The sequence below is a fragment of the Schistocerca cancellata genome, chromosome 3 (assembly GCF_023864275.1).
Source record: "Schistocerca cancellata isolate TAMUIC-IGC-003103 chromosome 3, iqSchCanc2.1, whole genome shotgun sequence".
Classification (NCBI taxonomy): domain Eukaryota; kingdom Metazoa; phylum Arthropoda; class Insecta; order Orthoptera; family Acrididae; genus Schistocerca; species Schistocerca cancellata.
In genome coordinates this window covers 83,186,972-83,331,150 of record NC_064628.1, presented here as the reverse complement: position 1 = coordinate 83,331,150, position 144,179 = coordinate 83,186,972, and positions in this window count along the sequence as shown.

Below are 144,179 nucleotides of genomic sequence, written 5' to 3'. Positions count from 1 at the left end.
TTTACCCCTGCCACCTTTAGAATTTGAAAAAGAGTATTCCAGTCAACATTGTCAAAAGCTTTCTCCAAGTCTACAAATGCTAGAAACGTAGGTTAAACCTATTACTTCAAAATCATTCTTAACCGAATCCAGGTAACTTCTCCTCGGTCTGCCCCGACTCCTCCTACCCTGTACTGCTGAATCCATGAGTCTCTTGGGTAACCTTGCTTCTCCCATGCGTGTAACATTACCCCACCATCTAAGCCTGTTCGCCCTGACTGCTACAACTATAGAGTTCATTCCCAGTTTTTCTTTGATTTCCTCATTGTGGACACCCTCCTTCCACTGTTCCCATCTACTAGTACCTGCAATCATCCTAGCTACTTTCATATCCGTAGCCTCAACCTAGTTGATAAGGTAACCTGAATCCACCCAGCTTTCGCTCCCATACAACGTAGTTGGTCGAAAGATTGAACGGTGCACAGATAACTTAGTCTTGGTACTGACTTCCTTCTTGCAGAAGAGAGTAGATCGCAGCTGAGCGCTCACTGCATTAGCTTTGCTACACCTCGCTTCCAGTTCTTTCACTATGTTGCCATCCTGTGAGAATATGCATCCTAAGTACTTGAAACCGTCCACCTGTTCTAACTTTGTTCCTCCTATTTGGCACTCAATCCGTTTATATTTCTTTCCCACTGACATTAATTTCGTTTTGGAGATGCTAATCTTCATACCATACCTGACAATAATAAATAACAATAATAATAATGTTTTTATCAAAGTAGTATCCTGAACGTTTAGTACTTGCTGGACCGTACAGAAACATTTGGCATCCGTGGACTTAACCCAGTATAATTAACGGTAGCTCAATAGTTAAGGTGCCGACTGCTGAATATCTCCACATGCGCTCTAGGCGGTAGTAATCTAAAGACTTTTTCACGTCTCAGTACATCTCACTACACTAGTGAGCTCACGGGCCAGAAAAGGTACCAGCACTACCAGAGGCTAACACGTAGAGACGGATACAAGAGTTGAAAACAATCATCAGTCTCTCGCTTCCTTGAACACTTACAGAAGTTTTCCAAGTCAAGTGTACAAATAATGAGCAACCATCTCTATCGAAACATAACAACGTAAAATACACTCCTGGAAATGGAAAAAAGAACACATTGACACCGGTGTGTCAGACCCACCATACTTGCTCCGGACACTGCGAGAGGGCTGTACAAGCAATGATCACACGCACGGCACAGCGGACACACCAGGAACCGCGGTGTTGGCCGTCGAATGGCACTAGCTGCGCAGCATTTGTGCACCGCCGCCGTCAGTGTCAGCCAGTTTGCCGTGGCATACGGAGCTCCATCGCAGTCTTTAACACTGGTAGCATGCCGCGACAGCGTGGACGTGAACCGTATGTGCAGTTGACAGACTTTGAGCGAGGGCGTATAGTGGGCATGCGGGAGGCCGGGTGGACGTACCACCGAATTGTTCAACACGTGGGGCGTGAGGTCTCCACAGTACATCGATGTTGTCGCCAGTGGTCGGCGGAAGGTGCACGTGCCTGTCGACCTGGGACCGGACCGCAGCGACGCACGGATGCACGCCAAGACCGTAGGATCCTACGCAGTGCCGTAGGGGACCGCACCGCCACTTCCCAGCAAATCAGGGACACTTTTGCTCCTGGGGTATCGGCGAGGACCATTCGCAACCGTCTCCATGAAGCTGGGCTACGGTCCCGCACACCGTTAGGCCGTCTTCCGCTCACGCCCCAACATCGTGCAGCCCGCCTCCAGTGGTGTCGCGACAGGCGTGAATGGAGGGACGAATGGAAACGTGTCGTCTTCAGCGATGAGAGTCGCTTCTGCCTTGGTGCCAATGATGGTCGTATGCGTGTTTGGTGCCGTGCAGGTGAGCGCCACAATCAGGACTGCATACGACCGAGGCACACAGGGCCAACACCCGGCATCATGGTGTGGGGAGCGATCTCCTACACTGGCCGTACACCACTGGTGATCGTCGAGGGGACACTGAATAGTGCACAGTACATCCAAACCGTCATCGAACCCATCGTTCTACCATTCCTAGACCGGCAATGGAACTTGCTGTTCCAACAGGACAATGCACGTCCGCATGTATCCCATGCCACCCAACGTGCTCTAGAAGGTTTAAGTCAACTACCCTGGCCAGCAAGATCTCCGGATCTGTCACCCATTGAGCATGTTTGGGACTGGATGAAGCGTCGTCTCACGCGGTCTGCACGTCCAGCACGAACGCTGGTCCAACTGAGGCGCCAGGTGGAAATGGCATGGCAAGCCGTTCCACAGGACTCTACATCCAGCATCCCTACGATCGTCTCCATGGGAGAATAGCAGCCTGCATTGCTGCGAAAGGTGGATATACACTGTACTAGTGCCGACATTGTGCATGCTCTGTTGCCTGTGTCTATGTGCCTGTGGTTCTGCCAGTGTGATCATGTGATGTATCTGACCCCAGGAATGTGTCAATAAAGTTTACCCTTCCTGGGACAATGAATTCACGGTGTTCTTATTTCAATTTCCAGGAGTGTATAATGCTTCTTACGATTTTATTGCATCATCAACACTCATCAACGTTCGACAACTGTTACACGTTACCCTGTCAAATACGTTTCTGAACATATTTTTTGCTATGAAACTTCCTGGCAGATCAAAATTGCGTGCCCGACCGAGACTCGAACTCGGGACCTTTGCCTTTCGCGGGCAAGTGCTCTACCATCTGAGCTACCGAAGCACAACTCACGCGCGGTCCTCACAGCTTTACTTCTGCCAGTATCTCGTCTCCTACCTTCCAAACTTTACAGAAGCTCTCCTGCGAACATTGGAGAACTAGCACTCCTGAAAGAAAGGATACTGCGGGACATGGCTTAGCCACAGCCGGGGGGATGTTTCCAGAATGAGATTTTCACTCTGCAGCGGAGTGTGCGCTGATATGAAACTTCCTGGCAGATCAAAACTGTGTGCACGACCGAGACTCGAACTCGGGACCTTTGCCTTTCGCGGGCAAGTGCTCTACCATCTGAGCTACCGAAGCACGACTCACGCCCGGTACTCACCGCTTTACATCTGCCAGTACCTCGTCTCCTACCTTCCAAACTTTACAGAAGCTCTCCTGCGAACCTTGCAGAACTAGCACTCCTGAAAGAAAGGATACTGCGGAGACATGGCTTAGCCACAGCCGGGGGGATGTTTCCAGAATGAGAAAATGGTCGGGCGCACAGTTTTGATCTGCCAGGAAGTTTCATATCAGCGCACACTTCGCTGCAGAGTGAAAATCTCATTCTGGAAATATTTTTTGCTCTTTGTTCAGTATAATTTGCGGTATAAATATGCTCAGTTGATAATTACAAATGGAATAGACATAGATCTGTTTGGACAATAGTCAATAATTGCTTCGTCTAGGACTTTAAAATTATGTTATAAGCAGTTAGATTACATCAACAACAAAGTTGTAGGTATGTCGGTTTATCAACGCCGCTGACAGCGCTGCTACATACACGAAAACCGAGTATTTGTCAAACCCTGGTGAGTCCATTAATCGTGTAAAGCACGAACAGATTGTCTATGCGATTCTCTATGCGTTATTATAAATGTCTCTACACTCTAACCTAACGATATAAATGTATCATAATTAAATCGGTGCTCGGATAAGGCAGGTTTTCGTCGTAATGCATGTGAATATGTTATGAAACACAATCCAGAATTCCTCGAATAACAGGAAACCTGTCACATTCAAGATGAAAATCAATACTGTTTGCTCTAAGTTGTAATTCTAATATGATAATACAGATCATGTTTATCATTGATTGTATCTAATGTCAGTCCAGCTGTTGCCGTTAGTTTGCTAAATTTGTTTCCAGATCACCACAGGAAAGGTCCTTGTCGAGTGGCTGGATGATGGGACTGCCATTTTAAGAAATCCCGCCAACAGCTGATGTGCTTCGCTGTTCCCAGACGACAGGTCATAACAATCTGCACTTAGGCGAAGTCGAGGTACTCAGTGGATTTCCCCACTATCACCGCGTATCACCATTGGAATGATTCCCCATTCGTCTTTACTTCGTTTGTATACTTTTATTACTGCGTCATGTACCAGCAATGCCACCAGGCGGCAGGCGTTTGACCCCGCGGTGAAGGGCAGTAAGACTTTTAAGAGATAATCGTAAACTGATATCTCTCTTCCAGCCCCTGCAAGTAGATATGGACGAACATCACTGTGAAGCTTCCGCGCTTACTACCTGCAAACGAACCTGTGATGATGAAACACTCTTCTGCGAACCTGTCGGAAAGGCAGCATTATGTCGCCAGGAGAATCTAGTGGTGTTTCTTTGTAGTTTTATTGGCAAACCACAGTTTATACAATGGTCGAGTGAGAACAGCAGACTATCTAAGGCAAGCAGTTGGCAATCGATAGCGTCTGCTGAAGTGCAACGTCTCTATCAGAAAATTATCTCGACCCATATTTTTGCAACAAGGAATTGTAATCTAGTCTGCGTAGTGTTCATAATACATCTCTGTTAAGGGACTCGAACTGAGGAGCAACACTAATGTGTCAGTCGCGAAAGGTGTTCGCAAACAAAATTCGTAGTGCTTCTGTAATTGCCATAGAGCTCTCAAATTTGATTTTAACCCAAATAATTGCTACTTCAGTATCACATATCCACCATAAGGGTATTTTTTTACAACAAATCATCTTATTCAAGTACTTCCTGTAAATATAATAGAAGAAAGAGAGAGAACTTTGCTGATTCATTTATTAAAAAAGGCACACATCAGTAACGTGATAATTTCTCACCAAAAATGTTACCTTCTGTTTTCTTACTAAGGTCGCTATCTGGCCGGCTCCCGTGCATCCCTAGAAACAAATAATAATAGCAAAATAAACAGACTACACTAGTGTTTATCTGATATCGGGCTAAGATAACATTTATGGAAAAAATGGTAAATTGCCTTAGGAAAAAACTAGATATGAAAGAGAAATAGAAGTTTATAATGCATTCCACTAGCGCACGAAATGGAGTTTTTGTTTTCGTCTCTGTCATTTGATTACATTTTTTTCTGCGGATTTGAACTAGTAGTGGACTTTGTCTTCGGAAATATAAATTTATTAAGAAAAGAGTTTCAAATATAGCAGTGACATTTAATTAGAATGTAGATAATGTTAACTTTGATGATCTTATTGTGGAGGTATAGGCGGGAATAAAGGTCTTGTCGGTGATGCGTTGTTTCTAATGATGATGCTGGTGCTGTAGTGGACTGACAAGACATCCAGTCCACAGTGACGGGTAACCGAAAGCCCGCATCTCGTGGTCGTGCGGTAGCGTTCTCGCTTCCCACGCCCGGGTTCCCGGGTTCGATTCCCGGCGGGTTCAGGGATTTCCTCTGCCTCGTGATGGCTGGGTGTTGTGTGCTGTCCTTAGGTTAGTTAGGTTTAAGTAGTTCTAAGTTCTAGGGGACTGATGACCTCAGCAGTTGAGTCCCATAGTGCTCAGAGCCAGCCATAACCGAAAGGCACGCGTTTACACACGCCGGCTGGCGTTAGGTCTGAAACAGGATACGTAATGAATGCTATAAAGAAAAGTACGTAGCTGCTGGAATACTTAACTTTAATCCATCATTTGTATACAGGATTCTTGATGATACAAGTGAGACTCTCTATAGCGGCGCCTTGCTAGGTCGTAGCCATGGACTTAGCTGAAAGCTATTCTAATTGTTTCTCGGCAAATGAGAGAAAGGCTTCGTCAGTGTAGTCGCTAGCAAAGTCGTCCGTACAACTGGGGAGTCCTAGTACGTCTCTCTAGACCTGCCGTGTGGTGGCGCTCGGTCTGCAATTACTGACAGTGGCGACACGCGGGTCCGACATGTACTAATGGACCGCGGCCGATTTAAAGCTACCACCTAGCAAGTGTGGTGTCTGGCGGTGACACCACAGGTGCTGTTGTGTGTTGTGTCTGTCTCTTGATGAGCTCGAGTAATGGTAAATCATAATCTATGAGGAAATGAAAAGTGGGCCACAGTTGCAGACGTAGATGGCTTTATATATCTGATATTAGATTATCTTGAAATTGGTAGTTACCTTGAGTAGAGGAGAAATTCCACGAGATGTACACCACATTGAGGTGACAAAAGTCACGGGACTCCTTCTAATTCCGAATTGCACCTCCTTTTGCCCGGCGCAGACCAGGAATCCGTCTTGATTGCATTTTTTTTTATTCATATGACCTGTTTCGGTTCATTCAGAACAGATCTTCAGATCTGTAAAAATAATGATACTAATTTACTATTTCACGGAAGCAAATCTTTTTCATCCTATCTAATCAACATCAAATGTACCAGAACGTACCTGATATTTCAGTTACAGGAGTAACCCGTCCAAATCCAGCAACTTTCACATGGTACGTCACATTAAATTGGTTGGCAGAGTGCGCGTCATTTATATTAATTATAACACTATTACCGACAGGTGGCGTCTGGTACATTTGTTACATTCCATTTGCACATACTGTATTCAGTAGATCTTTTTTATATTAAAAATACTTAATTAAAATATGGAGATGTCAAGATTAAAATCTGTACTTATCAGAATTAAAAAAAAAAACAGTAAAATTATCATTTTTATACGATCTAAAAAACATAGGGCGATTTATATATCTATGGCGCTGGTGTGAACTTGTTTTCCTCTACGGTCTGCTTCCGTGGGAAGGTTCCCGCTATTTCGGTGTTGTGCCGCGGTCCGCTCAGTCGTCTGATGCCCATCGCCGTGGCAAAGAGGGCCGCACAGGAGGGCCCCGTCAACGACGCCAGGCGCTGCACGCGTCTTCCGACTTCTCCACCGCGCACCATCTCTCATCCCTCGGCCTGGACCTCCACACGCAGCAGTTGTCATCTTAGTAGGTCGTCATAAATGCTAAAATAGGCGTTATGATTGAATTCGCTTTGCTCATTGGGGATTGAATCCGGATCTTTATTTTTGTGGGTGTATATTTCAATTTCTTCCAAAATGTTAAGAAACCGTCCCTTATGAGCTCTATGCAGGATGTCTAAATTGTGTTCAGTGTTCGTGACTGAGTGCTTTGTCGCAGCCATATGCGCCCCAAAAGCTGTTTTGTTTTGACAGTAGGAGTGCTCCCTGAATCTGGTTTCAAAGTTCCTACCAGTCTGCCCTATATATTGTTTACAGCAGTCATTACATTTGATCTTATATACACCTGAACCCTGAAATTTATTCCTACTATTACATATTCTATGCCGGAGCTTCAATTTTAACGTGTTATTTGTTCGGGACCCTATTTTAACGTCGGATTTACGAAAGCATTTTTCAATTTTATCTGTAATTCTTCCATTGTAAGTGAGAGCTACATATTTTTTCTTGTTGTTCCTCTTAACTGCGACTTGACTTCCTTCTATTTGTTCCATTTGCCTCTTCTTTATCTTTCTATAAATATTCATCACCTGCATACACGTATATTCGTTCGCTACGGCCACTTGTTTTAAAATACTTAACTCCTTTTCCACTTCCTGTTGGCTTAGTGGCAATCTTAGTAGCCTATATACCATCGAAGTAAAATATGCCGCCGGCCGGTGTGGCCGTGCGGTTACAGGCGCTTCAGTCTGGAACCGCGTGACCGCTACGGTCGCAGGTTCGAATCCTGCCTCGGGCATGGATGTGTGTGATGTCCTTAGGTTAGTTATGTTTAATTAGTTCTAAGTTCTAGGCGACAGATGACCTCAGAAGTTAAGTCGCATGGTGCTCAGAGCCATAAAATATGCCCATTTGTATCGTGGTGGGTGACAAGAGCGCTCATTGATAACTAAATCTGTACACGTAGGTTTTCTGAATATGCTAAATTCATGCTTCCCATCTTTCTTTATTAGTGTTAAATCTAAGTAATCTATACGGTTGTTTTCTTCAAATTCCATGGTGAATCTAACTTTCGGGTGTTGAGAGCTCATTTTTTGTGCTAAGTTTTCGATATCATTTTTATCTCCTTTGTATAATAAAATGAAGTCGTCAGCATATCTCCTGGAATACACCATTTTCTCTGCGATATTAGGATTTTCATCAAAGAATTTGTTTTCTAGGTGATTTACAAAAATGTCAGCCAGCGTCCTAGCTAAACTGTTCCCCATTGCCAGCCCGTCTTTCTGTTGATAAATTTTACCACTGAAAGTAAAGTAATTGAACGACAAGACTTGTTCCAACATTTCCACTAGTTCAATCACTTCCCCCAGTGCCAATTTACCATGAGTGAGGAGATTGTTCTTAATGATCTCAATCGTTTCTTTTACGGGAATGTTTGTGTACGGATTGATGATATCCAATGAAGCTAGTGATGCATTCTGAAGTATAAGTACGTCTTTAATTTGCTCGGCAAATTCGTAGCTGTTGCTAATGTTGAAAGTCTGACGATATGTATATGTCACCTTCAATCTGTTATTTAGCTCTTTATTTAATTTATTACGGTAACAAATAAAGCTCCATAAAGTTGAAAAATCGATTCGCCCAACCGTTAATAATACCAGCAGCCCAAGTTATATTGTTTTTTTAATTCTGATAAGTACAGATTTTAACCTTGACATCTCCATATTTTAATTAAGTATTTTTAATAAAAAAAAGATCTACTGAATACAGTATGTGCAAATGGAATGTAACAAATGTACCAGACGCCACCTGTCGGTAATAGTGTTATAATTAATATAAATGACGTGCACTCTGCACCAATTTTATGTGACGTAGCATGTGAAAGTTGCTGGATTTGGACGTGTTACTCCTGTAACTGAAATATCAGATACGTTCTGGTACATGTGATGTTGATTAGATAGGATGAAAAATATTTGCTTCTGTGAAACAGTAAATTAATATCATTATTTTTACAGATCTGAAGATGGTTCTGAATGAACCGAAACCGGTCATATGAATAAAAAAAAATTGCAATCAAGACGGATTTTAAGTAACATTATAAAATCACTGATTGCTGTTATCCCATAAGACATTATGTCTGTTTTTGCAAAGCAGACCACGAACTTGATGTTGCATGGGCTCATGCTGCCTCTATAACCATTCATACCTGCCAAACGTCCGTCGGGGGAGGATTTTTTTGAGCGAGCTGAACTATCGATTATGTTACATAAATCTAGGATGGGATCTATGTCGGGTGATTTGGGTGACGAAATTATTGGATCGAATGTCGAGAATGTTTTAACGTGGAGTAATATCATCCATGAAAATTCCATCATTGCTTAGAGCACGAAGTCCATAAACGGCTGCAGGGGGTCTCCAAGCAACCGAACATAATGATTTCCCTACAATGACCGGTTCAATTGGACCACAGGACCGAATATTCAACGTAATCTCAGCCCACAACATTATGGCGATAGCACGAGCTTGCGCACTGCCATGTTGACATGTTGGGTTGAAAATGGTTCAAATGGCTCTGAGCTCTATGCGACTTAACTTCTGAGGTCATCAGTCGCCTAGAACTTAGAACTAATTAAACTTAACTAGCCTAAGGACATCAGACACATCCATGCCCGAGCCAGGATTCGAACCTGCGACCGTAGCGGGCGCTCGGTTCCAGACTGTAGCGCCTAGAAACGCACGGCCACTCCGGCCGGCTGACATGTTGGGTCTGCGACACTTTCGAACCCTATCAGCTCCTAGCAACTGAAATCGGGACCTATCTGACCCGGCCATGGTTTATCAGTCGTCTAGGGTTCAACCGATTTGGTCACGAATAGAGGGTAGGCGCTGCAAGCAATGTCGTGCTTTTAGCAAAGGCACTCGCGTCGGTCGTCTGCTGCTATAGCCCATTAACGCTAAAGTTCGCCGCACGGTCGTAAAGAATACGTTCTCCGTACGTCGCACATTGATTTCTGCGATTATATCACGCAGTGTCTCTTCTTCGATGCACTGACAACTCTTTGCAAGCGCCGCTGCTCTAGGTCGTTGTCAGTGGTGCGAAGGAATGCTTGAAATTTGGTATTCCCGGCACACTGTTGACACTGGATCTCGGAATACTGAATCCCGTAACGATTCCCGAAATGGAATATCACATACGTCTAGCTCCAACTGCCATTCTGCGTTCAAAGTATGTTAATTCTGTCGTGCGGCAATAATCACGTCACAAACATTTCTACACGATCATCTGAGTAGAAACACCAGCTCCGATAATGCATTGCTCTTTTATACTTGGTGTGCGCGATACGACTGCCATATCAATATCAGCATATCGCCATCACATAACTATTGGCACCTCATTGTATTATACAGAATATTGCCGCGTGCAGCTAATAAACACAAGTATGTTGGTTCCCAACGATATTTCCCTATAACGAATAAAAGAGATTTTTCCTTCTCTTTCAAATGTGAAGTTTCTTTCTGTTCTTAACCGAACTTCTGTTGCAAGCTTCGTGTCTTTACTGACTGGAAGGCTGCCTTTGACACACCAAAAATTTCGTCTGTTATCGGGTAAAACAACTGTTTATTTGGATTTTCAGATATACAAATAATAAATAATTCGGAACTGAGTATCGCGTAGAGTTTTAGTGCTATACTATAACGCAGAAGCTCATAAGTCAAAATAAACATTTCATGAATGATTAACATGTTGCACAAACAATTCTCCTGCATATCCACAGTAACAACGGCTTCAACTCCGAATTTTCTTCTTTTCTATTATATTTCGAATTTTTTTTCCCGTGAAACATTTCTTGGTACGAATTTCATTGTTCCTTCAAATCTATGCTAGAAAAAATAAAGGGACCAACGGTGTTGAAGTAAATTTTCTTTATTGTCGTTGTCGATATGCGGAGGAATTACAAGTGCACCATTGCTAACATGTAAGCGAGAATTTTTGTGTGTATATAGTACTATTAATTCAGTTCTAGTGAGCGAGTACTGTCTCAGACATATTATCAAATCAGACAGTTCAAGCTAATATTAGTAAGTCTCTTGTAACTCAGTCGACTGTATGGTGCCTTATTACCCTTTTAGCCCATCATGGAACTTACACTTGTCTATCTTCTTTTCAGGTGAGATGCGCTGAAGACCTATGCCAGAAACTAAAACGACGGATTTTACGGTGGTCATGAAACTTTTTGAAGACACACGACTGTGAAGAGTGAGAGAAGTATTTATCACGTTTGTAAGATACCTTATTCCAAAATAAATATGCAAAGATGATCGAGTTCGTTTTCGAGCAACATCATATCCAATTCAACGCCTTTTTCTCTTCAATTTTTTGTTGTGTACTGGTGTAACTTCAGTTTCCCTAATTAAGAGCGCCGACCAAGGTGGAACAACATTTAAGGCGTTGTACTCGTGTATGTGTTCCCTAAACCACTCTAGGCTCACCACTCGCCTGCCCGAGCTTGTACTGCATCTACAGTGATACTTATATTAACCAGGTGTTAAACTGTAGGGTAAGTGTACTGTCAAGGTTATCATAGCGAAAACTATGCGTAAAAGAAATTTTAATGCTGAACTTTACTATTCTGTTATTTTAGATGTATAATGAGTAATGTAAACAGCTATTGTTCAGTTTGCAGAACAAGTTAAAAACGTTCTTTCCTTTGTGCTGCCGCATATAAATTTGTTACCAAATGTAGATTAATATTGAAGTTCACCAGTGTCATAAAGCAACATTGTATTTTATGAATGAAAAAACACACGACACTGGTATAATATTCTACAATATTGTGGAAGACTACACCAGTGTACTTTGTTTTTACCCTGTACAAAATATTCTTGCAAGAACAGACGGAACAGTCAGTTAATATAATGTATTAACGTTTGTGGAGCTTAATAATAAACTCAATAAATGAGTTTTATGTGCATAGCAATTCTGAAAGCAGTTCATTTGATATCCAACCACCACACAAAAAGTAATATTGACAAACTAAATATACTACACGAGTCGGCAACCGACAGAAGAGGTAGGCATCTGACAGTATACTCGTCTGTCAATAACTTGTAAATTACGGAATTATACATCCTACATGCAGTGAAAGCCATCGCAAACTTCTTTAATGAGTTACTTAGTGGTTTTCCAATAACAGAGAATAGACATGAGCATTGGTTGTATCTAAAATTACAAATGAAGTGAAGATTATGATCTACAGCACAGTTTTTCACCATTTGATACAACTAATAAACTACAACTGAAATAAGTATCTGAGCAATGTACCTTTGGGGAAAAATATGAGTTTTTATGTCTGGGTTGCCAACATGCAGGAGCAGGGCAATGATGCATGACCTTTTGGTTGACCTTCAACATGTGATGTCATCAATAATCTTGAACCATAGGCTTCACAACGCTGACGTCATGCATCTCTGCTGTCCCCTCCCACTACCCTCTCCCAGGTCAAGTCCCTTCCTCTCCACCATCTCTTTCAACCTCCTCTCATAACCCCCCCCTCCCCCCCCACCACACACACACACACACACTATCCCTACCTCTTCACCACTCACAGCCCAGTATTTTACCAGCAGTTAAAATAAGTCAGCCAATCACTATGTATCTCACAGGTGCCATCTTGTTCTGTATACACCAACTGAAGCCATTTTTCATCTACTTAACTCCTCTGTGAGCTTGCTAAGTACACATACATAGGATAGTCCGCCTGACGAGACACGCAAGTCGAGACTTGTTCTAAGCTTGTGTAGTATATCTGGAACTGATATCATGATTATTTAAGGGGGGGGGGGGAATTGTGGTAAGATGTGCATATGTGGGAAGGAACGGTCAGTAATGTTAAAGAAGAAAACGTGTAGAGTATTTTACAGTAAATTTCTTTTATTTCCATGAATGTTCACAAATGATTTGGTCTTCATTTAGAAATGAGCATCTTATCTGTTCTACTACATGTCCTAGTTTCATGAAGCCATAGTGGAATCGTTATGAAATACTCAAAATATCAGCTTTGAAATCTTACATATTTAAAATACTGGGTAAAATAGGCCACAGTATTGGCGCAGTCATACACTTAATAGCGCTACTGTTCATAATAGCTTACTTTGTATTTAACAGTTATCTATGTGATACATTTTTCCAGGGTAAGATACCCTGGATACAGGAACAACTTCATGTTGGCAACTGTTATGTTATCAAATGAACTACTGACTTATTTCTGTCCTTACATTAACATATCTGGAATATTAGTAAAGTTTATCTGAAGTTTCGATCTAGGTTTTAAACTTAAATATAAAGTTCATGGTTATACAGAGAGTTGCAGTTCATTGCAAATGTTGTAACTATGTAATATTTTATTCCTGGGCACTCATGTTGAATAAAGCATTTTGTCATAAATTGACCGTATTTTACGTTAATATACGAATAGAAATATGATATTACTTGAAGGTTGTCTTTGTAGTAATTTATTTATTTATTTATTTTATTTGGGCTTTCACGTTAACGCAAGTATTGATTAACTAGCTCGTATATCGACTTTAATACATGCAAACAAAAACAAATAATATCTTTGAGCTGAGTAGGTGTTCTCATCTCTTTGTGTCAAGATCTTTGCAAAAAGTAACTGTTAGTGGGGTCCAACCATCTGGCCATCGCAATGGAAGCAGGCACATGGATAATAACAAAAGCTGGCCATACTGTCGCAGTAAGTACGAAACTAAATTTTGGATCGAAATTGACAGATAAACAATACTCATGGCGAAGCATTAAGCATGTTCCATCTTCTTGTCATAAAGCCAGCAGCCAGCGTTAGGTTTCAAATAGCTACGTAACTCCTTGAGAACCACCCGAAGATGAACGTGAAAAGGTTCGAAAACCGGTTCATGGAATGAATAAACAACTATTTCAAAAACTTGATTAGTTGCAATTTTATGTATTTACATTAGTTAAACATTCACGGGTTCTAAAACATCTGTGATGAATAAGCTTAACTTATATTAGTCTTCTTTTTATTCAATGAATCGATCTCCCAAACTTCTCAAAATGGCTGTTGCAACTCTTGGGCGTCTGTTCCGTCAAACCAAATTGCTCTTCAGCCAAATTCTTCACCATTACCTTTTATAATCTTCTGTTAATGACTCTTAACATAGCTTTTGCCACACATGACATGAGACTAATTTTACAACGCTCAGTGCTTTTGTCGGTTGCTTCTTTCTTAGGCATTGGAACCTTTAATATTGTTAGAAAGTCCTGTCACGTATTTAGTTACATAATCTCAGTAGTTCTTTTACTCCTTCTTGATTTAAGCATTTTAGTATTTCCATTGACTTACTTTCTATAACTATTGCTTTCTCATTTTTCATTGTAGCTATTTAACTCATTACTCCTCCCTTTATGTTGCTCGTCCTGACCATATCGACTCCATAGCTATTTTCAATTGACTGTTCAGTTTAATCGATCAAACGGACATATTTGTGTTAAGCAGAAGCGTTCTTCGAATCGGATAAAGCTAAAAAAGGCAGGAATTGCTCAGAATTCATAATTAAATTCAAAATACTTAAGACTAAATGAACAGCAACCATATAGTGTACCGTTAGAGAATTAAGAGCACGCTAGTTGTATGGTTACACAAAGGTACAAACAGCTGCAAGAATCTTCATCAACTGCAAGAACATCACCTAGCCTGTTGTCCCATACGTCGTTAGCACAGAGCAGAAAGACGTTACAAAAAACATTCGATATCTTAACAGAGAGGTAGCTTTCCCTCTGTCTCTTGATCCTGAAAATCCTGACGTCAGTTTTTGCCAGCCTGTCTCATCGTAACATTGGCGGTGGTGGAGACGTTTATTACAAATGTCTTCCTGCTTCGGCAGAAAGACAAATGTGATGAAGATCCGAAACCTAAATACGGAAATGTTTTCAGTTATACAACACACATATACAGACGTGTGGACATATTTGGTAAGTGCAAAACGTCGCTGCATAAGTCATGTCTCGTATGTGTCACATCTGTAGCCCGGTTCTAGACGCTGCAGTCTGGAACCGCTCGACTACTACGGTCGCAGGTTCGAATCCTGCCACGGGAATGGATGTGTGTGATGTCCTTAGGTTAGTTAGGTTTAAGTAGCTCTAAGTTCGTGAGGACTGATGACGTCAGATGTTAGGTCCCATAGTGCTCAGTGCCATTTGAACCATTTTAACATCTGTAGCAAATTGCACATTCAAGCTCGAAATCCAAGGAAGAAGGCAGCAGTAGTACGCTACGAGAAATGAGAAATACTGTCTATCTGAGGAGCTAACTTGGCCACTCAAAATACATGGTGGTTCAAAAGAAATAACAGATTTCAATTGTTCATAGCAGACAAACTACGAAAAATAGAAACACGCTGCACATGTCGCTGGAAAGAGGAATGTTTAGAGTTTTATGTTCGCACGATCGCTACGTAATACGAGGTGCATTCAAGTTCTAAGGCCTCCGATTTTTTTTCTCCGGACTGGAAAGAGATAGAAACATGTGCGTTGTTTTAAAATGAGGCCGCGTTCATTGTCAATACGTCCCAGAGATGGCAACAACGTACGGCAGATGGAATAATACCGCCAGCGGCGAGAATGAGAACTGTTTTAAATACTTAAAATGGCGACGTTTTCCTTACTTGATCAGCGTGCAATCATTCGTTTTCTGAATTTGCGTGGTGTGAAAACAATTGAAATTCATCGACAGTTGAAGGAGACATGTGGTGATGGAGTTATGAATGTGTAGAAAGTGAGTTCGTGGGTGCGACAGTTTAATGAAGGCAGAACATCGTGTGACAACAAACCGAAACAACATCGGGCTCGCACAAGCCAGTCTGACGACATTATCGAGAAAGTCGAGAGAATTGTTTTGGGGGATCGCCGAATGACTGTTGAACAGATCGCCTCCAGAGTTGGCATTTCTGTGGGTTCTGTGCAAACAATCCTGCATGACTACCTGAAAATGCGAAAAGTGTCATCCAGGTGGGTGCCATGAATGCTGACGGACGACCACATGGCTGCCCGTGTGGCATGTTGCCAAGCAATGTTGACGCGCAACGACAGCATGAATGGGACTTTCTTTTCGTCGGTTGTGACAATGGATGAGACGTGGATGCCATTTTTGAATCCAGAAACAAAGCGCCAGTCAGCTCAATGGAAGCACACAGATTCACCGCCACCAAAAAAATTTCGGGTAACCGCCAGTGCTGAAAAAATGATGGTGTCCATGTTCTTGGACAGTGAGGGCGTAATCCTTACCCATTGCGTTCCAAAGGGCACTACGGTAAAAGGTTCATCCTACGAAAATGTTTTGAAGAACAATTTCCTTCCTGCACTGCAACAAAAACGTCCGGAAAGGGCTGCGCGTGTGCTGTTTCACCAAGACAACGCACCCGCACATCGAGCTAACGTCACCCAACAGTTTCTTCATTATAACAACTTTGAAGTGATTCCTCATGCTCCCTATTCACCTGACCTGACTCCTAGTGACTTTTGGCTTTTTCCAACAATGAAAGACTCTCTCCGTGGCCGCACATTCACCAGCCGTGCTGCTATTGCCTCAGCGATTTTCCAGTGGTCAAAACAGAGTCTTAAGGAAGCCTTCGCCGCTGCCAAGGAACCATGGCGTCAGCGTTATGAAAAATGTGTACGTCTGTAGGGCGATTACGTCGAGAAGTAACGCCAGTTTCATCGATTTCGGGTGAGTAGTTAATCAGAAAAAAAATCGGAGGCCTTAGAATTTGAATGCACCTCGTACACGCAATACGAGGAGCACCATGAGTTGCTCGAGAAACATCTAGACGTTAGTCCATTTCATTCCACACAAGAAACAACAGGTCCCTGTTTATTGTATCGGCAGCTTAAACAATTAGATGTCTCACAATCAGCGCTTCAAGTGTAGATGCCATGTGTGGTACAAAGATTGTTCTTTCATGTATCTCCAAAGAAAAAAATTCGCAAGGTGTAAGGTCTGGTGACCTGGGAAGCCAAATACAATGAAAAAATCTTGTTTTCCACATCTTCGAATCCCAATGTTGTGGAATGGTATTTGTTGTTCAGATAACGCCGTACCCCAAGGCAAGAGTGAGGCGGAGCGCCGACATGCATAAAAACGAGATCATTTAAATCTTCAAGAAGTTGAGAAAATAACGAGTTTTGCAATATGTTCAGGTATGACCTTCCTGTCGCAGCTTCCTCAGAAAAAGAGAAAGATCCATATACTTTCTGAAGTGAAACGACACAGAACACATTCGGTTTCCGTGAATCTCTTTCATCTTCGATGACTGCTATGGCGCTTTTCTTTAGCCGCAGTATGAAACGTCGATTCGTCCGAAAAGAAGAGTCGTTTGCAGAAAAGAGCCTTCTGCCATATCCTGAAGGACTGGGATGCAAAATTCGTACCTTGTGTTATGGTCGCGGGGACGTAAGCGCTGCAGGAGCAGAAACTTGTAAGGCTTCGTATGAAGGTGTCGTCTCAAATCGCGCCATACCATTGTTTGAAGAAACTGAAATTCCTGCCCATCCCGTCTTGTGGACTTCCGAGGGCTCCGCTTTAACTCATCTCGGAAACGCTCGACGTCTTCATTACACGCTCATGGCCGGCCATCACTGTTCCCTTTGCACGTGCAACCAACTTCCAAGCATTCTGTACTTCAGTGATACATTTTCTTTCGCAGAGTCGACTTCTCGCTGAATCTACGATGGAATGCACGTTGTTGCTGGCCGCGGTGGTCGAGCTGTTCTTGGCCCTTCAGTCCGGAACCGCCCGACTGCTACGGTCGCAGGTTCGAATCCTGCCTCGGGCATGGATGAGTGTGATGTCCTTAGGTTAGTTAGGTTGAAGTATTTCTAAGTTCTAGAGGACTGATGACCTCAGATGTTAAATCCCATAGTGCTCAGAGCCATTTGAACCATTTTGAATGCACGTTGCGCTTGAACAACGGATGACAAAATGGTAGATATCGAAATAGACGACAGAGGGATAGAGAAACAATTTAAATCGCTCGAAAGAGGAAAAGCCGCTGGACCTGATGGGATACCAGTTCGATTTTACACAGAGTACGCGAAGGAACTTGCCCCCCTTCTTGCAGCGGTGTACCGTAGGTCTCTAGAACAGCGTAGCGTTCCAAAGGATTGGAAAAGGGCACAGGTCATCCCAGTTTTCTAGAAGGGACGTCAAACAGATGTGCAGAACTATAGACCTATATCTCTAACGTCGATCAGTTGTAGAATTTTGGAACACGTATTATGTTGGAGTATAATGACTTTTATGGAGACTAGAAATCTACTCTGTAGGAATCACCATGGGTTTCGAAAAAGACGATCGTGTGAAACCCAGCTCGCGCTATTCGTCCACGAGACTCACAGGGCCATAGACACGGGTCCCCAGGTAGATGCCGTGTTTCTTAACTTCCGCAAGGCGTTCGATACAGTTCCCCACAGTCGTTTAATGAACAAAGTGAGAGCATATGGACTGTCGGACCAATTGTGTGATTGGATTGAAGAGTTCCTAGATAACAGAACGCAGCATGTCAATCTCAATGGGGAGAAGTCTTCCGAAGTAAGAGTGATTTCGGGTGTGCCGCAGGGGAGTGTCGTGGGATCGTTGCTGTTCGCAATATACATAAATGACCTTGTGGATGACATCGGAAGTTCACTGAGGCTTTTTGCGGATGATGCTGTGGTATATCGAGAGGTTGTAGCAATGGAAAACTGTACTGAAATTCAGGAGGATCTACAGCGAATTGACGGATGGTGCAAGGAATGGCAATTGAACCTCAATGTAGACAAATATAATGTGCTGCGAATACATAGAAAGAAAGATCCCTTATCATTTAGCTACAATGTAGCAGGTCAGCAACTGGAAGCAGTTGATGCCATAAATTATCTGGGAGTACGCATGAGGAGTGATTTAAAATGGAATGATCATATAAAGTTGATCGTTGGTAAAGCAGATGCCAGACTGAGATTCATTGGAAGAATCCTAAGGAAATGCAATCCGAAAACAAAGGAAGTAGGTTACAGTACGCTTGTTCGCCCACTGCTTGAATACTGCTCAGCAGTGTGGGATCCGTATCAGATAGTGAAGATCCAACGGAGAGCAGCGCGCTTTGTTACAGGATCATTTAGCGTTACGGAGATGATAGATAAACTCCAGTAGAAGACTCTGCAGGAGAGACGATCAGTAGCTCGGTACGGGCATTTGTTGAAGTTTCGAGAACACACCTTCACCGAGGAGTCAAGCAGTATATTGCTCCCTCCTACGTGTATCTCGCGAAGAGACCATGAGAATAAAATCAGAGAGATTAGAGCCCACACAGGGGCATACCGACAATTCTTCTTTCTACGAACGTCCGCAGCTCGTGGTCGTGAGGTAGCGTTCTCGCTTCCCGCGCCCGGGTTCCCGGGTTCGATTCCCGGCGGGGTAAGGGATTTTCTCTGCCTCGTGTCTGGGTGTTGTGTGATGTCCTTAGGTTGGTTAGGTTTAAGTAGTTCTAAGTTCTAGGGGACTGATGACCATTGATGTTAAGTCCCATAGTGCTCAGAGCCATTTCCACGAACAATACGAGACTGGAACAGAAGGGAGAACCGATAGAGGTACTCAAGGTACCCTCCGCCACACACCGTCAGGTGGCTTGCGGAGTATGGATGTAGATGTAGATGTAGATTGGCTTAACACAAATTCCAAAATTGATTTCGCTTGTGGCTTTTGCTACAAACATCGGCGTAGCTATGTAAAAACTTTGAAATCTCCTCTATCCAGTGACATGGGCCGTGTGTTTCTATCTTTCGTATTTTGTCTTTAATAAACAACAGAGTCTGTTCTTTCTTTTTCATTCACCCGATGGAGAGGCTTTGTTCCTTTTTTGCGCGAATGGAACAGGTCACTTGTTGTGGCGGAGGGGGGGGGGGGTGGTGAGGGATGAGGTGGTGCTGTCGACTTTGAATCCTTTTACACACACCGAAAGGCGGAGCGCACAGTGCAAATGCAGCTGTGGTATGTGTAGAAACTCTAATGTGAAGCGATTACAAGCCAGCGCAGAGTATTCGTGAGCCCCTGGGGGAGTACAGCATCTAACTGTTGCGCCGGGGGAAGGTCCGATGAAGCGACCCCACAGGAGCAGCGGCGGAACCGTCGCATCCATAATGCATGGGGCGGCAAGTGGCGACTCCTGGCCGTGGGCCACAGTGGGACGAACCGCAGGGGTAGCAGGTAGCTCGTAGCAGGTAGCCAGTACCGCCGACCACTACAGCCACGTGTCCAAAGGTGGCGTTCTGCGCTGCAGGAACGAGGCGTTGCAGACACGAATGCTTCCGATATCCATGCTTATCTGCGTCTCAGGTTACTTCCTGACAAAACTCCCTGTGTCCTGAGTGCTCACGGGACTGACAACATATTCAAAAATACAACGGCTGAAAATTTCGAACAGGAAACTGTTTGCAAAAGGAACTGAGACGCCCTGCTAAACCCGCAGAACAGGACAAAAATGTTCGAATGTGTGTGAATTCTTATGGGACTTAACTGCTTCGGTCATTCGTCCCTAAGATTACGCACTACTTAACCTAAATTATCCTAAGGACAAACACACACACCCATGCCCGAGGGAGGACTCGAACCTCCGCCGGGGCCAGCCGCACAGCCCGTTACTGCAGCGCCTGAGACCGCTTGGCTAATCCTGCGCGGCAGGACAGGACAGGTATTAGAATTGTGGAAAAGGGCCAAAATGAGCGGATGTCATTTCCATTCGATAACATACAATTTTATTTATTTGACCAAACATTATAGTACAAATTCTTGAACTTAGTTATCGGTTGACTACATCACACTACCTTATGCCTTAAGGGCACAACCACTTTAATTAAAAAAAAAAAAAAAAACGGCTAAGAGCCACTAACTCAAAATTCAGAAAGCAAAAGGAATATTTAGAAGGCAGAAGGCGTAATGTTAAGTAAGTTCTATAATTGGCTGAATACCGATGATTTAAGACTGAAGGTAAAATTAAATAAAAAATCACAAGGCAGAAGGCCTTATCTTCTATTAGGTTGAAGGCCCCAAACAGTCTGATGCTCGAAAGACCAAGATCCTTAATTTAAAAACGGCTGAAGTTCCATGACTTAAAACACAACTAAAATAATTTTAGTAGGTAGAAGGCCCAAGGCTTTATCTTGAAACACTATTTTAATCAGGCTGAAGGCCCAAACAATCTAATACTTAAAAAGCAAGGGACTTTAATTTTAAATCGGCTGAAGACCCATGACTTAAAACACCACTAAGAACAATTCAACTTGGATTCAAATCCATCTGCTAAGAGAAATACAAATACGTAGAACAGAAAATAAGAAAAGGCAGTGCAGCTAAAGGCGCTAAGAACTTTCGGGGGTCCGCCAGCACTTGAAATACTGAAGTTCACTTAGGTGAGACAGGCAGTCGACCCAACGATTCTCGATCCCCGACGCCAACCCAACCAACAGACAGTCAACGGACCCACTGACAAGGTAACTTGCGCGGCACACGACCAGCACACAACCGGGAGTTTGATGGAAAACGTAAAATGGCATGGACGCCCACAACCAAGCGTACATTAAGCTTTCAAACTACACACCGTGCTGGACAGCGACAACACGGTGAGGAAAGGACACTGCCTGAATTTACGTCAACGGCCAGGGCAACTAACCAGAACGTTAACGGCCACAAGGCAGGAAATTCCACTGGTGCACTTCAATTGCAAATAATCAAATACAGTTAAACTCCACCGGACGAGGGCTAAACGTTTGCCAACTCGAACACACACGTTGTAGCTAGCGGAAATGTCCCAACAGCCAACAATGGGAACCAAACGGCACAATGTGAACAGTCTTGACTTGTTGTTAGGTTAAATCAGAACTCAACTTTCGTGTCCAGGGTCGGTGAGCCACGGACCTCGTAGCAATGGGAACAGCGCCACACACTCCGACACTGCGTAGAGACCACCAGCGGGCCCGGCCAAACTACGAACCGCGGTGATTTCCTCGCTGCTCCACGCCAACTGATCGACTACTCGCACACAGCATAGTCAGAAACTATAAGCACCGGACCAAAGGTAGTACAAGGTGCGAATGTCGATACACACCGCTGTTGCCTCCCACGGAGAGAGCGAACAACAGCATAATCGCAATAACTCCAGGAAACCAAATACAGAATAGGAACAAAGGGTTAAACCAACGCATACATGAGCCCAACACGGCTCAGAAACTGACCAACACTAGTACATACAGATACAATACATTTGACATCCATCAGTTCACATGTCTAGACTGCAACTCAGTATATTTCGGACAGACACTTACAGGGTGTTTCAAAAATGACCGGTGTATTTGAAACGGCAATAAAAACTAAACGAGCAGCGATAGAAATATACCGTTTGTTGCAATATGCTTGGGACAACAGTACATTTTCAGGCGGACAAACTTTCGAAATTACAGTAGTTACAATTTTCAACAACAGATGGCGCTGCAAGTGATGTGAGAGATATAGAAGACAACGCAGTCTGTGGGTGCGCCATTCTGTACGTCGTCTTTCTGCTGTAAGCGTGTGCTGTTCACAACGTGCAAGTGTGCTGTAGACAACATGGTTTATTCCTTAGAACAGAGGATTTTTATGGTGTTGGAATTCCACCACCTAGAACACAGTGTAGTTGCAACAAGACGAAGTTTTCAACGGAGGTTTAATGTAACAAAATGACCGAAAAGCGATGCAATAAAGGATCTGTTTGAAAAATTTCAACGGACTGGGAACGTGACGGATGAACGTGCTGGAAAGGTAGGGCGACCGCGTACGGCAACCACAGAGGGCAACGCGCAGCTAGTGTAGCAGGTGATTCAACAGCGGCCTCGGGTTTCCGTTCGCCGTGTTGCAGCTGCGGTCCAAATGACGCCAACGTCCACGTATCGTCTCGTGCGCCAGAGTTTACACCTCTATCCATACAAAATTCAAACGCGGCAACCCCTCAGCGCCGCTACCATTCCTGCACGAGAGACATTCGCTAACGATATAGTGCACAGGATTGATGACGGCGATATGCATGTGGGCAGCATTTGGTTTACTGACGAAGCTTATTTTTACCTGGACGGCTTCGTCAATAAACAGAACTGGCGCATATGGGGAACCGAAAAGCCCCATGTTGCAGTCCCATCGTCCCAGCATCCTCAAAAAGTACTGGTCTGGGCCGTCATTTCTTCCAAAGGAATCATTGGCCCATTTTTCAGATCCGAAACGATTACTGCATCACGCTATCTGGACATTCTTCGTGAATTTGTGGCGGTACAAACTGCCTTAGACGACACTGCGAACACCTCGTGGTTTATGCAAGATGGTGCCCGGCCACATCGCACGGCCGACGTCTTTAATTTCCTGAATGAATATTTCGATGATCGTGTGATTGCTTTGGGCTATCCGAAACATACAGGAGGCGGCGTGGATTGGCCTCCCTATTCGCCAGACATGAACCCCTGTGACTTCTTTCTGTGGGGACACTTGAAAGACCAGGTGTACCACCAGAATCCAGAAACAATTGAACAGCTGAAGCAGTACATCTCATCTGCATGTGAAGCCATTCCGCCAGACACGTTGTCAAAGGTTTCGGGTAATTTCATTCAGAGACTACGCCATATTATTGCTACGCATGGTGGATATGTGGAAAATATCGTACTATAGAGTTTCCCAGACCGCAGCGGTATCTGTTGTTGAAAATTGTAACTACTGTAATTTCGAAAGTTTGTCTGCCTGAAAATGTACTGTTGTCCCAAGCATATTGCAACAAACGGTGTATTTCTATCGCTGCTCGTTTAGTTTTTATTGCCGTTTCAAATATACCTGTCATTTTTGAAACACCCTGTAGAAAGAAAACACCTCCAAACGTTCACAAACTTCTACATCCACATACATACTCTGCAAGCTACCGGAAGGTGAGTGGCGGAGAGTACCTTGTATCACTAGTAGTCATTTCCGTCCCTGTTCCACTTGCAAATACTGCAAGGAAAAACGAATATCTGTATGCCACTGTATGAGCCCTAATTTCTCGTATCTTTGTGTTCCTTATGAAAACGTATCTTGGCGGCAGTAGAATACATCCACAGTCAGCTTCAAATGTTGGGTCTCTAAATTTTCTCAATAGCGTTCCTCGAAAAGAACGTCGTCTTTCTTCCGGCGATTACAATGGGAGTTACCGAAGTATCTGCGTAGTGCTTGAGTGTTTTTCGAATCCACCGGTAACAAACCCAGCAACTAGCCTCTGAACTACATCCATGTCTTCTTTTAACCCAGCAATAGGTCGCACTAGTGTCCTATAGGCTATCTCCTTTACAGATGAAACACACTTTCCTACAATTCTCCCGGAAACCTCAGTCGACCATTCGCTGTCGCTGCCACAATCCTCACGCGCTCGTTCCATTTGAATTTCCTATCGCTTCGCAACGTTGAGCCTAGGTATTTAAACGATGTGACTGTTTTAAGCGTGACACTACTAAGGCTGTATCCAAACATTACGGGTTTCAAGAATGAGATTTTCACTCTGCAGCGGAGTGTGCGCTGATATGAAACTTCCTGGCAGATTAAAACAGTGTGCCCGTTCGCAGGAGAGCTTCTGCAAAGTTTGGAAGGCAGGAGACAAGATACTGGCAGAAGTAAAGCTATGAGTACCGGGCGTGAGTCTTGCTTCGGTAGCTCAGATGGTAGAGCACTTGCCCGTGAAAGGCAAAGATCACGAGTTCGAGTCTCGGTCGGGCACACAGTTTTAATCTGCCAGGAAGTTTCATTACGGGTTTCTTTTTCCTACTCAACCTAAATTTTTCTAAATTTAGAGCTAGCTGCCATTCATCACACAAACTAAAAATTTTGTGTAAATCGTTTTGTATCCTTATGTAGTCACTCAATTGAGACACCTTCCCCTACACCACAGCATCATCAGCAAACAACCGCAGTTTGTTGCCCATCAAGTATGTCAGATCATTTCTGTATATAGACAATACTAGCCTGTCACATTTCCCTGGGGCACTTGTGACGGTACACATGTCTCTGATAAACTCTCGCCGTCGAGGACAACATATTGGGTTCTGTTAATTAGCAAGTTTTCGAGCCACTCACATATCCGTGAATCCGTTCCTTATGCTATTGCCTCGCTTAACTGTCTGCAGTTAGGCACCGTGTCCATTGCTTTTCGGAAATGTAGAAATATGGACTCTGCCTGTTGGCATTCGTCCAGATTTCGCAGTATATCATGTGAGAAAATGGCAAGCTGAGTTTTGCATGAGCGATACTTTCTGAAACCATTCTGAGTCGTGGACATACGCTTTTCTGTCACTGGGAAATTTATTATGTTCGTATTCAGAACGTATTCTAGAATTCTGCAGCAAACCAATGGTGGTCTGTAATTTTACGGTTCCTTTCTTTTACCCTTCTTATGTACAGCAGTCAATGGACAGTAGCTTGGGACTTTGCCCTGGGCGAGAGATTCGCCGTAAATACAAGCCAAGTAAGGGACTAATGTCGTACAGCATTCTTTGTAAAACAGAATTGTAGAATCCCTTCCACCTGAACCCATAATTAAATGATCGTGCACCTGGCTCTTGGCATCTTTGTACTATGCTGAGACAACCAGGAACTCAGAGAAGTAGAAGACATATTCGACTGCAGTGTTTTATATTTTTTTAGACCGCAGATGGTCCCTTGGAATAATAAGAATGTTGCATCCTTGGCATTTTTAACAGCTCCCCTCCAACAGTTATCTGCTGCAGTTCAACACGTAGAGAACCCATCTCTGTCAGTGGAAGATTATGTAGACTTGACCTCCGAAGTGGAGATGTATCTGGAGGAAGTACCTGGTTCTGTGGGTACAGCATGTGTCAACAAATCAAGGAATATTCTTCCAGGGAATTACGGGCATGAAGAAGGTGCCCGCCATTATTCTGGGATAACGAGCAATTGCGTCGATGAAATGTGCGCCATAGATCTTTCGCGCAGTAGACAGATTTTTCTCAGTCTACAAAATGAACTGAGAAAAAAAAAATAAAAGTTTCCACTTTACAAAACCTAGGAGTGTGTTTAATTGTGTGCTCTTATGCCAGAATATAATTTAATGTTTCTTGTCAGAAATTTCTTGTTAAGTGTTGCGAAGCAACTAGTTATAACAAAAGAAAAGTACCATGTACAAGAAGACATAGTATAAGGAAAAGGAAAAATAATATACAGCACTCTACAATGCAACAATGTTCTCTACTGTAATAGAAGTATCAGAAGATCCAGATATGCCAGTATGAGTGGTGCAAAATTGCTGAATTGGTCGCTAAATAAAATTCTACTAGATGCAAGACCAATGAAACTATTTGATGCGTTTCGGGAGATACCCATTGTCGGATGGTCTGGAGAGCAAAAAACAAATGACAGAAAATATACCAGATATACAGAGCAAAATGGCAAGAGTACAAGCATTACAAAGTTTGGTCATGTTGAGAGGTGACATACAGACCATGATCCTCTAGGTATTCAGATGCATAAAGACATGTAACTGATACAGCTGTCATGGCAGACTAATCTCAGAACTACATCATGCTTTCTACGTAGACAATTTACGCCATCAGAGGGCGGTGAAGCGTACATAGGTAGTACCGCATACCGGCGAAAAAAGAATAATAAATTTCAATTTGAAACTTCCTGGCAGATTAAAACTGTGTACCCGACCGAGACTCGAACTCGGGACCTTTGCCTTTCGCGGGCAAGTGCTCTACCATCTTTTTTTTTTTTTTTTTAATTTCATTTTGTTCGCCATTGTTCGTTGCATCTGCTCGGGGCGGACGTCGTAAGACATCCATTTATGTTCGTTGTTGATCGATTGACTCAGTTTTTTTATTACAGAGAGCACGTAACTCTCTGACCGAACACGCTGAGCTACCGTGCCGGCGCCATCTGAGCTACCAAAGCACGACTCACGGCCGGTCCTCACAGCTTTACTTCTACCAGTATCTCGTCTCCTACCTTCCAAACTGTACAGAAGCTCTCCTGCGAAACTTGCAGAACTAGCACTCCTGAAAGAAAGGATATTGCGGAGACATGGCTTAGCCACAGCCCGGGGGATGTTTCCAGAATGAGATTTTCACTCTGCAGCGGAGTGTGTGCAGGAGAGCTTCTGTGAAGTTTGGAAGGTAGGAGACAAGATACTGGCAGAAGTAAAGCTGTGAGGACCGGGAGTGAATCGTGCTTCGGTAGCTCAGATGGTACACAGTCTGCCTTCGGCAGGGCAACAGAGCGGACGCGTACGTGTTGACTTCGTGCGGCGCGCGAGCTCGCCTTGTTTACTTTCTGACGGCCGTTGCTTAAGTGCCGGCTTACTTTGTACGATCCATGGCGAACCGTTACCGTAAATCAACACTCCGATTTACTTTCTGCAACGATTATGCCCGACCCAAAGCACTCGAGGTGGAGCGTTTTCTGCGAGAGGAAGTGAAGATCCCGGCGACCGATATTATCGGCATACATTTGTCCATCGTGAGCAGCACGGTCTACGTGAAAATCATTAACGACGCGGCGTGCGAACGCATACTACGTGAGACCAAACAGGGGCTCCGCTTCTGTCACGCTGATGGCAATGTGGGGGAGGTAACCGTCGACCACGCAGGCTTAGGTATGCGAACGATACGCATTTTCGAATTGCCATTCGAACTTCCAGCTGAGGAAGTCGTCGCGGCACTACGCCCATACGGCACAGTCCACGGCCACACTGCGGAGAAGTGGACACAGTTTCGGACGTATCCTGTCCTAAACGGGGTCCGACAGGTCACCATCGATCTCCGAAGCCACGTCCCGTCCTACTTACAGATCGGCGGATGCCGTGCCATAATTATATACGATGGCCAGCCTCGGACCTGTTCCGGGTGCGGCAAGGAAGGCCACCTTAGATCCGAATGCCTACAACGGCGTATTACGCAACTTCCAGCTGCCGAAGAAACACCCACGTCGCAACCTACAGTGCTACCGGTGACCTATGCCGCTGCTCTAGCTTCTCCTACCACTTTGCAACGTCGCCCGGTCACCACAAACGACGCCACCAACGAGCCCGACCAGACACCGACGGAGAGCGCCTCGGACGACCCGCCGCCTCGGCCGCCCATTGACGCCGCTCCGAAGATGCCGGCGCAACCAGACGCTGACCCTGATCTCGGAAACACGATGGAGATCGACTCGCTCATCGTTCCTACAGCAGCCTTTCTGCCAGAACGACGCGACTCCCTTCCGTCGTCGGACACGGAGGGTCGCACAAGGAAACAACGTTCCCCGAAACGTCGCAAGCGAAGGCGTCGCACCGTTTCCGGCCAAGAGGAGACGTTACAAGTCGAGGAGGACGTAAACGTCGACCAGCACGAGGCCTCAGAACCCGCTACTGCTGACGAAGACGTAATGAGCGCGGAGACATCTCTCGGTGTGCCTGCGCCCCGTCCTGACGCTGAACTAAATCATGAACGTCCCACAGGCGACACTACACCACGCACAATTACAACATCTTCTGCAGACAAAATGGACGATACACCAGTTTCCGCTTCCACGGCGTGGCACGAGGAGGAGGTCACGGAGCAGGAGCCGTTACGGGACCCTGCGCCGTCACGGCCGCACCACTAATCGTACTCTCCCCAGACTCCCCTGCGGGCCAGCGGGATAACGTTCCGCTGCGACGCCCACACCCTTGCGCGGACGGCGGAGTGGACCAGCCTCCAGCAATCCGACACCAGGCCTACCGGATAGCAACCATCAACACCAACAACATCCGTTCCAGGGTGAAAATCCGCCTTATGCAGGAGATGTTCTGGGCTTCGGAGATTGATTTCGCCCTTCTGCAGGAAGTTCACTTGGCTAGTCTCCCGGATATCAATGGCTATACCGCCCACGCCTCCGCGAGTGATCCTATGGGCCGCGGGGTGGCCATCTACGTCCGCCACGGGATTTCTGTGACCGATGTCGCCTTCCTTCCCTCAGCTCGGGGCATGGCACTCACTGCCATGGGGACACGCATCGTTAATGTCTACGCTCCCTCAGGCACCGACCGACGGCATGAAAGAGCCCAGTTTTATTCCGAGGAAATCGCTCCCTTGTTTTTAGGGCGTTATGACCATTGCCTACTAGGAGGTGACTTTAACTGCGTTCTGCATCCTAAAGATCAGATTCCCCACTATACTACATGCCAGGAGCTACGTATAGTGGTGCGAGACCTCCTGCTTCACGATACCTGGGAAGTACAACACGGCGACCTTTCTGGCCATACCTTTCTTACCAGTCATTCCGCAAGCCGACTTGATAGGATATATGTCTCACAAACTCTTAGATCTGCGATACGGGGCGCCGAACGCTGGCCGCTGGCCTTTTCCGACCATTGCGCTTACATCTGTACGGTCCTCCTTCCGCCGCAATCAGTATGGCGCAGCCGTGCGCCATGGAAACTCAATACCTCACACTTGCATGACCTGGCGTGTCGCCAACAAGTCACTGAAACGTGGACAGCCTGCGAACGACGCCTTCCCCGCTACCACTCGACATTGACATGGTGGTTGGACTGCGCCAAGCCGGCGATCCGGAGGACACTGATGAGGTACGGGAAGGACATGGCCGACTGGCATCGCACCACTGTTGACTTCTATTACGCGATTCTCCGAGATCTGGATGCTCAACCGCCAACCCCCGACAACCAGTTGGAACGGCAAAGCACTAAGGCGAAGATAATTGCGCTGGCACGCCGGAAACTGCAAGGGGTCGTGATACGAACGCGGCGCCACGATCGCGCGGATTTAGAAATTCCATCCATGCATGATATAGTGTCCGACAAACGAAGGCGTCGTCGGCAGATCATCAGCACTCTGACCACGCCTCATGGAACGCAGGTGACCACTCAGAATGACATCGTCCGCACATTCGTCGAGCACTACCGTCGTACTTATAGTGATGACGACGCTGAAACTGCAGCAGACGACTCCATTTTGAATTACGTCACGCACACCCTCCCCCACACGGAGGCGGATGCTTTGACAGTGGCGGTCACGCTAGACGACGTCAACAACGCAATCGCCAAGGGGGCAGTCAACAGATCGCCCGGCATTGACGGCTTACCGATTGAGTTTTACCGTACTTTTCGGGACCTCATGGCCCCACGGTGGACGACTATGTATCAAGAACTGATGACGTCTGACCAAGCAATCCCACCCGCCTTTGCTGAGGGCATCATTATACCAGTCCACAAACCAGCCCGTGGTTCGATGGTCACGAGTTACAGACCGCTCACCCTCCTCAATGCCGATTACAAGATTTTCGCGCGCTTACTGGCGATGCGGCTCCGAACTACACTCCCTCATATCCTCTCGCCAGAGCAAACGACGCCTGGCGGACAGATTAACATACAGACTGCCACAGGAGAATGCCGCGACTTAATTGCGATAGCGGCGGCCTGCCGGCTCCGGGCAGCGGTCGTCGCTATAGACTTCGACAGCGCCTTCGATAAAGTGCGTCATCGTTTCCTGTTTTCGGTGGCAGCCCGAATGGGCATCCCCCCTCCGTTTCTCGACGTCATCCGGCGTCTTTACGCCAGTGCCAGTTCACGTGTCCAAGTCAATGGACGTATAGCAGGGCCGGTACCTATCTGCCGTTCGATACGGCAGGGGTGCCCCCTCTCTACCCTCCTGTATGCTATTGCCCTTGAGCCCCTTATTGGGGGCTTGACGACCAAGCTCTCTGGCCTCACCCTACGCCAACACACTTTTCGCTGTCGGGCATATGCTGATGACCTCCTCCTCCTCATTCGCTCCGGCTCTGAGATTCGGGATGTCTTCGAATTGATTACCCGTTATGGGGCTGCCGCTGGCAGTGCCATGAATGTCGCCAAATCTTCTGCCATGCACGTTGGACGAGGCCTCCAGGAGGGTGAAGTGGCACCACTGCCGCTTGTGCGGACTTTCCGGTACCTGGGCATTACCTTTACCCCCACGGTCACACGCACGGCGGCTACGAATTTCCGTCGCCTGTTACACGTCATCCGCAACGACGTCCGCCAGAACCTCTTGCGCCGCCAGGACACACTTCAACGGGTTGCGTTTATTAATCTTTATGTGGCATCAAAATTGGTTCACATCGCGCAAGTTCTCCCTCTGCCAACTGCAATTGGGCGCAACCTTCAGGCGGCTTTTGGCTATTATCTCACGGCTGGTTCAATGTTTAAAGTCCGTTATGAGACACTTACCCTGCCCTCACGTTATGGTGGCGTCGGGCTCGTTAATGTCCGTATGCGAGCTGCAGCCTTGTACATGAGTCCCATGAGAAAACAGTGGATGGGCCAGGGTACATCTCTAACACGCAGCTTGCTTGAGGTCCTCCTACCTGCTTCCACCTCACCACCGGTGTCTGTCGGCCATATCGCGCCTCATTTGTCCCATATTTCGACCTTTTTCGTCGACTACAGTTACATACATACCAGTCTCCCAGATACACGCCCACCTAGGACTAAGGATTTCTACAGCCTGTTGCTGCGCTGTGTTCCCCGGAATGTGATGGAGACCAAACACCCCTCCATCCAGTGGCCCATAGTGTGGACTACCGTCCACCAGCCCTTCTTCCCTACGAACGTCCGGGCACTGTGGTATCACATAGTCAACAGGAAATTTGCCACGAAGCAGCGCCTCCACAACATTGGCTTGTCAGAATCCCCTCTTTGTCTCCTTTGCCAGCAAGTGGACACTGATGAACACCGTCTGACATGCGCCTCATCGCGAGATGTATGGCGCTTCGTGCAGCAAATCATTGCCTGCTATCTCCGGGTGCCACCAGACACAGTCGAGCCTCGCATGTTTCTATACCCGGAAGACCGACATTTTCCCGCCGCCAAATGTCATGCTATTACGTGGGTCAAAGGGTGGGCGGTCGCTTATCTCTTTCATGAGGGACCTAAATCCCGCCTCGACTTCTGGACCTATTTACGAACAGCCCATGCAGCTCTCGAAAACACGCCACGTTACCGAACATTATTTGCCAACTATCTTCGAGCGGTCTTTGTTAGACCTCCACTGAGTTGGGGGGTGCCTGGCACAGAGGGCACCCACCCCTCCTCACCCGGCGGTGTCTGAGTTTCAACCGCCTACGATCTATTCTACTTCTGATCTCCGCGGATGGGAGAGCGCGTCGCAGATTGCGCGGATTTTATTTCTTTTTGCTTTTCCTTTTTCCTTTCTTTTTCTTTACCCAGAATTTATATTTCATTTTCTTTGACATATGTGTTCGCATGATTTCATGCTATTAGTGAATCTTACAAAAACACATGCAAATAAATAAATAACAACGCCTTACACTACTGTTGATTCCTGTTTCTCCCACTTCCCTAAGCACCACAAGCTCGGTGGTGGTGAGGGGGACACTGTGGCCAGGCCTCAGGTTTCGACCCCTGCCCACTTTGCCCCCCGAGCCCCCACCGGTCCACTAACAAAAAAAAAATATAAAAAAAAAAAAAAAAAAAAGATGGTAGAGCACTTGCCCGCGAAATGCAAAGGTCCCGAGTTCGAGTCTCGGTCGGGCATTCAGTTTTAATCTGCCAGGAAGTTTCATATCAGCGCAAAAAAAAAAAAAAAAAAAAAAAAAAAAAAAAAAAAAAAAAAAAAAAAAAAAAAAAAAGATGGTAGAGCGCTTGCCCGCGAAAGGCAAAGGTCCCGAGTTGGAGTCTCGGTCGGGCACACAGTTTTAATCTGCCAGGAAGTTTCATATCAGCGCACACTCCGCTGCAGAGTGAAAATCTCATTCTGGAAATTTCAATTTATTTACGTTAAAACTTTTGAACACAAAATATAAATTTCAAAAGGGAATACAAGGCAGGAAAATTTTACATTGGTGTCTAATGCCATCAACAGAATAGGCGTATAAAATAATATGCGTAAGGTATACAAACAAATTACGCAAAATTAAAATTATGGCCTAATGACGTAGTGACAAAGAGTGTTAACCATATCTCACAGTGATATACAGTAAAAATATATGAAAGTCCTGTGTTAAAAGAGAAGAGAAAACCATCCGTGATATGAGACACGAAAACAAGGACTCACAGGGTCAAGTAAAGGAACTAGTACCATTGAAAGATACTAAAATAAGAAAGAGTTGAAATACTTAAAAGAATGTAGCAAAATTCCTGGAATACGGAAGAGTATGCAGGGCGTAATAACCCTTTGGAAATGCTTAAGAGTTAACAGAGCATAATATTATAATAAACAAGAACAAATTTTTACTTGAAGTATGTTAGGAACTCAGACCCCCCAGAAAACACGTCAACTGCAGTATGTATGGAAAGCCTACTTCCGCGTAATGGAACATAAAAATGTGAAATACATAGAATTCGAGCAATAACTCCAATCTTCACAGGATAGGGTGAGGGAGATCGTACAAGTAAGAACGTTGAAATAGTTAATAAGTGCAAGACGCACGCACACACACACACACACACGTACACGCACACACACACACACACACATACACACACGTGCACACACACTGGGTACGATAGAGAAAGAAGGGCAGAGACCCTTCAGAGCCTACTGTCATTGCAAATTTTGAAATTCCCGACCAGAGCACAAAATGGCTGAACCGGTGAATATCTAATGAACGATGACGCAGTGTGTCTTAGGAAATAAAGTTTACATACATGCAGTTGGAAGCAACAAAAAATAAGTACGAGGGTTGCCCAGAAAGTAATGCACCGCATTTTTTTTCTCAGCCGAAAACATTGCTATGAACGCGAAACGTTACGTATTTATTATCTGGAGTCTTCTGAGTGAGCGCGCCAAGTTTCCGTCACTTCCGACAGATAGCGTAGCTGCGGGACAGTTTCAAAACGGCGTCTGTGGGTGATGTACGTTACAAGGAACGTCTTTGAATTTCTCACTGCAGAGAAAGAAACTGGGGACTACTGACAAACGCTTCTACAAAGTCTGTGGAGCATCTGCTGTCGAGAGCTATACAGGTAGTCGCAGGGCACAGAGGGTGAGGTCATCAGAAGGCGGTTTAGCGGAGCTCCACAATTTGCAACGGTCGGGGAGACCATCCACGGCTGTCACACCTAACATGCTGCAGCGAGGTGATGTCATTCGCGAGGACAGACACGTTACGATTCGCCAGTTGGCGCTGCAACTGCCAGCGACGAGGAGATGATTCACACAGTGAATCACTGGCTCCGCCACCAGGACAAGCATTGATACCTGCAGGGCATGCACGCTCTTGTTTCGGGCTGGAGGAAGGCCATAGAGCGGGCTAGAGATTACGTAGAGAAATAGGGTGTGTAGATGAAACACTATTCATTCATTCGTGTGTGTTATTCGCGTTTTGTTCAGCACAGAATTGTTGAAGAAGAAAATGCTGTGCATTACTTTCTGGGCATCCCTCGTACATACACATTAAATTCACAACCCCCTCCATTAACCTACTCACCAATTTACGTATAAAAGATCCTCGCAATACTTTCGAAAGCTATTACATTAACCTAGCGAACAATATGTAAAGAATAAATAACGAATCTATATTGACAGCTGAATGTAATATAACGATGCAGTACAATGACAGCGGTATAATCTAACATCAGCGAAGCAGAGAGAGAACAATATTGTTTTATTTTAGAGCTGTCGTTTTGGTAAATGTGCGTAATATCTACTGAGAAACCATGATTAATTTCAGATGACAAACTGGTGCAACATAACAGCTGCATTGAAAGTCACAGGCAGCCACATGTAAATCAGTATGTGATACTGTAATATAATTTTTTGTTAATCATGTTGTGAGTATAAATACCATAACTTCAAAACTACATCTATTGTCACGCAAAATTTTTACATGTTATTTGTTATATGTAAGCGAACCTACCGATGATGGTGAAACTTCGCCGGACTGGTCTCGGCGTTTAAAAAGCAGAATTTGTGCTTACTCAAGGCAGAACCGTATTTCCGTAGTGGTGAATCTCATAGCAGATACACATCAAAAGAGAGCTTCCATCACAAGGCAAACAACATGGAGGCACCTGTCACGTCTGCTGCAGCTATTCCTTACCTTTTGCTCACTTAAAATGATCTTCCAGACCCCTTAATTACACCTTGGTGAGAACTGACTGAGAAAGTTCATTTCCTGTCTAGCCGTCCACGTCACACCGATGAAAGCGCCCATCAGTAAGTATTGTGAAGGATCACTTTAGGCGTCGCTCTATGCCCTTAATGAGAAACCCATCTGCAGACAGTGTGGTGAGTCAATCTGCGTGGGGAATCAGTCACGAATATTTTCAGTCGCTTTCAATAGTCGCATGGTATATGTTACGTCAGGTTTACCACCGCTAAAAAATTACTGAGGCATCTGACTGACATGTATTTCAAAGGACGTCAGAAAAATATGTAACACAAACCATCGGATTTCATCGCTGATATAATGATAGTGTCAGCTGTAACGTTACATCCTGGTGTCTAGTTCTTTCTAGTGCTATTAGTTGTCATGTTGAAACTTCCCCTTTGAATGTAGAGAATGACAGTGCTGGTAAACGTCTACGTCATTTGATACAGAAACAGCTGAATAAAACTGAACGTACTCAGTTTTCTCTTTATTTATTCTGATCATTTCTAAAGTGACATACAGTATTTTAGTTCTAAAACGTTAATATGAGCGGACGATCTAGAATATATATATATTCTTGACACCTATTTGACCAGTTTTCTTTTTCTGATGGGCACACGTCCAGATCGTCCGCTCATATTAACATCTCAGAACTCTGGCATCTCTCCCCACATCCACCACTGCTGGCGGCTCACCTCTAACTGCCAAAGGCTACGGGCTGTTCACATCCAGGCCGGCCGCGGTGGTCTAGCGCTTCTGGCGCTGCAGTCCGGAACCGCGGGACTGCTACGGTCGCAGGTTCGAATCCTGCCTCGGGCATGGGTGTGTTTGATGTCCTTTGGTTAGTTAGGTTTAAGTAGTTCTAAGTTCTAGGGGACTTATGACCTAGGATGTTGAGTCCCATAGTGCTCAGAGCCATTTTTTTTTGTTCACATCCAACTGCGCAACACTGCAGTAGCGAATAATCCGACAATGCGTCCAACCAGCCACAGACTGCACACAGCGCAGTCAACGATTTTAATACAGAGCACTACATGGCGTCACCAACGTAAAAACCAAAACAGCCTATTTACAGTGTTTACGTTGATTTAGAGAGAAAATATATATTTTTTTTTTATCTTTGCTGTGTATGAGAAACAAAATATTGTGTCTTGTGTTTCGTAGGGAATTATGATATTTAATTCATTCATCTTTTTATCCTCGCGATAAATATTATTTGCTTTTAATTCGTACTGCATATGGAGATTCCAGTTACTGATGTAGGGCTTTTATCCGGTACTCAATTAGTTATGTTCCAGACAAATATTTAAATTTTCTCTCTTCAAAATCTTTTCGATTTACTGTTGAAAATTGCATGTATTCGAAACTGCGTTCCACAGTCTCGTCTTTAGCTGCCTAGCTAAAGTGTATTTTCGAAAGTAGCTACCATTTATTTAAAAGAAATATTTTCTTAATATTTGTTTTTGTGATAGTCAATTCGTTTTCTTTCCAAGAAATTTCTCTTGTTTGTAGCGAGTGATTGCAATATTTCACACGGTACTTTTTATTCGTAGGTAACTAATGGCAATGTAATACGAACCGCTTACTCCCTCATGTAGTACGTTTCCTTTATCACAACAGCCTGCTGCGTTTATGTTTCATAATCTCGTCATTGATATGGCTTTATATTCACCATGTCTTTTTATATAGTTCACTGCATGCACATCACTTTGCGGATGGGTGGATCTTTTCTCTGATCACTGTTCGGTCTAAAAGTCCGCGTGTGTAATTTCGGTGCAGATAATTTAGTCCACCTACCTGTACCGGTTTCTTGGAGTCCATCCCCCTCATTCACTGTTGACAGGCACTGGTTCATTCGATGACAAACAGCATTGAAGTAACACCTATTAAATACCCAGCAAACAAAGGCCGCTTAACTGAAACTTAGAGACAGTATCTGTAAGTTCGTACGAAGTTATCGGGCGTGTGGTATTCAAACTGCTTGCATTAAAATTTAAAATTAAATTAATTGAGCTTTTTTGCGTCTGAAATAGTTTTAGGTGACTGTCAATCCCGCAATTACGTTACAAACTACTGTGAAGAGCCAAGGAAATAGGTACACCTGCAAAATATCGTGTAGGGCCCCCCACGAGCACGATGAAGGGCCACAACATGACGTGGCATGGACTCGACTAATGTCTGAAGTAGTGCTGGAGGGAACTGACAGCATGAATCCTGCAGGGCTGTCCGTAAATCCGTAAGAGTACGAGGGGGTGGACATCTCTTCCGAACAGCACGTTGCAAAGCATTCCATATATGCTCAATAATGTTCACGTCTGGGGTGTTTTGCGGCCAGCGGAAGTGTTTAAACTCAGAATAGCGTTCCTGGAGCTACTCTTTAGCAACTCTGGACGTGTGGGCTGTCGCATTGTCCTGCTGGAATCTCTTTAGTCGTAGTTTGTCCAGTTCTTGCAGGATCTTTTTCCGGCCGCAGCGATATCGGAGATTTGATGTTTTACGGGATCTCTGATATTCACGGTATTCTCGTGAAAAGATACTTTGTCCCATCGCTCTTGCGCCAACTATAACACCACGTTGAAACTTACTTAAATCTTGATAACGTTTCATTGTGGCAGCAGTAACCGATCTAACAACTGAGCCAGACACCTGTTTTATACAGGCGTTGCCGACCCTAATGCTGTATTCTGCCTGCTTACATATCTCTGTACTTGAATACGCATGCCTATACCAGTTTATTTGGCGCTTCACTCTGTTATCATTGACAGTTCACTATCCTTTTAATACACGTCTTCACACGAAAAGCAGCCAGCATTTACAAGTCCACCGTAAATAAATTTCACGATATGCACTGCCACTGACACACAGTTATCAGCGAGTTACTACATCAGGTCGTTCAGTGGTCTTAAATAAAAGAAGTTTTCGCTATAAATTTCCTGATAGTTTCCGAAACACGCCACGCGGCGTTGTTATATGACCAGAAATTTCACACGCAAATAACTCCAAATTTAATTCACGTAAGAGTCCCTCACGTTCACTAAATTGTTTAAAAGTGAAATCACTTCTATTTTACGATAAAATAACCGCAGGAACGAATGATTTTCTTTATCTCACTGTCTTGTGACAGCGAGAGCGAGAGCACCAGCAGCAGCGAGTACTGTTTGTATAAAGCGTTTATTTTGCATTTTGTTTACGACCTTCCACTAAGGAAGGGATTCTATTTGTGTTTATCTGCTCTGCATAGTAACTAACAGTTCTTGATAAAACTTTACGTAGTTTTCGTGTTAGATTTCTTAGTGTTTTCTTGATCGTTTAGAACAAAAAGCGCCCTAAAACCGTCATTTGTTTGTTTCGCGGCCGTTAGCCACTAGTCACTTGAATCAGCAGTTGTCTTGTGACAGCGAGAGCGAGAGCACCAGCAGCAGCGAGTACTGTTTGTATAAAGCGTTTATTTTGCATTTTGTTTACGACCTTCCACTAAGGAAGGGATTCTATTTGTGTTTATCTGCTCTGCATAGTAACTAACAGTTCTTGATAAAACTTTACGTAGTTTTCGTGTTAGATTTCTTAGTGTTTTCTTGATCGTTTAGAACAGAAAGCGCCCTAAAACCGTCATTTGTTTGTTTCGCGGCCGTTAGCCACTAGTCACTTGAATCAGCAGTTGTCTTGTGACAGCCAGAGCGAGAGCACCAGCAGCAGCGAGTACTGTTTGTATAAAGCGTTTTTGTACTTATTTGCTGCGCTTAGCTTTTAAATAGTTTTTCTGGGAAAACCTAGCGTAGCTTTCGCGTCTCGTATTTCAGTGAGTGTTTCTTGATTATCAGAGTAGCTCATCAGAAGATTATCTTGGGAATTTGTCACCGTATAGGGTAAGGTAAACATAGTCATGTGTAGGGACTGTGGTTGTTGTGAGCGGACGCAAGGAGAATTGGCCACTCTTCGGGGGCAGGTGGAGGCTTTGTCTGTTAGGCTCATCGAGCTCGAGGCGCAGGCGTCGGCTCGTAGTGGCGTTGGGGCAACTGTGGTGAGACCTATGCCTACTTCGGTGGCCTTGGAATCACATGGAACCCCTGATGTCGCTGCGTCTTCCGGCAGTGAGCATCTTACCGGTCAGCTATCACTCCAGGGTGAATGGCGGACAGTGGTGGGCTCTCGCGTGCCTGGCCGAAAGGCGAAGGTGGGATCTGGCCGCGTGGCAGCTGCCTTACCCCTTTCCAACAGGTACGGGGTGCTTCCTAGTGGTGATGACATCGTTTCCGAGCCACCACAGGATGCCTCGCCTGTTGGGCCAGTGGCCGATTCTCCGGCAAGGTCCCGACAGTCACAGAGGGCGGGCCTCTTAGTTATAGGGAGCTCCAACGTTAGGCGGGTTATGGAGCCCCTCAGGAAAATAGCGGGTAGGTCGGGGAAGAATGCCAGTGTGCACTCGGTGTGCTTGCCGGGGGGTCTCGTCCGTAATGTGGAGGAGGCCCTTCCGGCAGCTATTGAACGCACTGGGTGTGACCGGCTGCAGATAGTAGCACATGTCGGAACGAATGACGCCTGCCGCTTGGGTTCTGAGGCCATCCTTGGTTCCTTCCGGCGGCTGGCTGATTTGGTGAAGACAACCAGCATCGCACGCGGAGTGCAAGCTGAGCTTAATATCTGCAGCATAGTGCCCAGAGTCGATCGCGGTCCTCTGGTTTGGAGCCGTGTGGAGGGTCTAAACCAGAGGCTCAGACGACTCTGCGACTATAATGGTTGCAAATTCATCGACCTCCGTTATTGGGTGGAGAACTGTAGGGCCCCCCTAGACAGGTCAGGCGTGCACTACACACCGGAAGCAGCTACTAGGGTAGCAGAGTACGTGTGGCGTGCACACGGGGGTTTTTTAGGTTAGAGGGACCCCCCCTTGGGCGGAACGATAAAATACCTGACGGCTTACCAGAGAGGACATTATCATCGTTGATAAAGAACGTCCGTCCTCAGAGACCAAAAACAGGAAAAGTTAACGTAATGTTGGTAAACTGCAGGAGTATCCAGGGCAAGGTTCCTGAATTAGTATCTCTTATTGAAGGAAATAGTGCGCATATAGTATTAGGAACGGAAAGTTGGTTAAAACCGGAAGTGAACAGTAACGAAATCCTAGACACAGAATGGAATATATACCGCAAGGATAGGATAAACGCCAATGGTGGAGGAGTATTTATAGCAGTAAAGAATTCAATAATATCCAGTGAAGTTATTAGCGAATGCGAATGTGAAATAATCTGGGTTAAGCTAAGTATCAAAGGTGGGTCAGATATGATAGTCGGATGCTTCTATAGACCACCTGCATCAGCAACCGTAGTAGTTGAGCGCCTCAGAGAGAACCTGCAGAACGTCGTGAAGAAGTTTCGTGATCATACTATTGTAATAGGGGGAGACTTCAATCTACCAGGTATAGAATGGGATAGTCACACAATCAGAACTGGAGCCAGGGACAGAGACTCTTGTGACATTATCCTGACTGCCTTATCCGAGAATTACTTCGAGCAGATAGTTAGAGAACCAACTCGTGAAGCTAACGTTTTAGACCTCATAGCAACAAATAGACCGGAACTTTTCGACTCCGTGAATGTAGAAGAGGGTATCAGTGATCATAAGTCAGTGGTTGCATCAATGACTACAAGTGTAATAAGAAATGCCAAGAAAGGAAGGAAAATATATTTGCTTAACAAGAGTGATAGGGCACAAATCACAGAATATCTGAGTGACCACCATCAAACGTTCATTTCTGAGGAAGAGGATGTGGAACAAAAATGGAAAAAATTCAGAAACATCGTCCAGTACGCCTTAGATAAGTTCGTACCGACTAAGGTCCAAAGCGAGGGGAAAGATCCACCGTGGTATAACAATCATGTACGAAAGGTACTACGGAAACAAAGAAAGCTTCATCATAGGTTTAAGAGTAGTCGAATCATAGCTGATAAGGAAAAGCTGAACGAAGCGAAAAAGCATTCAACGAATTCGAACATAAAACATTGGCAAACAATCTAAACAAGAACCCTAAAAAGTTTTGGTCATATGTAAAATCGGTAAGCGGATCTAAATCCCCTATTCAGTCACTCGTTGACCACGATGGCACCGAAACAGAGGACGACCGAAGAAAGGCAGAAATACTGAATTCAGTGTTCCGAAACTGTTTCACTGCGGAAAATCGTAACACGGTCCCTGACTTCAGCCGTCGCACGGACGCCAAAATGGAAAATATTGAAATAAACGATATCGGAATTGAAAAACAACTGCTATCACTTAGTAGCGGAAAAGCATCCGGACCAGACGAGATACCCTTAAGATTCTACAGTGATTATGCTAAAGAACTTGCCCCCTTTCTATCAGCAATTTATCGTAGATCGCTGGAAGAACGTAAAGTACCTAGCGACTGGAAGAAAGCGCAGGTCGTTCCCATTTTCAAGAAGGGTCATAAATCAGATGCGAATAATTATAGGCCTATTTCGCTTACGTCAATCTGTTGTAGAATAATGGAACATGTTTTGTGTTCTCGTATTATGACGTTCTTAGATAATACAAATCTCCTTCATCATAACCAACATGGATTCCGCAAACAGAGATCATGTGAAACTCAGCTCGCCCTATTTGCCCAAGAAATTCACAGTGCCGTAGACACTGGCGAGCAGATTGATGCCGTATTCCTGGACTTCAGGAAGGCATTTGATACGGTTCCGCACTTACGTTTAATGAAAAAAATACGAGCTTACGGAATATCGGACCAGGTTTGTGATTGGATTCAGGATTTCCTAGAAGAAAGAACTCAACATGTCATTCTTAACGGTTCAAAATCTGCAGATGTAGAGGTAATTTCGGGAGTACCGCAAGGAAGCGTGATAGGACCTTTATTGTTTACAATATACATAAATGACTTAGTTGACAACATCGGTAGCTCCGTGAGGCTATTTGCAGATGACACGGTTGTCTACAAGAAAGTAGCAACATCAGAAGACTCGTACGTACTCCAGGAAGACCTGCAGAGGATTAATGCATGGTGCGACAGCTGGCAGCTTTCCCTAAACGTAGATAAATGTAATATAATGCGCATACATAGGGGCAGAAATCCATTCCAGTACGATTATGCCATAGGTGGTAAATCATTGGAAGCGGTAACGACCGTAAAATACTTAGGAGTTACTATCCGGAGCGATCTGAAGTGGAATGATCACATAAAACAAATAGTGGGAAAAGCAGGCGCCAGGATGAGATTCATAGGAAGAATTCTAAGAAAATGTGACTCATCGACGAAAGAAGTAGCTTACAAAACGCTTGTTCGTCCGATTCTTGAGTATTGCTCATCAGTATGGGACCCTTACCAGGTTGGATTAATAGAAGAGATAGACATGATCCAGCGAAAAGCAGCGCGATTCGTCATGGGGACATTTAGTCAGCGCGAGAGCGTTACGGAGATGCTGAACAAGCTCCAGTGGCGGACACTTCAAGAAAGGCGTTACGCAATACGGAGAGGTTTATTATCGAAATTACGAGAGAGCACATTCCGGGAAGAGATGGGCAACATATTACTACCACCCACATATATCTCGCGTAATGATCACAACGAAAAGATCCGAGAAATTAGAGCAAATACGGAGACTTACAAGCAGTCGTTCTTCCCACGCACAATTCGTGAATGGAACAGGGAAGGGGGGATCAGATAGTGGTACAATAAGTACCCTCCGCCACACACCGTAAGGTGGCTCGCGGAGTATAGATGTAGATGTAGATGTAGATATTTGCGTGGGACGGTTGCACAGATTCCGCTCACTAAGACGATGTCCGAGCGACTGTTTGAGATACAGAACTGCGGCACGTAAGACTATACTAAACCCATAATACACTCAGTTTCCACTGGGTAACGATCTGGGTAACCAATCAGAAAACCTCTTGCCCTCAAGCACTCGCGGCAATCCATAACTCATCCTGTAGGATTACAGAAAGCAGCGATGAAAGAACTTCTGACTTTACGAGACCAAATTTAAACTAAATAAAACGAAGTCCGAATAATTCCGATAAAAAATTAATTCATTTAACACCTAACTTTCATTCTGGCTGTTTTCGTACAAAAGCATACCCACTGGACACAGGACACATGGCTCACGATTGCTATAAGTTTTTCATCTTACTTTTAAATAGTGTTCAATAAAATAAAACATCCACACATCATGTATATCCTACATATACTCTCTCACTTTCCACAACATGTACATAACAAAGCATAATGAAATAATAATTCTGAAATGTTTAGTGTATGTCAGCAAACTATTGTAGTAAAATCAAGGAAAATCTTCAATACATAATCAAAGCCGACAGTATCGCAATTTCTTCTTCATCCCATAAATGTTAAGTTGTGCCCTTCAATTGTTCCTAATAAATGTTATTCATTCCAAGACCGTGTAATATCGCTTCTTCAGAGATCTGTATCAGTCGTCAGTTTAGACTGTGTGTAACAAACATCTCATTACCTCTTTGAGACTATGAGATATTGATAAAGAAAGAAATCATGGTCTTGTATTTACTCGTATTATAGCTATATGATCGATAAAATGAAAGTGGTCTGCATCCAAGGATCACGAACACTACAGGCACGGATGCAGTTTACAATGCAAGGCGATTTCCTTCTTTATCTTCTTATATACATGTTCTATGTGTTTTAAATTAAAATCCACCACTGTGGTTTCTGTCTCAAGATTTTCACCTTAAGGAAACTTATTCACCAGTAGAGTTTGTATGTATAATTTATTACCGTCACGGCAGACAAATCGTCTGCGCGCAGCTAGTACTATCCGTGGCCATCTGGTAATATATGTGTTTTATATCTTTCAGACTCTTTAAAGCTGTATCAATACACATAAAGTCGTTTCAAATACGTTTTGTAAATCGGCTCAAGTTCTATAACGTACGTTTTTATTACCGAAATTCTGTCAGTTTCGCATTACTCGTTTTATGCGAGGATATCAAATTTCTAGTTATCAAGTTAGATAACGGAAGTCTTTTATCTTTCTTGCAGCACATTTGATGTTTAGTGTTACCGACATAGAAGTGTTAATACGAGGTGCATTCAAGTTCTAAGGTCGCCGATTTTTTTTTTCTCCGGACTGGAAAGAGATAGAAACATGCGCATCGTTTTAAAATGAGGCCGCGTTCATTGTCAATACGTCCCAGAGATGGCAGCACCGTATGGCAGATGGAATTTTACCGCCAGCGGCGAGAATGAGAACTGTTTTAAATACTTAATATGGCGACGTTTTCCTTACTTGAACAGCGTGCAATCAATCGTTTTCTGAATTTGCATGGTGTGAAACCAATTGAAATTCAGCGACAGTTGAAGGAGACATGTGGTGATGCAGTTATGGATGTGTCGAAAGTGCGTTCGTGGTTGCCACAGTTTAATGAAGGCAGAACATCATGTGACAACAAACCGAAACAACCTCGGGCTCACACAAGCCGGCCTGACGACATGATCGAGAAAGTGGAGACAATTGTTTTGGGGGATCCCCGAATTACTGTTGAACAGATCGCCTCCAGAGTTGGCATTTTTGTGGCTTCTGTGCACAAAATCCTGCATGATGACCTGAAAATGCGAAAAGTGTCATCCAGGTGGGTGCCACGAATGCTGACGGATGACCACATGGCTGCCTGTGTGGCATGTTGCCAAGCAATGTTGACGTGCAACGACAGCATGAATGGGAATTTCTTTTCGTCGGTTGTGACAATGGATGAGACATGGATGCCATTTTTCAATCCAGAAACAAAGCGCCAGTCAGCTCAACGGAAGCACACAGATTCACCGCCACCAAAAATATTTCGGGTAACCGCCAGTGCTGAAAAAATGATGGTGTCCATGTTCTGGGACAGTGAGGGCGTAATCCTTACCCATTGCGTCCCAAAGGGCACTATGGTAACAGGTGCATCCTACGAAAATGTTTTGAAGAACAAATTCCTTCCTGCACCGCAACAAAAACGTCCAGGAAGGGCTGAGCGTGTGCTGTTTCACCAAGACAACGCACCCGCACATCGAGCTAACGTTACGCAACAGTTTCTTCGTGATAACAACTTTGAAGTGATTCCTCATGCTCCCTACTCACTTGACCTGGCTCCTAGTGACTTTTGGCTTTTTCCAACAATGAAAGACACTCTCCGTGGCCGCACATTCACCAGCCGTGCTGCTATTGCCTCAGCGATTTTCCAGTGGTCAAAACAGACTCCTAAAGAAGCCTTCGCCGCTGCCATGGAATCATGGCATCAGCGTTGTGAAAAATGTGTACGTCTGCAGAGCGATTACGTGGAGAAGTAACGCCAGTTTCATCGATTTCGTGTGAGTAGTTAATTAGAAAAAAAATCGGAGGCCTTAGAACTTGAATGCACCTCGTACTAGAAGGGAGTAAATCACGTTTTAATTTACCTAGTGCCTGTGACATAGGACCGTTTGCTGACAGAAGCGCTCACCTGTCTGGTGTCGGTGGACTATAGAGAAACTGTCTAACCAGGTGATTTAGACCAGGACTTGCGCACACACTTGTGACCAATATTTACTGTTACGTACTGGACGGAACAGAACAGCAGACTAATCCGTGCTGCGATAAAATCGTACAACAGGTTTTAAATGGTTGAAATAATCCAGACCTTCACATGAATAGCTCGGAGACTGTTCATTTAATTAGGTCAGAGATGTTTGGTTATGTTGCTCCTACCAAGTTTTCAGAATTTAGGAAAGGCAGCCATGATTTAAAAGACACAATTGTTAACTATATTCGCTTTGGAATCATGCTGACGTGAGGAATATGCTACTTCTTTGGCTTTGTAGGAGAAATTTTCCACTGTTCACATGGGATTTTAAGTTATACTTGCGACTGCTTATATACTAAACGAAAAGGAACAAATGACTGCTGTTGTTTGTGTGCTCCACGTAACGTTTCAGTTAGTTTGCTTTATTGTAGAAATTTCATGCTGATTTGGCAGCTGTTCCCTGAATATCTGCATGTTTTTTTTATGTGGGTTGTAGCTCGGAGGCTACAAATAATGATTACTATACTTCAAAAAAGAGGCTGTATAGCACTTAGAAAAAAAAACATTTGTTCTTGTTAATACTGTAAATCACTTTACTCTCTGTCTGAATCCTCAAGTCTTAAATGGACTGCTATTTATATATTGCAATTAAACAATGAACAGTACTATTGCACAATATCTTTCAGTTTACTAGGAACTACAGTAATATTAACAATGTCATAATCAGCTGTGTTACTTCCACAGGGTCGCTCACATGCATACATCAGGAAACACAATGAAACTTCTTAGGTTGAGACGATATGTGATGTTATTTCAATGATTATAAAATCGAATAAAATTTGCAAAGAACAAGGCAGTGTATCCCGTAACACAGGGCAGGGGTACGGGAGGCGTAGGGAAGCAAACCTCCCTAGGGGAGTAAACCCTAAAGAGACCCAGGACCTCGAAGATGTTGGTTGGGCGTGGGGCCGATAAACCCACAGTGTAAAAATGACATATTATGGAACCTCCACAAGAGCCTCGGGTGACGGACAAAAAAACAAAAAAATAAATAAATAAACAACCTCGGCACAGAAAAAGGACAACAGATCTGGCAATACTAACACGGAAATTGAGTGTGCCCTATTCCCCTGTGCGACATGTTGCGACATATGGATCAGAAACGTCAACAATAACAGAAGCAGACAGTAACAGCCTAAGGGCATTAGAAAGGAAAATGTTACGAAAGATCTGTGGGCCTGTGAGAAAGGCAGAAGGTTGGAGAGTGAGATACAACCATAAATACACGAGCTTGTACAGGTGAAAGATATGGTGACATTTATCAGATCTCAAAGAATACGTTGGTTAGACATATGGAGAGGATGCTGGAAGACAAGATGCCAAAAGGAATAATGAATGCCAGACTGTATTCTACCAGAAGGAAGGGCAGGCCAAGAGCTAGATGGATGGACAATGTGATGTCTAAGCTTGCCAAGATGGGGATACGTGGATGGAAGAAAAAAGATATGGAGGAAGATTGCTGAGGAGGCCAAGGTCCAACAAAGGCTGTAGTGGCAAAGAGGAAGAAGTAGACAGAATAAATCCCCTGCCAGTACGCCGTAGCACGCCTGCATCCCCACTGGCCTGGATGCATACAATAATTCACACGGCAAGAGTTCCAAAAAGCCGTTACATTCTCACCGTAGGCAAACTGGCCCACAACCGTTCTAACTGGTCTTCATAACGTGGATACTGGCCAGGGATGGAGTTAGGTTTGAGCAGGTTGTTGTGTCAGGGACAGTTTGGGGGGATCTTGTGGGTATCTCAACATCATGGAGGCAGTTCATAAACATGTACGAGTATCGTTCTGTTGAAAATGGCCCCACAGTACTGTAGGAAGAGAGGTAGCACATGAGATTGTAGAATGTCCATGATATGCTGGCATTCCATCACAGTTCCCTCAGTGACTCCCAACCACGACCCGATGCCACTCCACACGCTGACAAGAGGAATAACACGGCTGTGCCTCTCCAAAACACTGAAACAATGGGACCTCTCCCCAGACGGCAGCCATAATCGCCGACGATGATCATTTGTGGTAATGTAGGGCCGTGAATCAACGCTGAACTCAATGCGACACCATTGGTTAGGGGTCCATGCCTTTCTGTCACAGCTCTACAGCAAGGGCAGCCGTTTACGCTGTGGTGTTTACGGCAGCCTAGTCTACAATCAATGGGGTGGGACACACAGAGTATTACAGGAAGCTTGGGCTTCGACGGCAGGCGTCGATACAAAACGGTAATCCTCGCCTTTGATGGTCAGACGTCGTCGACCGGACTTTTGACGATGGGTGTCTTTGCCCTCATCTTTCCACGCAGTCCAGCATCATGCCACTGTCTGAATACTCCACAAATCTGGATGTAGTGAGATTAGGCGATCTGGCCGCATGAGGACCCACGATGACCCCATTTCAAACTCTGTTGGGTGCTGTTAACGCGGTCTCGATCGAATACGCTGCATCTCCGCGTTCTTCACAGTGATCTCTCAACATATGACGCTGTTCACGGTCTTTATATTCCCCACCAGGCCTGGTAATAAAACTAAACACGAAGATCCCTAATAAACTCTGATAGCCATTTTTCCTGTAACAGAGAATTGCAATTCTAATCATTCACAAAATGGTTCAAATGGCTCTAAGCACTATGGAACTTAATATCTGATGTGATCAGTCCCCTAGACTTAGAACTACTTAAACCTAACTTAAGGGACTCCGGAACGCCCTATACTTGCAATGTTAAAATAACGCTTATAAATTACATCTTTCCTCACAAAGTATTTGAGGTAGGAAGTTGAACTTTTTACAGATTATTTATTGGAATATGGGCTACAACTTAACACAGGGATTTTACAAAATTTTAGTTCAGTTATTAAGATGATTTTTTTTTCAATTGTAATGAAAATTCACAACATTTTTTTGCAATTTTTTATTTATATATTCAAAAATATACAGTTTTTTGGAAAAAGGCTGTGTTAAATTATGCAGAAGGTACTGTGTAACATTTACTGAAAGTTTGAAACAAATATGTTTGGAAGATCCTTAGAAAACATGTAATTAGTATGAGAAAATAAAAGTTTTGGGAATCGAGCGACAAAGATTGGATTAACTTTTTAGTGCATTCCAGGTCCATAGGATGGATTATCTTCATCCCTCTGCAAACTCCTCCTCCAGCTTCCTCTTGTTCCTCCTCCTGTTTACTCTTGCTTGTATTTCTAGACTCTTTACAGCCCTGTCTGCAGCCCGAAGGCGTTCCTTGTCTAAAGCAAGCATCGCTCGTACCATGTTAGAATGTTATTATTTACAGTAATAACACATACCTTTGGCTTTCCAACATTTCTCATTTTCTTAAAAGCCTTCAGAGAATTTCTAATAACTTTACTTTTACTCATTATTATACTTCAACAAAACAGAGACTCAAGAAACAGAATTAATTACGAATATTTTCGAGATAACGACAGAGTAAATAAACATGAAACAATCGACAATCACACCAGCGATATATATTGAACCATCACAGGTTAGCCACAACACATACTTTATCTCACATCACTAAAATGTACCTGATGAATACGGACGTTAATAATAACACCATTTGACAGCAGTTTAACAGCGCCACAGTGGGTCACGCCCATGTAGAACACATTTAAAAAAATTTAAAAATAGTTCCAGTCTTCGGAATTGAATAAATTATATATCTATTAAAAGGTAATAGTCTGCAGATTCAGAAAACGCAAAAAAGTAAAAATTGAACTTTTCATGATTTTGAGCCTTTCCGGAGCCCCTTAAGGACATCACACACACCCATGACCGAGGCAGGAGTCGAACCTGCGACCATACCAGCTGCGCGGTTCAGGACCGAATAGCCTAGAACCACTTCACCCACATTGGCCGGCTAATCGTTTACAAATCCACTGATGGTGAGAACGTGTACAAAGTGACATTGATATCCGACCATATCTTCAGGTACACACAATGAATTCGAAATTTCGAATGAGGACAACCGGATTTTCCGCTTATCACGAGTGGATGCCTTACCATTTAGGTATCCATGGACGATTCACGGCCAGACCCAAACTTCCACATGTCCTCAACCATGCTTCTGCGACCTGCATGCATGTCCAAAGGACCTTTGCATCGTAATCAGAATAACACAGGCACTGCAATATCGTATATCTTCAGGTTCTTCCAGTTTCCTATCGCGCAGTATGTGATTTGATGTTAACCACCGGTATAGGGTGAAAACTAATGAAATTGACAAACTGCAGGGACGGATTCCTGCCTAGAAATTGAGAAAGAAAGGTCCTATGAAAATGTGTCCGGAAACGGACAGTGTGCGTGCAGTGACAACAAATCGTCTTCGTACATTACAGAGCTCCATTGCATCCGCGTCACAATGGATGTTCACAGTGGCCTCCATGGTTGGCAGGTGACAGGGATATTACTGTAGTTGTTGTCATGCAGGATGCACATAATCCTATTTTGGCTCACACGTTGTTGGTGGGCCCCTTGCCTGGAGCTTGTACTAGGTTTTTGTCTCAATATGCTGCAGAACCCAGTCTTCCAAATCTGATGTATGCACAGTCCGCTGTCTCCCTGTACGTCTGAAAGGACCCATTATCACACAAACGCCCGAAAAGGGCTTGATGTCTGATGTGGTTGATGTCTGTGAAGGTGCTTGTTTCGATATAGGTGTGCTGCCTCCCGACCGTATCCATGCGCTTGAAACATACACAAACACCATCCCGGCCTGTTCGCGACGGACCCTTCTCCTCCCTACAGTATGCTGCGTCAATCACGCAGCCTCCAACACACGAGGAACACACAGAGGAACTGTCATTCGTCAGCACTATCTACCATGGCAACGATACGTTTCCGGACATTTGTTCATAGCTTCTTCTTTCCTCCATTTTAAGTCAGTTTGTTTGTTTTACTGTTGTTCATCCTGCATAGTTATGTTTTTGAACGTTAAAATAACAATCCACTGCTACGTATACTACTGTGCGATGATCTTTTATATTCAATATTTTTCATGGCTTTACATCTATTCCAAGAAATAATAGACGACGGATCATTTAGGTGCTGTCTTGCATTGATAATAAAGGGCTGTTACAAATGATTGAAGCGATTTCATAAATTCACTATAGTTCCATTCATTGACATATGGTCACGACACACTACAGATACGTAGAAAAACTCATGAAGTTTTGTTCGGCTGAAGCCGCACTTCAGGTTTCTGCTACCAGAGCGCTCGAGAGCGCAGTGAGACAAAATGGCGACAGGAGCCGAGAAAGCGTATGTCGTGCTTGAAATGCACTCTCATCAGTCAGTCATAACAGTGCAACGACACTTCAGGACGAAGTTCCACAAAGATCCACCAACTGCTAACTCCATTCGGCGATGGTATGCGCAGTTTAAAGCCTCTGGATGCCTCTGTAGGGGGAAATCAACGGGTTGGCCTGCAGTGAGCGAAGAAACGGTTGAATGCGTGCGGGCACGTTTCACGCGTAGCCTGCGGAAGTCAATGAATAAAGCAAGCAGGGAGCTAAACGTACCACAGCCGTCGGTCAACAGAATGGTGCTCCACCGCACTTCCATCATGACGTGCGGCATTTCTTAAACAGGAGATTGGAAAACCGATGGATCGGTCGTGGTGGAGATCATGATCAGCAATTCATGTCATGGCCTCCACGCTCTCCCGACTTAACCCCATGCGATTTATTTCTGTGGGGTTATGTGAAAGATTCAGTGTTTAAACCTCCTCTACCAAGAAACGTGCCAGAACTGCGAGCTCGCATCAACGATGCTTTCGAACTCATTGATGGGGACATGCTGCACCGAGTGTGGGAGGAACTTGATTATCGGCTTGATGTCTGCCGAATCACTAAACGGGCACATATCGAACATTTGTGAATGCCTAAAGAAACTTTTTGAGTTTTTGTATGTGTGTGCAAAGCATTGTGAAAATATCTCAAATAATAAAGTTATTGTAGAGCTGTGAAATCACTTCAATCATTTGTAATAACCCTGTACTTATATTGACGTAAATTGACTGGGCTAGGTTTCGGCATAAGTTCAATTCTGCCATTTCTTTTCTTGTGTTTGTATCCGAATATTGTAGGACCTGTTATCTGTGGAAGCGTGGTATCAAGCGAATACGGGGGATTGTGAGAAGGTTTCTCTTTATATCGATCAACCACATGAAAAGAAGCGATGCTAATGGGAACGCGAACATGTACTTGAACTGTAGGTCCACGGAAGACGATTTCGTTGGTTACCAGAGTTACAGTAGACGCGTCTTGATCTGAGGAGAAGCCTAAACTCGTCACCATTAAATAAAGCGATGGCTTCATACGATGCGTTGTTTGCGTATGGAATGGTGTATCTTATGGTGGTTCATTTCTACAAAAAAACGGAGGGGGAGGAGGGGGGGGGGAATAGAAGAGGCTCCAATTTGAAGGTCTTTAGATGGCCTAGAATACCTAGTGCTAGAGTTGAGCATAATTTTGTTGAGGTTAACCACCACGTTAATGGGCCAAAACCGAGCAAGCTGGTGCAGTGGTTAGCACACTGGACTCGCATTCGGAAGGACGACGGTTCAATCCCGCGTCCGGCCATCCTGATTTAGGTTTTCCGTGATTTCCCTAAATCGCTCCAGGCAAATGCCGGGACGATTCCTTTCAAAGGGCACGGCCGACTTCCTTCCCCGTCCTTCCCTAATCCGATGAGACCGATGACCTCGCTGTCTGGTCTCCTTCCCCAAAACAACCAACCAACCAACCAATGAGCCAAATTAAGAGTCCCCTGGGAAAGCTATGCTAATCTGTTAGCCATCTATGAATGAGCGTACAGACTTGTGTATCTCCCCACGCGAAACCATGACTCTACATTTCTCTAGAGACGACTTTCTTAATGATAATCGTATAGAAAATCATTTCGGCCTAGATGACGACGATATTTGTGCATACAAGAACCGTTTTAAGACTGAACATCTCGGACTGCAAACAGTTTAGCGCATGAAGTTAAAGCTCAGTCTTTCAGTCCCAGTACAATTTGTTTCTTCTTCTCTGTGAAGTCATGTTGTCACTCGTAGCCCTTGTCAATATCTCTGCCATAATGACAGTAGTTTCTCAATCGAATTGAAAGTCAAAGACATCATCACTAATAGATACAGCAATCACTGGAGTTCCTTTCTTACTGTCCATGGTACTAACATTTTATGTTGCGTTGCCTCTGCTATGAGGAACGTACATATTTACTTCATTCTGCCGGCCGCGGTGGTCTCGCGGTTAAGGCGCTCAGTCCGGAACTGCGCGACTGCTACGGTCGCAGGTTCGAATCCTGCCTCGGGCATGGATGTGTATGATGTCCTTAGGTTAGTTAGGTTTAAGTAGTTCTAAGTTCTAGGGGACTGATGACCACAGTAGTTAAGTCCCATAGTGCTCAGAGCCATTTTGAACTTCATTCTTCCCGTACACTAATCCAAGGTGTTAATCACAGCGTAATCTCGTTCAAGATATAAAGTCTGTACATTCTAGGAGTGACATTGCTATAACAACTGTTCAGATTTGTTTAGTGAGTTTCAATATGTTATAAACTTGTTCGTATTGTTGGCACATACTAAATCGGCTCCTCTCAGCTTACTTCATCGTACACTCCTTCGAATATGTTTTCCGGCCTGCAAATTACAGTGACGAAAAAAAAAAAAAATCGCCTCAAGAAGAATAAGTTGCGTGATACAAACGAAAGATGTTAGGCATGTTTCTACATACCTCTTCCACTTTCGCACCAGTCGCATACTAGTGGTGCAGTAGCGCAACTATGAAGATGCAAATCAGGTTAGCTTTAACGGCAGTGAGGCTTAGTTACCTTTGAGATAGGACTAGGTAAGTTAATTTTCGCTAAGAATGGCTTTAAGGCGACAAAGACGCCGTTATCAACGACTCACTGAAATTGAACGAGGCCGTGTAATAAGTCTACATTAATTATTATTTGGTGTTGCAATTTCTTTCCCGTTCAGGGTATTTGAATCCTCTGCACTTATTCTCAGAAGATTCCTTCAGACATTTTCTCTAAAATTAGGACTGTAAACTAACATCAGGGACATTTTAAAATGAGATTTCCCTTTAATCAGAGCAAACCGTGAGAGCGCTACAAAGTTCCCAAATGATTAAAGCATTCGGGCAATAGAAGGCTGGTGTGTTGCCTTTTAATTAACAGTGAGCTGGCAACATTTTCACAACATCAAAGCAGCAGCTAGCGGGTTCCCGCCTGGGCATCGTTATGCTGTGCTTCTAAAAGGATCAGCAGCAGCAGCAGCGGAGGACAAATATTTACAACAGTTCTGCGAACGCTGGCAGTCATAAGCTCCCTTTCTATGGCGGTGGACCTACCTGCTTCAGGGACTGTGCACGTCCTGCTGTATAAAGCTACAAAGCCGTTCGTGCTGCAGTCAAATGATTTCACTTCATAATAAGGCCCGTCTACATGGTATTTGTAGTAGTAAAAATATAAAAAGAAAGTTGAAATAATTACACTGCCAGGCACAAAAATTGAATCGCCCATAAGACATACTCGGACATCAATAGGATTTGGTACATGTACACACCATCGGTGCGTGTTTAATGAATAGATCTCCAATTCTCTGTTAGTGACAGAACGGCAACCAAAGTGAATTAGTCTGAAGTGTTGTTACCAGGCCTGTAAGGCTACATAGATGGCGTGAACAGCGTCATATGTTGAGTGATCACTGTAGAGGACAAATTCTATGTACACATGTGCATGATCAGCATCTCACAGAGTAAAAAGTGACCTCTCTGTGAGTAGGCTGGCCAAATTATTCAATATCTGGGTTCAAGGGGCATTCAGATGTGATAGTGGCACGAAGTTGGACAGTATGGGAACGTGAAGGTAGCCAAATGCGACGTCATGCTGCTGGTCGATCACATCTGATCAGCACAAGCGCACTGGACTCACATTCTGTAGGACGACGGTTCAAATCCGCGTCTGACCATCCAGATTTAGGTTCTCCATGACACTTCAGGCTAACGCCGGGATGGTTCCTTTGAAAGGGTACTGCCCTCATCCCTCCCTCGTCCAATGTGACCGACGACCTAGCTGTTTGGCCCCTCGCCCAAATCAACAACCAATTAACCAACCACCACAGGCAAGGATTGCCGTGATGTGCACAGTGCACCTCGTATCCCTAGACATCAGCACCCATCATCCGAGCACAAGCAATTTACTTCCAGCTACATTATGCATCATCCTACACAACTGATCGGAGATTGGAAGTAGCCACACAAGGGAATTATTGTCTCATGCACAGGCCACCGTTAACACCACAGTCGGCCGGTGTGGCCGAGATGTTCTAGGCGCGTCAGTCCGGAACCACTCGACCGCTACGGTCGTAGGTTCGAACCCTGCCTCGGGCATGGATGTGTCCTTAGATTAGTTAGGTTTAAGTAGTTCTAAGTTCTAGGGGACTGATGACCTCAGATGTTAGGTCCCATAGTGCTCAGAGCCATTTGAACCATTTAACACCACAAAATAAACGGCTGCGTTTGCAGTGGTGCCGTGGTAGGTCTGGATGGACTCCTGATTAGTGGCGTTCCATTGTGCTCAGCGCTGAGTCGCGGTTCTGCGCTATCATAGCTGACCATCGCTGGCGAATATGTCAGCTACCTGGGGAGAGCCCCTTCTTCCAATATTCTGGAGATACACAGCTGTTATTCCTGGCACGATGTCGTGGAGAATCTTTGGGTTACCGAGCGAGGTTGCGCAGTGGTGAGCACACTGGACTCGTATTTGAGAAGACGACGGTTCCAGCCATCCAGATCCAGGTTCTCCGCGATTTCCTTAAATCGTTCCAGGCAAATTCCGGGACGGTTTCTGTGAAATGGTACGACCTAGTTTCTTCTCAAACCCAGTCATCACACGCTGAGCTTGTGTTCCGTCTGAAACGACCTTGAAGTCGATGCGACGTCAAACCCAGTCTTCCTTCCTTTCCTTTTTGCCACTGTTTATGACTTCACATGTCGGCTGGGAGTGGTTCAAATAACTCTGAGTTGAAATAGCTCTGACCACATCAAGAACATCCGGCAGCTTCATATGTTGCCTGTCATCCGACAGTATCATGGAGCCATTTTTTGACAAGGCAATTCTCGTCCACACACCACACATGGAACGTGTCCCTGTGAACCACCTGTGTGACTTTAATGTACGTACTCCTGTAGCTAGCAACTTCCCCATATTTGTACCCGACAGAATGCGTGTGTAACCAGCGAGGACCTCAACTTCTTCCCAACAACAGTATCCAGGATATCGAAGACCTTTTGCAGGAGTCGTGGGTCAACTTGCCTCAGGAAACACTTCCCATGCATTCTGGCCAGATAAGATGCGAACTCCTACTGATAATTTGGCTCATAGCGCCTAGTTCTTGGTGAACCTGGCACCATTTTTTTAATTACTGAAATAGCATCGCTTGCCCTCTGAACCTGTGAAGTTCCATTTTGTTACCTCCTCCCAACCTGTTTGCTTTACCTTTTTTCGGGTTGTGTGGATATTTTTTTAGAATTCACAATTTGTCAAACAGAACCATCAACCTTGTAAACGTTTACATACTACCTTATTACATCTGGATCTCCTAATTACCACTATATTCACATTAATGGTCCTAGCAATATATTGTCCTCTTTAGATCTGATAATTCTTCGACTAACAGTTTCGTCATAACATTTAAAAATTCAGGTTGAAACGCGTACGTTTCTACCAGCGATGGCGAGGCATGACAGAATCTCTGACCAGAGAGTTGTTTATCGTGGCTAGTCTGCGCTTGACCGCGCGTGAGTTCAGTTGCGTGTAGTGAGCCGGAAGGAGCAGTAGTTGTACGTAGCGAATCGCGACGGCATGTAGTTCAGTTAGCAGTTGCGAGTCGGAGTCTCGTGTGAGGAGTCGGCCGGCGTCGACATGGGTCTCTGGTCAAGGTTCGGGACCAGGTATATTGTTAAATAAGGTAATGAAGCAGCATTGCGCACATCTGTTAATGTAATGTATGTTAATTGTAATTAATTTGTTCAAGAAATGCCCCAATAATAATTTTGTTTTCAAAGTAATCGTTTTTAAGAAAAGAATCACTGGAATTGAAACAATATTTCCTATGCTTTTCCTCCCTGAATCAATTTATCAGATTAAATATTGCACAGGGCCTAAGGTCAGCGCAGCTGGCCTTATAAAATTTATCAGGTTCACCTTAACGTTAATTTTGTGGGCACTTAACATTTTTGCACGTTTTTATTATCATTGAGTTTTATTATTGTGGTAAGCTAACATTTGGCACTATTTGCAATTTAATTCCATTCTTTTCATTTTCATATTTTTGTGGGAAGGTTACACTTAGCACGATGTCTATTCACATTTAAATATTTTCTTTTATTTTCACGGGAAGGTTACACTTTGGCTGTATTCAGATTAACATTTTTAAATATTTTCTTTCATTCTTGTGGGGAGGTTACAAGGTTATGTTCACTGAAACTCATAAAAAAGGATATGAAATACGTCAAAGGATTATGTGTCACGTTGTCACATGGTACAAAAGACGACTTACCGAAAAGAGGGGCAAGGGAAATCGTGTAGGGGGAGGGAGAGACCGGAGGATATAGGCGGAACAGGGTACATTGTTGCATACTCTATATCCACTAGAAGGCAATACTTTAAAAGCATTAAAAGAGTTAAAACAAAAACAAAAAACAAAAAATACATAAATACAAAAATTTCGTAATCCTTTATTTTACAATTGTAATTTAAGAAAATTTTACAATAAACATGTGTACACCAGCAGTTGTAATATATAAGTAGTTTGTCTCTTCTATGAGCTGTCAGGCGCATTTACTCTGGTGTTTCGGCAGCCATTTGAATTTCGTTTTTGTGACCCTTGGTCTAGGGACGGCTTCTTTGATTAGTAATCAAGAAAAGTCCTCGGTCCCGGGATCTAAGCGCGCCACTGCTTAAATTTGGAACAAAAATCGTCAGCAATTGCTGCTGAAAACTTCCGGCATAGGAATTCACCTCGTTCTGTTAACGGCTTCGTCAAAGAGGGCGGAGTAGTGGATAGAGGTTTAGAACACTCTCTCGCCCTTGGGGTGGGAAACTGCCCCCAAAGGCGAAAGAATCAAGAATAATCAACGGCATGAGGTTGCAGAAGGCAATCGAAACCGCTGCATTAAAGGCACGTGATGTCTATACAAAGGACATGTGGCCTGTAATTCAAGAAGTGTAACGATGCTCTCTTCAATTTAAAAGATTCGCTAATAGTCCCTCATTCGGATCTTGGCGATGGAACTGCCGAGTGAGAGATAACCGTGAGGAAAAAACTGAATAACCAACGAAAGGATAACGTTCTACGAGTCCGAGCGTAGATTATCAGAAATTTGAACACTTGGTAGGGAAGCTAGAAAATCTAAAAAGGGAAATGCAAAGGCGCAATCTCGATATAGTTGGAGTCAGTGAAGTCAAATGGTCAGATCAGTAGAGGGTAATATCAGCAGCAGCAGAAAACGGTATAACGGCATTAGGATTCATTACGAATATAGGAATGTGGAGGAGAGAGAGTGTTACTGTAAACAGTCCAGTGATAGGGGTTCTTCTCATCAGAATCGACAGGAAACCAACACCGACAGCAATAGTTAAGGCATACATGCCGATGTTGTAAGCTGAAGATGAAGAGATACTGAAAGTATATGAGAATATTGAACAGCTCGTCATTGTTATTTGAGTTTTTCTAAAACTACCAGGACAAAATATATTTACGTAATCATTTAATATGTCCATATGCTTACTACAGCTTACACATTACTAGTTTCAGCTATGTACTGCCGCTTTCTGACGATTAATTGACTAACAGCTTCAGTGCAATACAAAAAAATTTCGAGTTATGCACTCTGAACATCTTCAAATGGTACAAATTATGTCACTTAATTACACATTATGTCCTTCCAATGTAAAAGAGCAAATTAAAATATTGCTATTATTGCCATGTGTTCCTTATACAGGGCTTATGGAAGAGAGCGGCACGGAAAATGGTGAAGTTTAGGAGGGTGGAGGGGGGGAGGGAAACTGTGGGCAGGCCACAGGCGAAGCGGGGGACATAGCAGTGGACTTCGTATTCACTTAAGTTCGCTATATTCATTTTAAAGGTATTTTCATGCATACACACACAGATGTGTGTGTGTGTGTGTGTGTGTGTGTGTGTGTGTATATGTGTGTGTGTGTGTGTGGTGTGGTGTTAAATACTTTTAAAAATTAATATAGCGAACTTAAGTTTAAGTGAACGCTCAGCATTTTCTGTGCCCCTGTCTTCCATAAGCCCTATGTAAGGAACCCCTGATAATATTTTAATTTATCTCTTTTACCTTGGGAGGACATTATATGCAATCCATTGAAATAATTTGTATCATTTAAAGATGTTCAGAGTGCATAGCTCGAACTTTATGTATCGCACTGAAGCTGCTAGTCAATTAATTATCGGGAAGTGGCAGTACATAGCTGAAACTAGTAATGTGAATGCAAAATTTACTACAGTAAACATATGGACATATTAAATCATTACGTAAATAGATTTTGTCCTGGTAGTTTTAGAATAACTCAAATAACAATGATGAACTGTGTAAAATTAAAGCATCAGATGAGATCAGTGACATTATTGTTGAGGCACTAATGAACTGAGTTTGGTTATGGTTATTGGTATAAAGTGTTAAATGTAATGTGTGACATTAATAGCATTTCTTTAGCGTTCAAAAAGCAAAGGCAATTAATGTGCAATCACTGTTAACTGAAATTAATCTTGAGAAAGCACTTTCCAAATAACATTCTTTTTTCTTTTAGTGTTCAACCCTGAGGTTGGTTTGCAACAGAGCGCCATTCCTCTCTTCTGTCTGCCTTCCTCTTCATTACCACGTATGTGTTACACCCAACGTCATTCATGATCTGTTGCATGTATGATATCCTTGGTCGCCTCCGCCGATTCCTTCCCTCAACAGCTCCTTCTCCTATTGTTCCAATGATGTTGTGTCGTAGGATGTGCCCACAAGTTTGTCTCTTCTTGTTTGGATGGGCCTCCACAGAAATCTGGTTTCCTGTACTCTTTTAAGCACCTCTTCATTTGTTACTTTGTCTCTCCAGCTGGTCTTCATCATCCTTCTATAGCACCACATCTTCAGGGTTTCCAAACAACGTTTCCAAACAACATATGACAACAAAATGAAAAGAATAATGGATAGTTTCAAGTTTACCGCAAAAATACTGATAATTTATTGTGGAATGGATGATGAGCAAGTGTAAGACAACACAATAATTATCAAAAGCTTAAAGATTGACTAGTTACGTTACATGAAACTGTTACTAAAACAGGAAACCAACGTTTTGCTAGTTCACATGTTCCGGTGCTAGATACAGCTTATCAGTTACACCAATCAAGTGTAACACTCAGTAAAACTAGCGAACTTTGTGCATCGCATGTTAAACAGCTTTATCTTGGAGATTATACAAAGATAAATATTTGCTACAGCTGTTTCACCTCGTTATTATCCCTTGAAACCAACTTGGTAGACATGAGTAGTTGATGACACATTCCTATTAAATGACTCTTGAGAAGGTCAACATCCACATTTAAGTAGTATTTCAATAGTTTAAAAATATTTACATGTCTAAATAAAAACAGCATAAATCTTTTCCGGCACACTGTTTTGCACTAACAACCTACTGACTTTTGTTTCGATTTAAATAGCAAATATCATTCATTTTGAGAACAGGGCTACATACTGGCTTCCTGACCAAGATTTTCAGTTCATATAAGTTTCCGAAAGTTGCACAACGGACAAGACAATCTCTCGGCGATGTTATGCAAGTCCCACATCACAGTTGGTTTCATTGACAGCTTTAAAAATAGTTCTTTATATAGTAAGGATGACACGTTCAGTTATACTCACAGGTCTCATTTTCATTGAATTGATTCAGCTGTTTCATTGCGTTGTATTAGGAATCCTTCATTATACCAAGTGAACGTGCTGATACAGTATAATCACCATTATGCATCTCATAAAAGTTATAAGAAATCGATGTATGCTGTACAAACCCCCTTAAGATGTCAACGGTGTCAACACATCACCTATACTATTGGTACGAAGTAGGTCTCTAAGTTGTCAGAATCAGAGATTCAGGTTCTAAGCATAGATAATACGACATTGTGTATTAATCTCTGACAGAGCCTGTGGGAAAGGATGGAGACTTATGGACAGTGCTTTAATAAATGTAAAACAATTACAGGATGTATGTGTTTTCGTTACGTTGTGCAACTGCTAATGTGTGTCAATGGAGTGTTTTATTTCAGCGGGAGAAGACCAATACCACAAAACTCATCTTCCATAAAACTGATTTTTTTTTAATTTCACAGTACCACCATTTTGGTTTTTAAATTTATCACCATCGTCATAAAGGATTTTTAAATTTCCCATCATGATGAAGTCATCCGTTCGTTGTGATAATGAAACCACTTTGACTAATTTTGACAAAAGGAACCAACATAGATATTCCACTCTTCAGACGTCAAGGTGGGGTCCATGGGATGTGATCTCGGATGGTGGTGATTGACTGGACTCTGTCGGCTCAATGGTGCATCACTAAAATTCTGCAACCTCATCTGTTATCTCTCATTGTATTGTGGTATTATTTTTCAACAGGGTAATGCTTGTACACTAATGGCACGTGTCACTGTGAACTTTCTGGATGATGTTGAGATACTCCCGTGGCCAGCAAGATTCTCATATCAGTTCCTGATAGAACGTGTGTGTGTGGGACCTCTCGGTGTCAGCACTGTCAAAGCTCCACTATGCATGATGTCAAGAGCTAGTTATAGCAGTTCTGGGACAGCTTGTGTCAAGTGAGAATACAGCGACATTGTGACACCATTCCTAATCAGAGCATGGATCCTGGTCAGAGAGAGCTCGATCGTCATATCAATAAGTGGACTTACAATGCGAAGAACTTCATAAATTTTACTCGATTTTGCAAACACTGAAATAGCATCACCTCAGCCTGTGAAGTTGTAAAATGTGTGTTTAAACTGACCTACTATCACGACTAGTTAGGTGAAGCCTTGATATACGAAGCTATCCCGTAATACATGAATGTTCACAATTCAGATTTCAGTTGAAAGTCACTGAAGAAATTTGTCGCAAGAAAGACATCCTTAGCAGTACTTAAATTTTCGCAACGGTGAATGTAATTTGCTTAGCTGTGTACTTGGACATCAAACAGTAGATAAGTATTCATAAAGTCTTAGGAAAAATGATAAAATGTGACTATGTTCAGCTTATAGCCTCATGCAGAGCAATGAGGATGTTTCCTGATGCCTGTCAGTATCGATCCTAGTGTGGGAAAGATTTATATGCTTCATCGATGCAACCAAATAACTTAGGAAGTTGAAAGACGAAATCTACATATGCTATTGAAAATAGGGGAAAGAATCGTCACCATGTGGTACTCTCAAAATATCTTGTTGCTACACGAATTAACACACCACTTACGCTCTCACAGCGATCAGCCATCTGGATACAGTTTGCAAAGTTATCTTTATACGTCATCATTCATCCCCATTACGGTCGGAGGAAGGCAATGGCAAACCACCTCCCCTAGGACCTTGCTTAGTCGGCAGTGCGGATCTCCCGCATCGTCCCCTACGCTCCTTGGAGTATGGGACCTCATCATCATCATCAATTGTACTCATGTACAGAGAAAAGTATTTATTGCTGTGAAAGTGGAAAAACTGTGTAGAATTTTACCATTCTATCATTCATACATGGATTACTCATTAAAAAAAACAAAAAGAGATCCTAGAAACATGTGTCACACCATGAGTGCATCTATTTCTTGTTCAGTAACAAGTGAACGGCATAGGAAGAGCAACAATAGTTAGGAGGAATACTGAATACTGTCTATATTGTCTTCAAATTGTGCAGACAGATGATGTAAACAACATGGATTCTCAGTATGAGTTACATGAATGGAAGTTTTAGTTAAGTCCCAGAAAATATGTATCCTCTGTATACGTCTTCCAGTAAAGCCATTAGCAAACATTAATGCACAGAGAGGGTGATAAGAGTGAGCGCTAAAAGTATCAGGTGGAACAAATATAACCTGATCCCATAAACAGCTTGCAGCTTGTGAATAATAAGTGATCATGAAGACTTAGTAATACCATGCGGCTGAATACCAAATTACGTTAAAATTCATTACAAATTCTTCACATGGAATTATTTCAAAATAACTGTGCAAATAAATTTAGATAACATTGTCCGTAGGAGAACATCTATCTGCCACTATTCTTTGGTTGCAATAATATCGTACATCACAGCGATATTTATTTACTCTCACCAGTTTCGACTTTAAGTTAGTCATCTTCAGAATGTGATCCTCCTCTGCTGTTCTCATGGTAACAGTTTCGATTCTGCTGGAGGGTTCTTGGCTCTTCTCGTGGTAGCAGTTACAATTATTCTGACGGCTCTTTAGCTCTTTCCGTGGAAGTAGTTACGATCAAGCTTGCAGCTACTCGATTGTTCAAGTGGTAGCAGCTACGATCATGCTGACAGCTTCTCGGCTGTTCTTATGGTAGCTGTTTCATCGTGCCGATGACTCTTCGGCTGTTCTCTTGGTAGCAGTTACGATTGTGCTGGTGGTTCCTTGCCTCCTCTCGTGGTAGCAGTTACCATCGTGCTGTCGGCCCTTCGGCTGTTCTCGTAGTAGCACCTACGGTTTAGACGGCAGCACCTCAGCTGTTCTCATTGTAGCAGTTACGACCGTTCTGGCAGATCCTAGCTGTTGTCATGGTAACAGTAACCATCGTGCTAACGGCGCTTCGGCTGTTTTCTTGGTAGCAGTTACGATTGTGCTACCACAAGAACAACTGAGGAGCTGCCAGCAACAGCCATTGTGGTCTCACATCATGAAGACAACTTAAAGTCGAAACCAGTATCGTAAATAAATATCATTTCAATCTTGACAGTTATTTTAACCAAACTGTGCAAATATTTGTGCCACATGATTGAAATGCTCTGTTCATCACCTATGAACAATCACTGAAAAACAACAGAAGTGAATCTTACTAAAACGGCAAGCACTGCAGACGTCGCCGGCGACATGCCTAGCTTAGAATTCCGGAACGCTGTGCCCTGTTCTACGATAATATATTTGGCCTTATAGCGCGGACAACTGGCAGTGTTCCAGATTGGCTGGAGGCCCAATGAGCAAGTCAAAGATGAAAAGTCGCTTCCTCGATGCCATAAACAGACAATGCAAAGAGTTTGCAAGACTAATGGGACCTGACCACTTTATATCTTTGCTGAATACTGCAATCATTGTGTCGTGATATTAATAAAATCAAAAGCTTTGGGTGGAAATGAAAGGGCAGCTTAAGACGCAACTATGAAAGTTTCATTTCATCTCTTCCTGCTCTTCAAAATGATTAATTTTTTTGTCAGAAAGTGTCGTTGTAGAAATTATGGGATCGTAGTAAAATGCTACGAGAAAATTTAAGTAGATGGTGCAGGGATTATCATTACACATCGTTTTTGTAACGGAATTAATTGTGAGCGCATCACTCACTGCACGTGTATTTCAGCTTTGCCTTTATTGTTATTATTATTATTGTTAATGCACATTTTTGTGACATCTATGGTCGCCGGTTCGAATCCTGCCTCGGGCATGGATGTGCGTGATGTCCTTAGGTTAGTTAGGTTTAAGTAGTTGTAAGTTCTAGGGGACTGATAACCTCAGACGTTAAGTCCCATAGTGCTCAGAGCCATTTGAACCATTCTTTTGATCTTCCTGGCTGGAATCCTAGGGCATTCAGCTGCATTTCATGAATATAATTTGACTACCCATTTACCTGTTTTATCGAGCTTAACTCCACTTGTATTTATATTGGATACGTTGTCACAGCTGTATCTCTGTAAACAATAAAAATTGTGCACATGCTATAAGGAACGATTCATTCGAATTTGTCTATATTATCATCTCCTAACATATTTACTATTCCTCCTGAAACACGCTGTACACATCGTAAGTAAGTAGTCGCCACCAACATACAAACCACTGTTCAATGAAACGTCTTTTAAATAGTAATGCACATGAGGAATAGCAATGTAGGTATCAGATAATATCCTGGATACTCCCGGGATTTGATTAGTTCACTAAGCATTTCTGATATGTTTGAATGTTTCTTTCTGCTTCTTATTTCCTGTATTTCCTTAATTCAGTATATTTCTAGTGTCGATATTCACCAGCATCTCGCAAACTAACAATACGTTATAGTTAATGGAAGAAATACGATGAGCTACTATGAACCTTTGTTTATCTTTGACACAATCACTTCTTATGATACACTCATAAACGTCGTCAGGGCACAATATCTATTCAAAAAAAAAGTGTTCAAATGTGTGTGAAATCTTACGGGACTTAACTGCTAAGATCGTCAGCCCCTAAACTTACACACTACTTAATCTAAATTATCCTAAGGACAAACACACACACACCCATGCCCGAGGGAGGACTCGAACCTCCGCCGGGACCAGCCGCACAGTCCATGACTGCAGCGCCTAAGACCTCTCGGCAGTGCGCAGCTGTCCTGTTTCGTTCGATAGCTACCAGAGATCCCATGGACATCAGCGTGAATGTTCTCAATAGCATAAAACCGCATCGGCCATCCTGCGCCTGTGCATGGTGCATGTTTCTTGCAGCCGTTCGCCTGGATGACGGCGTAACCAAACACTGTCATTTACTTTGTGTAACAAGAAACGTGATTTGCTCCAGCAGGAGACGCGTTTTCATTGATCGACGTTCCAGTATCTATTTTTTCGTGTATATTTCAATTGTGAGTTAATGAGCACTGCTCTCTGTAGTTAGATCTGCTACAGATCTCTGCCTACCCTGCTTTACGGGGCAAAGAAGCCTCCGAAGTCCACGTTACGTGATGAGGTGTCGATGTCAAACATGGTCTCGCCTGTTTGTGGATCCATTGTTCTTCGATCCGTTTCAGTCAGTGCTCACGGCTGTAGCACACAAACAGCCGACCAACTTCGCCGTTTCCGAGATGCTCGTACCCAGCGTCGTGTGGGGCGGCTGGTGGAATTAATTGGTTCATAATATCCGTCCGCACCGCGGCTTTATATATAAGAACGCTGCGCGAGAGAAAAAAAAGGCCCCATTTCTCTCCACACGCTGATTAGCGCACCACCTGTGTCGGGAGTCGCGTCGCGTCGGTATCATTGCTATAAACAGCCTCGGATGCCATAATAAGTTACTTGGGATACGCGTAACCATGAAATCGTTTTCCAGTGAAGTGCTAATTCTGGGATGACTTTAATGATCTATCTTCAGTTTGTGCATGTCGTATTTTCACGTGCCATCGCGGGACAGACATTCTACCATTATTTATGGTTCAAATGGCTCTGAGCACTATGGGACTTAACATCGTAGGTCATCAGTCCCTTAGAACTTAGAACTACTTAAATCTAACTAACCTAAGGACTTCAAACACATCCATGCCCGAGGCAGGATTCGAACCTGCGAACTTAGCGGTCGCGCGGTTACAGACTGTAGCGCCTAGAACTGCTCGGCCACTCCGGCCGGCCACCATTATTTAGCGTGGCGTTTGATAAATATTATCATCAAATTATGGCGAGCGTTCACTTAAAAATTTAGTTTGAACAGTTATAGTTGCATCAGCGCATTAGACTCTGAACTCCTCTGGTAGTTGGATTGTGTGGATCCTTTTGGTCTGTGACTTTCAGAATATAGTGAACATTTTTAGAGAATCGTTTTTTTTTTTAATTATGAATCCCAGACAATCTCCGAATTCCTCAGAGCTATAAGTGTATTTCTCAGATGAAGTGGGCACTAGGAATTCTAATTACAGGCTTCACGTTTTGCTAATCACTTTCTGGTTGCCAATATTGTAGTTAGTGAGCCAGTGTTGAGAACGGCAAAAGACTGCATAAATAGTAGGAACATTTAACAACAATAATTCCACCCACTGCCCCACATATGTTGCTAATTGGCTGGGAAAAACAAAACATTTTAAATAACAATAATTCCACCCTCTGTACCACTGATGGTGCTAATCAGGCGGGAAATGCATCTTTTCTACATTACACAAAACATTATTATTAACAAATAATTCCACCCACCGCCCCACAGTCGGAACGTAGCACTCTGCCCTTTACCAAAGCCGCTTTTGTCACAGTTCTCCCCATTTTCGCCACGTATAGTTGCTACAATGATTTTAGATATGTCTCCGGCCTCAACGCCTTCAGGTGGCATTCAATATCGTAATGGCAATGGGCAGTGGTTATGATGTTGTGGTTCACATAGGACAGATTCATTACATCGCATGAAAACCTATAAGACCTATCAAAAAGGTTCCATTCATTACATCCCGTTCCAAACTACACTCAAGCGCCCTGAAACTGGTATAGACACGCATATTCAAATACTGAGGTATGTAAACATGTAGAATACGGCTCTGCGGTCGGCAACACCTACATGAGACAACAAGTGTGTGGCGCAGCTCTATGGCTGACCCCTCAACCATCCTCCACACATAAATCCCTCATCCGTCCCATCCTCTGTTATGCCCATCCCACCTGGATCTCTGCCCCTCCTACCTTCTACAACCCGCTTCAAATCCTTGAACGCCATGCGCTCCCCCTCGCCTATCACATCCGCCTCTGTTCACCCACGCGGATCCTCTATGACTTAATTCCTTTACCCCACCTCCTCCTCTTCCTTGAATGTATACAGATCCTTTACACCTCTCATAAACTTGAAAGCCCCACCCGCTTGTCTCTCCCATCCTTTCCCATCCCCATCTGCTGCTGCACCTGTACTGCTGCATCCCACCCACTGTTCCTCTTACCACACTTCATACCATCACCCAAGGTGGCTTCCGCCAACTCCCCGTCCCTGATGATGCCCACATCCCCTCCATCTACCCCTGCTACCAGCTTTGATCCTCCCCTTCCTCAACCTGTGCTTTTTCCCTCAGGACTCCCTTTTTTCCCCTCTGTCCCTAATCACTTCATCCCCTCTCCTCTCTCCCTCTCCTGCCTCACCCCTTCTTGGGCTTCCACACCCCCCATACCCTTTGCTTATCCCCTCCCTTTCTTCCGCTGTCATCTTCCCCCCCTCCCTCCTACCCCCCCCTCTTCCCTACGGCAGGCCCCCGACTTTTTCGTGCAAACAGTTTGTTTTAGTAGGCCGAAGATCGTCGCCACTGTGGTAGTGTTTCTCTTCCCATCATTTCATCAGTGTCTCCTTCAGTGCTCCTACATTCACGTGTGTAACTCTATGTCTCTGTTTGTATATATTGCTGAACTTTTTCATACAACCAGTGCGTCTGTGAACGCCTTCCTTTATTTTAACATGTATGTCTCCTGTTTATATCGTCCATGTATGTTTGTTATGTCTTCCTGTTTAATGTATGTTTTAGTATGGCCAAAGAGTGGCCTAGATAGACCGCTGCTGGCCTACTTTTAGGTAAAGGTTTGAAAATAACAATAAAGAAAAAAAATGGTGTAGTTGTCAGATCGATTACTGCTGCTACAATGGCAGGTTATCAAGCTTTAAGTGAATTTGAATCAGGTGTTAGAGTCGGCGCACGGGAAATAGGACACAGGATATCCGAGGTAGCGGTGAAATGGGGATTTTCCTGTACGACCATTACACGAGTGTTACGTAAATACCAGGCATCCAGTAAAACATCAAATCTCCAACATTACTGTGGCTGGAAAAGAAGAATGGGACCAACAACAACTGAAGGGAATCAAAACTGGTTCACATGGCTCTAATCACTATGGGACTTAACATCTGAGGTCATCAGTCCCCTAGAACTTAGAACTACTTAAACCTAACTAACCTAAGGACATCACACACATCCATGTCCGAGGCAGGATTCGAACCTGCGACCGTAGCGGTCACGCGGTTCCAGACTAAAACGCCTAGAACCGCTCGGCCACACCGGCCGGCTGTTCTGGGCTGGCTTCGGTTCAAATGGCTCTGAGCACTATGGGACTTAACACCTGAGGTCATCAGTTCCCTACACTTAGAACTACTTAGACCTAACTAACGTAAGAGCATCACACATATCCATGCCCGAGACAGGATTCGAACCTCTGACCGTAGCGGTCGTGCGGTTCCAGACTGAAGCGACTATAACCGCTCTGCCACACCAGCCGGCTGAAGGGAATCGTTCAGTGTGATAGAAATGCAACCCTTCCGCAAATTTATGATATCAAAGCTTGGCCATCAGTGTGCGAACCATTCAAAGAAACATCATGGATATGGACTTTCGGAACTGAAGGCCCACTCTTGTACCTTTGATGACTGCATGACACAAAGCTTTACGCCTAGCCTGTGCCAGTCAACGCTGACATTGGTCAGGACAGACTGGTCGGACGAGTCTCGTTTCAAATTGTATCGAGTGGATGGGCGTCCACGGGTATGGAGACAACCTTATGAATGATGTGCGATGTGTGTAGTTGAAGTGATATGGGACCCCTGATACGTCTAGATACGACTCTGACAAATATATATAAGCTTCCATTCTGATCACCTGCAGCCATTCATTTCCATTGTGCATTCTGACGGACTTGGACAATTCCAGCAGGACAATGCGACATCTCACTCGTCCAGAATTGCTACAGCGTGGCTCCAGGAACTGTTTTCGTAGTTTAAACACTTCCGCTGGCTACCAGACTCCCCAGACGTGAACATTATTGGGCATATGTGGGATGCCTTGCACTGCGCTGTTCAGAAGAGATCTCAACTCCCTCGTACTCTTACGGATTTATGGACAGCCCTCCAGCACTACCTCAAACATTAGTGGACTCCATGCCACGTCATGCTGTGTCACTTCTGTGTGCTCGCGGAGGCCCTTCACGATATAAGGCAAGTGTACCAGTTCCTTTGGCTCTTCAGTGTATAACGGCGATCAAAAAGTTTCGCTTCGAAGGCCGTACAGTCCAGAATCGATATGCCAGTCAGGCAAAATCACAGTGAACATTGAGGCGATCATCCTACCATTGCACCCAGCAGAAGATACCCGTTTGGTAAAACACTGTGTCCTGCTGCCTGAAAAAGTCCATAACTGCCTGCTGCACATCCTCGTCCGACAGAAATCGTCGACCTTTCCAAGTCCCTTTTTAAGGGACCGAGCGCGTGATCTGGCCTGTGTGTGTGTGTGTGTGTGTGTGTGTGTGTGTGTGTGTGAATTCCTAAGGGACAAAACTGCTGAGTCATCCCTTAGGCTAACGACAACACACACACACACATTCCCGAGGGAGAACTCGAACGTCGGCGGAATGGGCCGCGCAATCTGTGACAGGGCGCCTCAAACCGTGCGTCCATTCATCGTGGCTGATCGTGACTGTAGGCCAGGTGCTTGTGGTGTGGCTTCCTCTTGAAGTAACTTCTTGATTGCGACATTTGCGATATGGCAACGTGCGTTATCTTGAAGCAGCATCACAACTTGCCGCAGTTATCAGTGATGTGTCGCCTTTAACTGCAAGCCGTATGCCTCCACCGTCGTGCTGTCCCGTTACGGTTGGTGGAGACACCGGTTTCATTGACAACCATAATCAATAGGCCCACTAGTCAAAGAACAGCGTGAACATCACTTTTACAGCAGATCGCTCACTCCTGACGCTTTGGATGCGAGGGGATGACGTATGACACCAGTGCTGTAAAATATCTGGGAGTATGCGTGCGGAACGATTTGAAGTGGAATTATCATATAAAATTAATTGTTGGTAATGCGGGTACCAGGTTGAGATTCATTGGGAGAGTCCTTAGAAAATGTAGTCCATCAACAAAGGATGTGGCTTACAAAACACTCGTTCGACCTATACTTGAGTATTGCTCATCAGTGTGGGATCCGCACCAGATCGGGTTGACGGAGGAGATAGAGAAGATCCAAAGAAGAGCGGCGCGTTTCGTCACAGGGTTATTTGGTAACCGTGATAGCGTTACGGAGATGTTTAACAAACTCAAGTGGCAGACTCTGCAAGAGAGGCGCTCTGCATCGCGGTGTAGCTTGCTCGCCAGGTTTCGAGAGGGTGCGTTTCTGGATGAGGTATCGAATATATTGCTTCCCCCTACTTATACCTCCCGAGGAGATCACGAATGTAAAATTAGAGAGATTAGAGCGCGCACAGAGGCTTTCAGACAGTCGTTCTTCCCGCGAACCATACGCGACTGGAACAGGAAAGGGAGGTAATGACAGTGGCACGTAAAGTGCCCTCCGCCACACACCGTTGGGTGTGGCATCAGCATTCGTCGCCTGCAACAATATGCTCAAGGAACGCGTTGCCTTGAACATTGAAATGCATCTACTGCATAAGGCAAATAGACAACTGCCTAGCTTTTCGTTTGGCATTCAGTGCCCGGAGTATCCACTGGCAGCAGACCTCACAGTAGCTTAACTCCTGCTGGATAATTTGTTGTTCGCTTCCATAGCTGATGTTGAGATCCTATGCTAGTTCACGAATGGATATACCCTGGTCCACCCGAATCGCGTCATCAACAGCCCGCTTACTCTTGCCTGTAATGGACGAGGCTGGCATTCCAGAGCGACTGGCGTCGTGTGTCGAATCGCGACGAGCACAGAACTTGGCGCACCATTCCACAACGGTGATTTTCGATGGACATGTTCCCACATACATATTTTTCCTTCTCCAATGGATGTCTGCTGATTTCATTCAGCCAAAAATTGAGAAGCAACACGTTAGTCCTGTTTGGACTCATTTGGTAATAATATCGCCACAGATCACGTTTCCATATGCACCACATGCACATTGGAAAGATAAGGATGCCACACTAACACCTTTCCTACATGATGGTGCTTATATATGCGCGTTGGAGTCACGGTGGGTTGCATGTACGCTGAAGCAACGACCTTAGATCGAAACTTTTAGATTTACATTTATATTTTTCGATTTCATACCATGGTTTTCTCTGTCCTTATGTAACGACACTGACGGAAGAGGTTATGAACTTTCAGAGAAGAGATGTTCGGTATGTTACAAGTTTGTACAGACAGAATGAGTGTGTTGCAACATGGCACATGTGCAATACGTGTAGCTAAGTTTTTGCAGAATTTTTAGTGTTGTTAATGAGCATTGTTAGCAGTCCATACTGTGGCATTGGCACCAAATACAAGCTGCTCGACCCTTTTCATACGTGAAGACAGTATGTTCATCAAACTGCAGATAGAGGCCCTACGACAGAAACTTCATGCATCAGGCATATGACTGTTTCTAACATTTCAAGTATATGCTTTCGGAAATGGCGTCGCTACAGCCTACGAAAATATATACAACGACCATAAGCGTAAAAGTGGGATCAGTGGGGCACATAAACAGACGTTACAGTAGTCACCCTTCTAGCACACCATCTGTTACACTGAATTACTTACACTACAACAGTTTTTACCCTCGGTACTAGAAGAAGCCGTAGAATGCAAAAACCGAATAGGAATACAGAGGAAATTGGGTGTTAGTGCTCATCTGAGATCAACAGATTTTCTCAGGAGAGGAAGTCATAGCTGGATGCATCGAATTTCAAAACAATAAAAAATAAAAAAATATGCACACCATGATATGCTATGTTTTGTTTTCTCACCGACTTTAATGTTTAAGGCTTTGGATGCGATTGACACTACAATGGTAAATTAAATGCAGAGTCGTCCACAAAAATTTTTTATTTCAACAGAATGTATTTCAAAACATGTCACTTCGTCTTGAATGAAGTTTTTCGGGTTCGTTACCACGTCGACATTTAGTCTTACAGACAAACATTGCAGCCGCTGTTGGAAGTGGTCTTCTTTCATCAGGATGATTAATTTTCAGCATTTGAAAAGGTCTGCGCAGTGTACAGTCCAGTGGATTTAACGTCAGACGATTTTTGTAGCTCTTGTATTGTTTCTTCCTCATTTGTCAACTGCTAATATTTACAGCGACACTCTTGTGCGTTTCCAGTGCACGATAGTTATATGTAAAACATATAGGCATTTGTGCTTTGATAGTTGATATTCTTTATGAAACTTGTTGTGTAACAATGAAGCTTTTTGAGTGAAGGCGGTTTTTATTCAACGCTGCATTTTTTATTTGGAATAGCTCTATTACAAAAGTAAGATATATCAACTTTGTTTCTTCCTTTTTGCTTTCAATTGAAATTACCGCCATACCCACAGTTTTCTCATTCTTCACAGTGTTGTTCGTTCTCTTCTATTGTCCACTTTCTTCCTTTTCTTGTTTCTTTATTGCTGTCATGAATGCCTGTCTTCTCTGCAGCGTCTTTAAAAAGTGTTCTGTTTATTATTGTATCCATGTCGACTCCCATATTTTCTGTATTTTTTTCCTACTTTTCTCGACCTTATGATTTTGGGTTTATAAATGAGCAGTTAAGTCAAAGATTTCCTCATTTATTCTGTCATTATTTAGCCTAGCTCTGTGTCCCCAGAACTTTAAATTTCTATTTATCATTATACCTCTAAACGTTTCCAATTTACGATGTAATTCTGTATTAGATCCTAATCTGCAACCCGGTTAACTGTTGCCCTTGCTTCCTAGTACTTTTCTTCATATTGTTCTTTCAATCTTTTGCTAACTTTTCGAGTACCCCCTCCGTAGTCAATTTTAGAGTCTCCAGTTAACAGAGTAGTTCAGGTCTGACCATACGGTTTCAGTTTTATGTACCAGGATAAAGATTTTTTAGTAATATGTTTCTTGTTATCAAAAAGACCTCAACATTTTAAGTATTCTAGTTTCTGATGTGGCTACATACTGTTGAATATTCATTCTCATAGATATTTAAAGCAGTATTCCTTAGATATTATGTCATTTTTAAGCTTTTGTGGGCCGTTACTAATGTTTGGCGTTAAATGTGTTTTTTTTATTTTTACAAATGATGTTTGTAGCCTTGCTTGATGTTGGAGTCCTGTGATTTGTTCCTCTCCACTTTCAAGTGAGTCTGTAGTGAGTGTCTTGCCATCTGCAAGTGCTAGACAGTGACGTTGTTTTCATTCCTTCCTGGTAGTATGCCCTTAGTATCAGTGGCCTTCCTCTAGCGTCTCACCGTGTTTTTAATATACAGTTAATAATTAAGGGCAATAAGCCATCTCCTTGTCTTAATTCTGATTTTATTTCATAATTTTTCGACATCTCTCTCACAAATTTCACTTTAGACGCTGAATACGATGAAGTTGCTTCAATTATTTCTGATGTTTTGTTATCCAGTCCAAACTATTTTGAAACGGTGAGTAATGTGTATCTATCAATAGAATCGCAGGCATTTTTAAAATCTAAATAAGTTACCACATATTTCAAGGCTTCCAATTTACTAAGTTTTAAGATGTGCTTTAGTTTATGACTTGTTCTGCACGTAACTTGCTCTTCCTGAACGCTCCTTCCTATTCTGAGCACTGTGGATCAAGTATTGTTTCAGCTCCGCTTACTTTGAAGGGAACGCATAGGGCTCTAGCAAAAGGGTGGTTCCTCCGTAATTGTTCTGATTTACCTTATCTTCCTTCTTCATGTGGAGGATGTACTAATGCAGACGTCCGTCGAGCTGGCGGAGTGTTCGTTTATCACTTTCCTTGAATTTCATCTGTTAGGCACGCTACCATATTGTCACTAGAGGACGTCTTTAACTCCGCAATTATGTTGTCTTTTTCAGATCCTTTGTTATTTGTAATTGTTTTATGATTTATTCCATTACTTCGAATGCTGGTGGCTTCCATTCTGGTTCTCTTAATATTTTAATGTCAAAATATTTGGTTCGATGGTGAAGTGCGCTTATAGAGAGAGAGAATTCACAGGGAATTAACTCGGCTGTATGCAAAGGATTGAACCATACGTAGAACTTTTGCCATGTTCATATCGAACGGAGGGTGTTCCTTTACGTCAGGCATATTACCAGTATCAAATCTGAAGGTGCCATGAAATTATGTTGTGGCTACTAATTCCGGCAGGAAATCTGAAGCTCCGTTTAACATGCTACTGGTATTAGCCGCGCGAGAACCAATAGCGCCTATATACGCTCACGCTGTGTGCTTCGATCGATAAAGCCCGATATAATCCTTTCCAAGCACCACCGTTTCCCCAAATCCTATTCCGTAGAGCTGATCTCAAATCAAGTTCTGGCTTTCAAAGCGGCCATTAACGGTCGACGAGTTTCGGTGAGTTGATTCCATCACTTCTTTTCGCCAGGGAGGAATTTCTCTGCGGAAAAGCTGGACCCCATAATCTGCAGGGTAGATTCATCGCAAAATACGCAGTCTGCCACCAGAAGCCAGTGTTGTGATCTGTTACTTCCATTTACAAAGATTATAATTTCGTGTGTTCTTATTCACAAAATGGTCATATAATCATCCTGTCACATCTACAGGGTGTTACAAAAAAGTACGGCCAAACTTTCAGGAAACATTCCTCACACACAAAGAAAGAAAATATGTTATGTGTACATGTGTCCGGAAACGCTTACTTTCCATGTTAGAGCTCATTTTATTACTTCTCTTCAAATCACATTAATCATGGAATGGAAACACACAGCGACAGAACGTACCAGCGTGACTTCAAACACTTTGTTACAGGAAATGTTCAAAATGTGCTCCGTTAGCGAGGATACATGCATCCACCCTCCGTCGCACGGAATCCCTGATGCGCTGATGCAGCCCTGGAGAATGGCGTATTGTATCACAGCCGTCCACAATACGAGCACGAAGAGTCTCTACATATGGTACCGTGGTTGCGTAGACAACAGCTTTCAAATGCCCCCATAAATGAAAGTCAAGAGGGTTGAAGTCAGGAGAGCGTGGAGGCCATGGAATTGGTCCGCCTCTACCAATCCATCGGTCACCGAATCTGTTGTTGGGAAGCGTACGAACCCTTCGACTGAAATGTGCAGGAGCTCCATCGTGCACATGTACCACAAGTTGTGTCGTACTTGTAAAGGCACATGTTCTAGCAGCACAGGTAGAGTATCCCGTATGAAATCATGATAACGTGCTCCATTGAGCGTAGGTGGAAGAACATGGGGCCCAATCAATACATCACAAACAATGCCTGCCCAAACGTTCACAGAAAATCTGTGTTGATGACGTGATTTCACAATTGCGTGGGGATTCTAGTCAGGCCACACATGTTGATTGTGAAAATTTACAATTTGATCACGTTGGAATGAAGCCTCATCCGTAAAGAGAACATTTGCACTGAAATGAGGATTGACACATTGTTCGATGAACCATTCGCAGAAGTGTACACGTGGAGGCCAATCAGCTGCTGATAGTGCCTGCACACGCTGTGCATGGTACAGAAACAACTGGTTCTCCCGTAGCACTCTCCATACAGTGACGTGGTCAACGCTACTTTGTACAGCAGCAACTTCTCTGACGCTGACATTAGGGTTATCGTCAACTGCACGAAGAATTGCCTTGTCCATTGCAGGTGTCCTCGTCGTTCTAGGTCTTCTCCAGTCGCGAGTCATAGGCTGGAATGTTCCGTGCTCCCTAAGTCGCCGATCAATTGCTTCGAACGTCTTCCGGTCGGGACACCTTCGTTATGGAAATCTGTCTCGATACAAACGTACCGCGCCACGGCTATTGCCCCGTGCTAATCCATACATCAAATGGGCATCTGCCAACCCCGCATTTGTAAACATTACACTGACTGCAAAACCACGTTCGTGATGAACACTAACCTGTTGATGCTACGTACTGATGTGCTTGATGCTAGTACTGTAGAGCAATGAGTCGCATGTCAACACAAGCACCGAAGTCAACATTACCTTCCTTCAGTTGGGCCAACTGGCGTTGAATCGAGGAAGTGCAGTATATACTGACGAAACTAAAATGAGCTCCAACATGGAAATCAAGCGTTTCCGAACACATGTCCACATAACATCATTTCTTTATTTGTGTGTGAGGAACGTTTCCTGAAAGTTTGGCCGTACCTTTTTGTAAAACCCTGTATATCACCAAAGAGATGTATATTTCAGTTTGCGCCTTGACTATGTAACGGCATCCAGGGGCAACGAAACATTTAATTTTCATATAATCATTGATCGAATTTAATAACTTAGAATACTGGCGTAATCTACTCATTAAGAAGTATAATTTGACGTTAAAGGTTTAACAGAGTAAATAAAGAGTATTATGGTTAGAACTGTGTGTTTCTCTTGGGGCATCGTAACTGATGGCGCGCAAATTACGCAGATTATGTTCTTCCACCATTTGAGAATGAAAGCACTTACCGAATTCCAACAAACTCCAAACATAATTTCAAATCTTTTCGAAATATTTTATCTCTGATGCCCCCACAAGATTTCCTCATACTCTTGTTTCCTCTGCCATCTTATCAACTCAGACAACTCTTCACAATCTCCTCGAATTTCATGGTTTTGTCTAAGCAACAAAGCAGGAACACTCGTTACCAAGGGAGCAAAATCTTTTCTGTCCCACTCCATCACTGAACAGATTTCCCTAGGGCCTTTTCGGTAGCGAAAACGTGATTCTGATCTTCCTCGGTGCATCATATAATAATTAAACAGCAACTTCAGCTACAAAAGGCAGTTAATGACGTATCTACTAAATCACCAATAACGTCTGCAATTGCTCTGTACCGATCCCGTACCCCATAACAACTTTTTTATCACCTGACCCTCCTCATGTGCCGAACTCCTTAGCTGGTGCAGTTTATTTAAATTCCTTTCCCTCAGAACAAGGTAGGCCATACACACTCATTTTTGTACACCTATAAACACATCTTACATTTCTGTTGACCACACTGACATTTTTATTACATGTAGTAAGAGTACTTCTAGTAGGTTGTTACCAGTTAAGCCCCCACCCCTGATCCTTTAAAGAATTGAGCTCCTATGTGCCAAACAGATTCAAACGTTGGACTAATTTACAAATGAAGTAATGCGTTAAATATTTTCTGTATATGTTAATACTTAAAACTGCGACCAGTCACTGTTTTGAAATAGTTATTTATACACTCCATGAACCAGTCTTCGAACATTTTCAGGTTAACCTTCAGTAGGTTTTCCAGAAGCCGCATAGCTATTTCATGCATAATATTGGGTGCTGGCTACTGTCACAGATGAGGATGAAAAGGTTCAAAAACCGTTTCATGGAACGAATAAATAGCCATTTCAAAAAAGTAACTGGTTGCAGTTTTATTTATTTATTGTGAGTCGCGGTTTCTAAACCATCCGTAATGGATAAGAATAAAGCGATACAGTTTAGGAAAGGTTTTGACACTATATTTTAAGTTTGTTCGAAGTTTCTAAGGGCTCTTGTTATCAATCACTGAATTATTATACTCTGGGTAATGTGCGAGTCTTGAGTTGTGGTACCGCAAGAGATATACACGGTTTTAAACTTTAATACTTGACTTATTCTGTTAAACCTTTAACATTGACTGAACGTCTTAATAGGTAGACAATGACAAAATTTGAAATTTTTAAATTCGTTCAATAATTTTATATGAAATACTGAAAATCGAATGTTTTCATCCCCTGAAAGTCGTTAGAAGGCAACTTGGTAAACTGAGTTGTTAAACAACATAGGTTGCTACTAGTTGTTAATCAGTATTATTATTCCAAATGAAATTAAATAAACCTCAGAGTTTGTTAAAAATAATTTTCGGTTCAATTGCTACCATTTCATTAGAAAATATCGTATCAAAACTATTCTCATTCTTCACATAACAGTGATGGAAGAAATAGTGTATGTGTAAAAGTCTGGTCCAGTTTAAGCGATGGTCTGATCGTCCCAGTCTGATCATATTAAAAAGTAAGTAAGTACACCAGTTTTATCCTTTTAACACTCCTTTGAAAATGCAATTGTGCAATGCTGGCCGATAGATTTGTCATTTATAGAAGGAAACAACTGATTTTTCTTTTCAATAATCGGGATGACCAAGGATTGGTGAAATTAGTAAATTCTTTAAATTGAGATGAATGGTTGTTAAAAGTTACTTTTTATGAGAAAGATTTTTATTAGGACATTTTTAAATCATTTACATGGGACTTGAGATAACAATACTACATACGTGCGAGGCTGCTTTTTTACCTTATACAATAATGCTCAGGGTCCGGCATCGCTGCACCACGACCGGCCCAGCCAACACGATACACCAGACCAAACTAGACTCTCGCTAGCAACAACTTAGTCCTACAGCTACACAGTTCCTACTGCAGTCAACACTGCTCTCTGGTCTGAGATTCTCTTATACCTTGCATATCGCATGCAGCGCGTGAGCAATACATCGAAATTACATCTGCTCGGACCTCTTACAGTATGTTCCGATGTTGCAGACGTCAGCAAGTAGAATAGGCTACGGAAATTCAGTCTAACGAGGTCTACTCGTAGCCTGTTTGTATGTTGGAAGTTAATTTGCTCTTACATGCAGAAGAGTCTTGTTAAGGACGTTCATACAATAGAACGGAATTCCGCTGTGCATGTTAGCTTGTATATAAACGACAGAGAAGCGTTGAGTGCTGAGGATCCTCGTTACATGTGGTCCGTAGGTAACGTTGAATAGAAAAAACGTAACAAACAGGAACTTAGTGCTTTCTGCAAACGATACGCCATATTATCTGCATGGTAATAAAAATTTCAAATGCAGAAAAAGAAACTGACATTATTCAGCACATCTCTAAAATAGAATTTTATGAAACACAAGTGGCAAGAAACTTCATATGCCGTGATCATTAATACGTTATACGTACTACGTTATGTTTACGATACAATATACCGTACCACGGGGCACCTGAGAAAGAATAAATATAAAATTTATTCCATTTCATTCTTACCACCTGGTGCAGCAGTCATTTTGAATTATTTCAAGTTGAGGAACAGTCTTGGTAGCATAGTTATTTAATTTCAATAACACTTTTAGACCTTCTGTGGCTTCATCAGATTGTGGAAGTACTTTTACATGATCTGATGATTCAGCAAAAGGGTCGAAACAAGGTTTTGAAATTAAATAAGTATGCTACGGAGACTGTTCTTAAATTTCAAATAATAATAAATATATTAGGAATCTATAGTATAGATTAATTCGAATTAAGCACACAACATAGAATTTGTAATTAGTTACAGAGATACAGCTGCTATACATAAGTTTTCATTTCGTATGTAAGTATTTCCGCTGCTAAGGGTTTGTTCGTGGATTGCCATTTTCGTTTTGAATTTCACATAGTGAAGTTTCATTTGACTTTCCGTAATTGAGTTTTTCGACTGTTATCATGTGTTGTTGGCCAATTCTACTGCATCTTTTAAGCACGCCGTATGTATTTATGGATGCCAATTGTGCCGATATGGAGTTTGTATATGGGTTTTGTAACGGAAAGGTTGTTGCTACTTGTAGAGAGTACGGTAGACTATTCCCTAGCCAAAGAGTAAACATATCAAGAGTTTTTGCTCGTGTTTTTACTAAACTGCGGAAGAATGGTTCGGTGCCTAGCAGACGCATTTCATCTGAACTTGCAAATGAACAGACTGCGGCTGGGGTAGAAGGCATTATTCAGATCGTAAAACGTAGCCCTTCAACAGGAACACACGAGATTTAGTATATCCTAGCTCCATATAAAAGTTTATGACTGATGCCTCGCCTCAATTCTTATCATTCACAGACATTGCTGAAGTAGATTACTGGGTGTACTATATTTATGATAGGCGTTCAATAAGTAATACAACATCATTTTCCTATGCCTATTACTGTTGAAAAAATGTTGAATTCGTTGTGGAACGTTGTTGAATTTTGCCGCTTCATCCTCTGTAGTTTCAACAAGTTACGATAGGTGGTGGTGCTATAGGTAGCGTTCAAAATGGCGTTTGTGGCGGAGGTACGTACCAGGCAGAGAGCTGTCATTGAGTTTGTTTTGGCGGAAAACCAGAGCATCCCAAATATTCATAGTAACTTGCAGAATGTTTACGGACAACTGCCGGTGAACAAAAACACGGTGAGTCGTTGGGCAAGGTGTCTCTCATCATTGCAACAAGGTCGCGCAAACCTGTTCGATCTCTCGCGTGCCGGCAGGAAACACACATCTGTGATTCCTGCAATGTTTGAACGTGCGAACACTCTCTTTCGAGGTGGTCGATGGATCTTAATCAGACACCAAGCCGGTAAAGTGGACGTCCGTATTGGTACTGCTGACACTCTCGCCCACCAATGGGAATTGCCCAACAGGAATACTCAAAGCTCGCTGGGTTGTGGTTATGGACTTGATCTATTATCCGCAAGACTCTTCAATTGTGATTGTGCACCTGCACAGTCACAACAGATGGCTGCTGGCCATCTCTACAAGGACTACAGTGGGGCTGCATCTTTGATGACCCACCAATACCATTATTTCTACAAGGACTACAGTGGGTCTGCATCTTTGATGGCCCACCAATACCATTATTTCTACAAGGACTGCAGTGGGTCTGCGCCTTTGGTGGCCCACCAATACCGTAATCTCTACCAGGACTACAGTGGGTCTGTTCTGTGATGACCTACCTACCAATCTTCTTCAAAACGTCGAATGACTCTGCTGTGGGTTTGCTCTGTTGTGGCCCTTTACCTGTCAGCATGTCAAGAGTCAGCACTGTCTTTCCGTTGGAAGGACAACACTACTTCTTCAAGACTGCATGGAAATCCACTACTTCTGTGTGCAATTTCTTTTACTAATGAGACTTTGTTAAATAAAACTGTAATTACTATTATGATGAATGTTCAGGACTATCTTTATGGACTGTGAGAAAATTTTAGCTTTTGACCAACATTGTATCAATAAGTGTGTGCATTTGATTTCTTTGTTATTGTAATTACAATTATGAAAAATTTTATCAAATCATTATTGGCCACTGCCCAAAACAATTTGTACAATTTTTTGTGGGGAGCATGGGGGCTATGAAAGTAGGCTGTTTATGTTTTCTTATTGGCAACGTTACGTAGCACTCTAAATGAAAATCACTGGCTGTGCTGTGTGCAGTCTGTGGCTAGTTTGCATTGTTGTCTGCCATTGTAGTGTTGGGCAGCGGCAGCTGGATGTGAACAGCGCGTAGCGTTGCGCAGTTGGAGGTGAGCCGCCAGCGGTGGTGGATGTGAAGAGAGAGATGGCGGAGTTTTGAAATTTGTCATGAACTGCTATATATATTATGATTATTAAGGTAAATACATTGTTTGTTCTCTATTAAAATCTTTCATTTGCTAACGATGCCTATCAGTAGTTAGTGCCTTTAGAATCTTTTATTTAGCTGGCAGTAGTGGCGCTCGCTGTATTGCAGTAGTTCGAGTAACCAAGATTTTTGTGAGGTAAGTGATTTGTGAAAGGTACAGGTTAATGTTAATTAGGGCCATTCCTTTGTACGGATTTCTGAAAGTCAGATTGCGTTGCGCTAAAAATATTGTGTGTCACTTTGGTGAATGTTTGAGTACGTTCAGTTTTGCTCAGCTGTTTGAAAAGCAAATAGTGTAAGAGGTTTATCAGCACAGTAATTCAGAAATTGTTCTAAGGGGATGTTTCCAGCGTAACAGAGCATCTAACCATAAGGAACAACGAACGGTCATCTGTGAGAAATTTGGGTTTGCGTTACGGGCCTGGTCATGGGTTCATCCCTTCGAACCGGAAACAACATGGCAGTTAATAGATGAGCGCCACATCAACTCTCCTCCGTCCATTCCGATAGCTGAGTGGTTAGCGTGACGTGTTGCCGTCCTACGGGCCCGGGTTCGATTCCCGGCTGGGTCAGGGGTTTTCTCCGTCCAGGGACTAGTGTTGTCTTCATCATCATTTCATCCCCATCTGGCGAGCAGGTCGTTCAATGTGGCGTCGAATGTAATAAGACCTGCACCAGAGCAACCAGGTCTGCCCCTAAGGGGCCTCCCGGCCAATGACTCCTAACGCTCATTTCATATTTTTACCTCTCCTCCGAAGAAAAAGTTGAAAACCGCACCCTCAGCCGATAGCGTTATGGGGACGGTCTTCTGGGGATCTAAAGGGGTTATTCTCTTTGAAGTCCTCTCTCATGGTATAACGACCAACTCTGAAGTGCGTTGTGCTACCCTCATGAAACTGAAGAAACTACTTCAGCCTGCTCGTCGCCACAAAAATGCAAACGAAATTCTGCCTGTGCAAGGTCTCATAGAAGCCTACACACCAGGGAGATGCTCACAAATCTTCATTGAACTGTTTTTCATCATCTAACCTAGAGCCCAACTTTTATCTGTTTGGCGCAATGAAGGATGCACTCAACGGGAAGGATTTCTTGGATGATGGGGAGGTTATTCATGCAGCAAGACGGTGGCTCCAAAGTCGACCAGTAGACTGGTACATGCGGGCATACAGATTCTCACAGTAGTGTGGATATTATGTTGAAAAATAGAGATTTGGAGCCTCAAGTCTGGGGAATAATATGGTGTACTGCAATACTGAAAAAAACCAACTAAACTAAAGTACGCTCGAACACGCCAAGAATACCCTACGATACCGACCAGCTGCCGTGTCGTCCTCAGCCCACAGGTGTCACTGGATGCGGGTATTGAAGGGCACGTGGTCGGCACGCCGCTCTCCTGGCCGTATGTCAGTTTCCGAGCTCCTACTTCTTCATCAAGCAGCTCCTCAGTTTGCCTCACAAGGTCTGAGTGTACCCCTCTTGCCAACAGCGCTCGGCAGACCAGACGGTCACCCATCCAAACGGTAGCCCAGCCCGACAGCGCTTAACTTAGGTGATCTGACGGGAACCGGTGTTGCCACTGGGGCAAGCCTGTCAACAAATCCAATGAGCTTTCAGAAAAAAAAAGAGTGCTGCATTACGTAAAACTTCTTGGCCACGGTCGATGTAGAAAGTGCTCTCCTATCGTTTCCTTTCCGACTGTTGGAGACGACTGTTGCGTTGCATACCCATTGACAGCTCCTTGTGCTAAAAAGCCTTTCCGGGAATGCTGTCAATTTTGCTGTGACTATATCGCAACTCGTGGTACCTGTTAAGCTTCCATAATGCTCAAAAAATGTGCAGAATAACGAGTCTAAGATGCCAGCTGGAGACGTGGGTGTGCTAACGGCGGCTTCCTATGCCCATTAAGAGGCCATTGTCTGTGGCTGGAGGCGGCGACGGCGGCGGTGGCGGATGAGTAATGAGGAGCGAGTTGGGGGGTTGCGGGCAGCGCAGCCGACGATGGGTGCGAGGCCGCTCCAGAGTCGCGGAGGCGCCAGTGATTACCGTCATTACCAGCAACTCATCCGGCAGACTGCTAATGGGAACGGTTCCACACCACAGCTGTGACCCTTCCATTTGCAACACTGTACCAACACAGTAAGACATGCAACTCTGGCACTAGTTCATCGGCCTGGAACTGCATAACATTTGCCTACAGCAAACTTTGTATAAGCTGTGCCTGATAATTTTTTGAATGAAAATATGTCTAAAGGGCAACAAAAGATTTGCACTTTTAGAGGCGTGGAGAGGCATCCGGTACATTAATTTGCCATACATCGCTCATAAAGCCTGCAGTAACTGAAGAGAAAAAAGACATGGGATATCTCTTTCCAAGCATTTATTCCGACTGGCGGGCTCTGCTATTATGGTTAACGAGATTTGGCGCGTTAATTTTAAGGGGTGGCCGGATGCCCTTCCTTTCACCACCCCGTAACCACCCAGGATGGAATGTGTGTAACCCATTTGTCTACATCTAGTGTAATCCATGGAACAGTGCAAATTTGTTTCAAATGTCTGCAAGTCGTGTAACTTAGGCGTAATGTGGGGACCAGCCCGGTATTCACCTAATTGGGTGTGGAAAACCGCCTAAAAGCCACATACAGGCTGGCCGGCACACCAGCCCTCGTTGTAAGTCCATCAGGCGGATTCTATCCGGGGCTGGCGTGCCTACCCGAGTCCAGGAAGCAGCGCGCTAATACTCTTGGCTACCCAGCCAGGAAAAAGAAAAAGACATGGGATACCACCTAATATCCTGTCGGACCTCCTTTTGCCCGGCGTATTGCAGTATCTCGACACATTGTGCACACAATAAGTTGTTGGAAGTCCAATACAGAAATATTCAGCCACGCTGCCTGTATAGATGTCTGTTACTGCGAATCGGTTGCGGTGCTCTATTTTGTGAAGGAACTGACGTCTAGATTATGTCCAATAAATGTTCGATGGGCGGTGAAATCTGTCCAGAGTTTCGTTCGAACCAATGGGGAACAAATGTGACCCGGTGACGTGGCATATTGCCGTCCACAGAAATTCCATAGTTGTTTTGGAAACATGGAGTTCCCAAATGGCTGCAGGTGGTCTCCAAACAGCCGAACGTAACCATTTGTCTCCAATGATCGGTTCAGTTGAACCAGACGACCCAGTCCATTCCCTGTAAGCGAAGCCCACACCGTTATGGAAACATCACCAGCATGTCCAGTGCCTTGTTCACAACGTAAGTTCAGATGATGTTCAGATGTGTGTGAAATCTTATGGGACTTAACTGCTAAGGTCATGAGTCCCTAAGCTTACACACTACTTAACCTAAATTATCGTAATGACAAACACACACACCCATGCCAGAGGGAGGACTCGAACCTCCGCCGGGACCAGCCGCACAGTCCATGATTGCAGCGCCTAAGACCGCGCGGCTAATCCCGCGCGGCTGACAACGTAAGTCCAAGGCTCCATAGCAGTAGCCGTACATTCGTGAAGACGCACCATACGACTACAACCATGTTGTACGCGTTTTAATTTAATACAGACGTGAATTTTTATATCTGACGACGTCTTTCGGCTATATACTAACGCACCTCTACCGCAACATGTAATCTAGTTGTCCCTATTTTCCTTCTGAAGAAGACGTTCTTATAAACGCTGAAATCATGGTAAAATGGTTGTAATAAACATTACAATTTGCAACTGATTGGCTATTTACTATTTCTACAAGCAGATTTCATTCTACGATTTCTGCTCCAGCCATGTTGTACATTTTAAGATTTCCCGATTGTTGGAAGCAATACTGGAAGTCTGTCTACTTAATCATCTTCAAAAATATTTGCGATTGCGTTTGAATGTTTTTTTATGGAGTCAAAACGCAGCCCTTTCCTCTTCAATTTCATTTGTCGGGAAAAGGAAAAAATTGCGGGATACAAGATTTAGTGAATATGTTGACACACGTTGAGTAAGTTGTAGTTGTCACACTGTCCTTTACCAGGAATTTTCTCACAGTGAACGAATTGTGTGCAGGTGAATTGTCGTGATGCTTTGACGACAAACTTGTAGGTGGGGCAACCACAGGTATGAGTAGTCAACTTGAGTGTCAATAACTGCTTCATTTGTACTTAGTCCTCTAGTACTGTATCACAACCGGTTTCGTGGCACTAAAAGCCAGTTATTTAGGTGAACATATAATTAACGTTTTAACCATATGTTCACCTGAAGACGTGGCTTCTAGTGATCCAGTAATAAGGGACTAAATATAGCTGAAGCGGTTATTAATACCGAAGACTTCGACTAATCTTTGTTTCGTCATCTCTCAGACGATTTACGTCTAATATCCTCGCTCATTCTCGCCAAAACATGGCACCAGAACTTCTTTGTATTTGTTTGATCACAGATAAGAATTTTTTATTAAAAATTCCATGTATGTCAAAAGAGTGCTTAGTATTTAGTTCATGCGTTACGAACTTGCCGTGGTTTTTTAGGACGCGAAGAGGATGCTGTCTTGCAGTACGAAGATTGCATTTTTTTTAAACAAAATTTGTATATCTTTCACTCTCAGCTGCACAACTTTCACATTATGACTAATTTCAGGCCCTCTGAATCGACTTCAGGTCAATGTAGTTACGTCAGAAAACCGTTGTTTCTTTCGCAGAATGCAGTGTACTGACGTGGAGATCCGATACACACGCGACAGGCTGCTGACACAGCTACACGGATCTGAGGGTGATCAAAGGAGATCTAAAATAATTATGTTGTAAAAATTGTGCTACTGCGACAAAATTGGGGAATTCTCACGCGATGAATATGTCGGCTATAGCGATTGCCGCTTTGTTGCAGGATCAGCACCGTACCACCATGATTCATCGATAGTAGGACTGTGCTTATTTCCACCCAATACTTGTACGTAGATTTCCTAGCTTTAGGCGTTTTAATTGCGTCTTGAGTATATATTCACTAATAAAAATCGTCAAAAATACTGCACCTCAATTTCAGAAGAATAGCAATGTCCATACCAGCAACACTGGAAGAAAAGTTATGTTTATTACCCGATTATTAAAACAGTCAGTGGTTCAGAAATGAATTCGATATGCAGCAAGAAAATCTTTTGGCGATTTGCCCCACAATATAAAATGTCTGGCGGGTTGTAAGGTAAGTTTGAAATATATATAATATATAAAATATAAAGTTAATTAATTCAAAAACTTATCATTATATAACTTATCATATATACAAATTAGACATCAGATTTTTCAAGTGATCCATTGTACATGTAATTAATTAACTAACAACGTTAGAATCTATCCAGTCCTTTAGTAGACTTCGAGATGTATACAGGCTGTCACAAGAAGAATGGTCAGTTTTCAGTCACATGACAGAGACGATCATTCGAAGCAAACGGGTCTAGTAAATACGGACTCTAAAAGAAATACCTATGAGTACTTTCTCAGTAGATGAGATGTGTCTGACATTAGTCAAGATGAAGTGTTTATAGCTGTTACGGTAAGCACTGTAGAGCCCATGCTGAAGTCGATTCAGGGAGACTGAAATTAGTCATAATGTGAAATTTGTTGTACAACTGAGACTGAAAGATATACAAATTTTGTTTTGATCGATACTACCAGCGCTCAAAACGCATAAAGCAAAGGGTTTGCAGTAGAACAGGTAGGTTGTACAGAGTCGAAGATGAAGAAGTGCTCATAACTCTTCTTGTTGTCGTTGTGGTCTTCAGTCCAGAGACTGGTTTGATGCAGCTCTCCATGCTACTGTATCCTGTGCAAGCTTCTTCATCTCCCAGTACCTACTGCAACCTACATCCTTCTGAATCTGTTTAGTGTATTCATCTCTTGGTCTCCCTCTACGATTTTTACCCTCCACGCTGCCCTCCAATGCTAAATTTGTGATCCCTTGATGTCTCAGAACATGTCTCACCAACCGGTCCCTTCTTCTTGTCAAGTTGTGCCGCAAACTCCTCCCCAAATCTATTCAATACCTCCTCATTAGTTATGTGATCTACCCAGCTAATCTTCGGCATTCTTCTGTAGCACCACATTTCGAAAGATTCTATTCTCTTCTTGTCTAAACTATTTATCGTCCACGTTTCGCTTCCATACATGGCTACACTGCATACAAATAGTTTCAGAAACGACTTCCTGACACTTAAATCTATACTCGATGTTAACAAATTTCTCTTCTTCAGAAACGCTTTCCTTGCCATTGTCAGTCTACATTTTATATCCTCTCTACTTCGACCATCATCAGTTACTTTGCTCCCCAAATGGCAAAAATCCTTTACTACTTTAAGTGTCTCATTTCCTAATCTAGTTCTGGCAGCATCACCCGATTCAATTCGACTACACTCCATTATCCTCGTTTTGCTTTTGTTGATGTTCATCTTACATCCTCCTTTCAAGACACTGTCCATTCCGTTCAACTGCTCTTACAGGTCCTTTGCTGTCTCTGACAGAATTACAATGTCATCGGCGAACCTCAAAGTTTTTATTTCTTTTCCATGGATTTTAATTCCTACTCCGAATTTTTCTTTTGTTTCCTTTACTGCTTGCTCAATATACAGATTGAATAACATCGGGGAGAGACTACAACCCTGTCTCACTCCCTTCCCAACTACTGCTACCCTTTCATGCCCCTCGACTCTTATAACTGCCATCTGGTTTCTGTACAAATTGTAAATAGCCTTTCGCTCCCTGTATTTTGCCCCTGCCACCCTCAGAATTTGCAAGAGAGTATTCCAATCAACATTGTCAAAAGCTTTCTCTAAGTCTACAAATGCTAGAAACGTACGTTTGCCTTTCCTTAATCTTTCTTCTAAGATAAGTCGTAGGGTCAGTATTGCCTGGGTGTTCCAACATTTCTACGGAATCCAAACTGATCTTCCCCGAGGTCAGCTTCTACCAGTTTTTCCATTTGTCTGTAAAGGATTCGTGTTAGTATTTTGCAGCCGTGGCTTATTAATCTGTGATAACTCTTATGTTATGCATTTTGGAGCCCATGTTAACGAGAAATATTTGCTTCTATTGTTCGTTCCTATCATATCCATGAATATTCACCATTCCTTCTGGGACACCCTAAATTTCCCACTAACTCATTATTTCTGTTATCCAGGCACCATCGTCTGGTAAATGGATAAGTAATTCACTTAGCAGCTAAAGAGAGAGAGAGATCTTACTTTTTGTGGCTTGCGATCGTCATATCATAAAATCAGGCGCGTCCTGAATTCCGTGTATCTTGCACTGTCAAACTAGCGACGCGAAAGCATCACCATTTGTCAGCCGGATCCCGGCCCGTAACTGGACTGACCGCTTAATGAGCATCATGGGACGCGCAACGCAGATCGTACCTCCAGTGATAATGTAGGATAATAAGTGACGCATCGTCAGAAATGATATGTCTGGGACAAGTTTTGTGTTGTATCCCACGGGACTGCACGCGCTACAGCAATGTCACTTGGGTTGCCTGTTCTGCAGGCGTTAAGGGTCGGGACAACGTACTGGTAAAGCCGTAGTTCCGTTCAGGCCTGCAGAGGGCACCACCATTGCCGCCCTAGTTTATATCGCCTGTCATGAGGACGGAACTGGAGGGTTTCCCAGTCTCATTCTTCTTGCAGGATATTCATGTGGGCCTTACAACCCGACTAGTGGAGCCCACTACAGATCCAATTGGCGGATCTACTTCCGGAGCGGACACGCAACTTTTTAGTTCACTACAACAGTCTGCAACCAGTCCTCGACGGCCGCCGCTGATTCACCAGTACACCGTTTCGCGATTGGACTTCTAAGTCCCCTGTCAGTGTTGCGAACAGCCACCATACTGTCGCTAGTTGTGTTTTCTATCTCGTACGAACAGAAACTAGCCTGTCGCCGTGTTTTTTAATTGTGCCTGTCTATTCACTATGTGTTTTACTCAGCATCACCAACGGTTTGTTTTTATATTTTTGTTCGCATCTTTTTCGCCATGTTTCAGCTTTTCACACTCACTATTTTATCGCCTGCTTTTATTGTTCTGCTCTCCCCTAAATCTGTTTTTTAATTTGTCTGAAGGCTGCAGAGCGGGGTATTGTGCTGCTGCCAGCCCGCCCCCTTTAGGGGGGACGGGGGGGCGAATCGAAATCCAATAAAGAAAAAAAAAAGGACTTCTGAGCGACTACCAAGTTGGAATAGGACTATGATTCAGAGAGATACTTATCGAATATTGTACCTTGTGTCCGATATCTTCTAAACCAGAGCGAAATCTACATAACTGATTGCATAATTAAGTGTGTACTTTGAACAATAGTCAATAATTGCGTCACAGCCAACTCGGTAGAACAGTAACTTTTACACGAGTTGTGTGCTGTAGTACGTTGAGGTCTATCAAACCACTGTGCTAAACAGTACACCACAAGCCGCGCTGGGTAGACGCGCGGTCTGGGGCGTCTTGTCACGGTCCGCGCAGCTTCCCCCATCGGAGGTTCGAGTCCTCCATCGGGCATTGGTGTGTGTGTTGTCCTTAGCGTAAGTTAGTTTAAGATTAAATAGTGTGTAAGCTTAGAGACCGATGACCTCAGCAGCCGGGTCCCATAAGACCTTACAACAAATTTCCTATTGTACACCGCAACTCAGTGCAAAATTTCATGGTGCGTGTGGCCTGTAAAGCAAAGGCAATACGAGGCGCAGCGTAGCAGTCAGTCGCAGCTCGATGGACACTGACATGTGACGTGCGTATCGGCGCGTTGATGCCGCTGTGTGTCAATCCGGATTAGCGCCGTTCGGACATCCATTACTTACGGCGTGAAACGGGAGAGTCAGCACCGAGCTTAGAGAGTAACACGCTATCTCTGAACTACGAACAAATTGCTCAGTCAGTTTGTACTGAACAGTTCTTGTCACGTTTTGTATGTAAAAGGCAAGTCACACGTCAGGAATGCGTCCCCAAGACAGATTTGAGAATCTATGTGCTAGCAGAGTGGTGATGCACTGACTGTCAAAATACTAGCCGATTCACTTATGGGGACTGAAAGCTGTAGTTACATTATCCAGAGTATCAAAACACTGGAAGAAATGTAGTGTAAGAAATTAAAATTCACTACGCATCTCTTGTGCTATAAAGACGATTTTTAATTAATCTTTATTTACGTAATAATGGACATGTACATTCCGCAAGATGAGTGGTGTATCCTGTGTATAGGTTCGAACATTTGTGATTGTTCTCTTCGGGATCGTTTAGCGAGATCTGTGTGCGTGATAGTAACTGTAACAGTTCTGACACTAAATGTAACTGGGTTTTCTCTTTTGACGCTAGTCAATTGTCAGGATGAGCATTACTGAAAAGGGCATTTGATTCTAAAGCATTATGTCAGAGCGAAAATATTAAATCAATTAATTTTTCTCTCTTAAAAACATGTGGGCAGGGTGGTTTCTTCCTTGGCTCGGGTATGAGGTAGAGTGAAACAGCATTTTTTACATAAGATAACTTTTATTGCAAGTTTCGTACAACTATTTTCTTACTCGATGTTCTGGTTCGGAGAACGGCAGTTGTGTCGTTTGCGTAGCCTTCTGCTGCGGCAGCGGCGTCGTCTGATTACGCGGGGCAGTGTGTATCTCGTGTTGCCGTCTCGCCCAGCTGACTGGAGACGCGCAGCGCGAAGTGTCCCGTTTAATTATTGCGAGCGAAGTCGTGCATTGGATGGTGATACCTTGGATGTGGCGTCCCAGTGTTTCTCTTCACTAAGCGGCCGCGTGTGTTGTGCGTCGGCCAGCGGAGCGGCGCGGCGGGGGAAGGCCAGTGTCCCGGACTCGAACAACGGACTCCCGCTTGCCAGTCTTCGGCTGTCAGACCTTCATCCCAGCTCACAGGTGACTGCTGATGTGAGGCCGTCTCCTTCCCGTCCTCACGAGTCACCCGGGTACGTAAAAATCAGACTTCAAATACCTTTTAACTTCGGTCTTCTGGCGCCGAGGCTGCTGCTTGCTATTCGATTACAGCGGCGGACTTGGTGCGTCTGTGCATGATGTAGTCTCTTCTTGCATGACGGTCTTCAGCACGGAAACTGACTGAAAACTACTGCTACGCTTCTTCACTTCTTTGTCTCTCGTCTGTCAGGCCCACTGCGTCTCGCGTATTTATTCACTTCAGTTCACTGGAGGTGAACGACTTCACGGTCATTGCCTCTTCTGTCACGTTGAAAAGCTTCTCGAAGAAACTTCTTAACGTCGGTCATTGACTCTTGGGATGTAGGCGAGGGCCTTTGCTCACATGCGACAACTGAGAAACACGTGAGCCGGTCGGGCGATGCCCTGACGGCTGAATCGACAGCGCCCGCTTATGTGGAACTTGCTGACTTCACGGTCATTGTCTCTTCTGCTCTGCTGTTCTGCCCGCTGTTTGCCAGTATGTAACTCTCTAAACTAAACCAAGTTTTTCATTTATATTCTAATTTCTACTTCACTTTGATTTCACTAATTTATTTACTTAAGTACCACTCAACATAACCTAATGTGTGTCGCTTCTTGGAATCTACACTCTTGAAAATTTAAGAAGAAATCTCTATACGACTGATAACGCCTCTCTTGTAGACAATGTTATTTGAGTGTCTTATTTCTGCTCTCTCAGAAACTAAAGTAAGAAATCTGGAAATAGGCCAGGAAGACCAGCCTAATAAGCAATCTACCCAAACATGTAACTGGACAAAATAACCGGACAGGCACAAAGTTGGCACACCGAGCTTCCGAAGGCGTCGTCGACCTCCGCAATTGTTGCACATGCTTCTCCCTCAAGGATTTTCGAAGTCACCTCCACAGGACTTAGGCGACTCCATTCCAGTAATTTTTGAATGTGGGCCTTCTGTGTAGTCGTAAAACAACCCGAGCACTCAGTCGTACAATGAATCATCTCAACTGTATTCTCAAAAAAAAACCTAATACGTGGTACAGTGGGAAGAACTTTCTGGCGTGCACAATGGATTACTGAGTGTAGATGAAGATTAATGCCAGGAGGAGGAGCGTCAGTTGTTGACGTCATACCATTTGTCAGTTTTCGACGACAGTTTAGAGTTCCTTGTATAACAATTATGTATCACCACACTGGAAGTCTATTGTACAGTGGCTGAATGTATAGGTCTCGAATCTTCTCTAGGCAGAAACAGAATAATATTACATGATTCGTTCTTGGTGCAAGTTACTGTAGGGCCTGCCGTATTTACACTGTTCACTGGGCTGTACTTCTGCCTTAACCCCGAATTAATGTCAGGCACGCTGTTAGGTACATGATTACAAACACTCGGGTTGCAGGCGTCGTTTTTCGTTCCTTCATCACTCTTTTCACGTTTTCCTTTGATTCGTTAGCTTACATTTACAGGAATGGAAAGTGTATCACCACGAAGCCCTAGTCCGATTTATATCAAACTTTGTGCAGATGATGATCAGATAAAGGGTATTACATGACTCAACGTTCATTCTCTTCAGAACTCGTGTCCATCACCAACATCAGTGTGAGGTGTGACTTCCACAGGCAGTTATGCACACTTCTACTCACTGTAGCATGAAAGCAGCCTCCAAATCTCGACTTCAGGAATTTTGTGTGATGTCTGACCCACATGTTGTACTAGCTATTAAAAACTGCTGGTTGGAGTCTGGCATGACAGCATTCGTCTTCCCATTACATACTAGCCTTTTTTGTCTTCCGTGTCTTCCAATTGGTTTCATGCAGACCGCGACGATTTCCTCTCCTTTACGAACCTTTTCATTTCAGAGTGGCCCTTGCACAGAACGTCCTCATATTATTTGTTGGATATATTCCTGTCCCTGTCATCCCCTACCGTTTTACCTTCTGCCTCTGGAACCATGGAAGTTAATAAACGATGTCTTAAGTAGTGTCCTGTCACCGTATCCCTTCTTCTTGTCAGTGTTCTACATATGTTCCTTCCTCTCAGATTCTGCAATGGACCTACTCACACCATACAATTCACCTAATTTTCGATATCCGTCTGTAGCAATACATTTGAAACGCTCAGGTTTTGTTTTCCGATTTGTTCACTGTCTATTGTTCACTTCCATAGAATGCTGTGTTCTAAATTATATTCTCACTCTTTATGGGTGGTATATCATGGGATCAGGTTGGTCAGTCAAGGATTAATACATTTCATAACTCGTTTTTTCGGTGTGAGCGGCAGTGTTTGCTCATGCATTATCCTGCTGGAATATGCCATTTGGTACCGTGGTCGTGAATGACAACGGAGTTCACGACTCGTACCACACATCGGCGAGAATTCATCGTTCCTTCCGAAAGTACGAAATCAGTGCTGCTCTCATATCCCAAACATGTAAGAATGCCATTAAATTAAGTGATGTTAATCTTTTGTAGATCTAACAAGAAATCACTAATTACAAATGAATTGAATGTAGGGAGTTTGTGTTGCTGCGGCCGTTGAATGAGATAGAAACTGTAATGTAACTGATCAGTGCGGCTGGCAGTTGTGGCCGAGCGGATCTAGGCGCTTCAGTCTGGAACCGCGCGATCGCTACGGTCGCAGGTTCGAATCCTACCTCGGGCATGGATTTTTTTGTGATGTCCTTTGGTTAGTTTGGTTTACGTAGTTCTAAGTTCTATGGGACTGATGACCTCGGATGTTAAGTCCCATAGTGCTCAGAGCCATTTGATCAGTGCGCCTATTTTTGTCACGTATTGGAGAATACAATGCTCACAAAATCGTAACTTCCTATTTACTGTATTTTTGATAATACACCTTAGTCTTGCATTTTTCATAAACAGAAATAAAACATGAAATTAGTATATGGTTTTTTTTTCACTATATTTTGTATAAAAAAATTATACTTCATATTTAATACGATATCGTAATCATATTCTAAAATATCAGTGTTATTCTATAATGTATTCTGAGTAGTAATTTGACATTACTTTTAAAAGAAACAACTTTGTACTAATGTTCAAACATGGTTCAAATGGCTCTGATGAGCACTATGCGACGTAACATCTGAGGTCATCAGTCCCCTAGACGTAGAACCAGTTAAACCTAACTAACCTAAGGACATCACACACATCCATGCCCGAGGCAGGATTCGAACCTGCGACCATAGCAGCAGCACGGTTCCAGACTGAAGCGCCTAGAACCGCTCAGCTACAGCGGCCGGCTGTACTAATGTGTTTGTGTATAAAATCGGTATCGTTTACCAGCGCCGTACTGCGATTTCTTGTATCTTTGTACATCTTGTCGAGATAGTATCTATTGTTAAGTAGTTCTCATGAGGTAGAAAGTGGTCTCTTACGGCGCAATTTTTTGTTACGGAGTTGGCGTGAGAAGTAGTTATGGTGAATTTGATATGAAGTTGCATGTTCAAATGAATGGACTGTATGAGACTTGAGAACGATTTATGAAATTATACTGAAATGAGATGATGAAAATAAAAAGAATAATGAAGAAACGGAAACCAGTACTGTTGTGATCGTAAGAGTAAACCGGATCGTATCGCCTACACTGTGATTGTTTTCAACGAGCCATGTTTTCAGTGAGTCATATTTTCGACGGAGAGCTACGAAGAAAAATCAGCGCTTACTTTTAGCATGATTTCCAACTTATTTCTCGCTCTGAATTGCTACTCAGACTTATTGTTACCATACCTAAATAGAAGAAATGAATAATTTATGAATTTATTAGTAACAGAGTAGAGTTTGAAATAAAACCTTTGCCATCGAGGCAAGAAATACGCCGACAGATAGTGTGATGCCCTTCGGAGGATTTAACCGTAGTGCCATGCGACGACTGTCTACGTAGATCATGTTTGTTATGACGTATACTGCAATTCATTTACAGTGTATTGCTCTGTAAAATCATTCGCATAATCGAATCACTAGTAACACATAAAATATTTCAGATGTATAGTGCCATTTACTGACAAAGAATTGGTTGATGTGGTCTTAACATATGACGAATGCCGCCAAAATGCATCAAGAGTAGCAGATCTGTTTGTGGAACTGTTCCCAAGTACACGTAGTCTAATGGTCCCACCTTCGTTAATATCCCAAAAGACTTACCGAGATTTTACGAGACTTCTCTGCCACAAGATAACGTCTACGAAGGAAGACTGCTATCAACTACGCTGAAGAATTAACGGTGTTTTGCAATCGTATGTCCTTTCTCGTCACATACAGAGAGAAATTGGCGTCAGCCAAAGAAGCGTTCTGTGTATACTTCATTGACATAAATATCACCTGTTACGTATTTCTCTATATCAGTAACTACATCGCAGTGAACGTGGACATGGCATTGTATACTGACAGTGGGTTCGTCAGCAAGACAATACTTCTGCTGTGTAAGTCTTGTTTAGTGATGAGGCGACGTTAACAAAGAATGTTAATGTAGATCTGAGAAGCATCCACTACTGGTTAGCGGATAATCTGAAATGGCTCTGTCAGGTGTTCAGACAACGACAGTGAAGTGTAAATGAGCGCTTGACATAACACAGCAGCACGTGATTAGCCTTTATTTACTTGTTGATACGTTGAATGGGGAAAGTACACACATTTTTTGGTAATTAATTTACCCTTTTTATTAGAAAATGTACCCTTGATAATTCATCATCTGACATGGTTCCTACATGATCGATGTCCTGCCCATAATTCCTCAGTAGCAAGATATGCAATAAACAGTATATTTCGAGACCGTGCGAAAGGGCAACCCTTTTCAGAGGTATCCAGCACGGCAGCGACGTGACGGCCTTGGAATTCTTCGTCTGGGGTCCTTTAAAGTACTTCGTCTACAATGATTTCCAGAGAATGTGGAGGAAATGAAAGTAAGATTTACTGCTACGCGTAAATCGATTACTCCAGATACACCGACAGCAGTGAGTTCCTCATTGAAGCATGATGTACGAATATATCTTGATGTAAATGCTAGTTACTTTGAACATATGCTATGTTAGGTTTTTAAATGAGTCATATCACTGATTTTGACTCTTCGAGGTCTATTTTGGCTCCAAAAAGCCTTACTTCCAACTTCAAAACAAAAAGGGTCGATACCTGTACCTCGGTTATTAGGTGATAACGCTTTGCCGTTGCGGCTGTAAGCCTAGATCGCCTAGATCAGGGCTCCCCAAGATAGTCGAAATCTAATCCTATCGATAACAGTTCTCAAGGGGTCGATTAATACACGAGATTCGAAAGAGGGCCGATTAATACCAAAGTAGACGGATTAAACTACCTAGAAGAAAAATAAAATATTTCAATAAAAATGTCACAATATTTTATAATATTAGAAGCCAACATCGTTTCATATGAAATTGTTTATTTCATTACCACTTTTGACAGTAACTGGCTGTCAGCCTTAGATTCTCATATTGCACAGAAATATAATTACACAGGTGGCTCCGGTGGCCGAGCGGTTCTAGGCGCTTCAGTCGGGAACTGCGCGACTGCTATGGTCGCGGGTTTGAATCCTGCCTCGGGCACGGGTGTGTGTGATGTCCTTAGGTTAGTTAGGTTTAAGTAGTTCTAAGTTCTAGGGGACTGATGACCTCAGATGTCAAGTCCCATAGTGCTCAGAGCCATTTTTTTTTCTTTTTTTTGTAATTACACAGCAGTCTTATCGATATACTGAGAACGCGTTCCAGTTATAAAAATACAGCTCTATACTGGTTTTGACAAATATATAAAATTTGGTAAATAATACAGCCACAGTACCTGTAAGAAATACAGGAGGAAAAATTAAGTATGTCAATAAAGGATAATTCAGGGAGGCTGTGCCAATGCGCTTTGGAACCCATCTTAAGTAACTTAAAGTCTAACTCTAGCTCAGATCAGAAGCCGAACCTTTCTTACACGCAGTCCCAGCTGCATACATGGTTGAAGCTGATTTTAATAACGCGAACCAAATTTTGATAAAAGTGAGGAACAGAATGAACCTGAAAAGCTGGGGTTTACTTAGACTAAAACTTACCGATTTTCAACAGAATATCAATAATTTTGCTGCTTCTCTTTAGACATATCCATCCCACTAATATTACTTATTTTAATAAATAGGCATGTTAACATAATTTTGAGGTATTCATTAATAGTCGCAAAATGACAGAAGAGGATTTTTCATTCAATATAACTTACGTTATATTTTCAAAGATGATTGAGTACAATTTTTCGTATTGCGACACGTACAGTTTAGTAAATACAGGAACATTTTCATCTTTCCTAAATTTTTCTATTATATTTTAGGATTATAGTAACAGTGGGAAATATTTCCTTTCTCTATTAATGTTACAATGTTGATTTTGTAAGATATGGAAACTATAAATAACTTCGTTGGTTTGTCACGCGAGCCTCTTTATTGTTCAACATCAGGACTGAAAAAAACCTTTAATGTTTTACTGCATACTTAATCTAGGGCTCGATAAGAAGGTAAATATTCTGTGAAGGTCCGCCCGGCGGATTAGTGTCGAGATCTGGTGTGCCGGCCAGTCTGTGGATGGTCTTTAAGGCGGTTTTCCATCTGCCTGAACGAATGCGGACTGGTTCCCCTTATTCCGCCTCAGTTACACTATGAAATGATAATTAAATCAAGACCCTACGCCGCCGACAGGCGTTGATATGCATCAATGGGAACACCATCTTCATATCAGTTTCAAGTTACACTATGTCGGCTATTGCTACGCAAACATTTTCTTCGCGTATGCGTACACCATAATTACTCTACCACACGAACATTGAGGTTACACTCGTCTGGTGTGAGACGTTGCCGAAGGGGAGGGTCCACTGGGGGCCGAACTGCACAATAACCCTGGGTTCGATGTGGGGCGAGTGGACTGATGTGGGCTGTTGTGGGGTTGTGAACCACTGCGGGCTACGGCGGAGACGACGAAGCCTCTCCGTCGTTTCTAGGTCCCCAGTTCCATACAATACAATACAGTGCTAGGTGAAAAGGTTATGCGCCTCACCGTATACATGTAAAATAGCCAAATGGAAACAATTGACACAATGATAAACAGAAATATTACGAGGCACATTCAAGTTCTAAGGCCTCCGATTTTTTTTCTAATTAACTAATCACCCGAAATCGATGAAACTGACGTTACTTCTCAACGTAATCGCCCTGCAGACGTACACATTTATCACAACGCTGACGCCATGATTCCATGGCAGCGGCGAAACTTCTTTAGGAGTCCGTTTTGACCACTGGAAAATCGCTGTAGCAATAGCAGCACGGCTGGTGAATGTGCGGCCACAGAGAGTGTCTTTCATTGTTGGAAAAAGCCAAAAGTCACTAGGAGCCAGGTCAGGTGAGTAGGGAGCATGAGGAATCATTTCAAAGTTGTTATCACGAAGACACTGTTGCGTAACGTTAGCTCGATGTGCAGGTGCGTAGCTTGGTGAAAGAGCACACGCGCAGCCCTTCCAGGACGTTTTTGTTGCAGTGCAGGAAGGAATTTGTTCTTCAAAACATTTTCGTAGGATGCACCTGTTACCGTAGTGACCTTTGGAACGCAATGGGTAACGATTACGTCCTCGCTGTTCCAGAACATGGACACCATCATTTTTTCAGCGCTGGCGGTTACCCGAAATTTTTTTGGTGGCGGTGAATCTGTGTGTTTCCATTGAGCTAACTGGCGCTTTGTTTCTGGATTGAAAAATGGCATCCACGTCTCATCCATTGTCACGACCGACGAAAAGAAATTCCCATTCATGCTGTCGTTGCGCGTCAACATTGCTTGGCAACATGCCACACGGGCAGCCATGTGGTCGTCCGTCAGTATTCGTGGCACCCACCTGAATGACACTTTTCGCATTTTCATGTCGTCATCCAGCACTGTGTGCACAGAACCCACAGAAATGCCAACTCTGGAGGCGATCTGTTCAACAGTCATTCGGCGATCCCCCAAAACAATTCTCTCCACTTTCTCGATCATGTCGTCAGACCAGCTTGTGCGAGCCCGATGTTGTTTCGGTTTGTTGTCACACGATGTTCTGCCTTCATTAAACTGTCGCACCCACGAACGCACTGTCGACACATCCATAACTCCATCACCACATGTCTCCTTCAACTGTCGATGAATTTCAATTGGTTTCACACCACGCAAATTCAGAAAACGAATGATTGCACGCCGTTCAAGTAAGGAAAACGTCGCCATTTTAAGTATTTAAAACAGTTCTGATTCTCGCCGCTGGCGGTAAAATTCCATCTTCCGTACGGTGCTGCCATCTCTGGGACGTATTGACAAATGAACGCGGCCTCATTTTAAACAATGTGCATGTTTCTATCTCTTTCCAGTCCTGAGAAAAAAGATCGGAGGCCTTGGAACTTGAATGTACCTCGTAATACGGGGAAACCTCCACCATTCTGAGATCTGGCGATTCTCCAGTGATTTGGGTTCGTGTTGCTGCTCGTAGTGTTGCCAAAGCAAAGAGCAGCGGCTGGAGTGCTTGGGGAAGCCAGATCTGATTAGTTTTCCTTGGCTTCCGATTAATATTTATTGCGTTAAGTTTATTACCATTTCTTAAGTTTAACCAGCGGTATTTTCCCTGCCTCGTGGCCGCTAACGCCCCAGTTACCTGCCCTAGAGGTTAGTGAATGTAACGGCAGTGTACATTTCCTCGTCTTGCCGCTGCTGTCCGTTGACGCGTGTAGTTTCGACAGCTTTCTTGATTGTAGGTTAGTTGGCGATTCTTCTGCTCTGGTGGTAGTGATTCCTTTCTCGTTCCGGAGGCTCTAAGCACAGTATTCTGCAGGCAGAGTCCAGACCGCCGGATCCGGCTTTGTCGTATTTTTACATCTTTGCATTTTGTTTATTGGACATCAGGTAGCCTCAGCAAGATTATCATTAGTCATTCATTAGACTGCCACTAGTGTGAATTACAATCTTGTGAAGTGAATGTAATTCTTGGCTGCCTATTTCATCACTCGCGAAATCATTTTTTTGCCGGACCTACTCAGAGGTCGATTCCTGGTGCACTGTGTGTGACTGGCCCTTGTGTTTTATTATTGAGCTACCGAAGCACGACTCACGCCCGGTACTCACAGCTTTACTTCCGCTAGTAACCCGTCTCCTACCTTCAAAACTTTACAGAAGCTCTCCTGCGAACCTTGCACTGCGAAACTGGCCCGCGAAAGGCAAAGGTACCGAGTTCGAGTCTCGGTGAGCCACACAGTTTTAATCTGCCAGGAAGTTTCAATTACACAGTTGTTTATTCCCTCATTAATAACGTGTAATATCATTATTTATTGCTGAGTCTGGAATTACCGTTTTAAATAAATGTGAGTAATTGCAAAAGGATGCACCGTTCAATCTTTCGACCAACTTTGTTGTATGGGAGCGAAAGCTGGGTGGATCCAGGTTACCTTATCAACAAGGTTGAGGTTACGGATATGAAAGTAGCTAGGATGATTGCAGGTACTAGTAGATGGGAACAATGGCAGGAGGGTGTCCACAATGAGGAAATCAAAGGAAAACTGGGAATGAACTCTATAGATGTAGCAGTCAGGGCGAACAGGCTTAGATGGTGGGGTCATGTTACACGCATGGGAGAAGCAAGGTTACCCAAGAGACTCATGGATTCAGCAGTAGAGGGTAGGAGGAGTCGTGGCAGATCGAGGAGAAGGTACCTGGATTCGGTTAAAAATGATTTTGAAGTAATAGGTTTAACATCAGAAGAGGCACCAATGTTAGAGCACTGAATAGGGGATCATGGAGGAACTGTATAAGGGGGGCTATGCTCCAGACTGAACGCTGAAAGGCATAATCAGTCTTAAATGATGATGATGATGCAAAAGGAAACCAACAGTAACTGATTATGGCCCTGTCCACAATCGTAACCGAATCCTGCCTTCCTTGACTTTCAGGTTTCAAGCAACTTCCTCTTGAGGTTCTCGACACATTTAAGCTAACGAAATTAATTTTCATAAATATGCAAAGAATGAGGTGGTAGCAATAAGAAACATAAGAAATTCCAGCCTGTCAGATATAAGTCGTAAGAAGAACGACATTCATACTTACCCCGTTTGTTTGTCTTAGCTGAAACACACGTCTTTTTTCCCGATTGTGGAATTAGAAGTAGAGCAGTGTATCTACCTCGATCTAGGTGGCGTAGTTTCATCCGGAATGGCGCTTTTCACGCGAATAGCAGCAATGAAATGCACGCGACAGAGAATTTTTATTGCTGGGTGACGGTCAGGCTGATGGGTGTCCGTCGGAGATTTACGGCCCCTGGAACACGAGGCTGAAGATGAGTGGGTGTGCTGCTGCTGACAGAAACGCCCTCGACCACGACTCGCTGTCCAGGCCGGAATGCATCCGCTGCCCCCTCACTCTGATAGAAAGCCGCATACTTGTACTGCATGTCATTGCAGCCTACCTTAATATCATAGCATGTTATTCCTGAAGTTATTATTTGCAGAACTGTTTTTCATAGGTAATGTTTAAAATATATCCTGTGAGTAAAGCAGCGTCATCGAGTTCATGAGCGGAAAGACGTAGCGAAAGAAGGGATCCTGAGGGTCTGGCCCGCTCTATCACATACAACTTTTTTTTTTTTTTTGGTCATCAGTCTACTGACTGGTTTGATGCGGCCCGCCACGAATTCCTTTCCTGTGCTAACCTCTTCATCTCAGAGTAGCACTTGCAACCTACGTCCTCAATTATTTTCTTGACGTATTCCAATCTCTGTATTCCTCTACAGTTTTTGCCCTCTACAGCTCCCTCTAGTACCATGGAAGTCATTCCCTCATCTTAGCAGATGTCCTATCATCCTGTCCCTTCTCCTTATCAGTGTTTTCCACATATTCCTTTCCTCTCCGATTCTGCGTAGAACCTCCTCATTCCTTACCTTATCAGTCCACCTAATTTTCAACATTCGTCTATAGCACCACATCTCAAATGCTTCGATTCTCTTCTGTTCCGGTTTTCCGACAGTCCATGTTTCACTACCATACAATGCTGTACTCCAGGCGTACATCCCCAGAAATTTCTTCCTCAAATTAAGGCCGGTATTTGATATTAGTAGACTTCTCTTGGCCAGAAATGCCTTTTTTGCCATAGCGAGTCTGCTTTTGATGTCCTCCTTGCTCCGTCCGTTATTGGTTATTTTACTGCCTAGGTGGCAGAATTCCTTAACTTCATTGACTTCGTGACCATCAATCCTGATGTTAAGTTTCTCGCTGTTCTCATTTCTACTACTTCTCATTACCTTCGTCTTTCTCCGATTTACTCTCAAACCATACTGTGTACTCATTAGACTGTTCATTCCGTTCAGCAGATCGTTTAATTCTTCTTCACTTTCACTCAGGATAGCAATGTCATCAGCGAATCGTATCATTGATAGCCTTTCACCTTGTATTTTAATTCCACTCCTGAACCTTTCTTTTATTTCCATCATTGCTTCCTCGATGTACAGATTGAAGAGTAGGGGCGAAGGGCTACAGCCTTGTCTTACACCCTTCTTAATACGAGCACTTCGTTCTTGATCGTCCACCCTTATTATTCCCTCTTGGTTGTTGTACATATTGTATATGATCCGTCTCTCCCTATAGCTTACCCCTACTTTTCTCAGAATCTCGAACAGCTTGCACTATTTTATATTGTAGAACGCGTTTTCCAGGTCGATAAATCCTATGAACGTGTCTTGATTTTTCTTTAGCCTTGCTTCCATTATTAGCCGTAACGTCAGAATTGCCTCTCTCGTCCCTTTACTTTTCCTAAAGCCAAACTAATCGTCACCTAGCGCATACAGGATGACAATTATTGAACTGTATGGAAGAAATGTATATTAGATACAAACTATGTTGTGCACACACTCTATTCAACATATAAACGCCGCCACAGATATTTGGACCCAGGTCATGACATGTTCGACACACCTCCTGCTGGCCGGAGTGGCCGAGCGGTTCTAGGCGCTACAATCCGCAACCGCGCGACCGCTACGGTCGCAGTTTCGAATCCTGCCTCGGGCATGGATGTGTGTGATGTCCTTAGGTTAGTTAGGTTTAAGTAGTTCTAAGTTCTAGGGAACTGATGACCTCAGCAGTTTAGCCCCATAGAGCTCAGAGCCTTTTGAACCATTTTGAACACGCCTGCTATCGTTGATGATGATGTGGGGCAAACGAGTGGCGAAATTCTGCATGACCTGCTGAAGTGTCAGAACATCGATGCTGTCGATGACTTCCTGAATGGCTGTTTTATTATCATCAATGGTTTTGAAGTTATTGCTGTATTGTATTGTATTGTATGATAACCGAGGGCCTAGAAACGGAGGACCCGTCCTAGCCGCAGCCGCAGTGGTCCACAACCCCACGACGACTACCGCAGTCCACTTCACCCCTCTGCTGTCCCACACCGAGCCACTCTTTCAGGGTTATTGTGCGGTTCGGCCCCCGGTGGGACCATAGCGGTCGCGCGGTTCTAGACTGTAGCGTCTATAACCGCTCGGCCACTCAGGCCGGCTAAAACGGCGTGCGAGAACAAGTTTCATCAAATTCTACACCGACTTTGGGTAGCTCTGCATGTTGAGCCGCTGAGGTAGCAGTCCATGAATTCGGGAGGAAAGGTGGTTTGAAACCATCCGGTGGCAAACCTTGAAAAATTTGGGTAGCTCTGCGTGTTTAGTGGCTTAGCTAGCAATCCATGAATTCGGGAGGCGGGGAGGTTTGAAATCATCCGCTGGCAACCTAGAAAACGGTTTTCTGTGGTTTTCCATTTTCAGTTTTGCAAATGCCGGGGACAGTCCCTTACTATAAGCCACAATCAATCCCTTCCGAATACTTATCTTCCCTGAGAGATTCCAATTTGCTTAAAGATGCAGTCCCACTAATTGCATGAAAACAGCTGCATCGAAGGTGAGACGATCATCTCTTCGGCGACTCCCAGCACTAAAAAAAACCTATGATAAATAAATAATAAAACAAATTCACTTCATTTACGTTCATGCATGTGTGTGCCCGGGACAGAGATTATTGCAGAAAATGATGTTTCTTACATTGCAAGGACTGTCAGATGCATACTTAAGTGAGTAAATTTGGGAAAGTGTAGGGCTTCGTATTTTCGACACCAAAAATTATTCTAGATTCTTTGTCGAACAGAGATCTCTTTATTCCGGATCCCTGTTAGTAATAACCACGGAATCCCAAAAAATTAGCACTCCTCCATTCCTGACCACTTCCTCAGCTGAAATCCACACTGAAAGAAGAAGAGTGTAAAATGACCTTGGAAGGTGAAGGGAGACTGCAGCATGTCTGCTTCTTTGTGGTCTGCCAAAATACAGCACTCCTATAGAAAGAGCCTACCTCCTCTTAGTGAGAACTCAGAGATCACTCTCGAATAAATTTGTTTACAGATCCTTACAGAAATAAATAAAACAACATGTTTCTCTTTTAGTTTCTCTTTAACAGATCTGACGACCTCTACTCGCCCCCCCCCCCTCAAATCACCCCCCCCCCCCCCACACACACGCACACATACTATGGATACCCTATGTCCTCAATTAAAGTTTCAAAATGCTGTAGAGAGAGAAACCTGTTCATAATGATGTTAAATGTGGACAGCATATTACTGATGTAAGCGGAAGGGCATTTAGAGCAAATGCGCTGATCGAACAGAATGTAAGAATATATGCTTTAATCTTCTTTCAGGACAGATCTGTTTTCTATTTAATAGTCGGGTGTTTCCAGTAACCCAAAACAGAAACCCAATACGAAATACTGAACTAAACAGGAACATTAGCAAATATCTTTGAATTGTTAAGGCTTTCGTGGCCACTTGTTGACAAACTGCCTATTGGCTTCTGTCTCGGATTCTTCGGCCGACGTTCATCTAATGATTTTTCTGACGTTTCGCCAGCACGAATGGCTGACATTGTCAAAGCTTCACCCTCCATTGCCGGTGGTGAACTGAATGAGACCGACCACGTAATAAAATTCGCCGACACGGAAGTTCTGGCTGTAGAGAAGCACTATCACACGCGCTTGTTCAGAGAAGCTGTAGAAATCCAAAAACACGCGAACAGTTTCAACAAGAAAGAGGAATGCCTTAAGATAAACGGATCCTGGCTTCCCGTACTGCAGCGAGCGACCATCGCAGGTAGCAAGAGGAGAACCGCACCGGAAATGACCGCGGAGAAGCCCTCAGACGTTGGCGCGCCAGGTACATATAGTCTGCGGCCGCGAGCTCGCCTCCAGTTCACCACCGACAATGGAGAGTGAAGCTTTGACAATGCCAGCCACTCGTGCTGGCGAAACGTCAGAAAAATCATTAGATGAACGTCGGCCGAAGAACCCGAGACGGAAGCCAATAGGCAGTTTGTCAAATATCTCTGAGAGACAACTTGGATATATGGCTTCTTGGGGTCTACGCCATACTGCCAACTGAAATTGGGATTCATGTGACAGGGCCACAGTTCTCTAGATCCAAGTGATATCGTCATGAGACCAGAACAGGCGCTGTCGGTGATGTCGTGCTGTTTGCAAAGGCACTCGAGTAGGTCACCTGCCGCCATAGCCCGTTAACGTCAAATTTCGCCACACTGTGGTCACCTTTACGTTCGTCGTATGTCCCACATTGATATCTGGGGTTATTCCACGCACTGTTGCTTGTCTGTTAGCACTGACAAATCTACGCAAATGGCGCTGCTGTCAGTCGTTAAATGAAGGCCGCCGGCCACTGCGTTGTCCTTGGTGACAGGTTATGCCCGAAATTTGGTATTCTCGACACACTCTTGACACTGTGGATACCAGAACATTGAATTCCCTAACGATTTCCGAAATGGGATGTCCGACGCGTCTACTTCCGACTGCCTTTCCGCGTTCAATGTATATTAATGTCCGTCGTGTGGCCATAATCAAATCGGAAACCTTTTCACATGAATCAGATGACGGCTGCGCGAATGCACTTCTCTTTTATACCTTGTGTACGCGATACTACTGCCACGGTTATATGTGAATATCGCTATGCGATGACTTGCCACCTCAGTGTATTTGAGGCATTTCATATTCTTTCGGAGTGAATGTGTCTACTGGATCCAGATTTTTCATTATTTCAGTAAACAATCATCATCATCATCATCATCATTTAAGACTGATTATGCCTTTCAGCGTTCAGTCTGGAGCATAGCCCCCCTTATACAGTTCCTCCATGATCCCCTATTCAGTGCTAACGTTGGTGCCTCTTCTGATGTTAAACCTATTACTTCAAAATCATTCTTAACCGAATCCAGGTACCTTCTCCTCGGTCTGCCCCGACTCCTCCTACCCTCTACTGCTGAATCCATGAGTCTCTTGGGTAACCTTGCTTCTCCAATGCGTGTAACATGACCCCACCGTCTAAGCCTGTTCGCCCTGACTGCTACATCTATAGAGTTCATTCCCAGTTTTTCTTTGATTTCCTCATTGTGGACACCCTCCTGCCATTGTTCCCATCTACTAGTACCTGCAATCATCCTAGCTACTTTCATATCCGTAACCTCAACCTTGTTAATAAGGTACCCTGAATCCACCCAGCTTTCGCTCCCATACAACAAAGTTGGACGAAAGATTGAACGGTGCACAGATAACTTAGTCTTGGTACTGACTTCCTTCTTGCAGAAGAGAGTAGATCGTAGCTGAGCGCTCACTGCATTAGCTTTGCGACACCTCGCTTCCAGTTCTTTCACTATGTTGCCATCCTGTGAGAATATGCATCCTAAGTACTTGAAACCGTCCACCTGTTCTAACTTTGTTCCTCCTATTTGGCACTCAATCCGTTTATATTTCTTTCCTACTGACATTACTTTCGTTTTGGAGATGCTAATCTTCATACCATAGTCCTTACATTTCTGATCTAGCTCTGAAATATTACTTTGCAAAATTTCAATCGAATCTGCCATCACAACTAAGTCACCCGCATATGCAAGACTGCTTATTTTGTGTTCACATATCTTAATCTCACCCAGCCAGTCTATTGTTTTCAACATACGATCCATAAATAATATGAACAACAGTGGAGACAGGTTGCAGCCTTGTCTTACCCCTGAAACTACTCTGAACCATGAACTCAATTTACCGTCAACTCTAACTGCTGCCTGACTATCCATGTAAAGACCTTTAATTGCTTGCAAAAGTTTGCCTCCTATTCCATAATCTTGTAGAACAGACAATAACTTCCTCCTAGGAACCCAGTCATATGCCTTTTCTAGATCTATAAAGCATAGATACAATTCCCTGTTCCACTCATAACACTTCTCCATTATTTGCCGTAAGCTAAAGATCTGGTCCTGATAACCTCTAAGAGGCCTAAACCCACACTGATTTTCATCCAATTGGTCCTCAACTAATACTCGCACTTTCCTTTCAACAATACCTGAGAAGATTTTACCCACAACGCTGATTAAAGAGATACCTCTGTAGTTGTTACAATCTTTTCTGTTTCCATGTTTAAAGATTGGTGTGATTACTGCTTTCGTCTAGTCTGATGGAACCTGTCCCGACTCCCAGGCCATTTCAATTATCCTGTGTAGCCATTTAAGACCTGACATTCCACTGTATTTGATGAGTTCCGACTTAATTTCATCTACCCCAGCCGCTTTATTGCACTGCAATATATTGACCATTTTTTCCACTTCCTCAAATGTGATCCTATTTCCATCATCATTCCTATCCCATTCTACCTCGAAATCTGAAACATTACTGATCGCATTTTCACCTACATTGAGCAACTCTTCAAAATATTCCCTCCATCTGCCCAAGGCATCCACAGGATTCACCAGCAGTTTTCCTGACCTGTCCAAAATACTTGTCATTTCCTTCTTACCTCTCTTTCGAAGACTGCTAATTACACTCCAGAATGGTTTTCCAGCAGCTTGACCCATAGTCTCCAACCTGTTTCCAAAGTCTTCCCACGATTTCTTCTTGGATGCTGCAATTATCTGTTTGGCTTTGTTTCTTTCTTCAACATAACTTTCTCTGTCAACCTGGGTTCTGGTATGTAGCCATTTTTGATACGCCTTCTTTTTCCTTTTACAGGCTGCCTTGACTGTATCATTCCACCAAGCTGTTTGCTTCATCCTACTTTTACACAATACTGTTCCAAGACATTCTTTAGCCACTTCTAGTACTGTGTCCCTGTACCTTGTTCATTCCTTTTCCAATGACTGTAATTGACTACATTCAACTAACTGGTACCTTTCTGAGATCGCTGTTATGTACTTGTGCCTGATTTCCTTATCCTGCAGTTTCTCCACTCTTATCCTCCTACATTTGGACCTGACCTCCTGCACTTTCGGCCTCACAATCCCAATTTCACTGCAGATTAAATAATGATCAGTGTCATCAAAGAATCCCCTGAATACACGTGTGTCCCTCACAGCCTTCCTGAATTCTTGATCTGTTATTATATAGTCAATGACAGATCCGGTTCCCCTGCCTTCCCAAGTATACCGGTGAATGTTCTTACGTTTAAAAAAGGAGTTTGTGATTACTAAGCCCATACTGGCACAGAAATCCAAGAGTTGTTTCCCGTTCCTGTTGGCCTCCATATCCTCTCCAAATTTACCCATAACCTTTTCATACCCTTCTGTTCGATTTCCAATCCTGGCGTTAAAATCACCCATGAGCAGAACACCTTCCTTGTCCTTTACTCTAACAACTACATCACTGAGTGCCTCATAAAAACTATCCATCTTATCTTGATCTGTCCCTTCACAATGCGAATATACTGACACAATCCTAATTTTCTTGCCAGACACTGTCAAATCTATCCACATCAGTCGTTCGTTTACGTACCTTATTGCAACTACGCTGGGTTCCATTTCTTTCCTGATGTAAAGCCCTACACCCCATTGTGCTATTCCTGCTTTGACTCCTGACAGGTAGACCTTGTATTCTCCCAATTCCTCTTCTTTCTCACCCCTTACCCGAATGTCACTAACACCTAAAACGTCCAGCCGCATCTTACTTGCAGCCTCTGCCTGCTCTACCTTCTTCCCAGAGTAGTCCCCATTGATATTAATAGCTCCCCATCTCATTACCATTTGTTTGCCAAGTCGTATCTTAGGAGTCCCTGGTTTGTCAGTTAGAGGTGGGACTCCGTCACCTCCAAAGGTCCGAGGCATTTTGCTCTGATTGTTGCCAGCATCATATTTAAAGTACCAGGGAAGCAGGTTGCTAGCCTTACTTGCCCCGAGTCCCATTGGGTTTTACCGCTAAAGGCTGTGGGACTAACCGGTGGATTTGGTAGTCTTTGCCGTATGAGCACAAAGGTGACCACGACTCAGAATATGTCCGAGATGCCCAGCCTTATTCCAAAGTAACTGGTATCCCGACTGTCGGGACCACTTACTTGGCCACTCATACGTTGCCCGTGGTTCATGAAATAGGACATGACTACAGGAACCCACACCATGAACCACTTCAGTAAATCATCTTTGGTGAATTCCCAGATGACTTTCGGGTATATCATAATCCCATCTCAGAGTTAATGCTGCTTTTCTGTTCATGTCGCCCTGAATGAGAGTACCAGAACCAACAGAACTTTATGCGTATATTTCTTCCTGTTTCGGAATACGTGCAATTCGATTAGAATGGTTCTGTTTAAAGCAATTTTTCACACTTCACACTTCTTTATTTCTGTTGTTCACTAAAGGTCGTCATTAAGTCGATGTGTTATCGTTTGATGCACAATAGTAAGTTCTCAATTGATCATACAACATTCTTATGTCTGTGGCTCATTTCGGACGATCTCAAGGGTTATTTTGATTTTAGTTGTGCTACGGCTGCAAGCCATCTTATCTGAAAATCAGTTATAAAGTGCGCTAGTGGTACCTTTCAAAACTATACAGCGTCGTCCATTAATAGTGATCGGGCCAAATACCTCACGAAATAAACATCGAACGAAAAAAGTACAAAGAACGAAACTCGTCCAGCTTGAAGGGGGAAACCAGAGGATGCTATGGTTGGCCTGCTAGATGGCGCTGCCATAGGTCAAACGGATATCAATATTTTTTAAATACGAACCCCCAGTTTTTATTACACATTCGTGTAGTACGTAAAGAAATGTGAATGTTTTAGGTGAATCACATTTTTCGCTTTGTGATAGATGGAGCTGTAATAGTCACAAACGTCAGTGCGGACAGTATTTGCTTCGTGAAACGTTTCCCGTGTTGAAATGGACCATTTACCAATTGCGGAAAAGGTCGATATCGTGTTGATGTATGGCTATAGTGATCAAAATGCCCAACGGTCGTGTCCTATGTATGCTGCTCGATATCCTGGACGACATCATCCAAGTCTACGGACAGTTCGCCGGATAGTTACGTTATTTAAGGAAACAGGAAGTGTTGAGCCACATGTGAAACTCCAACCACGACCTGCAACAAATGATGATGCGCAAGTAGGTGTTTTAGCTGTTGTCGCGGCTAATCCGCACATCGGTAGCAGACAAATTTTGCGAAAACCGGGAATCTCAAAAACTTCAGTGTTGAGAATGCTACATCAACATCGATTGCACCCGTACCATATTTATATGCATTAGGAATTGCATGGCAACGACTTTGAACCTCGTGTGTAGTTCTGCCACTGGGCTCAAGAGAAATTACGGGACGATGACAAATTTTTTGCACGCCATAATATGCACTATTGGGCAACGGAAAATCCACGATAGCTGCGACAAGTGAAACATCAGCGACCTTGGCGGGTCAATGTATGGTGCGGCACTATGGGAGGAAGGGTAAGTGGCCCCCATTTTATCGATGGCAATCTAAATGGTGCAATGTATGCTGATTTCCTACGTAATGTTCTACCGATGTTACTACTAGATGTTTCTCTGCATGACAGAATGGCGATGTACTTCCAACAAGATGGATCTCCGGCACATAGCTCGCGTGCGGTTGAAGCAGTACTGAATAGCATATTTCATGACAAGTGGATTGGTCGTCGAAGCACCGTCTACCATGGCCCACACGTTCACCGGATCTGACGTCCGCGGATTTCTTTCTGTTGGGAAAGTTGAAGGATATTTGCTATCGTGATCCACCGACAACGCCTAACAACATGCGTCAGCGCATTGTCAATGCATGTTCGAACATTACGGAAGGCAAACTACTCACTGTTGAGAGGAATGTCGTTACACGTATTGCCAAATGCATTGAGGTTGACGGACATCATTTTGAGCATTTATTGCATTAATGTGGTATTTACAGGTAATGACGCTGTAACAGCATGCGTTCTCAGAAATGATAAGTTCACAAAGGTACATGTCTCACGTTGGAACTACCGAAATAAGATGTTCAAACGTACCTACGTTCTGTATTTTAATGTATAAAACCTACCTGTTACCAGCAGTTCGTCTAAAATTGTGAGCCAAATTTTGTGACTATTAGAGTGCCATCCATCACAAAGCGAAAAAAGTGGTCCAACTAAAACATTCATATTTCTTTTCGTACTACACCAAAATGTAATAAAAATGGGAGTTCCAATTTTAAAAAAAACGCAGTTGATATCCGTTTGAGCTATGGCAGCGCCATCTAGTGGGCCAACCATAGCGCCATCTGGTTTCCCCCTTCAAGCTAGACGAGTTTCGTTCTTTGTAGTTTTTTCGTTTGACCATTATTTCATTAGATATTTGGCCCAGTCACGATCAATGGACCACCCTGCATACATCAGCTGCTATGAGGAGCAATGACTCTGATAGGCACGTCGTTGGAATAACGAAAGGGCAATTAGGTATTCACCATCACTAAATACCGACAGATGTGTAGTAAAGTAAGTCATCAGTCTTAAGTCTCTCATGGGAAGCTCCTTGTTTAGTGCTAGGATACTTTCCAGTAGCTCATCATCCTTTTGTTGATGTGAATATAGATTATGTCACCAATGTTATTTTCTTCTATGTTGCACCTCAATTTTTACAGTGTACATGTTCGAACATTTGGTGTCGTGGAATATGTCATAAAAGTTTCTACCTTTACGTTAACCTTGAGATTTAATATAACATTAAAAATACGATCTTGCTTTGTAATATTTTGCAAACCGGTAGTGAAACTGGTACACGTGGAGTATAGATTGACCCGGTATACACATACCTACTTCCACTCTAATTAGAGCAGAGCGAATTAAATTGACGAAAGGTCTACGCATTAAAATATGTAACACACAAAATGCTATTCTCTTGGGATAACTGGCTTGGCTTCGTACTTTCCGGACAGTGAAGATTTGGAATATCTTACGTGCGCTACTTTGATTCGAACCTGGCAGTCAGACACCTTTAATGAGGTGTTATGCAGGTCGCAAGTAATTGCTACAATTAGTAGTTATCTCGATTAGATGGCTGCAATGGCGCTTAGCAGATATCGCCCATGCTGGTTATTCAGGTTCATGCAATAAGAGTCACTCACATTTATAGCTGGCAAAACTATCAATAACATATTACGAGGTGCATTCAAGTTCTAAGGACTCCGATTTTTTTTTTCTAATTAACTACTCACCCGAAATAGATGAAACTGGTGTTACTTCTCGACGTAATCGACATGCGGACGTACACATTTTTCACAACTCTGACGCCATGATTCCATGGCAGTGGCGAAGGCTTCTTTAGGAGTCTGTTTTGACCACTGGAAAATCGCTGAGGCAATTGCAGCTCGGCTGGTGAATGTGCGGCCACGGAGAGTGTCTTTCATTGCTGGAAAAAGCCAAAAGTCACTAGGAGCCAGGTCAGGTGAGTAGGGAGCATGAGGAATCACTTCCAAGTTGTTTTCACGAAGAAACTGTTGCGTAACTTTAGCTCGATGTGCGGGTGCGTTGTCTTGGTGAAACAGCACACGCGCCGCCCTTTCTGGACGTTTTTGTTGCAGTGCAGGAAGGAATTTGTTCTTCAAAACATTTTCGTAGGATGCACCTGTTACCGTAGTGACCTTTGGAACGCAATGGACAACGATTATGCCCTCGCTGTCCCAGGACATGGACACCATCATTTTTTCGGCACTGGCGGTTACCGAAATTTCTTTGGTGGCGGTGAATCTGTGTGCTCCCATTGAGCTGACTGGCGCTTTGTTTCTGGATTGAAAAATGGCATCCACGTCTCATCCATTGTCACAACCGACGAAAAGAAAGTCCCATTCATGCTGTCGTTGCGCGTCAACACTGCTTGGCAACATGCCACACGGGCAGCCATGTGGTCGTCCGTCAGCATTCGTGGCACCCACCTGGATGACACTTTTCGCATTTTCAGGTCGTGATGCAGGACTGTGTGCACAGAACCCACAGAAATGCCAACTCTGGAGGTGATCTGTTCAACAGTCATTCGGCGATCCCCTAAAACAATTCTCTCCACTTTCTCGATCATGTCGTCAGACCGGCTTCTGCGAGCCCGAGGTTCTTTCAGTTTGTTGTCACACGATGTTCCGCCTTCATTAAACTGTCGCACCCACGAACGCACTTTCGACACATCCATAACTCCATCACCACATGTCTCCTTCAACTGTCGATGAATTTCAATTGGTTTCACACCACGCAAATTCAGAAAACGAATGATTGCACGCTGTTCAAGTAAGGAAAACGTAGCCATTTTAAGTATTTAAAAGACTTCTCATTCTCGCCGCTGGCGGTAAAATTCCATCTGCCGTATGGTGCTGCCATCTCTGGGACGTATTGACAATGAATGTGGCCTCATTTTAAAATGATGCGCATGTTTCTATCTCTTTCCATTCCGGAGAAATAAAAATCGGAGGCCTTAGAACTTGAATGCACCTCGTAGAGAGACAAATGTTAATACATAATAAAACAAGGTTCCTTACATGAACGAAATAAATAATTGTTCGCACGTATATGTGTTTACAGTGATATACACACCTTAACAGAACAAGGCCAGATGAAGGATAGGTAACGAAGGAAGTGACAGAAGAACAAAAACGAGTGACAGAGATCACATCACAAAGTTATTGTAATTTATACCTTTTCTTCCTGATTTTCAAACAATATGCATTCATATTTTATAAATAACTTGCCTTACTTTGTCATTAATGGCTTAGTGCCCAGTTAATTCACTATTTTTAGTAAAAGTAGTTTCAGTAGCAGAAGAAAAATGTTACCGATATGTCTTTATAGTACACGAACAGTCAGCATGTTCTATACCAAACTTTCACCATCTCCAGGGCCGCGAATTTTGTAGAAGATTGTTCGCCGTTTAGAATCCGAAATGGTGAACTACTGTCTTCCACCAAAATTAACATCCCACGAACGGACTAAATAAATATCGCAATAGGTGCTAACATCGCAACGGTTTTCCCGAGAACTGCATTATTCATGAACACGCAAACAATCTTTTTCAAATAAATATATCACGGAAGCAGTCTTTTTGGTATTTTTAGCAGTGTATCCATCCAACCAGGGACACTAGTCGACGGCAATAACACGGGTGACTTTACTCAGTTGCAATATGAACTTGAAAATTGCCTGAGTTTACAATAGCAGATGATATACCACATGTTCTTGGTAAAAATTTGTATTCAGTGGTATTAGGTCACGAGATAGCGTGAGAATCAGTAGGAATTTTATGATAACTTTTTTGTCGAACCATGGACAGAAAGAGTTGTAAGGGTTATGAGAGATTTCACACTATTTAGTAACGAGGTGGGGACATCACTTACTCAATAGCAGTTTCTTTTGTGGGAGAGAGCTTCCTTGTTGTAGTTGCGTGTTAAAATCAATTTACAAGTTCTCCTTTACGCCATTTATAACATTTATCTACTGTGAGCACTGCACTGCATCAGAACCGTGGACAGACCTGTCACGCGTCCAATGGGGAGTCTTTTCTGAGCTCATAAAAACCGACGGATCTATAGAGAACCGAAGAAAACTAATTTGAATCTATGTCTAGTGACAGAAAAGTATCTGCATTAGAACAGATTGGAAGGAAGTCGGCTGTGGTGTTTTCTGAGGAACCTTCTTGTCAGTCGTATGTAGTGATTTAGAGAAACCGAGGAAACTGTAAATGAAGATGTTAGCCAAGAACATTCAGACATCGTTTACCCAGTGCCGTCTCAGTAACTGACGAGACTCAAAGAAGCTGCAGAAGAAAATTAACTCTTTGCATATGGTTTACAGGAAAACAATGTCTCCGTTTACGTACCAGTGCCGTAATATATCGCTGACGTTTCTATTTTAACCCTTGTCACTATCCACAGTTTTGCCTTTTCCAGTGCGGGTACTAATTAACGCAAATACTCCAGTTATTCTGTTCCCCGTCTGCGAGAGTGAAAGAATAAAAATCTAGTTGAAAAAAGAATTACTCTTGCCTCAGCCGCGTGGGTAAGAGGACTTGAAATCCTCGGCCCCAGAGGGGAATTACCATCTGACTGGGGTTCCGAAACGATCTGAAGAGCCCGGCATCAGCGTATCCGTTAATGAGATTCACGCGACGCACAGTTCTTGAAAGGAATAAATTTAATTTTCCTCTTAGCTGATTAAGGGGAGGACGTGCTTCATTTACTTGTTCCACTTGGACAGAGGTAAAATTCAAGGAATGCAGCAAGTAATTAATAAAATTTCTTCGCTTTGCTGCAGAATTCCTAAGCAACGTAATCTTTTCGTAAAATCCTAGGCAACCTAACGTTTTTCTTAATATTGTATAGAATGAAATCTTCATCTTTAGACGAATGGAACGAGAAACAATAATCGACTTTCAAGGGCGTAACTGATAGCCCCGAAAGTAGAGAGATACGTATGCACACTTTTTAGTTGCACGATGTTTCTAGTTATAATTATGATTGACCTGTTGGAATATTTTATGGAATTCCAACTTCCATCCTTCGGACAAGTTTTTAGCTTCATGACACAAAGGAATTACAGACACATCAGCTGTCTCCCATGAGGCCCAAATTCTCAACTTATCCCCACAATAGTAATTAATATAGTACCACTTGTCAGTTATCCTCTTTACTCACGATTCCCGTACAAGTTCGAGGATTGTTTGGTTGTGAACATCTTGTAATCGACGTAGTATAATTTGGAAAAATGCGAGAGAATAATTACCGAGGCATCGCGTTAATTCGAGATGGGAACAAACTGTAAACTGGAGACCGCGGTATTTTCGTAGGTATCTCGATGTTTGGGATCGACTATATGTTTGTTTACGCATGCGCAACTACTTCCCTTTCCCCCATACGTGTACTATGCCGTACCCGCCACACAACCAACTACGAACGTGGACGCACCATGGACATAGGTTGCATCAATGAAGAATACGCTGACATGCTCTTCATGTATGGTAGTGCCCTTGGGGCTGCACGATTGTATGAAGAATCTTTTTCCCTCAACAGGCAGCCAGCCAGACGTTCATTTAGTGGTTACATCAGCGCCTTATGGAAACCGGAAGTTTCGCACACCATGTACGAGAAGGTCGAACGAGATCCAAAACACCCGAAATTGAGGAAAGGGTATCATGCATTACATACGAACCTCTGAGTACCTCAACAAAGAGGATTGCTACACAAGAGCGGGTCCTGAGTAATTGCAGTGTGTGGCGGATTTTACATCGGCAAGTAGTCTATCCACATCATCTCCAGCGAGTGGAAGCCGTCAACAATGCAGACTTCCCTGCCGGAGAGAATTTCTGTCAATGGTTGGAACAACAGTGTACCCTGAATCTCATGTTCGTAAGCAGTACTCTGTTCACGAATGACGCTGTATTTACCCGTGATGGTATTTTTTACTATCATAACTGTCAAATTAGGGCCGATGTCAGTCCTAACGCAATATACGTACCATGACATCAGCAGCATTATTCGTTGAACGCTTTGGGAGGACTGCTCGGAGACCGCGTAATTGGACCACACTTCCTACCACAGAGACTAACTAGACAGCAGCCAATGCGGTTTCTGCAGACTGTACTTGCAGATGTCCAGGATGATGTCCCACTGAACCAATACCTCATCATGTTGTTCATGCATGCAGTGCTCCAGCACATTTTCATTTACGAGTGCGCCGGCTTCTAACTCGGACGTTTGGTCAACATTGGTTACGCCTCCAAGGTCTCCGGATTTAAGTCCCGTGGATTTCGGTGTGTGGGGTCATGTCAAAAGCCTGGTCTACGCTAGCTAGCTGAACTCTCTTAAGGAATTACGCTTGCGGATTGAAGCAGCGTTCCAGCATTTACAGAATTCCCCAGGACTGCCTGAGAGGATTCGCAACTCATTTCAGAGACGAGTTTAATGTTGCATTCAGACACATGATCATCTCGAACACCTACTTTAACACTTAGTGATGCCACGCGCTCCTAGACACTGATGAACCAGCAACGGAAAAGGTGTTATACCTTGACAACTGTTGATTTGTGGACCTATGTTTATTGGAGCTTTTTAGGTACTTTTGGCCTGCACTTTCTATGTGTGAATTATTGATGACTACCTCTTTAAGAGCGTGTTGTTCCACTTTTCAAACAAAATATAACAGAGATTCTGACTGGTATGCATTCTACAAGTCCTTGATAGGATTCCAGACGTATATGACACTAGATGACTCCGAACAGGTCAGGCAACTCCTATAAACTACGGGATGGTAGTTTACGGGAAGGCAGCTGGCGACCGTTACGTGTTCCAGTAGGCACAGATCAGACACATTTACTGGCCAAGACATCAATGTGAGTTGTCCGCCCCTGGTAGCTGAGTGGTCAGCGCGACGGAATGTCATACCTAACGGCCCGGGTTCGATTCCCGACAGAGTCGGAGACTTTCTCCGCTCAGGGACTGGGTGTGTATTGTCCTTACCATCATCATTTCATCCTCATCGGCACGCAAGTCGCCGAAGACTGCTTACACCACGCTTGTCCGTCCTATTCTGGAGTACTGCTGTGCGGTGTGGGATTAACGGATGGCATCGAAAAAGTACAAAGAAGGGCAGCTCGTATTGGTTTATCGCGAAATAGGGGAGATAGTGTCACAGGCATGATACGTGAATTGGAGTGGCAATCATTAGAACAAAGGCGTTTTTCATTGCGACGGGATCTTCTCATAAAACTTCAATCACCAGTTTTCTCCTCCGATTGCGAAAACATTCTGTTGGCACCCACCTATACAGGGAGAAATGATCAACACGATAAAATAAGAGAAATCAGGGCTCGCACCGAAAAATTTAAGTGCTCGTTTTTAACGCGTGCCGTTCGAGAGTGGAATGGTAGAGAGATAGCTTGAAGGTGATTTATTGAACCCTCTGCCAGGCACTTTATTGTGAATAGCAGAGTAATCACGTGGATGTAGATGTAGATGAAATGGTGTCAACTCGAAAGACTTGCACCAGGCGACGGGAGGCCCTAGCCACTCGACATTTCCATTTATATTGTGAGTTCACTATAACAGCGTGCTTCGAAACACTTGTGCCTGCACCAGCATTTTACTCTGTCGACAGATCTGCAACAGATTGTTGCCCTATCGTGCATTGCACGGTGGAGGATCCTCCTACGACGTCTATGTTCCGTGATGAGACTTGGTGACCCAATACCATACATGCTACTCGTCATTTCACCATCCTTCAACCACTTACGAAAGCAGTACGCCAACAGGCGACCAGCGTCGCCGTTTCAGAGATTCTCGTTTCCAGCCGCAGCGCCAAAACAATGTGCCCTCTGTCAAAACAGTTTATATCAGTGAATTTCCGCATTTCTGTCTGTATCTTTGCTATAATGGTTGCCCATTCGTCTCTCTTCCGCTTATAATCTTTCCTTGCTACGTCACGGGTCGGCAACGCCACCAGGTGGCATTCAACCTCTTGGTGGGTTGTGGTCAAATATTTCTTCTCATCAGTGTAAATAATTTTTGATGTATCATCTCGTCACCAATGACCCATTTTAGAGCGGTTGCCATGTGTGACAGTCACCTGAGCTCGATTCTGTAGGTTCAAATGTCATTTATGGGAATCATACTTACCACCACTTAGACATAAAGTGTTGACTCCATCAAAAAGAACAGTGAGAATAATTGGTGTGTTCACCCAAGGACGTCATGTAGGCATCTGTTCAAGGAGTTAGGTATTTTAACTGCACCATCAGAGTACATGTATTCGCTAACGAAATTCGTTGTAAATAATCCATCTCAATTCGCGAAGAACAGTGATGTTCATACGTACAACACTAGGGGAAAAAATGACCTTTCCTATCCGTTATTGAAACTGTCAGTTGCTCAAAAAGGAGTACATTATTCAGCAACAAAAATATTTGATCACTTGCCCAAAAACATAAAGTTTGTGGCAGGTAGCAGATCAGGTTTTAAATCTAGCTCAAAAACATTTCCTTTGGACAACTCCTTCTACTCCATGGACGAGTTTCTGTTTCAGAACTGGATAAAAAATTGTACCTCTACGTCTAGTTGCAGGTGTAGAACTAAAAATTTCAGTAATATTAATATTAGAACTATTCATGTGTGTGTTTAAATATCTTATAATCTGACTTCTTCCACGTCATATAGATAAAATAATCGTGAAAATGATTTATGGAACGTGATATAACTAAACTAAACAGCAGTTTCACTCTAGCAAGAAGATGAACTGTGACAATCGACTTGTTCTCATCCTACCGAGTCTGCATAATTATCCTGAGGTAAATTCTAAGTTTCTCTGTGAACGATGACACGGTGTTCCTTTACAGTCACCTTCCGAAAGAAGTAGCCTTTAAGCCGAGCGTTCGTTGTAATTCAGGTTGTGAGCATACGTCGAGCTTTAGGCCAGGGATTCCTTGCATGCCACATTTATCTTTAAAAAGTGGAGGTAATTAGAACTATATATGGAGGGAAATGGAGTTTGAAGCTACAAAAACAAGCTAAAATGTAAGAGCTACATGTCGGCATGTAGCTCTTAACGTGGTCTGGCATTTAATGTGATTGATTTTCTGATGTGACAAGCTCTTGATTTTAGGACCTTAATTTTTAGAAATGGATGTACAGATAGTTGCCGACATATTTCATGTGGAGATGTTAGATCGATTTACTAACTGACTGTTTGCCAATGTGAAGCTTGTTTCTTGTTCTTCTGAAGAAGACGTGTTTAAATCTGGTGAAACCATGGATCAGGTTAATTGAAAACCACCATTTGTTGCAGTTGGTTTACAGTCTTATTCCTCTGCTGTTATCTGAGCAGTTACTGGCGAGAGTATTACTGGATGTGTATACCCTTCTCCTTTGTGAATGTATGCTTTCCTGGCGTATACAGCTGGCGAAGAGTTCTCAGGCTTCCAGCCGGGTGGCGGTGTCACCGCCACCCGGCTGGAAGACCGAGAACTCCCCTTCTCCTTTGTTATGGCTTGAACTCTACTGGAGACACATTTAATGAGGTGAAACTTACTGGCAGATTAAAACTGCGTGCCGGCCCGAGACTCGAACTCGAGACCTTTACCTAACATCTGAGCTACCCAAGCACGACTCACGACCCGTCCTCACAGCTTCAGTTCTACCAGCACCTCGTCCCCTAGCTTCCAAACTTCACAGAAGCTCTTCTGCGAACCTTGCAGAACTATCACACTTGGAAGAAATGGTATGGCGTGAGGACGGGTTGTGAGTCGTGCTTGGGTAGCTCAGATGGTAGAGCACTTGCCCGCGAAGGGCAAAGGTCCAGAGTTCGATTCTCGGTCAGGTACGCAGTTTTAATCAGCCAGGAAGTTCCATAAGCGCACACTCCGCTGTAAAGTGAAAATCTCATTCTCACATCATTTAATGAGGGGTCTGGTTGTTTGAGGACGAATGGCGAACTATTCTTCCTCAAAAGCTGAAAGCAGGGAAGGTAGTAAAAGTTGGATGCAGGGATCCGGGTCGAAGTCGTCCTCTTAACACGTTCCAAAGGTGTTCCATTCAGTTCAGATCGGGACTTCTAGGTAGGACAGTCCTTTTGTAGAATTTTGTGGACCACAAAACGTGGCCTCTAAGATGCTCGTTTGTGGCATGGTGCACTGTCCTGCTGTGAGGCCCGCGCGGTATTATCCGAGCGGTGGCTCTGAGCACTATGGGACTTTAACTTCTGTGGTCATCAGTCCCCTAGAACTTACGAGGTGCATTCAAGTTCTAAGGCCTCCGATTTTTTTTTCTAATTAACTACTCACCCGAAATCGAAGAAACTGGCGTTACTTCTCGACGTAATCGCCCTGCAGACGTACACATTTTTCACAACGCTGACGCCATGATTCCATAGCAGCGGCGTTGGCTTGTTTAGGAGTCTGTTTTGACCACTGGAAAATCGCTGAGGCTATAGCAGCACGGCTGGTGAATGTGCGGCCACGGAGAGTGTCTTTCATTGTTGGAAAAAGCCAAAAGTCACTAGGAGCCAGGTCAGGTGAGTAGGGAGCATGAGGAATCACTTCAAAGTTGTTATCACGAAGAAACTGTTGCGTAACGTTAGCTCGATGTGCGGATGCGTTGTCTTGGTGAAACAGCACACGCTCAGCCATTCCCAGACGTTTTTTTTCCAGTGCAGGAAGGAATTTGTTCTTCAAAACATTTTCGTATGATGCACCTGTTACCATAGTGCCCTTTGGAACGCAATGGGTAAGGATTACGCCCTCGCTATCCCAGAACATGGACACCATCATTTCTTCAGCGCTGGCGGTTACCCGAAATTTTTTGGTGGCGGTGAATCTGTGTGCTTCCATTGAGCTGACTGGTGCTTTGTTTCTGGATTGAAAAATGGCATCCACGTCTCATCCATTGTCACAACCGACGAAAAGAAAGTCCCATTCATGCTGTCGTTGCGCGTTAACATTGCTCGGCAACATGCCACACGGGCAGCCTTGTGGTCGTCCGTCAGCATTCGTGGCACCCACCTGGATGACACTTTTCGCATTTTCAGGACGTCATGCAGGTTTGTGTGTACAGAACCCACAGAAATGCCAACTCTGGAGGCAATCTGTTCAACAGTCATTCGGCGATCCCCGAAAACAATTATCTCCACTTTCTCAATCACGTCGTCAGACCGGCTTGTGCGAGCCTGAGGTTGTTTCAGTTTGTTGTCACATGATGTTCTGCCTTCATTAAACTGTTGCACCCACGAACGCACTTTCGACACATCCATAACTCCATCACCACATGTCTCCTTCAACTGTCGATGAATTTCAATTGGTTTCACACCACGCAAATTCAGAAAACGAATGATTGCACGCTGTTCAAGTAAGGAAAACGTCGTCATTTTAAGTATTTAAAACAGTTCTCATTCTCGCCGCTGGCGGTAAAATTCCATCTGCCGTGCGGTGCTGCCATCTCTGGGACGTATTGGCAAATGAACGCGGCCTCATTTTAAAACAATGCGCATGTTTCTATCTCTTTCCAGTCAGGAGAAAAAAAATCGGAGGCCTTAGAACTTTAATGCACCTCGTAGAACTACTTAAATCTAACTAACCTAAGGACATCACACACATCCATGCCCGAGGCAGGATTCGAACCTGCGACCGTAGAGGTCACGCGCTTCCAGACTGAAGCGCCTAGAACCGCACGGCCACACCGGCCAGCTAGGGACATGTCCGAAAGAACAGACACCATATCCATATAAGTATATATTGAATGATGTCTCATCTGTGGAATGGATTCAAAAATCGAATTGTCGTGTGGCGTGTTGTAACGGAAAGTGGTGTGCTGGCTCTGTGTTATTGTTAGCAAACCTTTACACAAATCCATTGGAAATTGTTACTCCCATTATCCATAAAGAAATCAGTCACTGCAGAATACGTTCAGCCCCTTAGGCGCTGAGTCATCTGACCTTGTTTACAACTGATAACTTTCGTCCCTGTGCACATAACAAATAAACTAAGTTGTACCTCTAAAGCAGCAACGGTGGAACGCTGTATATTCTGGTCACTCACAAAAAACATGAATGCCAGCTACAGACTCAGCAGTGTGCAATGCTGGGCATAACACTTCAAATACACATGAAATTGTTTTGGCTGATAAACGAGAACATTTCAGAAAATTCCACTTCTTTAAAAAATATATCAGTTGGACTGCAAGACGGTACTGACTATGGTGAATTGCAAACTTCCTGTTTTGTTTTTCTTATTTTTTTTTCAAAGTTATATTGAGAGTTAAGTTTCGCTTTTCAAAAACATCTGACAATTGAAGCTACATTACTCACAAATGATTCACGAACAATGAGATTTAAACAGCAAGTGTTATCTAACTTCGTTAATCCAACTTAAGCACAAATCATTAAATTACACACAGATCTGTTAACAAATCTTAAAAGCATTACAAAAATAAAATTTCTAAAAAGTCTTTTTCTCAAAACAGCTTATGTACATTCTGGAGTTACTCAACGATTACAAATTATTATAAGCTAACTCATCTATACTAACGTGCTGGCAAAAACAGAAATCATAATTATTTAAAACTTTACCTTATTTGCACAAAGACTTCTGCTTCCATGTTCAACAGTATTGACAAACCCACATTAATCTAAATCTTAGTGTCTTCTCACAGCACACCACTTAACTGCCTACTCGTTCCCTCACAGAGAGATTCCTACAACTGAGGGCCCAGAGCTCTCTTACACCAACACTGGCAGTGCAGCATCTTTGGCTCTGCGATCGCGCACAGTCAGCGATCCGCATTATCGTGCCTATCAGAGACATTCATAATTTATAGTATACTAGTTTGATTTTAATTTATTAACATTCTTAGTTTATTCTGGTGCCACATACAAGTGTGCCCCAGTAGACGCCTTTCAAGGGCATTACGCATGGGTCTATGGATACTTTTCATCAGATATTGTGTATAGCCCGCACCTTAGAAGCTATCAAAGAGTCAGATACACTAATACTGTAAATAGAGCGATAATTTGCAGAAAACTAGCTGCAGAAAAAAATTAAGACGAGAGGAGAAAATACTGCAAGCATTATCTAACAAAGGAACGGTCCAATCCGACATGACAAAACCTATTCTGGAAATTTTCATACAGCAAGAACACACCAGAAGAAATGGACTGCCAAAATTTTAGCTAGTAATGTGCACTGCAGGTATTCAACTTTTTTTTTAAGTTACTCAGTTTTTCCGCTCTAGGAACCGCTTATAACAGCGGTTTGTGCAGCCCTTCCTGATGAGTACACGATCCGGCGAATAATCAGACGCAGATGTGATGTGAGAATGTAGCGCGAAGTCCAAAGTGTACACACGCCAGTTTTAAGCAGTTAAACCGTTCCGAAATGTCTCAATCCGGTAATATTTGAATATATTGCAGTTAGTATTGCCAGTTAAACAGTTGAAGATCTAATTGTCAAACAAGTGACTGGCAGAGGAAACAAAATCAAGGAAGTACACTCATGCTCATAAATTAAGGACAACTGCAGAATGTGGGACCACACAACGTGGCACTAGACAAAACTGGCGCTCATTCCATAGGCATATAGGGAACACACACGACACAGATCTTTAACTTCATAGTTAGATTAGATGATTAGTTGAGAAAACCATCCCGAAACACATGTGCTACAAAACGCCACTGTTTCCTGCGCATATACCCCGACATCAATATGGGATATGATCACCATGCACACTTACACAGACCGAACAACGGGTTGTCATAATCTGGATCAGCTGGTCGAGCAGCTGCTGTGGTATAGCCTCCCATTGTTGCACCAGTGCCTGTCGGAGCTCCTGAAGTGTCGTAGGGGTTTGAGCATCCCAGACGTGTTCTATGGGGTTTAGGTCTGGAGAACAGGCAGCCCACTCCATTCGCCTCATATCTTCTGTTTCAAGGTACTCCTCCACGATGGCAGATCGATGGGGGTGAGCGTTATCATCCATCAGGAGGAAGGTGGGTCCCACTGCACCCCTGAAAAGGCGTACATATTGATGCAAACTGACGTCCCAATAAACCTGACCTGTTACAGTTCCTCTCTCAAAGACATGCAGGGAGTACGTGCACCAATCTTAATCCCACCCTACACCATCAAACCACAACCTCCATACAGGTCCCATTCAAGGACATTAAGGGGTTAGTACCTGGTTCCTGGTTCACGCCAGATGAAAATCCGGCGAAGATCACTGGTCAGACTATACTTGGACTCGTCCGTGAACATAACCTGGGACCACTGTTCCAGGGACCAAGTACTGTGTTCTTAACCCAGGCATTACGGGCTTTCCTGTGACCAGGGTCAGTGGAATGCCCTTGCACGTCTCCGTGCAAATAAACCATGTCTGTTCAGTCGTCTGTAGACTGTGTGTCTGAAGACAACTGTTCCAGTGGCTGCGGTAAGGTCCCGAGCAAGGCTACGTGCAGTACTCCGTGGCCGTCTGCGGGCACTGATGGTGAGATATCGGTCTTCTTGTGTTGTACACTGTGGATGTCTCGTACTGTAGCGCCTGGACATGTTTCCTGCCTGTTGTAATCGTTGCCATAATCGGATCACACTTTGTGGCACACGGAGGGCCCGTGCTACGACCTGCTGTGTTTGACCAGCCTCCAGTCGCCCTAGTATTCTACCCTTCATAACGTCATCAATATGCGTTCTTTGAGCCATTTTCAATACACACACGCCACTAGCACGTCTGAAAACGTTTGCACACTTACTCACTGCACCGTACTCTGCACCAACACACCTCTACGTATGTGGACTGCTGCCAGCGCCACCGTGCGTCGGCCGCAGGTCTTCTATTTGTTGGCGTGAAATATGTTATAAAAGTTGCTGTAGCACAGTTCTTGTGATAGTTTTTGAATAATGTGTGTTTTACAAACAATTAAGTAGTTCGTTGTTTATTCACTGTAGTCGTTACAAAAATGAAGTGTGTAATGGGCGATGAAAATATTTTCCTCACATGAGGCACACCAGATAAAAGAAGAGTTAATGCATTCAGGCACTTCCCAGTAACTAGTTTTATTTGAACAGAATTTGAATTGAGTAAGAAATGGCCGTGGTGTTGTTCTGCGCGTTGTGATGTGTACCAGGCATACTTGAACAAATTCGTAAAATGTGATGATGACAGCGGACAATATACGAGCTACTAATTTTTGCAATACTGTTACGCTGATGAACCTGAAATGATAAAACTCTATCAGAAAATATACTGTCCAATAATTTTCTGAAAAATGCTTTACACTGACGAAAACTTTTTATTGGGTGGCTGAATCACACTATTAGTTCCGCGTGCTATCCGAATTACATTAACAGTCTTTTCGTTCTCCTCCAAAAGACAGAGGTATCATTATTTCCAGAGAAAGAGCCCAGAAAAATCAATGAATTACTTTCTGCTACTGGTAAGAAGAAGTTTCATATGTATTATTGATAATTATTCTCTCCCATTTCTCTATATTCTCCCACGTCGAATACAGGATGTTTAATTTTTTGTCTTAATTTATTTTGAGGTTCCTGAAGACAGATACAAAGTTGTTGAAACACTAATCCACCCATACTTATCACTGGCACTGTTGAATGCGAATGTGTCATAGCATTCATCGACTTCGTAAACGATGCCTCTTTCGCTCGAAATGATAAAGTGTGGTATACATGCAGTTCCTTTACGAAACCTGACTGATTGGCTTCATTTATAAAATTTTAGGTCATAACGAGAAGCTACAAATTTGTTTGCAGTGCTACCTATTAATGACATCTGTACACGTTTACTTGAACCAAACTTTTGAGTATATATTCCATCTGTTTAACCAACCAACCAGACTGGAAATCTGTAATGTTCATCTCATTTTTAATTTAGTGGGCCTAGTTTCGTAAATTTTTCTCGGTACTAGTGCATTGACTCGTACGAGCTGTTCTACACCTTCCGAACAGTTTTTCTTTCATCCTTCTGTGAGTTTCATTTTGGCGCTTATTTCTTACTGCGTGTAAATCTTCCAAGAAACCGGCTTTGCAGGCACCTTAACTTTAAGCGGTTTCTTCCTTCCTTCTTCCTGTAACCAACAAATTTACGGCCTTCCTTTGCCACTGAAAACTATTACTGTCCATGTTTTATTTGCTCTGGGAAGGTACTGTATTTTTGCTCTGGACTTTAAGTACCTCAGCATCCATCGTCAGAGCTACTTCCTCCTTTTCATGTTTCCACAGTTTATAAGGAAATGTTGACACCATTCGAATGAATGTCGGAGAAATTAGCAAATAACGCATTTAAGTCTTTAGGAGGAGTGGGTGACTTCGGTTGCATACCACGTTCTTCTCATTTCATTTTTATGAGTAGCAAGTACCTACCAAGAAAACATGAAGAAAATTGATTCAGTTTTACCTCCATTGTTAACACTTGGCGATACCGAAAAGGCAATTGCTAATTGTTATGGGTATTAAATGAGCTGCAAATTTGAAACAACAGTAACTGTGAGAAACTCTGCTACTGAAGCTATCAATGGAAACTGAAATATACTTTATAAATTAAGATGTCCGCCCCTGGTAGCTGAGTGGTCAGCGCGATGGAATGTCATACCTAACGCCACGGGTTCGATTCCCGGCATGGTCGGAGATTTTCTCCGCTCCAGGATTGGGTATTGTGTTGTCCTTCTCATCATCCTTTCATCCCCATCGACACGCAAGTCGCCAAAGTGGCGTCAACTCGAAAAACTTGCACCAGGCGAACGGTCTACCCGACGGGAGGCCCTAGCCACACGACATTTCCAATTGCGACCAAGTTCAGCCGTGTTTTCTGTTTACCGGTACGTCGTTAGTCTAGGCTGTGTGCCTACATTCTTGCGCTACAGTTGTCTGCTACATCAACGGTAGAGGTGGACTTGCCTCGAGCCGCGCTGCAGACTACGAATTTGGAAACTTTCAACATTTTTTTAAGTGCTTTCTGTGTACCTTACCAAGTAAAAGTCCGTGACTGTGTTTCTTTCGGTGTATTCTTCCACTATAAAAAATTTCAGTGCACGTAACATATCGAGGTGAACGATTGGGCCATTTCCTTGTAAGACACTATGAGAGGAAGGAACGAAAAGTTTCTAAGTAAATAATTTAAGAACGACACAATCAACATAACACCAATTTATTTTTAAATATAATACCCGTGTACACTAATACGCCTGCGGGCAGGCTCAGATAACTTCTGCAAACAATTCAAATAAAAGGTCGATTTCGAGTCCAATCAAGAGCTCAAAGCACCACTCACTGTATCATCATTGTCAAGTCGTCGTCCTTTGAGATATTTTTTAGGTTTAGGTAAAGAAAAAAGTCTGATGGATCAAAATCTAAAGATGCGAGGGCTTTGTGCGCCGGTGCGTTTCCCTGACGCAAAAGAAGTCCGCGCGCCAATTTTCCGCACCTTTTTCTCTTTATCTCTTCTAACAAACGGCGCAGGAGGGTGCAGTATTATGATGCACTTGCATTTTGCAAGTAATCCGCCATAACTACCCCTTCTGCATCCCTGAAGACCGATGCCATCAGCATGCCGGCTGATTTTAGCACCAGGATTTTTCTTGCGTTAGCAGATGTAGGAGGTTCCTATTGTTGTGACTATTGTTTTGTCTGAGTATCAAAGTGGTGAAACCACGTTTCGTCCGTTGTCACATACCTTACAAGAAAGCCATCTTCATCCGCTTCAAATTGGCGGACGATATCTTCACAACACTGCACACGTTCCCGTCTGTGATCTACACTCCTGGAAATGGAAAAAAGAACACATTGACACCGGTGTGTCAGACCCACCATACTTGCTCCGGACACTGCGAGAGGGCTGTACAAGCAATGATCACACGCACGGCACAGCGGACACACCAGGAACCGCGGTGTTGGCCGTCGAATGGCGCTAGCTGCGCAGCATTTGTGCACCGCCGCCGTCAGTGTCAGCCAGTTTGCCGTGGCATACGGAGCTCCATCGCAGTCTTTAACACTGGTAGCATGCCGCGACAGCGTGGACGTGAACCGTATGTGCAGTTGACGGACTTTGAGCGAGGGCGTATAGTGGGCATGCGGGAGGCCGGGTGGACGTACCGCCGAATTGCTCAACACGTGGGGCGTGAGGTCTCCACAGTACATCGATGTTGTCGCCAGTGGTCGGCGGAAGGTGCACGTCGACCTGGGACCGGACCGCAGCGACGCACGGATGCACGCCAAGACCGTAGGATCCCACGCAGTGCCGTAGGGGACCGCACCGCCACTTCCCAGCAAATTAGGGACACTGTTGCTCCTGGGGTATCGGCGAGGACCATTCGCAACCGTCTCCATGAAGCAGGGCTACGGTCCCGCACACCGTTAGGCCGTCTTCCGCTCACGCCCCAACATCGTGCAGCCCGCCTCCAGTGGTGTCGCGACAGGCGTGAATGGAGGGACGAATGGAGACGTGTCGTCTTCAGCGATGAGAGTCGCTTCTGCCTTGGTGCCAATGATGGTCGTATGCGTGTTTGGCGCCGTGCAGGTGAGCGCCACAATCAGGACTGCATACGACCGAGGCACACAGGGCCAACACCCGGCATCATTACGTTGACATGGCTTAAAGCGATAATATCAGCACTTGATAATGGCCTAAGGCCGAAATTTCAGTAGTGTAATAAAAACTTATGACAGTCACTGGCGTAAAGACGATGTCCTTCAAACAATTTTTATGACTGTGAATCCCAACTACAACAACTGTATTTGCTGCAACATTATTAGACGTTACGTGAATGACAACCATTATTTCATCAGTGGCCACGGAGACAATCCTTGGCGCAACTTTAACACTCGTTCTTCCACGTTTGAAGCCGCACACTCACTTTTCACTGCAGCATAAGACGGAGAACTGTCTCTAAGTGTATTCCGCACGTCCTCCTCAATTTACTTGGGTGTTATTCCCTTCAAGTGTAGGATATTCAATGATAGTACTGTTCTTGATTCTCTCTGTGTTCACCACTTTTCTTACACTACGGTATACAACGCATCGTAGCGGCAAATCTAACGAAGCTGGCACCGCGAAATTTGACTTGCATGCCCATAAAGGGTCGCCATAACAACAGTTGGTGTTCTTTGGGCGAGAAATTACGGTAACTATTTCGGGCTAGGAACTTTTCGAGCGCACCTCGTATAACACCTGTTTAAGGGTAAAATGATTATGTGGCGGACGAAATGAATTAGAACTGGTGCACGACCTGTTTAACCATGAGTGAAACTATACCTAGGAAATATGCATACCATTGTTACGCATTCTCCTTGTCGTATTTTTTTTCAGTCTTTTAGAGTAGTTTAGGGGAGTCGATTTAGAAGAGATAGGGGATTCAGTATTAGAATCGGAATTTAAAAGAGCTTTGGAGGACTTACAATCAAATAAGGCAGAAGGGATAGATAACAGCCGGCCACGGTGGTCTAGCGGTTCTGGCGCTGCAGTCCGGAACCGCGGGACTGCTCCGGTCGCAGGTTCGAATCCTGCCTCGGGCATGGGTGTGTGTGATGTCCTTAGGTTAGTTAGGTTTAAGTCGTTTTAAGTTCTAGGGGACTTATGACCTAAGATGTTGAGTCCCATAGTGCTCAGAGCCATTTGAACCAATTTGATAGATAACATTCCATCAGAATTTCTAAAATCATTGGGGGAAGTGGCAACAAAACGACTATTCACGTTGGTGTGTAGAATATATGAGTCTGGCGACATAACACCTGACTTTCGGAAAAGCATCATTCACAAAATTCCGAATACGGCAAGAGCTGACAAGTGCGAGAATTATCGCACAATCAGCTCAATAGCTCATGCATCGAAGCTGCTTACAAGAATAATATACAGAAGAATGGAAATAAAATTGAGAATGCGCTAGGTGACGATCAGATTGGCTTTAAGAAAGTAAAAGGACGAGAGAGGCAATTCTGACGTTACGGCTAATAATGGAAGCAAGGCTAAAGAAAAATCAAGACACTTTCATAGGATTTGTTGACCTGGAAAAAGCGTTCGACAATATAAAATGGTGCAAACTGATCGAGATTCTGAAAAAAGTAGGGGTAAGCTATAGGGAGAGACGGGTCATATACAATATGTACAACAACCAAGAGGGAATAATAAGAGTGGACGGTCAAGAACGAAGTGCTCGTATTAAGAAGGTTGTAAGACAAGGCTGTAGCCTTTCGCCCCTACTCTTCAATCTGTACATCGAGGAAGCGATGATGGAAATAAAAGAAAGGTTCAGGAGTGGAATTAAAATACAAGGTGAAAGGCTATCAATGATACGATTCGCTGATGACATTGCTATCCTGAGTGAAAGTAAAGAAGAATTAAATGATCTGCTGAACAGAATGCACAGTCTAGTGACTACACAGTATGGTTTGAGAGTAAATCGGAGAAAGACGAAGGTAATGAGAAGTAGTAGAAATGAGAACAGCGAGAAACTTAACATCAGGATTGATGCTCACGAAGTCAATGAAGTTAAGGAATTCTGCCACCTAGGCAGTAAAATAACCAATAACGGACGGAGCAAGGAGGTCATCAAAAGCAGACTCGCTATCTCAAAAAAGGCATTTCTGGCCAAGAGAAGTCTACTAATATCAAATACCGGCCTTAATTTGAGGAAGAAATTTCTGAGGATCTACGTCTGGAGTACAGCATTGTATGGTAGTGAAACATGGACTGTGGGAAAACCGGAACAGAAGAGATCGAAGCATTTGAGATGTGGTGCTATAGACGAATGTTGAAAATTAGGTGGACTGATAAGGTAAGGAATGAGGAGGTTCTACGCAGAATCGGAGAGGAAAGGAATATGTGGAAAACACTGATAAGGAAATGGGACAGGATGATAGGACATCTGCTAAAACTTGAGGGAATGACTTCCATGGTACTAGAGGGAGCTGTAGAGGGCAAAAACTGTAGAGGAATACAGAGATTGGAATACGTCAAGCAAATAATTGAGGACGTAGGTTTCAAGTGCTACTCTGAGATGAAGAGGTTAGCACAGGAAAGGAATTCGTGGCGGGCCGCATCAAAACCGGAACCGCGGGACTGCTGCGGTCGCAGGTTCGATTCCTGCCTCGGGCATGGGTGTGTATGGTGCCCTTAGGTTAGTTAGGTTTAAGTAGTTCTAAGTTCTAGGGGACTTATGACCTAAGATGTTGAGTCCCATAGTGCTCAGAGCCATTTGAACCATTTTTTTTATATATCGGTAGCAGGTGCCATGCATCCAGCATTTTCGGTGTTATATACTTCGAGATTAATCCATTTATAATTTTTTATTGTATTAACTAAATGTAAGTATCTCGCAAAACAGGTCTTCACACTTTACGTATAATATTTTCACGAGGATCTCTACGATAAGATTGCATACAACAACATCGAAACAATTTTTCCACAGGCATACATATTTCTCACAAACACCACAAATGGTACAATTACTGGTTTAATTGGCCATTCTTATACTTTTTATTTCATTATTCTTTTTGTATTCATTCCGTTCCAAAGGGGAAAGGACAGGGCAGTTAGGAGACATACCGATTTACGCTTTTCGGTCAAATTAGGTACATATATTTGCGTTCTATTTATTTATTTGAGGAGTAAGGCTGCAACCGCCGAACACGACAGAGCAACAGCAGGGTAATAACAGATTTTGCGCCATTTTACAAGTTCCTAACCCGGAGCGAATTATGCAGAGTGAGTCACCTAACGTGATGGCAGATTCGATTGAAAGTTTGCAAAGTAATATTTCAGAACTAGATCAGAAATGTAAGGACTATGGTATGAAGATTAGCATCTCTAAAACGAAAGTAATGTCAGTGGGAAAGAAATATAAACGGATTGAGTGCCAAATAGGAGGAACAAAGTTAGAACAGGTGGACGGTTTCAACTACTTACGATGCATATTCTCACAGGATGGCAACATAGTGAAAGAACTGGAAGCGAGGTGTAGCAAAGCTAATGCAGTGAGCGCTCAGCTACGATCTACTCTCTTCTGCAAGAAGGAAGTCAGTACCAAGACTAAGTTATCTGTGCACCGTTCAATCTTTCGACCAACTTTGTTGTATGGGAGCGAAAGCTGGGTGGATTCAGGTTACCTTATCAACAAGGTTGAGGTTACGGATATGAATGTAACTAGGATGATTGCAGGTACTAGTAGATGGAAACAATGGCAGGAGGGTGTCCACAAGGAGGAAATCAAAGAAAAACTCGGAATGAACTCTATAGATGTAGCAGTCAGGGCGAACAGGCTTAGATGGTGGGGTCATGTTACACGCATGGGAGAAGCAAGGTTACCCAAAAGACTCATGGATTCAGCAGTAGAGGGCAGGAGGAGTCGGGGCAGACCGAGGAGAAGGTACCTGGATTCGGTTAAGAATGATTTTGAAGTAATAGGTTTAACATCAGAAGAGGCACCAATGTTAGCACTGAATAGGGGATCATGGAGGAACTGTATAAGGGGGGCTATGCTCCAGACTGAACGCTGAAAGGCATAATCAGTCTTAAATGATGATGATGATGATGATGAGTCACCTAACGTTACCGCTGGATATATTTCGTAAACCACATCAAATACTGACGAACCGATTCCACAGACCGAACGTGAGGAGAGGGGCTAGTGTAATTGTTTAATACAAACCATACAAAAATGCACGGAAGTATGTTTTTTAACACAAACCTACGTTTTTTTAATGGAACCAAGTTAGTTTTGTTAGCACATCTGAACGTATAAACAAATACGTAATCAGTGCCGTTTGTTGCATTGTAAAATGTTAATTACATCCGGAGGTAGTGTAACCTAAAGTTGACGCTTGAGTACCACTCCTCCGCTGTTCGATCATGTGTATCGGAGAGCACCGAATTACGTAGGGATCCAAAGGTCACCGCTTTCACCCGTTTCATGTGTCGCTACATCAGCAATTACATGGTGATGACTTTAATCATCGAGTGCAATTCTGTCAATGGGCATTAACAGATAATGCGTTGCAGTTCTACCTGTTTGGTCGTGCGGTAGCGTTCTCGCTTCCCACGCCCGGGTTCCCGGGTTCGATTCCCGGCGGGGTCAGGGATTTTCTCTGCCTCGTGATGGCTGGGTGTTGTGTGCTGTCCTTAGGTTAGTTAGGTTTAAGTAGTTCTAAGTTCTAGGGGACTGATGACCATAGATGTTAAGTCCCATAGTACTCAGAGCCATTTGAACCATTTTTTTCTACCTGTTTACCGATGAAGCGGGTTTCACAAACCACGGGGCAGTGAATCTACGGAACATCCATTACTGGTCCGTTGACAATCCTTGCTGGCTCAGATAGGTAGAGCGACAGCGACCGTGGACTGTAAATGTATGGTACGGAATCATTGGCGACCACCTCATTAGTCCTCACTTCATTGCAGGGGCCCAAACAGCTGCAACATACATCGTGTTTCTACAGAATGATCTGCCAACGTTGCTCGAAAATGTCCCACTGGAAACGCGTTGACGTATGTGGTATCAGCATGATGGTGCACCTGCACATTCCGCAATTAACACTAGGCTGACCCTTGACAGGATGTTCGACAGCCGTTTCATAGGACGTGGAGGACGCATAAATTGGCCTGCCCGTTCTCCTGATCTTACACCTCTGGACTTCTTTCTGTGGGGTACGTTAAAGGAGGATGTGTACCGTGATGTGCCTACAACCCCAGAGGATATGAAACAACGTATTGTGGCAGCCTGCGGCGACATTACACCAGATGTACTGCGGCCTGCTTCACGTCTGCTGTGCAGCGAGCTACCTTAATTTAAGTATTAACTGTATTTTTCTTACTTGTCACTTCTTCTTCCGTGTGTACTTGCTTTTAGGAAGCTTTAATTTTCGAGTGCTCTTAATAGTGTTCCATAGATTTCGTGTTTGTTTTGAATACAGTAAGAGAGAGTCCCTGTAGTCAACCATAGTGCCAGTAGTGCTAGAGTTTGTTTTCAATACAGTCCAGAGACAGGTAGTGCTATTTTCATTGTTTTCTACAAGAAGTGGCTAGCAACCACAGTTTAGTGAATAAGCAGCCACCTTTAGTGAATTAGCAGTCTAGTTAAAGGTTGATTAACTCCCTTCAGTAAATTGTTTCCTTAGGATGGATAGAATGTGTTACTGCTGTGTACGGACGCAGGAGGAGCTGGCCACTGTTCGCGAACAGCTGAGCGTGTTGATGGCCGCGGTCAGCCGTCTTCAGGCTGCTGCCTCGGAGTGTAGCGGCAGTGGGGAGTCTGGTGCGTCGCAAGGTACACCCCAGGTGTTACATGCTTCACCCACTGTCCCTGCTGTCGAGACATCTTCGCGGGTACCGGGCGCGGTTGGGCCACCCTCTCCCCAAGGGGAGTGGCGGATTCAGCGGCGTTCGCGGCGCACGAGGTGGAGGGTCAATGTGGAGGCTGGCCGTGTGGCATCGCCCGCTCTGCCTGTGAGTGGACATGTGGCTGCTCCTTCAGCAAGGTCCGAGCAGGCACACGGGGGGAGGGGTTTATTAGTTATTGGGAGCTCCAACGTTAGGCGGGTGATGGAGCCCCTTAGGGAAATAGCGAGAAGGGGGGTCTCATCCGAGATGTGGAGGAGGCCCTACCGGCGGCGATAGAGAGCACTGGGTGCACCCGACTGCAAATTGTTGCTCATGTCGGCACCAATGACTCCTGCCGTCTGGGTTCAGAGGTCATCCTCAGTTCGTACAGGCGGTTGGCGGAATTGGTGAAGGCGGAAAGCCTCGCTCGCGGGGTGGAATCAGAGCTAACTATTTATAGTATCGTTCCCAGAACCGATCGCGGTCCTCTGGTTTGGAGCCGAGTGGAAGGCTTAAACCAGAGGCTCAGACGATTCTGCGGAGATCTGGGGTGCAAATTTCTCGACCTCCGCTATCGGGTGGAGAAATGTAGGGTCCCCCTGAATAGGTCAGGCGTGTACTACACGCCGGAAGCGGCTACAAGGGTAGCGGAGTACGTGTGGAGTGCACATGGGGGTTTTTTAGGTTAGAGAATCCCCTCCCTAGGCCCGACAAGACGCCTCCTGAGACGCGGCAAGATAGGAGTAGTCAAAATGCAACAGGGAATAACAATATTAATGTGCTAATAGTAAACTGCAGGAGCGTCTATAGAAAGGTCCCAGAACTGCTCTCATTAATAAACGATCACAACGCCCATATAGTACTAGGGACAGAAAGTTGGCTGAAACCAGACGTAAACAGTAACGAAATCCTAAACTCAGATTGGAATGTATACCGCAGAGACAGGCTGATCAGTGAAGGGGGAGGCGTGTTTATAGCGGTAAGAAGTGCAATAGTATCGAAGGAAATTGACGGAGATCCGAAATGTGAAATGATTTGGGTGAAGGTCGCGGTTAAAGCAGGCTCAGACATGGTAATTGGATGTCTCTATAGGCCCCCTGGCTCAGCAGCTGTTGTGGCTGAGCACCTGAAGGATAATTTGGAAAATATTTCGAGTAGATTTCCCCACCATGTTATAGTTCTGGGTGCCGGATATAGACTGGGTGCCGGATATAGACTGGGAGACTCAGACGTTCATAACAGGTGGCAGGGACAAAGAATCCAGTGAAATTTTTTTAAGTGCTTTATCTGAAAATTACCTTGAGCAGTTAAACAAAGAACCGACTCGTGGCGATAACATATTAGACCTTCTGGTGACAAACAGACCCGAACTATTTGAAAAAGTTAACGCAGAACAGGGAATCAGTGATCATAAAGCGGTTACGGCATCGATGATTTCAGCCGTAAATAGGAATATTAAAAAGGGTAGGAAGATTTTTCTGTTTAGAAAAAGTGACAAAAAGCAGATTTCAGAGTACCTGTTGGCTCAACACAAAAGTTTTGCCTCAAGTACTGATAGTGTTGAGGATCAGTGGACAAAGTTCAAAACCATCGTACAATATGCGTTAGATGAGTATGTGCCAAGCAAGATCGTAAGATATGGAAAAGAGCCACCGTGGTACAACAACCGAGTTAGAAAACTGCTGCGGAAGCAAAGGGAACTTCACAGCAAACATAAACATAGACAAAGCCTTGCAGACAAACAAAAATTACGCGAAGCGAAATGTAGTGTGAAGAGAGCTATGCGAGAGGCGTTCAATGAATTCGAAAGTAAAGTTCTATGTACTGACTTGGCAGAAAATCCTAAGAAATTTTGGTCTTATGTCAAAGCGGTAGGTGGATCAAAACAAAATGTCCAGACACTCTGTGACCAAAATGATACTGAAACAGACGATGACAGACTAAAGGCCGAGATACTAAATGTCACTTTCCAAAGTTGTTTCACAGAGGAAGATTGCACTGTAGTTCCTTCTCTAGATTGTCGCACAGATGACAAAATGGTAGATATCGAAATAGACGACAGAGGGATAGAGAAACAATTAAAATCGCTCAAAAGAGGAAAGGCCTCTGGACCTGAGGGGATACCAGTTCAATTTTACACAGAGTACGCGAAGGAACTTGCCCCCCCTTCTTGCAGCGGTGTACCGTAGGTCTCTAGAAGAGCGTAGCGTTCCAAAGGATTGGAAAAGGGCACAGGTCATCCCCGTTTTCAAGAAGGGACGTCGACCAGATGTGCAGAACTATAGACCTATATCTCTAACGTCGATCAGTTGTAGAATTTTGGAACACGTATTGTGTTCGAGTATAATGACTTTTCTGGAGACTAGAAATCTACTCTGTAGGAATCAGCATGGGTTTCAAAAAAGACGGTCATGTGAAACCCAGCTCGCGCTATTCGTCCACGAGACTCAGAGGGCCCTAGACATGGGTTCACAGGTAGATGCCGTGTTTCTTGACTTCCGCAAGGCGTTCGATACAGTTCCCCACAGTCGTTTATTGAACAAAGTAAGAGCATATGGACTATCAGACCAATTGTGTGATTGGATTGAGGAGTTCCTAGATAACAGGATGCAGCATGTTATTCTCAATGGAGAGAAGTCTTCCGAAGTAAGAGTAATTTCAGGTGTGCCGCAGGGGAGTGTCATAGGACCGTTGCTGTTCACAATATACATAAATGACCTGGTGGATGACATCGGAAGTTCACTGAGGCTTTTTGCAGATGATGCTGTGGTGTATCGAGAGGTTGTAACAATGGAAAATTGTACTGAAATGCAGGAGGACCTAGCAGCGAATTGACGCATGGTGCAGGGAATGGCAACTGAATCTCAATGTAGAAAAGTGTAATGTGCTGCGGATACACAGAAAGATAGATCCTTTATCATTTAGCTACAAAATAGCCGGTCAGCAACTGGAAGCAGTTAATACCATAAATTATCTGGGAGTACGCATTAGGAGTGATTTAAAGTGGAATGATCATATAATGTTGATTGTCGGTAAAGCAGATGCCAGACTGAGATTCATTGGAAGAATCCTAAGGAAATGCAATCCGAAAACAAAGGAAGTAGGTTACAGTACGCTTGTTCGCCCACTGCTTGAATACTGCTCAGCAGTGTGGGATCCGTACCAGATAGGGTTGATACAAGACATAGAGAAGATCCAACGGAGAGCAGCGCGCTTCGTTACAGGATCATTTAGTAATCGCGAAAGCGTTACGGAGATGATAGATAAACTCCAGTGGAAGACTCTGCGGGAGAGACGCTCAGTAGCTCGGTACGGGCTTTTGTCAAAGTTTCGAGAACATACCTTCACCGAAGAGTCAAGCAGTATATTGCTCCCTCCTACGTATATCTCGCGAAGAGACCATGAGGATAAAATCAGAGAGATTAGAGCCCACACAGAGGCATACCGACAATCCTTCTTTCCACGAACAATACGAGACTGGAATAGAAGGGAGAACCGATAGAGGTACTGAAGGTACCCTCCGCCACACACCGTCAGGTGGCTTGCGGAGTATGGATGTAGATGTAGATGTAGATTCATTACGCCAGAGATTGCAATTGTGTGCAGCAAATGATGGCCACCACATTGAACATATATTGGCCTGACATGTCGGGACACACTCTATTCCACTCCGTAATTCAAAACGGAAACCACGTGTGTACGTGTACCTCAGCCCTCTTGGTAATGTACATGTGCGTCAGTGTAAAAGACCAATAAAAAGATGTTAGCATGTGGACGTAATGTGCTGTTCCAGTCTCTTCTGTATCCAAGGTCCATCACCGATCCCTTTGGATCCCTACGTAATTCGGTGCTCTCCGATACACACGATCGAACAGCGGAGGAGTGGTACTCAAGCGTCAACTTTAGGTTACAATATCTCCGGATGTAATTAACATTTTACAATGCAACAAACGGCACTGATTACGTATTTGTTTATATGTTCAGATATGCTAACAAAACTAACGGGGTTCCATTTAAAAAAACGTAGGTTTGTGTTAAAAAACATACTTCCGTGCATTTTTCTATGGTTCGTATTAACCAGTTATACTAGCCCCTCTCCTCACGTTCGGTCTGTGGAATCGATTCGTCAGTATTTGATGTGGTTTACGAAATATATCCAGCGGTAATGTTAGGTGACTCACCCTGTATAGCTTCATCTGCGCGCTTTGGTTGCTCAGTTTTTGAATTTCTACATGCTAATTTAATATTTAATAGGCACCCTTCTCGCGTTTCGGTTGTGTCCAAACGTAAACAGATTTTTTTACGTGTTACAAGTTCCCAATCAGGAGAGAATTATTTATTCTCACAAGTGTGTTTTGCTACTTTAGTTTTTGAATCTCTGCCTGTTAATCTATTTTATTACAAACACTTCTTGTGTTTCCGTCAGTATATACAGTAAAGGTCCGCAGCGCATGTCTATTACCTTTGTTTGTCTGTGCACAGAGGTTTTCCAGGGTCTTTCGTATGGAGAGGGACTGTGACAGCGGTGTTCGGATGCGAGTCGAGTTGGTGACACTTCGCTCTCAGCTCCAGACTGCATTGTCTTCGGTTACATAGCCTGAGGCTGCCATTGATTGGTATCACTGTTGTGGACGGGCCGTGGTGATCCAACGGACGTTCGGCACGACCCATGAGTCCGCCGACTGATCCGCACTGGTGGCCAGTCCCGCATTGTTCGCATTGAGGTTGGCGCCTCACATGTGGTTGAGTGATATAGAGGAGAGTTAAGGATCAGATGGTTCAAAAATGTCCACATGTGTGTGAAATCTTACGGGACTTAACTGCTAACGTCATCAGTCACTATACTTACACACTACTTAACCTAAATTATCCTAAGGACAAACTCACACATCCATGCCCGAGGGAGGACTCGAACCTCCGCCGGGACCAGCCGCGCAGTCTACATCTACATCTACATCTACATTTATACTCCGCAAGCCACCCAACGGTGTGTGGCGGAGGGCACTTTACGTGCCACTGTCATTATCTCCCTTTCCTGTTCCAGTCGCGTATGGTTCGCGGGAAGAACGACTGTCTGAAAGCCTCTGTGCGCGCTCTAATCTCTCTAATTTTACATTCGTGATCTCCTCGGGAGGTATAAGTAGGGGGAAGCAATATATTCGATACCTCATCCAGAAACGCACCCTCTCGAAACCTGGCGAGCAAGCTACACCGCGATGCAGAGCGCCTCTCCTGCAGAGTCCGCCACTCGAGTTTGTTAAACATCTCCGTAACGCTATCACGGTTACCAAACAACCCTGTGACGAAACGCGCCGCTCTTCTTTGGATCTTCTCTATCTCCTCCGTCAACCCGATCTGGTACGGATCCCACACTGATGAGCAGTACTCAAGTATAGGTCGAACGAATGTTTTGTAAGCCACCTCCTTTGTTGATGGACTACATTTTCTAAGGACTCTCCCAATGAATCTCAACCTGGTACCCGCCTTACCAACAATTAATTTTATATGATCATTCCACTTCAAATCGTTCCGCACGCATACTCCCAGATATTTTACAGAAGTAACTGCTACCAGTGTTTGTTCCGCTATCATATAATCATACAATAAAGGATCCTTCTTTCTATGTATTCGCAATACATTACATTTGTCTATGTTAAGGGTCAGTTGCCACTCCCTGCACCAAGTGCCTATCCGCTGCAGATCTTCCTGCATTTCGCTACAATTTTCTAATGCTGCAACTTCTCTGTATACTACAGCATCATCCGCGAAAAGCCGCATGGAACTTCCGACACTATCTACTAGGTCATTTATATATATTGTGAAAAGCAATGGTCCCATAACACTCCCCTGTGGCACGCCAGAGGTTACTTTAACGTCTGTAGATGTCTCTCCATTGAGAACAACATGCTGTGTTCTGTTTGCTAAAAACTCTTCAATCCAGCCACACAGCTGGTCTGATATTCCGTAGGCTCTTACTTTGTTTATCAGGCGACAGTGCGGAACTGTATCGAACGCCTTCCGGAAGTCAAGGAAAATGGCATCTACCTGGGAGCCTGTATCTAATATTTTCTGGGTCTCATGAACAAATAAAGCGAGTTGGGTTTCACACGATCGCTGTTTCCGGAATCCATGTTGATTCCTACATAGTAGATTCTGAGTTTCCAAAAACGACATGATACTCGAGCAAAAGACATGTTCTAAAATTCTACAACAGATCGACGTCAGAGAGATAGGTCTATAGTTTTGCGCATCTGCTCGACGACCCTTCTTGAAGACTGGGACTACCTGTGCTCTTTTCCAATCATTTGGAACCTTCCGTTCCTCTAGAGACTTGCGGTACACGGCTGTTAGAAGGGGGGCAAGTTCTTTCGCGTACTCTGTGTAGAATCGAATTGGTATCCCGTCAGGTCCAGTGGACTTTCCTCTGTTGAGTGATTCCAGTTGCTTTTCTATTCCTTGGACACTTATTTCAATGTCAGCCATTTTTTCGTTGGTGCGAGGATTTAGAGAAGGAACTGCAGTGCGGTCTTCCTCTGTGAAACAGCTTTGGAAAAAGGTGTTTAGTATTTCAGCTTTACGCTTGTCATCCTCTGTTTCAATGCCATCATCATCCCGGAGTGTCTGGACATGATGTTTCGAGCCACTTACTGATTTAACGTAAGACCAGAACTTCCTAGGATTTTCTGTCAAGTCGGTACCTAGTATTTTACTTTCGAATTCACTGAACGCTTCACGCATAGCCCTCCTTACGCTAACTTTGACATCGTTTAGCTTCTGTTTGTCTGAGAGGTTTTGGCTGCGTTTAAACTTGGAGTGAAGCTCTCTTTGCTTTCGCAGTAGTTTCCTAACTTTGTTGTTGTACCACGGTGGGTTTTTCCCGTCCCTCACAGTTTTGCTCGGCACGTACCTGTCTAAAACGCATTTTACGATTGCCTTGAACTTTTTCCATAAACACTCAACATTGTCAGTGTCTGAACAGAAATTTTCGTTTTGATCTGTTAGGTAGTCTGAAATCTGCCTTCTATTACTCTTGCTAAACAGATAAACCTTCCTCCCTTTTTTTATATTCCTATTAACTTCCATATTCAGGGATGCTGCAACGGCCTTATGATCACTGATTCCCTGTTCTGCTCTTACAGAGTCGAAAAGTTCGGGTCTGTTTGTTATCAGTAGGTCCAAGATGTTATCTCCACGAGTCGGTTCTCTGTTTAATTGCTCGAGGTAATTTTCGGATAGTGCACTCAGTATAATGTCACTCGATGCTCTGTCCCTACCACCCGTCCTAAACATCTGAGTGTCCCAGTCTATATCTGGTAAGTTGAAATCTCCACCTAAGACCATAACATGCTGAGAAAATTTATGTGAAATGTATTCCAAATTTTCTCTCAGTTGTTCTGCCACTAATGCTGCTGAGTCGGGGGGTCGGTAAAAGGAGCCAATTATTAACCTAGCTCGGTTGTTGAGTGTAACCTCCACCCATAATAATTCACAGGAACTATCCACTTCTACTTCACTACAGGATAAACTACTACTAACAGCGACGAACACTTCACCACCGGTTGCATGCAATCTATCCTTTCTAAACACCGTCTGTGCCTTTGTAAAAATTTCGGCAGAATTTAACTCTGGCTTCAGCCAGCTTTCTGTACCTATAACGATTTCAGCTTCGGTGCTTTCTATCAGCGCTTGAAGTTCCGGTACTTTACCAACGCAGCTTCGACAGTTTACAATTACAATACCGATTGCTGCTTGGTCCCCGCATGTCCTGACTTTGCCCCGCACCCGTTGAGGCTGTTGCCCTTTCTGCACTTGCCCGAGGCCATCTAACCTAAAAAACCGCCCAGCCCACGCCACACAACCCCTGCTACCCGTGTAGCCGCTTGTTGCGTGTAGTGGACTCCTGACCTATCCAGCGGAACCCGAAACCCCACCACCCTATGGCGCAAGTCGAGGAATCTGCAGCCCACATTGTCGCAGAACCGTCTCAGCCTCTGATTCAGACCCTCCACTCGGCTCTGTACCAAAGGTCCGCAGTCAGTCCTGTCGACGATGCTGCAGATGGTGAGCTCTGCTTTCATCCCGCTAGCGAGACTGGCAGTCTTCACCAAATCAGATAGCCGCCGGAAGCCAGAGAGGATTTCCTCCGATCCATAGCGACACACATCATTGGTGCCGACATGAGCGACCACCTGCAGATGGGTGC